At 40.7% G+C, this 142,669-nt stretch overlaps 1 protein-coding gene and 1 long non-coding RNA gene across 18 annotated transcripts; both read left to right on the top strand.

Annotated features, from left to right (window-relative positions):
* Window positions 1-54,722: 54,722 nt before the first annotated feature.
* Window positions 54,723-65,590, top strand: LOC145544938 (uncharacterized). The gene is made up of 2 exons (XR_014081742.1): window positions 54,723-57,569; window positions 65,530-65,590. It is a non-coding gene; the product is annotated as an uncharacterized LOC145544938 (long non-coding RNA).
* AFTPH (aftiphilin) lies at window positions 54,723-125,044 on the top strand. 17 transcript variants are annotated; one of them, XR_014081735.1, is made up of 10 exons: window positions 54,723-54,997; window positions 85,458-87,421; window positions 100,029-100,180; window positions 102,027-102,153; window positions 102,568-102,624; window positions 105,453-105,575; window positions 110,705-110,765; window positions 111,727-111,766; window positions 116,650-116,773; window positions 123,909-125,044. XR_014081735.1 is itself a non-coding variant. In XM_081588328.1 (10 exons), exons 2-10 carry the CDS (start codon window positions 85,490-85,492, stop codon window positions 124,054-124,056), a joined length of 2,808 nt encoding a protein of 935 aa, XP_081444454.1. In that variant the 5' UTR covers window positions 54,723-54,997; window positions 85,458-85,489; the 3' UTR covers window positions 124,057-125,044. The 17 variants fall into 17 exon arrangements, 9 of the variants coding, with proteins under 9 accessions (XP_081444454.1, XP_081444453.1, XP_081444460.1 ...); XR_014081734.1 differs by having other exon boundaries at window positions 111,727-112,378; XM_081588328.1 differs by lacking the exon at window positions 111,727-111,766 and adding an exon at window positions 112,295-112,378.
* Window positions 125,045-142,669: the final 17,625 nt, after the last annotated feature.

The raw sequence follows: 142,669 nt of genomic DNA, 5'->3' as shown, positions 1-142,669 counted from the left end.
GAAGCAGTGAGGCTGAGATGAGGGTGAGAAGGAAGAGCCACCTCAAGGATATATTGTGTGTGTTCAGACGGGCACTTTAAATCTCCAGTTTTAATTTGCATCCCATGGGAAATGGAAATAATGACACTTGTGACAGTGTGTTTTGAGAGCCAGCAGTGACAGCGGTGTAAGCATTTCTTACAGCTGATAAGGCCAGAGTTAAAATAATCATGATACCAATTTCTGTAATAATCCTGCATGATTTTGTAAGAAACAGTACTAAAAGTGTTAATCCTTGAAACTGTGTCTAGTCCATTGGAACATGCTTTTCATATCATTTCATTGAAGCCTGTTTTATTTAAAATCTAGCCAAAATTAGCAGTGTATTAGGCAATGTGTAGAATGATGTTTGTAAAATGTACTCAGGGATTTTTTTTTTTACTTTGAATTATTACAGCTGTTCCAACATTAGAAAGCATGGGTTTCTCCTAATGCAATAAAAATCACCTTTAGTTCAGCATAAAATTATTTTAATGCTGTGAAAGATGAACAAGGAAGAAATATACAACATAATGAGATATGACTTAAAAGAAATAATTTTTTAAATGAGAGTCTTCCTAGAGTCCTGTGGTCTGTTATTCTAAGATTGTAATTAACCATACATTTATCCCTCATTTTTTAAAAAAGCACACACATGTACGGACACAAGGTCACAGTCTCTCTGAGGAAGTTAGAAATAGATGCTGTTTTTTTGGTAAGGCTTTGATTAATGTCAAATATCGGGATTACCTCCTAGTTTGGGGTTTTTAAGGCAACTAACATTATCTTTGCTTTTACAAATGTAAATTCCTGACTTGGGAATCCCCTTGCAATCCTCAACTTCAAAATTAAGTAAATGATTTTAAAAATTCAGCTTGCTAAGTTGAAAGGGCAAACCCTGGCCTTTTCATATAGTTGGTGCTCTTACAGCATGTGTGTAGAGTTAGTTCATATCCTGAGAGAATCACTCATAACTGATGAAGCTATGTAGAAACAGAGCACTTTTATATGAAGGCACCGTGTTAGACAGTGTGGGTTATAAAAAGATAAAAGACCTATGCCATCTGCCCTTGAAGAATTTATGATCTTACTGAAAGACAGGTCAGGCACCTATGAAATAAAACATTAGGATGACTGTCAATATATAGAGCCAGACTGAATGGGCAGAGAAGTGCATGTGATAGGAGTTCCCAGGAACACAACCTGTCCACTGGGGTGACCCAGGAGGGCATCTGGGTCTAAAGGACCTCAGCTGGGCTTCCAACGGCCTGAATGCCCCTTGCTCTCTGTGCAACACCCAAACACCCCAGTATATAGACCAACTTCAGGTTCCATCTGAGGGGCTAGTGTTGTGTTTTCTGGGACTCAGTGTTGTAGTTGAGATTCTGGCCTCCCAAAGTAGGAGTTCAAGGAGAAACCTGGTATTCTTTAATTACAAAACACATGAGTCTCCGGTGGAGAGCAGACCCTTTCTCTAATGATGCCCCCAGCAAAGAAAGGATGGCTCGGACTTCCCTGGTGGCCCCAGGGGTTCAAACTCCACACTCCCAATGCAGAGGGCATGGGTTCCATCCCTGGTCGGGGAACTAAGATCCCATATGCCCCACAGCAATAGCCAAAAAAAAAAAGAAAATGACGTCCTCATGGAATGTGTGCGGGGAAATTGTATTGTAAATGCATTTCATGTATTCAACTTCACCTCCACACATTCGGCACCAAAACACAAAACAAAACAAAAAACACCGTATAGAGAAAAACAACCCTTAACCACTACCGGCAATTCCGCCTGTCCTCCCGTTGAAGGAGCAGAGGGCCTGAGAATGCACGTGTAATTCAGGTGCTTCTGTTTCCTGCGTCTCTCACAGTTAAGCTCTCTGGTTCCCTGCAATGTCACACCAGTGTGCAGAGAGATCTTTGATCTTCCTCGTGCTTGCTCCTAACTGCACATCACATCTTTCTGGTGCTCAGCCAAAGAAACAAAGATCTGCTCTATCGTTGGATGAAAAATTGTGGTCTTGAATTCACTGAAAGCTCATCTCCCAAGTGACCCCTTCCTAAGGGACTTTTCAAGGGAAAATTTGACATGAAGCTGTTTTTGCCTTATATGCTGACTTTTGCGCCTAACCCATGTGTGAGACAGACTTCTGTTTATCTTGAATGAATAGTTTTCTTGTGTATACATAATGGCCTGCTCTTTGATGGCAGAATCCAATTTTTGAGTTCTAGCTCTAGATACAAGGCTGTTCAATAAAACTGTGGTGTTGGGGAGGTTCTATCTACTAATATAATTTACACAGTCCAATATGGTGGCCAATAGCCACACTGGTCTATTAAACACTTCACATGTGGCTAATGCATGGAGGAACTAAATTTTAAGTTTTATTGAATTTTCATTAACTTAACTTTTTGTATGTGTGCTTGTGTATGTATGTGTGACACATGGGCGTAGTTGCTCCACAGCATGTGGGATCTTAGTTCCCCAGACTAAGGATTGAACCCACATCCCCTGCATTGCAAGGCGGATTCTTAATCACTGGACCACCAGGGAAGTCCCTCATTAACCTAACTTTAAATAGCCAAATGTAGCTCATGGCTACCATATTGGACATTGCAGGTCTAGAACATCAGACCCTGCTGGGCTTATGTTTGGTCTCAATCCTCAGGGAATATTATAGGTAGCAGACGTTCCTATTTGAACCTAAGCCATGTTCACTCTCAAATTCAGGAAAGTCTAGACACTTTCTGAAGGCTAGTGAAGTGGAGGCCTTTTCATAGAAGAGACCAAGATGCCCACGGGATGGAACTTACCCCAGGGGAAACAAAAAAAAGAGTCCACAAGGTGGTTTGTTCCAGGAAGACAGGCAAGCTTCAGAAGAAAGTGGCAACTACGCGGTCAGATCTGTGTTGTCACTCACACTATCCCAGGCCCAGTGCAATGGAGCCATTCCTGAATCTAGGAACAGGGGGCTGCAACCCACACCCTGCTCCCATAAGCCCTGCTCCCCTGTAAGCCCCACTCCCCGGAGCACTGAAGGACAAGAAAGTGGCGGTGCAAGAAGCATGCAGCCAACATTTCTGAGCTGCTCCTGAGTGCCAGGCATGGTGCCAGGTGCCGCCAGGGCTGACAGATGCTGCAGCACCTGCCTGGGCCCTGCCTTCAGCAACCTCTGCACAGTTGTCAGCAGGGCACTGATGCCACTGATGAGCATCGAGAGCACAGCCCCCACAGTACTGGGAATTGCCATGATGATCTGAAGCATTTATTTTTTTTTAATGATTAACACTACTGCGTTTATGTATTTGTTTAACGTTACTGTAAGTGGCTGTTCTCATGTGAAGAGTCTGGGGTTCACCTGAAGCCATTCTTGAAAGCAGGCATATTCTCCTCTGTCTTCCTTGTCATATCCTCAAAGACAAGAAATTATACTGGCCAAGAATGGCCGGTGGGAGAAAGAGCATTTTACCACACTTTATATGAGAAACAAAGGAATAAAAATCCTCACTAGATATTTTTTCTCCCCAAGTCCCTCTTTAGCTTCTAGCCTTCTCCAACCCTCTCCTTGGTTGCTTCTTAAATCTCCCTAATTCCTTTCCTAATGCAGAGCTCTTTGACCTGTACCAGCTTTCCCAGGGGGCTTATTAAAGCACTCACTTAGCAAAAGGTCACTTTCTCCATAGGGGAGATTCATTCCCTAAGAAAAATAAGAATTCTCCATCAGTTTGATTTCTAGTTTCTTTAATACCCTGTGTCATTTCCAGAAGAACTCAAGGCAGCCAAAAATGAGGCCATTAAGAGGAAAATGCCAGAACCTTCTGGTTCTATCTTCCTTGGGTTTAATGTCTCCTCTTCAACTTTCCCAACAACTTAATTTTAAAGAAGGTGCCTCCTCTCTCTCAATGTTCTTTGACCTGTTTGTCTGCTTGCTTAATGTTCATCTCTCCTGCTAAATTATCATTTCCATCAGGGCAGGTACCATACTGATCATGTTCACTACTGCACCCTAAGCGTGTGGCATGGGGCTTATCACAATAAATAATGAATGGATGTCTGTCAGATGAATGAATGGTCGACAAATGCAGTATTGGTCATCTATTGCTGGGCAACAAATTATCCCAAAATGTACAAGCTTCCAACAACAATGATCATTTATTATCTCACACAGGAATCTAGGAACAGCTTTGCTGGGTAATTCTAACTCAGGGTCCCTCATAATGTGACAGTTATACTATCTTCCAGTGCTGCAGTCATCTGAAGGCTTGACTGGTCCTCCATAAAGTGTGCCTTCTTTGTATTTGGCAACAATTTTTTAGGGGACCAGCTTCTCTCCACTCAGAGGTACCGTGCAAAGGAAAAAAGCATTAGGAAAGAGATTGGCATTCAAATCCTGCTGCTTACCAGCTCCATGATCTCTTTGTGTAAGTCTTGACAAGTCTGAACTCTTTTTTTTTTATCATTCCTCATTTTTCTCTTCTGTAATAGGGGCTTGCACGACTCTTCTTTGCAAGACAACTGTAAGGCTTAAGCAAAAGGAGGTCCATAAGGCACCAAGCATAGCGCCTGGTGTGTAATAAGAGCTCGATAAGTGGTGGCTGTTAGAGTGACGACTCCCTCACCTGATCCTTTATGTTCTGGACCTCAGCTTAGCAGCTCTGGTACCTCCTGGGTGGTAGAGTTGGCGAGGTTCTCACGTTGCCGATGAGAAAAACAAGTCCAGAGTGCTTAAGTGCTTGTCCACAGTGTGGCTTTGCTCCTCACTGCTTGTCGGGATCCTGAGCAGGGCTCTCTGAGGAGACTCAGTGATCACCAGCTCAGGAAGGGTGACGAGTGGCCCGAGACAGCGGTGTCCCATCTCAGCTCCCCCAGGCCATTCTTGAGGGGGAGCTGGGACTCTGGTTAATGTCTTGGCTGAGTCTTCAGGGGAGGTTCCTGTGCCTGACTCTCCTCCCTGCGCTGGGTCACAGGGATTAATTAGCGGCTGGTAAAAATCAATGACAGAGCATCCTTATCCCAACAAGCCACCCTAGTGCCTCCAATAGCTACAGGCAGATGGAAAACGACCACTTAGGCCTTAATGAGCTTGCTCAGCGGTAATTCTGGGGAGTCCTAAGAGCCTTAGCAGTCATCCAATCTTGTAGTTACTGTTGTCGTTTGGGTTTTCCAGGTTTATTTTGGTTTTTGTTTGTTATACGGTTTGGGGGTGGGGGGTGTTTGTTTGTTTAAGATTTTCCTCACTGAGCAGACTCCTGCTTTGATTACTCAGCCAGGCTGTCACATCCTACTTTGTGGGTAGATTTTCAGTCATTTGCAGATGTGAGATGATGAGACTGTGTTTGCATTTGCCTGCTTTCTAACTGCCTTCAGTTCACCTGAATGGCTTTCGTCTTTAACCCAAAGAGCACACACTTCTTTTTTGCATTCAATCTAGAATCTGTGACAACCCACTCAGGGCACTGGAGGAGAAAGGGGCCAGACTTTCTCTTTTCCAAAAAAAAGTAACTCCCTGATTAAGCAAAGAAAAAACATCAGACACTTTTTAGGTCTGCAGGGTCAGATGGAGTACCCTACACAGGTTTTGATGAACACCTCTGTATGTGAGACACCACCATGAAATTTAAAGTTAGTTTGTGTGCACAGTGCAATAGGCTCAAAGTCCACTTCACCTCACCCATGACCGAACAGAGGGAAAATTCCTACTTATGCATGAATTTGTACAAGCAGAGTGTCTGGGCCAGGAGAGTACCACGGAGACAAGCAAGTTCTGGGTGGCTGCTTGTTTGCGGTGAGTGGTGGCCACCACAAAATCAGGCTCCAGAGCATCACTCACCCCCAATCCAGGGTGTGCTGTTCCCCCAGGAGAGTTATACTCTGGAGGTGCGGCCTCGCCTCTAGAAGACACTTGGGAAGAATTCAAAGAAAATGTCTGGAAGGACAGCATGTTGATCCTGCAGGAGTGGGACCTGGAAGGCTAGGTCTTAAGGTGAGAGATGGAAATGACAGGAGGCATAGATCATTCAGAGATCTGATATTGTCATTTTTTAAAACTAAGGTCCAGGGAAATGAAGTCTACTGCTTAAAATCACAGTTTGCCATAGACCTGCCTCCTAGGCTAGGACGTATGGCAGGAGAAAAGCCAGGAGCAGGGGGAGGCAGCATTAGAAGTGGAGGTGAGATGGCAGTTTCCGAGGCTGCTTGAGAGGCACTGAAAGGCAGGGAGCCGGGTACTCTGCATACTTCACGTGTTTTCCAGGGATTATCCCAGCTTAGAGAGTAGTGAAGGCAACTCTCCGAGAAATTGAATTTTGCTTCAAGGGTAAGGAAAAGAAGATGCAGAAACAGAGAAGGGCCTATTCAATTTAGTTGGAGGCCCAAAAAGAGAAGGACTGAGATGAAGCCCTGTCAGGTGACTTTGGGACGCTGCATGCAGATACAGTAGTCTGTTGGAAGCATGGCAGGCAGTTCAGGCCCACAGAGATGCTTCCAGCAGAAAGTCTGTTGAAAAAGAACCGAGGTAAACTGATCATCACGGGGTCGCAAGAATCGGACACGACTTAGCGACTAAAACCACTACCACCTTGGTACCTAAAGTGACAGCGAAAGTGTTACTCATGTCCGACTCTTTGCGACCCCATGGACTGTAGCCCACCATGCTCTTCTGTCCATGAGATTCTCCAGGCAAGAAAACTGGAGTCGGTAGCCATTCCCTTCTCCAGGGGATCTTCCTGACCCAGGGATCAAATCCGTGTCTCTTGCATTGCAGGCGGATTCTTTACCATCTGAGCCATCAGAGAAGCCCAATGGTACCTAAGAATGACCATCAGAGAAGCCCAATGGTACCTAAGAATGACCTAATTATCCAAAGACAAGTGCCAAAGGCCAACACTGCTAGGTGTGCCTGCCACCCACATTCCTATCAGCCACTGGCTCTCAGGGATGGGCTTGCCCATGGGATTCTCCACCTTGTGGAGGACTGTTCATCCCTATGAAATGAGGAAGGGCAAAGGTCCCTAAGGATATTCCATGTTAGGCTGGAAAATGGGAATATAGACCCTTAGAGGAATGGGTGGGGACAGTGAGAAGGATGGGGATGCTGGACCTCAAGTTCCCCTAACTATTGGAGCTGCTCTATACCCTGAAGTGGGACACTGAGCAGTCCATGTTGGGGAGGGACTGTGGGTGTGTTTGACTCCTTGGTGGGCAGGAGGCTGAACTAAGACTGCACTGCAGAGTTGAGCCTGAAACATCTGGAGCATCACTCGGGACAAGGAGAACAGAGAGCAGGCACACTCTCTGTTTCTGCACTTCTCTTCACCACTACATGCCCCAAATGATGAGCTTTTAATAGATCTCCTTCCAATAATGGGCTTCCTCGGTGGCTCAGACAGTAAATAATTAACCTGCAATGCGGGAGACCTGGGTTCGATCCCCAGATTAGGAAGATCCTCTAGAGGAGGGCATGGCAACCCACTCCAGTATTCTTGCCTGGAGAATCCCCATAGACAGAGGAGCCTGGCGGGCTATAGTCCCTGGGGTCACAAAGAGTTGGACGTGACTGAGTGTCTAAGTACACTTCCAGTAACGACCAATAACATAATGTGGTTCTCAGGTCATTGGTGATGAGCCTGGCCATCTAGGGCTTGGCCCAATCAAAACTTAGGCTCACCTCTATTCCCAGATGGGAAGGAGCCAGATGACAGCCTTGTGTGGTCCTTGGATTCATGCTACACTCTCTTGGTCCATGTCATGTTCCTGTAATCATCATATCCTGTGGCCTCTGGCCTCCAAAGGGTTCGATTTCTGCTGAAAACACTGTAAAAAGAAATCTCTCTGCTTGTCAAACAACAGTTTGCGCGCTTCAAAGGGTGTGAACGCTGAGACTTCCTATTGTCTGTTCCTTTTCTGAAGTGCAAAGGGCGGCTGGTGGGCCAAGAGGTTGTTCCAGATTAAAGTCCTCCTGACAGGCTTCCCACGGACCTCCCAGCACACAGCCTCCTGAAGTACCAAGATGCCCAGGCCAGCCTTTCCTGTCAGGAGTCTCACCTGGACAGGAAAAACAGACAGGCTTCCTGAAGGCATTTTATAAAGCAGAAGAGAACACTTTTTAAAATTCAGACCTTTGAAAACAGACACTCCCAAACAGTGCTGGGAGAAGTGTGCTTTGAAGAGCCTTGTTGGCAAGCCATTTGGCAAAAAGCATCACAAGTGCATCTGCCATTCGAAATTCCCATCGAAAGTGCAGTTGGGAATTCCATTTCTAGGAACTTACCGGAGGAAACAGTCTAAGATATGCCTAAAGACTGAGATGCAAGGGAATTCATTACAGCCTATTTAGAACAAGGGAAAAGCTGGAAACAACCTAAATGGAGAATAGCTTCAACAAATAAGTGTGATGATAAGGTGAATCCTACCTAGACTGTTACTACTAAAATACTGTGAAGTGAAAGAAAGGAGGAGAAAAAAGTGGGGAGAGGGAGAAGAAGGAAGGAAACAAATAAGACAGTAGGTACAATAAAATCTTATTTTTGTAAAAATGTATGAAGGGCACATTTCAAGCAGTAGTATAGGATTATGTGTAAATTTTATTGTCTTTCTTTTGCTGTTCAATACATTCTAATTTTTCTGCAGGAAACACACATTCATTTGGTCTTTCAACAAACATGTATTGAGTAACTGCTAGGTATCAAGAGCTATGCTAGGCCAGTACTGAGAGAGAAGATTTCTGTACACCAGAACTTTCTGATCTATTGCTACTTGTACAATTTTAAAAAAAAATTAATTCTATTATTTAGTACTGTAGAAGACTCTTGAGAGTCCCTTGGACAGCAAGGAGATCAAACCAGTCAGTTCTAAAGGAAACCAATCCTGAATATTCATTGGCAGGACTGGTGCTGAAGCTTGAAGCTCCAATACTTTGGCCACCTGATGCAAAGAGCTGACTCATTGGAAAAGACCCTGATGCTGGGAAAGATTGAGGGCAAGAGGAGAAGGGGGCGACAGAGGATGAGATGGTTGGATGGCATCACTGACTCAATGGACATGAGTTTGAGCAAACTCCAGGAGATAGTGAAGGACAGGGAAGCCTGGCATGCTGTGATTCATGGTGTCGCAGAGTCGGGCATGACTTAGTGACTGAACAACAACAATAGTAGTAATCATACTACTTAGGTAATTTTCAGCCTAGAGTCCAGGAGTGATTTATACCAGAGGCTCTCCAAACAATTCCCTGGTAGCTCAGCTAGTAAAGAATCTGCCTGCAATGCAGGAGACCCTGGTTCAATTCCAGGGTTGGGAAGATCCACTAAAGAAGGGCTAGGCTACCCACTCCAATATTCTTGGGTTTCCCTTAGTGGCTCTGCTGGTAAAGAATCTGCCTGCAATGAGAGAGACCTGGGTTCGATCCTGGGTTGGGAAGATCCTCTGGAGAAGGGAACGGCTAGCCACTCCAGTATTCTGGCCTGGAGAATTTCATGGACTATACAGTCCATGGGGTCACAAAGGGTCAGACACGACTGAGTGATTTTCACTTTACAAACCACCCTGCTTTGCTGAAATCCATGGTCCTCCTGTCTCTTTCTCCCACATCCTACTCCTGCTTGTCATGGCAAAGCAAGCATAAGCTTTGGAAGGGCAGTAGGGAAATCCAGACCTGCCTTGGAGAAGGCTGCATTTTTGGTAAGTATCTGAAGGCAAAGCTGATTTGTGTGGGAAGCCGGATACCTGTGGTGAGAGATGGGGCAATGGGATAAACAACAAGGATGGCTGTGACACCAGCCTTGCTGAGGCATCTAGGTGGCTTTCACAAAGTCAGTAATGTCTCTGTGCCACACTTTTCTTGTGGGAATGTTTGCCCTGCCGGTAGGTCTAATCTGATTAAAAAAAGGAAAACATATCTGCCCTGTCTACCTGCATGGGGGGTTGCCCCAGGATGGCCCAACCTGTGGCCACAGCAGGTTGAACCAGGAGTGGACAGCACCCTTACATAGGTCTAATCAGACTTCTTGTCCTGGGATTATATTTTATTTTTTAAAACATTTTATTTTATATTGGAGTAGAGTTGATTAGTAATGTTGTGTTAGTTTCAGGTGTACAACAAAGGGATTCAGTTATACATATACATGGATCTATTCTTTTTCAAATTCTTTTCCTAATTAGATTGTTACAGAATATTGAGCCCAGTTCCCTGTGCTATACAGTAGGTGCTTGTTGGTTATCTATTTTAAATATAGTAGTGTGTACATGTCGATCCTGAACCTCTCCTGGGATTTTAGAATAAGTACCAGGAGGTTCAGGCTCAGTCTGAATTGATTTTTTGAAAGGAAGAAATGAAAAGCCTCAGTCTCTGGGCTTGGCCATCTTTGAGAGAGGAAGTTGGGCTATAGAAGAACAGAGCGGCTTGTGGGAGAGGCAGAGCTGAGAGACGGTCTTGACTGATTTCCAGTTGCAAACCCTGGCCTGGCCTGAGACCGAGCTTTCCGTCTATCTTCAGGTCTGAGGAAATGCCCTCATCTTTTATCAAAAGTTCCCCAGTTTTGCTCACAGCTAGCTTAAATGGTCTCAGCTTCTCAAAACTAAAGGGTTCCAACTAATACCTTTGCTCACAAAGCTGGTGTGAAAATCAAATAGACCCATTTTAACACAAAACATTTGAAAACTCCTTAAAAAAAAACAGACCTAAATTTGCAGTTAGGGCAGGATCACAGGCTCTGACTTTTTTTTTAGCCCCAAATTAAAAAAAAAAAAAACTCTGCTGATTTCAACCCTGTCCTTGCCACAAGTTAAAAAGTACATATTGCATCCAATTTCTGGGTTTTAGGTGAGGGGAAGGCAGTGGGGAAGGTGTCTGTGACTGAAGACAACATGATCCTTGGATTCTATATTACAATCAGTAACCCTGACTACTCTACCAACAAACTCCCAACTTCAGCAATTTGCAAAATAAAAAGATAATGCCCACCTCCTGTCCAAGCCCAAGGGTGTTGGCAAAGAAGTTCTGCTTAAACCCGTTATCTGGGAACCTAGATTTCTTCTACTTTTCTGCTTTTGCCACTTGGCATACCTTCCTTCCAGGGCCACAGAGTTCTCCATGGGTCCTCTGCACCCAGCCAGTAGATAAGGGAAGAGCAAGTGAGAACACAGAGATCTCTTGGGACGTTTTTAAGGAGCCAGGCCTGAATGTGGAAGACTTTATTTCTGCTCATATTCCATTATTCAGAGTTCAGTCACATGGCCCCGCTTAACTATGAGAGAGGTTGGGAAAATGTAGGCCACCTACAAGTCCACAAGGAAAAGGAAATGCTGTGAGCATTGCAGCCCCTGACTCCATCGTTTAGCCCTTTTTCCATGACTCCTGTTTATAGTTGTCTCTGGCCTGCTGTCATGCAACCAATAATACAGGGACTGGCAAACAACCGGCCTGTGGGTTATATCCCACCTACAGCCTGCTTTTGTAAATAAAGTTTTATTGGAACACAGCCATGCCCATTTGTTCATTTTTGTCTTTGGCTGTATTCCTGTGATAATGGCAGTGCTGAATAATTTTGACGAAGACGACAAAGGCTGAAACATTTACTCTCTGGACCTTTACAGAAAAATTTGACAACTTCTACACAAAATACACAAGCAGTCCAAATTCCAGAAGTATGTTGATCTCTCTGAACTGTGTCTTTTCTTTTCCTGTTTCCGTGCCCTTGTGGGTCAGTTTGCTGCCCTGGGCAGACCAGTGAATGAGACCACATGTGGTGAAGGGTTCCATTGTGTTGGGAAGAACTTGGGTGCTCACTTTTTCTGGGGTAATTGGGGCATTTTGGTTATTTTCATAACATTGCTGACGTTTTCCCTATTTTTAGGCTTAAGGAAACTCTTCCTGAATTTCATTCTTTGCACTTATTCAACCTCTAAATGAAGTTCCTTTATCATCTGGAAGTTTTTATATGTTTTCAATTAATGGAAGAGAAAGCCAATAATGTGAGTGTGGCCAACTCAAGAACAGCAACAACAACAAAAAACAGATTATAGGAAGGGCAAAAACTGGAAAGAGAGCTGAGCAATGTTATGATAAGCCTCACAAACTGCAACCCTAACTCTACTTCTGTAAAATTATCTTATTGTTCCTACTGAAAAAATGCCTAACTGCAAAATATGATTTACTGCATAAGTTGTGCTATCTTTATAAATTAAAATATTATATGTCACTTAGATCATTTTAAATTAACAATAACTAGACGTTGCTTCATTTTCCTTCATTATATATGATGTTATTATACTTTGCTGTATGATCAAGACCTCTTGGATCCTTTATTTAATGAAGATTTTGAGATTTTTGAGAGGGGAGGCAGGCTCTCCCCTCTCAAATGGCCTTTTCTTGCCTGGAGTTTCTGTGATTCACTGCAGTACCATCAACTCCCAGCCACTCTGCCAAGCCCCTCTGCGGTGTTTCTAAGGACATAGGTTTGGTTTCTAAGAGCATCGACACGTCTCGCCTCTCCCAGTGCTCAGAGTTTCCACCTTCTGGTTTGAGGCTTTGGCCAGAGCCCACGCCCTGTTCGCAGATGTGCCAGAAGGAGCCCATACCCTCTGGCAGAAGCGCTGTCTTTTCCACCTGTGGAGTGGCTGGTGCGGCAGTGATGTAGTTGTTGTTCCCGTCCCCCAAGTCACAGAGAGACTCTGGGGTTGGGGCTGGAAGATTTGCAGTCTCTTCCTCTGGGCCCCACCTGAAAGAGAAGTTCTAGGCTATGAAGCTTGTGAGGAATTTTTGTTTTCTGCTTTGTGAGTTTTGTTCACAAATCCCCCTTTTTCATGGATCATTGGGGCATTTGAGAACAGAAATTCCAGGGGCTCCAGCTGAGACCAGGGGAAACTTCTCTCTCCTCTGCCCCCTAAAGGGTCTTGCTAGAATGTAAGCTCCATGAAGACAGGTAGTTTTGTCTCTTCACTGATGGACTCTAGAACAGTCCTAATACATATTAGCTGCTCAAGAAATATTTGCTGAATGAATGACTTTTAGACAGATGACTGACCAAATGGCATTTGGGAATGACTCTGTGTCTGCTTGCTGATACTTCTTTTCTCATTTCTTCAACAACAATAACAACAACAAAAACAGGTTTTATTTAGGTAATATTTACACGCAAAGAAATGTATAGGTCTTCAGTGCACAATCTGATGAACTTTGAGAATAGATATTCCCTACACATCCAAGGGCTTCCCAGGTGGCACTAGTGGTAAAGAATCCACCTACCAATGCAGGGGACATAAGAGATGTGGTTTTTATCCCTCAGTCCGGAAGATCCCCTGAAGTACATGGCAACCCACTCCAGTATTTTTGCCTGGAGAATCCCAAGGATAGAGGAGCCTGGCAGTCTACAGTCCATAGGGTCGCAAGGAGTAAGACACAACTGAAGCAACTTAGCATGCACATACCCATGCAACCAATGTCCCAATCAAGTTTTATAATATTTCCATCACCACAGAAAAGAACAATGCCTTGTATTAATCAGCTTGGGGTCCAGCCTCACTTTATATAGTCCCCTTTAGAGTTTTCATTTCATTTTATCCTCTTACAAGAACTCATGTGAGCCTACACCTACCAAAATATAAGCTCAGTGAGGTTGGAGATACCATGACCTGTCATGGCATGTCTGGAGCCAGGTAACTAACTAAATGTTGAAGCAGGCACTCGTGGATAATCCGAAGATAAGTCTTACATCAAAGATGCACTGGGGTGCATGTGACCCATTTCTGAGTGCAATGCTGGCTACAGAGCACAGAGAGAAGATACAGGGTGGAGGAGAAGCCAGCTAAGTCAAAGAAAGAACAGAAAAGGTTCAAGAAGGGCCAGATAGTGGGACACACAGAGACTTCACAATTTTGTCTCAGGTCAGATCTACTATTCTTACCAGCAAAAGGATTCCCTTCCCAATCATTATATGAAAGACTAGTGTGCTTCATCTCCACACCAAATCTCACAACCCAGGTTTGCAAATCAGCAGTGCTTCACACTCAGTGGATGTTCAACACAAGATTCTTCAAAAGAATTTATTGAATACCTGTCTTTTCTCATGATACAGCTATACCTGACTCAACCAACTAGGACCCAAAGGACTCTGCAGGAAATGGGCTAAGATCTAGAATCAGTCACTAGCATCACGGTGCAGAATACAGGTTTTAGAGCCTGTTGACTGCATTCAACTTCTGGCACCACTACAAGACGGGCAACTCTGTGCATGTTATTTAACCTCTCTGTTCCACACTGTCCGCATTTGTAAAGGAGCATGACAAGAGGGACAAGCTTCTTGCGGGGATTAATGAAAACAAAGCAGATAAAGAGCTTAGCATGAGCCCAGCATATACTAAGCACTCAACCAGTGTTCTCATTATTAGCAACTCTTAGAGAGTGAGCCTAACAAGAATACCCTCAGCTGCAGGAACTGAGCAAAAAGTATCTCATCCGTTCTGGGGTCACCTACAGTATTGAGAAGATGTGGCCTCAGCAGGTCACAGTCTCAGCAGACAGAGGGCCTTGGAGAATCTCATCGGAGGTGGTGGAATAGCCCACAAAGCAGGGACAGAAAAAACAGAGCAGTGGGGATGGAAGAGGAGTCTGGGAGAACTCCTTAGAGAGAGGACAGAGACCAGAAATGAGTGACTTGTTCAGAAATATGGAGGCAGTTCTGCCTTAGGACCCAGTACATCTAACTCCTTCCCCCAGTTTTGTTCTAATTAAGCTACTGGTACACACCAGGTATGTGCTTGATATTGGCACATGCACAAATACACCACATGTTTGTCCCGATGAAAAGATTTTGGTAATTAATAAAGAATATTGAAAATACAAATGGAGGAAAAGGAATTTGTGATACATTTCCACTCATGTAGTGGTATCCTGATAAAATGTGATCCTCAGCTCTATAAATCAGATTGATAATGAAATGCAACTGTAGGTTGGTAAGGACTGTGAGAACTGGGGTCTGGAAACTTGAGCTAAGCATCACTTCTTCCCTAGATCAGAGCAAAGCAGGGAGGGAAGAGACATATCTTGGATAAGAGGCTGGTTCCGTGTAAACTTTTTCCTTTTTCAGGTCACTTTGGTCACTTTCAGAGTATCACAATTATTAATTATCCATTTCTACACTCCCTTATTAGAAGGACCCCCTCCAGGGAAAAAGTAGTTGACCTTCTAAAAAATGCAGTCCTTTAAAGGCTTGGGCCTGTGACTGTCCCCTCTGTGATGTTCTAAAAATGCTTCCCTTGGTGGTTCAACTATGACTCACATGGCCCAGAACAGCATTTCAGGAAAATTGTTTGTCTCTGTCTCTAGTCTCTGTTCTTGGTTTCTCTTGTTCAGCTGATAAGACTTTACAGTGCCATCAGGTGAAGGAATCAGAGTTATATCTGCAAGTAGAACACTCCACTCCATCACACGTCCCATTTGGTGTGGCAGAAGCTGAGACTAAGGGTTCCTCCTTCATAGTGAGAAAGCTTAGGACATCCTCTCTGGGCCCTGAAATTCCTGGCTGGCCTTCTCCACTGAGGTGGGCCATTGCAGGTGCCCATGAGAGCAGGTGGCACTGCATCTTCCCTGTCATGTTCAGCTTTGGTTTAACACAGAAGCAATTTGACTTGGAGAGTGACAAAGGGATTCCCTCCCCAAGGGATCTGTTTAGCTGGCAGCAGTTCTGGTTAGAAATTTACCTGTTGGCACAGAAAGAAAAGAACAGAGTAATTCTGTCAAAACTGTACAATCAAACTGGTCAGCCCTCTCTGAATGAAGGCCTGATGCTGGAGTCAACCCTGTGCCCCCATCAGCATGAACAAGGGGCCTATTATTGGATGAAAACAATTACCTGAGTGCCAGCAGGCAGCATGCTGCAGCGGGAACAACGTGCTTTGTTTGTGTCCCATCACTACCACTTCCCTGATAAGTGATCTTGAGAAAGTTTTGTCAACTCTCCATGCTTCAATTTTCTTATCTGTGGAACAGATCTAATAAAACCAGCCTCCTAGGGTTTGGGGAAATTATTCAATGAGACTAATCATGGAAAGTGGGCTGCAAAGTGCTTGACACATAGTAGGCTCTCACTATTGCTAGTTTCTCAACATATGTCTCTTCTTTGTTCTTTTCCTTTCCCCCTGGTTTTCCTAAAAGCAAGCAGAATGGAAAGAAATAAAAGTTATGAAGAAGACGGGGATATTACAGGCAGGGAGGAAGACAGAACTGGCAGGAAGTCTGAAGAGGAAAGCTCAGGACATTCAGAAACCAGAACAACGGTGGTATTTTGGGTACTAGTAGGTTCTGCAGCAGATATCTGTGTATTTTTTCTGTCTGCTAAATGTCCTTCCTTCTTGTATTAACTTTCTATTGTTGTATAACAAGTTACTCCAAAACTTAGCAGCTTAAAGCCATGTGCACTGCTGACATCACAGTTCCTATGGGTCAGGAATGTAAGTACGGCTTAGCTGGATCATCCAGCTCAGGGTCTCTCACAGGCTATAGTCAAGGAGTCGGCCAGGTCTGCCCTTACTCAAGGCTCATGTGGAGAGGCATCCACTCCAAAGGTCACTCAGTGAGTGGTTAATGACACGACTCAGCTCCTTGTGGGCTACTGGATTGAGAGCCTCAGTTCCTTGCTGTCTATCAGCCAGATCTGATCCTCAACTTCTTGCCACATGAGCCTTTCCATAGGGTAGCTTATAATATGGGAGTTGGCTTCATCAGAGTAAGCAAGAAAAAAGGGAGATCATAGACTTTGGTAAAATAATGTTAGATTCTATCACCTTCACTGTATTCTATACATTAGAAGTGAATCACTAGATCAAACTCACACTTAAAGGGAGGGGATTATGTAAAGGCTTAGACATCAGGATGTGGTGATCACTGGGGACTTAGGCTGATAACCTCACTGCCCTTCTGGTGAGAGCAACCCTCCATAATACCTGCTATCTCTCCTGGACCCCTCAATGGGATAACATGAGACCCAGGTCATCTTTCATCACAGCACATCCAGTTAGCCACAGTGATTGGTTCAAGAAGTAGCCATGTGACCCAAACTGGGCCAATCAGAGTCTTTCCCTGGGATTTATATATACTAAAACAAGGAGACAGAAGTTCTCTGTTTCATCTGAAATCACTAATACGAAATGATGTAGCCTGGGGTTTCCCATGGCCAAATCCTCTACTAATCATAAAAAAGAACTCCAACTCTACAAAGAACAATTTAAGACATCACATTTTGAAGTAAAGACAAAAGATCTAATATGAAAAAGAGAGCACTAACAAATCAATGGCATTTGTTTTTAACCCCTGAAGCTAGTTTCACCCTTGAAAATGAATATATCTCCCCTTTACACTTGAGATAGTTTAAGTTGGGTTACGTCTCTTGAAACAAAAGGAATCTTGGTTAAGTTGGCCTTGGTTTTTGCATCTGTAAAACCAAGGAGCTAAACCAAATGATTCCATGTTCCAAGTTCTAATATTTTGGCTTGAATGGTCCGATCCTTTATCAAGAAATAGATTTTTCAGAAGTGGGGAAAGCATAGAAGAGCAGCCTGAAGGAAGAGGAGCACACAACGGGGACAGGGGCTCTCCTGTGACCTGTGGGAGCCAAAGACCAAGTCTGCCTTATCCAGAACTTACCAAGGCTCCAAGTTTTAACTCAGAACATTAAGAATGCCACCAAAAAGGATTCATGCCTCTAGTGACCCACAGTAAGAATCAGACATCTTATTTCATATACTGCTGGAGCCATGATAACACAGTCTCAGGGACATGGACTTTAGAGGCAGTAGCCCTGTGCTTAATGATTATAATAATAAAATAATAATATATAATGTTTACTGAGTGAGTACTACATACCTGGCAATATCTCACATCCCAAGTTCTTGGCTTACTAGGTATGTGACCTTACACAAGTGACTTACGCTCCATAAGCTAAGCCTCTGCTTCCTCATCTGTAAATTGGGGATAATAATAGTTCTTTTCTCACAGGGCTATTGTGAGCACCACATATGAGTCAATGCAGGTAAAGCACCAAGCACAGTACCTGGCATGTGCTGTTCTTCAAATGTTCTTCCTTGCCTTTTATATCCAGCTCAAGTATCATCCATTCCACAAACCATCCCCTCTTGTCCATCCACCTCCTCTGTGCCCCCCACAGCACTTTATTCCTGCCTGCTTTTCTAGCCCTGTGAACTTGTATTACATTTACCTATTCACCTAGTTATCACTCTTGGCCAACCATACCTTATTTATCTGTGGGTTCCTAAGGTCTAGATCCATGCCAAACACACAGTTTGGATCTCAACAAATCCAAACATGTGGATAAGCACAATATACATCAGCCTCTAAAGCAGAAGAGCACATGATCTGACTGGGAGGAGGACACATCTCTTGGTTTCATGACCTTGTTGGGTATTTAGGATTTTTGTCAAGCGAAACTCTGATGTGTGTTTGTTAAGCTTCTCCTCCAATGAAACCATCAGTTGCACAAGTGAAAAGTCATAATTCCTCACAACTGGCAGTCCAACCCATCAGTAACCAGCGTGGAGCCCAGTGTTAATGGGTGTGGTGCTGCTGGTTTGGAAGCTGACCAGAGACAGTAAGTAAACATGACGGTTGCCTGGGTGTACAAACACCAAACCAGCTTCTCATGGCCTCATCCCTGGGACAGTCCAGTCACCACATCTGTGACACCCACATGTGGTTACTTGTCAGCTCCTGTCAAGTGCAGCAGCAAGGGCCGATCACCCTCAGATATTAAGGACAAAAACACAGTAACAGCAGTTTTTATAAGAAGCCAATATGTTTGTGTGGATGTGTTCAGAAAAAGTGGTCATTTTCTAAGGGGGGTATATGATAAGGGTCTGAGTTAAAAGAATAAATATTTCTCTCCTTCTACGACCACATTCTTTTTTCCAGCTAGAGGCCAGGCAGGACTAGAAGGTTAGAACTGTGTACCCACCCAAATGACGACAGAAAGATGCTCTGGGGGGTGGTCTCCTAGGCTATACAGCACTTCATTTCTCATTTGTGTGGATGTCAGGGAAGCAGTGCAAAGCGTTTTTGGACTCTATAAGTAGTGTGGAAAAGGAAATGGGAAGCATGCCTAGCTCCTGTGGCATGAATAATGGAATAAAAAATTTTAAATACAATGTTTATTCCCTTGTACTCATTGGAATTCAACTCCAGGGCATAGTAGGGCTTACAGGATTACAGTGGGTGGTCTCCCTCATGACAGGGATTCAATAAAACTCTCTTACCAATTCCTCTTCCCCATCTGTTAGTTTCTCTTCATTCACTCACTCATTTATCTATAACCTGTCTGGTTCCTGGTTCTGGAAAGGAATGCAGCTACATACTCTACAGGCTTGGGGAGCTACGCATAGTTTTTAAGCAGGAGAATTCCATGATCAAATAAGACTTTTGGAGCATCTAGCATCTAGAATCAGTGCTGAGGATGAGAACAGAGCCCAGTAGCCATCCAGATGAGTCCTAACTAGTGGCTGTGGAGGAGAGAGGATAATCAGAATTTCTTGGCTTGGCCAGAATGTGGATGGTGGAGAAATAGCAAAAACTAACTAGAAAGTTTCTTGTTTAGGTGATTTTGTGAATGATAACACTACCAAAGAAGACTGACAATACAGAGGAGGAAAATTTTGGAGAAGGGGATATGAAAAGCATGAGGAATCACCTTAGTGAAAAGTGCCATGTAATGATGTGCCCCATTACCAGTGAAGGGGACAGATAATGTTGCTAAGGAGGGTGATGTGTTGTTCCAATGGTCAATTGTGGGTTGACCTACACCTGCACCACGTTGGGTTGCTCTGTCTCACATCCACAGCTGGTCTTACATGCTGATTGTGCCCCATGGCATGACCACTATGGCCACTAAAGAAACTTTGAGAGTGTGGGAATGGGGCAATACAAGCCTAGGACCACCCTTAGAGACCACCCAGAAGGCCTCTATCTTTCCTGATAGTGAGCCTGGTGTGTACCACTTTCACACCTAAATATCTTGAGCTTTGGCAGAAATCCACAGGTAGTGGAAAACTGAGTACACCAGAGGAGATAATCAGACTGTTATGATCGTCCTCAGGCTCTGCCTTGAATCTCTGCCCAAATTTGACCTCCTAACCTGAGGGATGAAGTATACTTAGTCGCTCAGTCAGTTCTGACTCTTTTCAACCCCGTGGACAGTAGCTTGCCAGGCTCCTCTGTCCAAGGGATTTCCCAGGCAAGAATACTGGAGTGGGTAGCCATTCCCTGTGCCAGTGGATCTTTCTGACCCAGGGATGGAAGGCGGATTCTTTACTGTCTGAGCTACCAGGGAAGCCTGAAAGGGAAAGAGGAATTCTTTCCAAGAAGCCTAGTCTTCTGTCTTGACCCCCAAAGCACCTTCTCATCTGAGAGCCTCTGCTGCTCCTCCCACGTCCCCATAAAGCCTTTCTTTTCCACACTGGGCAAGTCTATGAGCCAAGCAGCTTCCTGGGTGGGAGAGCTGTTATCTATCGGAGCAGTCCGGACTTTGTGGGCTGTCTGTCTCTGCTGCACATATAGAAGGCAGCTTGGAGGTTTTCTTTGTTTTCTTGTCTTGTATTGCTTATTTATTCTCACTTCGTTTTAAATAAAAGTTTTAGGCTTCTCAGTATAATAGGCTTTAAAAAATTTAAGAACAGAGGGACTGGGGAATGTCTTGCACAAGGCTAAGACCCCCAAGGAGCAAATGTGGAGGCGACCCCTGCTGGCTGGTTTTGCTCCTGCAGCCCTCTGCCCATCTGAACACGTTAGCCTTTGGGAAGGCCTGTGCAGTTTCACAGGGGAGAATCACCTAGCACCAGAAGATACTCTTGCTTTCCGAAACAATGGTCAGTGCCCCGGTAGATTGACCATGTGTAAAACTCATTCTATCACTTTCTGCCCTTCTCTTTCATCAGCTCTCGCACAAATATTCAGGGTCTTAATTTGTTCGTCCGTAGAACATTTCCGGGGCTCTGAAGCTAAGCCCGCACTTCGCCAACAGTGGGAGCCTTCAGGCGAAAGAACATGCTTCCTACCCGGGAGTCCAGCATTAGCAGAGTTGGTCTCTTTCAGTAGTAAAACCCCAGCCATCCAGGCTGAGAACACTCAGTCTACAGGGGTTCCTCAGACCCGAGAGGTAGGTTTACATCTACCTAGGATTTTTCAGGAAACCGGAGTATTTATTTTTTCATGAGATAACTTAACGCGATGCTTCCTCTAGGCTGAGGCAGAACCAGGCTGCCCCCTGCAGGTGGGAGGGAGAGGTACGCATCCTGAGTGCTGCTGCCCAGGAGGCCTTTGCTCCACCCACGTGACCTTCTTCTCAGCGGTTCCCCCAAGGCTTGGAAGTTGCTCCATGTGATGCTCAACACACGATCCCCAGACTAGCGGCAGGGGCGCACCTGGGAACTTGTTAGAAGTGTAAATTCTCAGGCCCAACCCCAATCCTACTGAAAGGCAACTCTGGGGGTGGGGCCAGCAGCCTGCTTCAGCAAACCCTCCAGGGGATCCTAATGCACCTCACGTTTGAGAACCACTGGTCTGGAAAGAGCAGTGTAGCCACCTCTGGGGGCCCTACTAGACAGCCCTGCTACATGAGACGAGGCCCCTCCTGCCTCATGTCAGCCTCAGAACCACAGGATCTCAGAAGTGCCTATTGCAGAGCCCTTCCGTTTACAAATGAGAACAGTGAGGTGCAAGGGTGTGAGGGAATTCTCCCCCAAACCTCGCAAATTACACGAGAGGAAAAGGAAGGCCAGGAAAAGTAACCCTCCCGGGGTTCCTCAGACGTACCTGGGTTTGGGGGCTCTGCCCATTCCTCTCTGCGGGTCTGGCTCTCCCACGCCTGTGCCAGGGCGACTCAGAACTCTAGGCCTTGAGACAGAGCCCCTGGCCTTGCCTTCCTCTCTTCAGAGCGATGTTCCTTCAGCCTTCTCCTTTTTGATCACACTAAGTCCTGCCTGCCAGTCAGAGATGGAACAGAAATGGGCCCAGCTGGGAAAGGGTCACAACAGGATTCGGTTTTGTTTTTCGTCAGTCTGCAGCATCTTAAAACGATTTGTCAATCACAGAGAGATAGGAAGTCACTAGAAAGACAGGAAACACTGGAGGATGGAAACACATCCCGTTCAGCCGCAGCTGTCTTTGCAGATGAGCGCCTGGGTCTTTCTGGCAGGCTGGGATGAAGGGGGTGCACTGCCTCCCTCTCCTCCCGGTGTTCAGATGCACGCTGACTTTCTAGAAGGGCTGGGGAGCCGGGGGGAGGGGGGGGAGGCGTGGAGGAGAGAAGAGAATAGCATCTAATAAAGAGCTATGTGTAAAAAGAAGAAAAGAATGGCATCTAATATGAGTATATTTGTTAACAAAATCAGAGGGGTCCAGTCCCCAAGAGGAGATTATACCTTGAACACGCAGCTTTCTCTCAAAGACTGGAAAAGCAATCGGCCCCTTTTCTAGGCTCTGCACATAGCCACAGAGGATCCCCCGACACTCTCCACTTGCATGGCCTTGGTGACAGGTCCAGCGCTCCTTTGTTTCAGAACATCACCACATACACTTTTCCATCCGGTACCCACTGGGCAGGGTGGGCAGTGGAGGAGACTTTAAACAAAGGAAAAGCTGTCCTTCTCCCCAGACTTGGAGAAGTCATTTTTGCAAGAGGCTTTAACTGAATGCTGCAGCTGAAACTACTGAGGAAGCACTGAGGGAAATCATCCAGTAACAGGAGGACAATACTTTTTCACATTTTGGTGGGAGCTCTACTCCCTTCAGCCCTCTTGGGAGGTGGGCTTTGTACAAGGCTGTTCCATTCAGAGGAACTTCAGCAGGTATTTGTAGCCTGGCTGGACTTTGGGACTGCAATTAAAAGAGGCGGAGGAGAGGATCTTGCAATGGTGTAGGCAAGGGAAATCAGGGTATAAAAAGCATGTTCATTACCAACACACTTGCATTACACACACACTCATACCCACACTCAAAGCTAATTCTGCTTTGTTTTCTGGGTATCCTGTCTCTGCATTCCAAGAAAGTGTTAAGCTAATACTTATATTTCTTACCCTCAAGAGCACTTGCTAAGTGGAAAGTTGGTGTTTTCAGAAGATAAGCTCTTTTCCTGGCCTAAATGAAAGTTTTACTCTCATTGAGGATTTTCTATTCTTCCGGAAGTGGGCTATGTTTAGGGGAGGGATGGGGCAGGAGCTGAAGCAAGAGGAAGATTCACACACTAGGGTCCTGGCATGAAAGATCTGCTGCTGCTGCTGCTAAGTCACTTCAGTCGTGTCCGACTCTGTGCGACCCCATGGACGGCAGCTCACCAGGCTCCGCCGTCCCTAGGATTCTCCAGGCAAGAATACTGGAGTGGGTTGCCATTTCCTTCTCCAGTGCATGAAAGGGAAAAGTGAAAGTGAAGTTGCTCAGTCGTGTCCCACTCGTAGCGACCCCATGGACTGTAGCCTACCAGGCTCCTCCATCCATGGGATTTTCTAGGCAAGAGTACTGGAGTGGAAAGATCTAAAAGATCTAAGAATGTCTAAATGCTGTGGAACAAGTGATCATGACTTTTTAGCGAGACACGGAACAAGAGAGGAAAAGGCAAATTGTAGTTGGGGTGAGGAAGAAGGAAAATGTGTCCACAAAGATCACATTGGAGGACATATCTGGAGATACCAGAAGAGAAATACAGGCAGCTCTTCCAACAGGAGCGCATGTTCAGAACACATGCTCAGAACAACCAACCCCCCAAAAGAGGTGGAAGCAATAGACACTGTCATGTTGGAGGGGCGGTGGTGATCAGGCCAAGAGTAGCATGTGGCTCCAGGGAACCAAGTTTGCCCACAGTCAAAAATGTTTGGATTCCATAGACTGGTGGCCTTACATGTACTAGACTTCTGAAATGTTAAAATCCTAGAAGGGGCTTTGCTGCTCATCTAATCTGACCCCTTCCCTTTTTATCGGAGAGGAAGCTGAGACTCAGAAACATGAAACAGCTTGCCCCAAATCGCATTAAACTTGTCAGGACTCTTTCATTCACAGTGACAGAAACCCAGCCCAAATCAATTCAATACACAAAAGGGAATGTATTGGCTGGTGTAACTGTGGGGACCACAACTGGTCCCCACAGCAGGACTGAGACAGAAATTTGGATGTGAATAATTCTAGAATTTATAGCAGAGATAATATGAGAAATAGACTTCTGTCACAGTCTTCTGTGAAGAGACAGTCAGGCAGGCAGGCATGGGACTCCCTGGAATTTATAAAACTTTTCTTAAAAATTCCTTGTGGTCTATTTCCCAGAACAAAATAAATCAAACATCTACTTTGTGGGAGGCAGGAAATTGCTTGCAACTCTAAATGGCACTTTCCTCCAAGGATTCTCAGTAAACTTCTAAAACAGAAGTTGTAAACTCATGACCCATGCACTAAATCCAATCTCCAGCTGTGTGTTGTCTGATCCACATATTAGGATGTTTTTTAAAATTCATTTACTTAACAAATAAATGTTGAGCTCTCTAAGCACCAGGTACTATTCTAGGCACTTGGCACACAAACGTGAACAAGACAAAAAAAAAATCCTTGCTCTCATATACTTTGATTATAATGGTAGGAAATGGGCATATCAATCACTAGGTTTTTAAATTATTATTTATTTGTGTGTGTTAGTCGCTCAATTGTGTCCGACTCTTTGCGACCCCATGGATTGGGGCCCACCAGCCTCCTCCAACCATGGGGTTCTCCAGGTAAGAATACTGGAGTGGGTTGCCATTCCCTTCTCCAATTATTTATTTAGAAGGTAATAAATAATATGGAGAAGGAAAAAACAGGAAAGGGAGAGAAAATATAAGGCAGGAGAAACAGAGTGTTGTGGCTTAAAGAGGGTGGTTGGGAAAGGCTGAGAAGGTGACATTTGAGCAAAGACATGAAGAGAAGAAACAAGCCTTACGGATGCCTAGAGGAAGAACATTCCAGGAAGAAGTGCAAAAACTTTGAGGCAGAAACATACCTATGATGTTTAGGAAACAGCAAAAATGTTTTTTGGTTTTTTAATCTATATGAGCTGCCAACATTTAAAAAATTGGAAGATTTCACATCAACATCCAGATTCCCAGTTTTTCTTGGAAAAAAAGAGAAATCCAGTCAGGATCTGGCAATGTTGGCCCCAAATTATCCCATAAGAGAATGAGCCAGATCTAAACAGCAGCTCTTCCCCTGTAATGGAACAAGCATCTCCAACTCAGCGCACTCCCCTCCCCACCCCAGGACCTCTCTTGGCTCTCCGCTACTTCATTCATTTCAGTTGGTCAAGTCCCTGCAGGCATTTAAGCTCTTATAGATACATAGGCCAGGCTATGGTCTTAGGTAAAGCCCAGCAGCTCAGTGGGTTAATACGACAGAAGATTCATTTCCTGTTCACACAAAATCCAACAGGAGTGGGGTGATTCTTCCAAGCATTTGCCCTCTGTGAAATGACTCCAGGATCCAGGTTATTTCCATCTTGTGGCTCTGCCTTTTCAATTTTGGAAACTTAAGTGCTTTGACTTTTATAGCAGGTGCGACAAATGAGCCAGTGGAAGAGAAAGGTGAGAGGGAGGAAGAGCATGGTGTTACGGAAACCGTGGTAAGTATCTGAAGAAAGAGAGAATAGCCAAGCTATCTTCCACTCCTGGATATAGTCATGCACTTAGAGTAATTGGGTTCTTTAGATTAGATAAAACTCACTTGGGGTGAGCATTAGCAATATGCCTAAGTCCATCAAGTAAGAGGAAAACTCCCTTGGGTTCTGGGGTGTCTGTTCAAATCCCCCAAACAAAAGCCATACAGCCATTCTTCTGCCTAAGCAGTGCTGCACCCAAGCCCACCAGGATGGACAGGACCTGCTGTTCTGGCTCTGACAATGTCTGCTGTGTGATCAGTTGTGTCTGACTCTTGGTGACTCCATGGACTATAGCACACCAGGCTCCTCTGTCCATAGAATTCTCCTGGCAGGAATACTGGAGTGGGTTGCTGTTCCCTTCTCCAGGGGATCTTCCCAACTCAGGGATCGAACCTGAGTCTCTTGTGTCTCTTGCAATGGCAGGTGGATTCTTTACCACTGGCGCCATATGGGAAATTGTAGTTCCACATAAACTGACTAGAGCCTGAATTCTGATAGACAAGCATAGTCATGCTCTAGGTTTTTGCAGTCAAGGCATTAGGGACTGTTTTCAAGTAGCTGAAGGAGAACAGGATCTTGAAGATGCCAGAAAGAGAGAGATAACTGTCAACAGAGGAGATGGTGGGGAATTATTGATAAAATCAAGAACCCCAGAAAAGATTAGTTTGGGAAACAAAAATAGGCTTCTCTGGAATTAGGTAGAAAAACTGAAGGAAAAAAGCAAAGGATGGATGACAATGCAGATCAAGTTGAGACAGCAGAGAGGAGAGCTGAGGCTTTGACCCCCTCAGTAAACTAGGTGTGGAGACCATCTGTGGGGAAGGGGAAGGTCAGAAGTCCTTCGAGAAAAGGATTTGGAACAGCTGTCTTGAAGAATTTAATAGAAAGTCAAGAGGAATAAAAAGGCTACTACTTCAACAAAATGACATATGAGTCTGAAAATCAGACATGCCTGGATAATGCATTGGATACAGATTGATTTCCTCCAGAAAAAAAGTCTTTACAGGTCTCTGCTGATTGTACTGCTTGTTGAAACATCCATCTGAATGTCTAAGTCTGATACAAATCTTTGGCAGACTAACTAATGGCTGGGATAGCTATTAGCATGCACGTCTCAATACTTAGAGAAATGAAATGTTCCACTCACAGTAAGCTGTTAAAATCCTAATTATCTCCTTGGAGCCTAGCCCTTTCAATTTCAGAAACTAGCTCCTTTACAAAGGAAGGAAATCACACACACACACACACACACCACACATACACACACACCCATTCATAGACACTATGAATAAAATAAATGGATCTTCATTTCCTCATCCAGTAAGATATTCTAAGTCACTGCTTGACACAGCGACTTTTTGGTAATCCCATCATTGATCATTCCAAACAAAGTAAGCTTTCTACCAGTTCCAGTGACAGCAGCAGCTGGATTTTGTTGGAAGATGCATTTATGTCAACTCTGGAGAACATTTACTCCCACACCACACTGTGGCCAATTATGAATGAAAGGCCAGTTCCTTTCCTCCTGGGCTTTTGTGGAGAGACTGAGAAAATCATTTCCTGGGGAAATGAAGGCTGAAAACCCTGGCAGGAAAGGAGACAGTTCTCCAGAGAGGGGTAGCAAAAGGTTGGCAGGGGGAGAAATGTAAGGGACTGATGCCAGAAGCAAGATACCCGAATGATTATGGAACCTTCTTCTCAACCCTAAATGGCTTGTCCATGGGCTCAGGCTTTCAGCAAATGGCAGTGTGAAACAGCAAAGAGAGCTGTTTTCAAGTGGTCCTGAGTAATGCAGCCTGGGAAGTCTCAAGTCAACCAGAAGCCCCATGGCAGTTTGCCCAAAGGGGAACCCAAAACAGAATGGAGGTTTGGGAAGCAGAGCCACGCTTTGACCAAAAGGTGAGCAATAATAAAAGGAAAGGGAATGAAAGCCTTCCTGTGTGGTCATCCCTGCACAGAAGATTGAATTAATTAAATTAAGAGGAATAATACTCAACAAAGTTTAGAATTTGCAGCATTTTGTTGTTTGGGAGCTGTTAGATTGCAGTGAGACCTGTAGTTTATCATAAACAGATCATATCTGTTATAATTATTGTGAATCCACCAATGGTAAAAAGAAAAAAGAGGAGCCAGCAGGGCTCTGAGGAGGGGGGTTGCTATGGGTACATAGTTATGGGCAGTTAAAGAGTACAAAGGACTTCCCTGGTGGCTCAGTGGGTAAGAATCCGCTTTCCAGTGCAGGGGATACAGATTCAACCCCTGGTCGGGGAACAAAGATCCTATGTGCCCAGGGGCAACTAAACCCAAACACCTTAACTACTAAGCCCAAGTGCCCTAGAGCCCACACTCAGCAACTAGAGAAGTCCCTAAGCCACAATGAAGACCCAGCACAGCCAACAACAAAAAAAAAAGAGTACAAAGAATATTGAGTTAAATGAATAGAGTGGGGCTTCCCCCTGGGAGATAAAGGTTAGTAACTGAGTTGAAGCATAACCAGACAGGTGATACATTGTGTTCTTTCCCAAGGTTGGCTGTTCTTTAATTGTGCTGTTTATCTCTTAAGAACACTTGAGTATTTGCGAAGTTAACTTCTGAGCTGAAACTGAAGAACTATAGGTCCACACACATCCCTATTGCTGCAGACCCCTTGGTGCAGAAGTAAAGACCCTCCACAGATTGGTCTCAGCCTGCCTTTCCAAAATAAGGCATAGAAGAGCCAGTGGGTAATGCATTAGGTTGGGAAAAGATGAATTAACATTGGACCTAACACCACATTGGTAATTGATAGAAATGACAGGTTGTCTATAAAGGAGTGAGAAGATAGGAAGAACAAGGCTTGCCCATGGGTCCAGGCACCGTCCCACCTCCTCTGCTGCCCTCTCCACTTCATCCCTCCTTCACTCTCACCCCCTTTCCAAGACACTCAGTTACACTCTAGAGGTGCTTTCTGACTAGCTGAAGTTACCATCACATCCCAAACTAGGCTGGCAACTCTTTGACATGCTTCAAATTACTTACACCCCTTTCCTTCCACTTTCTGCCCAACTTGTTAGACAAATCCATAAAGAAACCACAGAATTATTTGTCACAACGAAATACAATAGAGATAGCTTTATGCCAATCATCATGGGAATTGGTTAAAAAATTATAGCCAGCATATTGTGGAGTACTATACAACCATAGAAAGGGAAACACACTGTGTAAATTGACAGGAGAAAATGTCCATAATATACTGCTGAGTTTTTTCAAAAAGTAGTTTGTCTGAAACTATGTCAGAAGTCAGATGATTTCATCTTTGTAAAATGAATAAAACCAAAGAATGTATAGATGCCTTGAGACCTCAAGAGTAAGCTTGGGGAACAGCAGGTAGTCTGCTTGGCAAGAGCCTGAGACTCACCTTGATGGTGAAAGGTTGTTGCTGAACCACGAAAGATGCCGGGATTCTTGGCCTCCAGAGATGAAGAATTCAATCCGGGGCCAGAGATGAGGCTTGATTGCTCAGAACTTTCATGTAATAAAATTTTATTAAAGTATAAAAGAGATAGAGAAAGCTTCTGACACAGACATCAGAAGGGGGCAGAAAGAGTGCCCCTCTGTTAGTCTTTCAGTTCAGTTCAGTCCCTCAGTCGTGTCCGACTCTTTGAGACCCCATGAACCGCAGCATGCCAGGCCTCCCTGTCCATCACCAACTCCTGGAGTCCACCCAAACCCATGTCCATCGAGTTGATGATGCCATCCAACCATCTCATCCTCTGCCGTCCCCTTCTCCTCCTGCCCTCCATCTTTCCCAGCATCAGGGTCTTTTCCAATGAGTCAGGTCTTCGCATCAGGTGGCCAAAGTATTGGAGTTTCAGCTTTAACATCAGTCCTTCCAATGAACACCCAAGACTGATCTCCTTTAGGACGGACTGGTTGGATCTCCTTGCAGTCCGAGGGACTCTCAAGAGTCTTCTCCAACACCACAGCTCAAAAGCATCAATTCTTCGGCGCTCAACTTTCTTTATAGTCCAACTCTCACATCCATACATGACCACTGGAAAAACCATAGCCTTGACTAGACAGACCTTTGTTGGCAACGTAATGTCTCTGCTTTTTAATATGCTGTCTAGGTTGCTCATAACTTTCCTTCCAAGGAGTAAGCATCTTTTAATTTCATTGCTGCAATCACCATCTGCGGTGATTTTGGAGCCCAGGAAAATAAAGTCTGACACTGTTTCCACTGTTTCCCCATCTATTTGCCATGAAGTGATGGGACCAGATGCCATGATCTTAGTTTTCTGAATGTTGAGCTTTAAGCCAACTTTTTCACTCTCCTCTTTCACTTTTAGCAAGAGGCTCTTTAATTCTTCCCTTTCTGCCATAAGGGTGGTGTCATCTTCATATCTGAGGTTATTGATATTTCTCCCGGCAATCTTGATTCCAGCTTGTGCTTCCTCCTGCCCAGCGAGTCTCATGATGTACTCTGCATATAAGTTAAATAAGCAGGGTGACAATATACAGCCTTGACGTACTCCTTTTCCTATTTGGAACCAGTCTGTTGTTCCATGTCCAGTTCTAACTGTTGCTTCCTGAGCTGCATACAGGTTTCTCAAGAGACAGGTCAGATGGTCTGGTATTCCCATCTCTTTCAGAATTTTCCACAGTTTATTGTGATTCATACAGTCAAATGCTTTGGCATAGTCAATTTAGCTGGATGTTAAATAGCTACTAGCAAACTGTTAAGAAAGGAGATGTCTCAAAACTCAGAGTGGCACCAGGCCCCTCACCCACAACATTGGCACCAGGTGAGTCATCCCGGGCAGGAGAAAAGAAAGGACTGGAGAGATGCCATGCCACAGGGAGAGGAACTACACAGGGGATGTTCTGACAGTTACTCTGCAAGTCATCTAGGGCTGTGGTGTGATTGCCACTTTCTAGAGGCAGTTTCTCAGTTCAGAACATCTTCCTGCACACTGTGGAAAAGCAAAACTCCTAACTGAGTTTTAAATTTATAAATTAGCAGAAGAACTTTTATTTATTCATTTTTAAGCAGAGTTGGTGTTTGCTGCTTCAAACACCAGACATTACACTGTATGGTCTTGAAGAAACACCTGGAGAACAGTGAGAAAGGAGGAGTATATGGACCTTTGTTAGCAAAGTCTCTGTAAAAAAAAAAAAGCTTTTGATTTTTTGTCTCTACTTTTTTGATATGCTGTGTAGGTTTGTCAAAGCCAACCTTTAAAAACTGTGAAACACTATGTTGTACACCTAAAACATATAATGTTGGACATTAACTAAATACCTCAGTTAAGAAAAAGAAACTTAGACTGTTTATACATGTAACTCCATGTCATTCATTCATTTTAGCTGTTCTATACTGTATAACCACATCATAATGTATTTATACATTCTTTTCAATGGTGACAAGTGGTTTTCACATTTTTGCTATTACAACCCCAATGTTGCCATCAACATTCATATTCTCACCTTATTATGCTGGCTTGCAAAGTTTTCTCTGAAATGTACTTCTGAGGAAGAGTTGCTAGGGTGAGAATCCCTTGGACTGCAAGGAGATCCAACCAGTCAATCCTAAAGGAAATCAGTCCTAAATATTCATTGGAAGGACTGATGCTGAAGCTGAAGCTCCAATACTTTGGTCACCTGAAGTAAAGAACTGACTCATTGGAAAAGACCCTAATGCTGGGAAAGACTTACGGCAGGAGAAGAAGGGGACGACAGAGGATAATATGGTTGGATAGCATCATTGACTTGATGGACATGAGTTTGTGCAAGTTCTGGGAGTTGGTGATGAACAGGGAAGCCTGGTGTTCTACAGTCCGTGGGGTCATAAATAGTCGGACAACACTGAGCAACTGAACTGACTGACTGATGGGGAGAGGTGGTGTGTACTATTTGTTTTATTGAATATTGGCAAATTGGTCTCCAGAACAGAGGTACCAATTTATATTCCTATAGACATTAAGTGTATCATTTTTTTTAATTTGGCAAACTAATAGCTGTTAAATTGTGTCTTACTATGTGATTTTAATATTTTTTTCCTGATGACTAGCAAAGTTGGAAATCATTTGATGTTTATTGGACATTTGAGTTTTCTTCTTCTGTGAATTATCTGTTAATATTCTTGTTCATTCTATATTGGGATATTTAACTTTCCCTTGTCTACTTATAGGAATCATTTTTATATTCTGGATATTAATACTTGTTGAATGTATTACAATTATCCTCTCTTGGTTTTTGGTGTAACTCTCTGCTTTTAAAATATGATGTCTTGATTTATTTCAATTTTAATGTAGTCACATTTATCAATCTTTTCACTTGTGGTTTGTATTTTTTGTGTTTTATTTTAGGAACTATTAAAAGTTCTTAAAATAGTTATTTTAAGAACTATTTCCTTATCATGAGGTCATAAAGTATTCTTGTATATTTTCCTGAAAGTTTTTAAATTTTGTTTTTCATTTTCAGGCTTTTAATCTATCTAGAATTTATTTTTTGTTTGTTTTGAAGCATGATTCTAATTCAGCATGAAAAATTCAGGTTAAGACTCTGCACTCCAATGCAGGCGGTCCAGATTCGATTCCTGGTCAGGGAACTAAGATCCCGCATGCCACATGGCAAGGCCAAAAACAAATTAAAAAAAGAAAATTCAAATGAAGTATTTTGCCAGCACTTTTTATCCCATTGTGCCTTTTTTCTCTCCTGTCTATAGTGACAGTTCTGTCATGTATCAAGCTGCATTTGTGTAGATCTATTTCTGGGCTCCCTAATCTATTTCACTGGTTTACCTGTATATCTCTAAGCTAATACAAACTTTTTTCAAAACTATAGCTTTACATTATGTCTTGATAAGGTAATCGCCCCCACTGTGTTCTTCAAATTTTTACTTTTCTTGGCCCTTTGCTCTTCCAAATGTTTAAATCAACTTATCAAATTTTATGCAAAAAGGCACCTTTGAATTTGTGTTGGAAATTGATGAAATTTGTAAATTTATTCATGAAAAATTGACCTCTCTACCATATTGCAGCTTCCTTTCTATGAACACAGTGTACCTCTTTACTTAGGTGGTTTTAGTACATTTTTTAAAAGATTTATGATCTTCCTCTATAGAATCTTGCCCATCTTTTGTTAAATTTTCTTTTTTGTGGTTGGTATTATGAATGACATACATATCTAAGTTACACTTTCCTCACTGTTTCTTACATATAGCAATGCAGTTGATTCTTTCATATTAATCTTATATCCAGCAAACTTTAGCTCCAACAATTTGTCTATAAAGTATCTTAGGTTTTCTATGTTGTTTTTTCTTCCCTTATACATAATATAAAAACATTTATATGCTTTTTACTTACGTATTATCTTACCATGTTGTCTAAGACCTCCAATACAATGCAGAATAAAGCAGTGGCAGCAGGCATCTTCGTTTTATTTCTGATTTTAAAGACAATGCTTCTAAAATGTCACCACTACATTTAATAGTTGTGGCAGATCTGGTAGATACTCTAGTTTCATGTTCTTTTTCTTCAAAGGGGAGGTGATTTACATTCTTACTTTTTTCCATGGACATGTAAAGATGGTCAGGTGCCAGTAAATTGAAGCCTGCTGACCACACTTACAAAAGACTGACTAGAGCATCAGTTAATTACTTTATAATAAGAAGAATAAATACCAGGTGGACCAGATACTGGTACATAGATATTCTGTCTGGGGCTAAACCTTTCTGAGAAACCAAATTATCTTCAGAAGGTCATTTAGTGTGTGGGGAAAGTTTGCGAAAGTGTTATCAAACTGTGATACTTCATTGCTGTATGCTCTACTACAGGATAAACCCAGTTGAGTCAGCACATGGTCAAAAGTCAAGGCTTCTCTGTCCTGGATAAAGTAATGCTGCATTTGTTTCTCCTCTACTTCCCATGTGTCTACTGCTGGCCAACCTTTTTCTGACTGACATCCTATAGCATGCTTGTGCCTTCAATCATATTAATACATATGATGACAATTTAAGAAGAGCTTCTTATATTCCAACTGAGATCCACTGTGTGTTTGACACTCTACAGCAACTGAATTTATAGTTTTGACACTCATATAGCAACTATGTGATAGTGTGACACTCAGAGTTTGCTGCTGCTGCTGCTAAGTCGCTTCAGTCGTGTCCGACTCTGTGCAACCCCATAGACGGCAGCCCACCAGGCTCCCCCGTCCCTGGGATTCTCCAGGCAAGAACACTGGAGTGGGTTGCCATTTCCTTCTCCAGTCCATGAAAGGGAAAAGTGAAAGTGAAGTCACTCAGTCGTGTCCGACTCTTAGCGACCCCATGGACTGTAGCCTACCAGGCTCCTCTGTCCATGGGATTTTCCAGGCAAGAGTACTGGAGTGGGGTGCCATTGCCTTCTCCGCTCAGAGTTTGACACTCATACAATTATATTTCACCTAATTTTAGGAATGTAGATCATCCCCAAATGTGTCCACCCTTTGATTTTACAGTTCCAATTCTGAGAAATGGTAGGATAAGTCTTCAAATGTGCATATGTAGAAATGGTTCTGTGGTATTTTAATATTTAAAAAATTGAAACATAAATATACCTCAACCGGAGAAGGCAATGGCACCTCACTCCAGTACTCTTGCCTGGAGAATCCCATGGACAGAGGAGCCTGATAGGCTGCAGTCCATGGGGTCGTTAAGAGTTGGACACGACTGAGCAACTTCACTTTCACTTTTCACTTTCACGCATTGGAGAAGGAAATGGCAACCCACTCCAGTGTTCTTGCCTGGAGAATCCCAGGGACGGCAGAGCCTGGTGGGCTGCCGCCTATGGGGTCGCACAGAGTCGGACACGACTGAAGCGACTTAGCAGCAGCAGCAGCAGCATTCAATGAAATATATCACAGCTGCTAAAGAGGCTAGGATAGGTTTTTATACTTGCATGGAAATAGGTAGGCTTCCCTGATTGCTCAATGGGTAAACAATCCGCCTGCAATACAAGAGATGTGGGTTCGATCCCTGGGTAGGGAAGATCCCCTGGAGGAGGAAGTAGCAACCCAGCTCAGTATTTTTGCCCCAAAATCACATGGACAGAGGAACCTGAGGGGCTATAGTCCAAAGGGTCACAAAGAATTGGACACAACTGAGTGGATACCACAATGATAATGGAAATAGGTACCTAACATGATTCCATAGAGAAAAAAAAATCATAAAATAAGTGTTTATAATATTATCTTCAGTTCAGTTCAGTTGCTCAGTCGTGTCCGACTCTTTGTGACCCCATAGACTGCATGCCAGGCCTCCCTGTCCATCACCAACTCCTGCAGTTTACTCAGACCCATGTCCGTTGAGTCAATGATGCCATCCAGTCATCTCATCCTCTGTCGTCCCCTTCTCCTCCTGCCTTCAATCTTTCCCAGCATCAGGGTCTTTTCAAATGAGTCAGTTCGTAACATCAGGTGGTCAAAGTATTGGAGTTTCAGCTTCAGCATCAGTCCTTCCAATGAATATTCAGGACTGATTTCCTTTAGGATTGACTGGTTGGATCTCTTTGAAATCCAAGGGACTCTCAAGAGTCTTCTCCAACACCACAGTTCAAAAGCATCAGTTCTCGGCACTCAGCTTTCTTTATAGTCCAACTCTCACATCCATACACATGACTACTGGAAAAACCATAGCTTTGACTAGATGGACCTTTGTTGGCAAAGTAATGTCTCTGCTTTTTAATATGCTGTCTATGTTGGTCATAACTTTCCTTCCAAGGAGCAAGCATCTTTTAATTTCATGGCTGCAGTGATTTTGGAGCCCCCCAAAATAAAGCCTCTCACTGTTTCCATTGCTTCCCCATCTGTTTGCCATGAAGTGATGGGATCAGATGCCATGATCTTAGTTTTCTGAATGTCAAGTTTTAAGCCAACTTTTTCACTCTCCTCTTTCACTTTCATCAAGTTCTTCGCTTTGTGCCATAAGGATGGTGTCATCGGCATACCTGAGGTTATTGATTTTCTCCCAGCAATCTTGAATCCAGCCCAGCGTTTCTCATGATGTACTCTGCATATAAGTTAAATAAGCAGGGTGACAATATACAGCCCAGATGTACTCCTTTTCCTATTTGGAACAAGTCTGTTGTTCTATGTCCAGTTCTAACTCTTGCTTCCTGACCTGTATACAGATTTCTCAAGAGGAAAGTCAGGTAGTCTGGTATCCCATCTCTTTCAGAATTTTCCACAGTTTGTTGTGATCCACATAGTCAAAGGCTTTGGCATAGTCAATAAAACAGAAGTAGATGTTTTTCTGGAACTCTCTTGCTTTTTCTATGATCCAGCAGATGTTGGCAATTTGATCTCTGGTTCCTCTGCCTTTTCTAAATCCAGCGTGAACATCTGGAAGTTCATGGTTCACGTGCTGTTGAAGCCTCGCTTGGAGAATTTTGAGCATTACTTTACTAGCGTGTGAGATGAGTGCAACTGTGTGGTAATTTGAACATTCTTTGGCATTGCCCTTCTTTGGGACTGGAATGAAAACTGACCTTTTCCAGTTCTGTGGCCACTGCTGAGTTTTTCATATTTGTTGGCATATTGAGTGCAGCACTTTCACAGCATCATCTTTTAGGATCTGAAATAGCTCATCTGGGATTCCATCACCTCCACTAGCTTTGTTCATGGTGATGCTTCCTAAGGCCCACTTGACTTCACACTCCAGGATGTCTGGCTGTAGGTGAGTGATCACACCATTGTGATTATCTGGGTCATGAAGATCTTTTTTGCATAGTTCTTCTGTGTATTCTTGCAACCTCCTCTTAACATCTTTTGCTTTTGTTAGGTCCATAACATTTCTGTCCTTTATTGTGCCCATCTTTGCATGAAATGTTCCCTTGCTATCTCTAATTTTCTTGAAGAGATCTCTAGCCTTTCCCATGCTATTTTTTTCTCTATTTTTTGCATTGATCGCTGAGGAAGGCTTTCTTATCTCTCCTTGCTATTCTTTAGAATTCTGCATTCAAATGTGTATATCTTTCCTTTTCTCCTTTGCTTTTCGCTTCTCTTCTTTTCACAGGTATTTGTAAGGCCTCCTCAGACAACCATTTTGCCTTTTTGCATTTCTTTTTCTTGGGGATGGTTTGATCACTTCCTCCTGTAAAATGTCACAAACCTCCGTCCATAGTTCTTCAGGCACTCTGTCTACCAGATCTAGTCCCTTGAATCTATTTCTCACTTCCACTGTATAATCATAAGGGATTTGATTTAGGTCATACCTGAATGGTCTAGTAGTTTTCCCCACTTTCTTCAATTTAAGTCTGAATTTGGCAAGAAGGAGTTCATGATCTGAGCCACAGTCAGCTCCCAGTCTTGTTTTTGCTGACTGTATAGAGCTTCTCCATCTTTGGCTGCAAAGAATGTAATCAATCTGATTTTGACGTTGACCATCTGGTGATGTCCATGTGTAGAGTCTTCTCTTGTGTTGTTGGAAGAGGGTGTTTGCTATGACCAGTGCGTTCTCTTGGCAAAACTGTATTACCCTTTGCCCTACTTCATTCTGTACTCCAAGGCCAAATTTTCCTGTTACCTCAGGTGTTTCTTGACTTCCTACTTTTGTATTCCAGTCCCTTATAACGAAAAGGACATCTTGTTTGGGTGTTAGTTCTAGACGATCTTGTAGGTCTTCATAGAACTGTTTAACTTCAGCTTCTTCAGCATTACTGGTCGGGGCATAGACTTGGATTACTGTGATATTGAATGGTTTGCCTTGAAAACGAACAGAGATCATTCTGTCGTTTTTGAGATTGCATCCAAGTACTGCATTTTGGACTCTTTTGTTAACTATAATGGCTACTCCATTTCTTCTAAGGGATTCTTGCCCACAGTAGTAGATATAATGGCCATCTGAATTAAATTCACCGATTCCAGTCCATTTTAGTTCGCTGATTTCTAAAATGTAGATGTTCGCTCTTGCCATCTCCTGTTCGACCACTTCCAATTTGCCTTGATTCATGGACCTAACATTCCAGATTCCTATGCAATATCGCTCTTTACAGCATTGGACTTTACTTCCATCACCACTTTACTTCACATCCACAACTGCGTGTTGTTGTTGCTTTTGCTCCATCTCTTCACTCATTCATATTATCTTACCTTTATCTTTTTAATGTTTATGTGTGTTTATATAGGTAAAAAAACCTATAACTACATATCCCCCCACACACAAATATGTATATATTAGCAAGCTGCTAACATTAGCTATCACTAAGGAGAGGAAATTGTGGAGTTACAGTAGCAGGCATTTCCCCTTTTTCTGTATTTCCATTATACTGTATTATCTGACAAAAAATATTTCTGGATTTTTTTTTGCATTTTTATAATTTTTTAAATTATGCAACATAAAGGTACAAAAATTATAAATATACTGTAGGGATAAAAAAATTGACAGACCCAATTTTTTTTAAGATTACTTGGATAGAGAAGGAAGGAGAGGAAATTTATCAGCAATAAGAAAGCAGAAGACAGAAAAAGATTTTTGATGTATTGAGATACTATTTTGCTTTTCAATCATGCTGTACAGCATGTGGGATCTTAGTTCCCTGGTCAGGGGTTGAACTCAGGCCTCCTGCGTTGGAAACAGAGAGTCTTAACCACTGGACCACCAGGGAAGTCCTAACAGACCCATTAAAAAAAAAAAGCCTTTGCAGGACTTCCCTTGTGGTCCAGTGGTTAAGACTTTGTGCATCCAATGCAGGAGACAAGAGTTCCGTCCTTGGTTGGGGAACTAAGATTCTGCATGCCACTTGGTATGGTCAAAAAGTAAAAATTAAACTATCAAAAAAAAAAAAAACACCTTTCCTATTTATAAGAACTGCATTGCCAAAGGAGAAGGCAATGGCAACTCACTCCAATACTCTTGCCTGGAAAATCCCATAGATGGAGGAGCCTGGTAGGCTGCAGTCCATGGGGTCACCAACAGTCAGACACGACTGAGCGACTTCACTTTCACTTTTCACTGTCATGCATTGGAGAAGGAAATGGAAACCCACTCCAGTGTTCCTGCCTGGAGAATCCCAGGGACGGCAGAGCATGGCGGGCGGCTGTCCATGGGGTCGCGCAGAGTCGGACACCACTGAAGCGACTTAGCAGCAGCAGCATTGCCAAAAAGAAGGAGGAGAGGACTCCTAGCTAGGGGCTGGGAACCACCAACCCCAGTTTCTTAGTTCCCCAGTTCCTTGATTTTGTAGGGTCTCTTTTACACCCAAGTACAACCTGAGATTCAGTGTGTCTCCATGCTACTCTAGGAACTGCTTTGTGAACCACAAGAGAGGAAAGGCCTTGTGACACATGGAACATGGGTCCAAAGCACCTGCTGAGAAAATGCAGACTATCCATCTCTAGCAAATGCCCAACCTGAAGGATCGAAGTAGGATGACAGATACTCCTCCACCCAAAGCTCTGCTCTGCATTGGTGAACAGGATGTCATCCATGACTTTCCTCTTAAGACGCTTCAAACATTTATTTGAAAGGAAAAACTGAAAACATACATTTGAAAATGAAAGGAGTTCCAGCATTTGTTTGAAGAATAAGAATCAGCAGCACATTAAGGAACTCAATTTTAACTTCTAGAATGTGTGACATGAAGGTCTTTGATTATGGAAGGACTGATTCCTCATTACAGGCTCCTACCCATTTTGAGATTATGCAGATGTTAATATTTTGCCTTAATGGCCGCTGACATTTCTCTTTTTTAACAATAAAATATGGCAAGAAAAACGAAGGCCTCCCTCCCTAACTTCCCCTCATTTTCCTTCCCAGAGATCAGCCCAAACTCCCGCCTCATGTCTCCCTTTCCGAGCTCTTTTTCCATTATCCTGTAGTTTGTATGTTGTATTTCCCATGCATGTTTTAATATGGTAAAAGAGCATGCATACTATTCTATGCTTAAATATACACAGATAATTTCAAATTACACATGTCCTTTAGCTACTTGCTTTCTCTTCCAATCAACCTTGTTTTTGAAATTTATACATGTAGATCCAGTTCATTCACATTAAGTGTGAATAACCACAGTTGGTTTGCCATCCCCCTGCAAAAGGAGAGATTGCTTCCACGATTCCACTGTTATAAACGGAGCTATAATGGGTGTTCTCATACTTACTCCTTGGACACAGATGCTGGAATGGTTCATGGGAGTTACTGGCATACACATTTTCTGAATTCCTTCAGAATGAACTCTAAAACATTTAAGTGAATATTTTGTTTATTAAAATAAAAATAAAATTATTATTCATGGAACATATCTATCATTCTATGAATATGTGTGGTCTCAAATGTTTCTGGATATATATGGTTTGAACCCTTAGGTCAGTCAGTGGTCCCCAACCTTTTTGGCACCAGACATCCGTTTTGTGGAAGTCAATTTTTCTGTGGACCAGGTTGGGGGTGGATAGTTTCAGGATGATCAAGTGCATTATGTTTATTGGGCACTTTATTTCTATTATTATCACATCAACTCCACCTCAGACTTCCTTGGTGGCTCAGACGGTAAAGCGTCTGCCTATAATGCGAAAGAGCTGGGTTCGGTCCCTGGGTTGGGAAGATGCCTGGAGAAGGAAATGGTAACCCACTCCAGTACTCTTGCCTGGAGAATCCCATGGACAGAGGAGCCTGGTAGGCTACAGTCCATGGGGTCGCAAAGAGTTGGACACGACTGAGTGACTTCACTCACTCACTCACCTCAAGATCAACAGGCACTAGGAGGTTGGGGACTCCTGCCATGGGGCATGTTAACCTTCTAGTAAGGTGAAAGTGACAGTAAAGTGAGTCACCCTTGTTAGTCTTTTTACAGATATATCCTATCTCCTCAACTAGTTCATGAACCACTTGTCAGGAGGTGCCTCAGAATTCCCAGCCATCAGGAGGGTGCCCTTTACATAGCATAACCCCCTTGCTACTCAAATATGTAACTCAAACTAGCACCATAGGCATCACCTGGGTACTTGTTAGAAATGCAGAACTACATGTCTCAAGCCAGACAAACTGAATCTGGTTCTGCAGGTTAATAAGATCTCCCTCCCATTAAAGTCTGAGCAGCGCTGGTGTAAGTAGACAGAATGTTCCCTGGGCCTTCCCAGCAGATGTGGTTAATTTTGATTGTGTTAACCTCAATAACTCAGATTTCCTAATCCTACGTTTATTTGCTTTCAAGAACCTTAACTATTTCTGTGCCTATGATGCACCACCAGTGTGTTATGGGGGCATTAGAAATAGGGCATTCTCAGATGGGTCAGAACACAGTCCCAAAGCAGGTGATGTCTGAGCAAGTATTAAAGGACTCTTGGTCAGTAACCAAGTAACCAAGAAAGGTAGAGGGAATCAAGTGAGAAGAAATTCCAGAGTTGTTTTAAGAAACTAAATTTCATACCATCAATTTCATATTATCTTTCAATTATTCACCCATCCAACAGATGTTAGATGAACCCTACAGTAGATGCTAGAGATACAGAGATGAAAGTACAGTCCATTCCTTTAAAGTTGTGCGTTTAATGGAGTAGACAATTAAGGAAGTTGGAAATTACAATTGATATAAGAGCAACATTTACACCAAAAACACTTCCAGGGGCTTAGAAGAGGGGCAAAATATTTAGATGGGGGAGCAAGTACAGAGACGACATCAGTGAAGTTTTCCAAAGAAGTAATTGGTGAGCTCTGAATTTTATCTTAAGGAAAAAGAGAGAAGCCAACTGGTTTAAAGGGGTATTGTTTAGAGATCTTAGTCACAAGCAACAGAACTTGAGATTGTCTGATTATGGAGAAAAGAAATTTATTTAAATGATAGCAGATAGCTCACAGAATTTCATGGATGACCCAACAACTATGTTCAGAGTCCATGCAGCCAGAAACATTTCCCCAAATTATGCTAGAGATCTAGTACAGTAAGGATGCAGCTGAAGTTGGTCTTGCCGGTATCACTGTCCCTGGACACTCAACAGCAACTAGCCCTTGCTGCCTTGAAGTTCAGTCTTGCTGCAGCTGCTACCATCACCATCAGCAAAAACTCTCTGAACTCCTGCTTCTGTGTGTCATTAGCTCCTAACTGAAAGTCTGGTCAGCAAAGCCTAGGTCACATGCTATCTCTAGCTGCAAAGAAAGCAAGGAAAGCCAACACCTGCCTGTTTTCTTCACCCACTGCTCCATAACATGGAGAGGGAAAAATGGTAGCCCACTCCAGTATTCTTGCCTGGAGAATCCCATGGACAGAGGAGCCTGGAAGGCTACAGTCCATGGGGTTGTAAAGAGTCAGACACTACTGAAGTAACTTAGCATGCATAACCCACCACCCCAAAACTCGATGGCTTCAAACACCAACAACCATTATTATATCTCAAGATTCTGTAGGTTGACTGAGCCATCCAAGATGGCTCACATGGCTGGTGTTGGCTGGGAACTCAGCCAATCACCTAATAGCATTTTAATAAAGTTATTTTCTACTTAATCAGCCAGTTTGATTGGTTGAACATTACTTAATTGAGGAAGAAACAAGGCTGAGGAAGAGGTAGAACTGTAGCAAGTCAAAGTCTCCTCAATGGGTCTCTTCACGTAGACTGGGCTTCCCCACAGCTTGGTGCTCTTGGAGAAACTGTACGTTGCTCGTGATATCTTTCTTCCAAGTGGGGACATTCCAAGCAGCAAAGTCAGAAGCTTCAGATCTCCTAATGCTCGGCCTGCAAAGTTACACAGCACCGCCTCCACCAATTCTGTTAGTCAAATCAAGCCTCAGGTTAGCACACACTCAAGTAGTAGACGTCAAAATACAAAGAGGGGTAAAACCCCTGCAGCTGTCTTAAAGTCCCCACACTGGCACTTTCAGCTCTTATGTTAAATACTCAGAGGAAGGCTTTGCCTTCCATCTAGTCTAAGTTAGAGATTTTCTCAAAGGTATAAAAAAGGGTTCAGATGCTGAACTCGCAAAAAAAACAAAAGACTATTGTCCACTGTAAGAAGCAGGAAGAAGGGCATTTCATGCAGAGTGAACAGTATTGGAAAGTCAGACAGGGCTTCAGTTGATCCTGCCACTTAAATAGTGTACTACTCATGATAGCTTAATTCTTGCTAACACTGCATTAGAACTGCTCTTTGTTGAGCAGAGTTGTAATTCTACTACATTTGTGCATATTAGAGAGTTTAACCTAATTACAATTGATTTGGGAGTTGCAGTCCTTGCTTGTTTTCTCCTTTCTACATCTTTAAAACACTTTACAAGATCACTGTTTACAAGATCTGCTCCTGAATCAGAAATGTGTGTTTGACAATGATTGCCTGAGGTGTGCAGTAATTTGGAAATAGATGTAAGGGAAATCCAAACCTCATGATATGCTCAGGTATTTTTAATAGTCTTTTACTGTAATTATGAAAATATTCAAAATGGGAAAAGTAGAAAGAAAAGTACAATTAACACCAAGATATCCACCATCTTGATTCAATTCAGTAACTGCTAGCATTCTGCCATATTTTATCTCTATGTACATAGTCTTTTTTCTGAGCCATTTTAAAATAAGTTACATATAACATGATATTTTAGTCACCTCCAAAAAGGATAGACATTCTCCTACATGTCCATAATTTCGTTATTATATCTAAAAAAGCTAATAGTAATCCCTTAAGCGGATTTCACACCAGTGCACATTGAGATTTCCTCAGTTATCCCCAAAACATCTTCTATAACTGATTTGCTCAGATAAAGGTCCTATCAAGAACCATGCACTACATTTGGCTGTTATTTCCCTTAAGTCTCTTTTAATCTAGAATTTCCCTTTTGAAGAGACCAAGTTATTTGTCTTGTCCAGTAATCCGGGTACTGGATTGGTATGACTGTTTCTTTGTAGCCCTGTTCAACTGGTTCTTCCAGTATTTCTTGTAAAACGAAATGTATATTTACAGGCTTATTTAGATTCAGGTTAAATATATTTGGCAAGAATACCCTGTACTTCTGTGATCTGTATATTTCATCTGTGATGAAAATATACAATTGAATGAATTGTATACATTGAATACAATTCAATACATTGAATACAATGAAATATACATTGAATCATATCCGGAGGCTCATGGTGGTCAGTTGTCTTTGTCTTTTAGTTTGGGGAGGAGACAGCAAGTATAATGCACATCAGGTTTATGAGGCAAAACAGTCTAAGACAGGGTCATAGCAGGCCAAAAGGTGTGGAGAAAAGTGGTAACCAGCCCATGACCGGGGTGTTGTCTGCTTCTAAGCACTAAGCTTCAGGCTGACTTGCTCACCTGAGGCAAGAGACACTCATCTCTCTCTCTTTTTTTTTTAAGTCTTTATCGAATTTGTAACAATATTGCTTCTGTTTTATGTTTGGGTTTTTTGGCCAAGAGATATGAGGATCTTAGCTCCTCAATCAGGGATCAAACCCCACCCCCTGCATTGGAAGGCAAAATCTTAACCGCTGGACCACCAGGAAAGTTCCAAGAGACACTCATCTTGACAGTATTAATGAAGGAGAGCAAAGATGCCGACTTGAGTCTGAAGATAGGTCCTCTTCTCTAGCTCAGAGGAGAGGAAGATCTCAGCATAGCCCCTCAACAAGTCTTTCTTGCCCCGTCCTGGGAGAAGACTAGCCTGATTTTCTAACAAGGAAAGCAGTACATCAACATTTACTTCTTGGGAGCTACAGAGCTGTGAGAATTTAGGGTCTGGTGTACTTACATGGGCCCAGAGGCCAAACACCAGAATTATTGTCACTGTCAGCTCTAACACACCAGTAGAAGCCCATGGCATTAAGAAATCCTCTGGAAAGCTGGTGGAGAAGTGTGGCTCCTGGAGTGCTTTCAAGTTTGTAGGTACAGTAACAGACACTTAAGGACCCAGGATTAGCGGCCCCCGTGGACAGAATTAGCCAAGGCAATACAGTAACAACTGGCACCCTCATGGTGGTCTAGAGCAGGATTTCTCAACCTAGCCACTACTGACAGTTGGGGCTGAATAATTCTTTATTGTGGAGGCCATCCTCTGCATGGCAGGATGTTTCATGACATCCCTGGCCTCTACCCACTAGATGCCAGCTGCACCCCAACCCTAGCTGTGACAATGAAGAGTTTCTCTAGACATTGTTAAATGGCCTAGGCAGGGGCAGAGAGGTAAAATTGCCCCTGGTTTTGAATCACTGGTCCAAAGGAAGGGTCAGTTAGGTAGCAGTAGGGTTTTCCACTGAAGGACTAACACCAGGCTCTATACTGAAACCTCTTACATGCATTAGTGCATCTCAATTAGACAGCAGCTCTGTGAGGTAGGGATACTATCTCAAATTTTGCAGCTGAGAAAAGTTCTCAGCAAGGTTCTATGATGTGGCTAAGGTTCTGTCCAGGGTCTATCCCACTTTAAATCTAATTATTGGTCTTCCCTGGTGGTTCAGTGGTAAAGAATCCACCTGCCAATGCAGGAGACACAGGTTCTATCCCTGATCCAGGAGGATTCCACAGGCCATGAGGAAACTAACCCTGTGAGCCACAACTATTGAGGCTGTTCCCTAGAGCCTGGGAGCCACAGCTACTGAGGCCGAAGTGCCCTAGAGCCCGTACTCCACAACGGGGGAGGCCACTGCAGTGAGAAGCTCACGCACCAAAACTAGGGAGTAGTCCCCACTCACCACAACTAGAGAAAAGCCCTCAGAGCAGTGAAGACCCAGAAGAGCCATAAATAAATAAATAAATAAAAGTATAAACCTAATCGTCTGTCCATATACCCAGCTGCCTCTCTCTCTGGCAGCAGGGAGCCACTGCCAGAACACCAGCATCTAGCCCGGTTGCTTGCACTGAACTTCAAAGCAGGTGAGGAGTGTGAGGGACAGTCTTGAAGGAACTTTTGTAGCTCAGGGCAGGGAGTAGCTTCCAGTTCAGTGTCAGTAATTTGGTTGTTCGAGGGCACAGGGAAGTTTCCATTGGTGGTCTTCATGGGGCTGCTGCTACTTGGCCTGACCAAAGATATGAGGAAGGGACAGCCAAGAGGGTCGCAGAGACCTGGCTTGAGGGTTGGGAGAACATGGAACATGTTAAAAACATGGAAGGGAAACGTGGTGGGTCCCTGAGAAATAACGAGAAGATTATCCTGAAGTTCTTTAAGTAATGTATAAGATGCTGGCTCCAAAGAAGCCTGAGATAATTCAGGAGCTGCAGCATGAGAACAGTACCTGGACAGACTGCACCTCCACGGAAACACTGGAGTTGAAAGTAATTGAGCAAATACCCTAGTAAGGAAGGCGGGGCAGGGCTTGATGCACTGAGTCCAGAGGAGTCTGGAGAAGTACCCAGCCCCCAGTAGAACCTACGGGACACACTGAGGCAAGCAGATATCTGCAATGAAGCATTTTCCAACTACTCTAGCAGATCTTTCTCTTCTCTGAATCCCAGTTACTTTCGTCAGTCCTTTGCAGTCCTCAGAGTTTTATTGTTCTCCATTTTAGAGAATCAGTTTTCAGGTGGCACTTGTTTCAAGTGTATTGGTTTTGTCTTCCTAACTGGATTGTAAATTCTTTTGTTTATGGTCAAGAACCAAGGTCTGTTTCTTGATAGTCCCTCAGCAAATGCTGAGTGCATAAAGGTGTTCAGTAAATTGTTAATTGATTTTGAAAGACAAATTACAAAAATAATCAAGGATACGGTAACTATAAAATCACTGAAGAATGTGGTAAACAGCAAAGGTTCAAAAAAGAAAGCTAGTAACAAGTATTTTTCAATTTTTTTTTTTTCTGGAAACATTCCACTGATTCAAGAGAATGTCATTTGTTCAACAACTATATATTGTCATTGATGTTCTTGTAGCTGGAAATATAGAAGTGAATACGACAGAAATCTCTGCCCTTGTGCAAGTATAAGCCACATGAAATTATCTCTGTCATATTTCTCTGGATCCTACTACCACACAAAGTTAAAGACACACATACTGCTGCTGCTAAGTCACTTCAGTCATGTCCGACTGTGTGACCCCATAGACGGCAGCCCACCAGGCTCCTCTGTCCCTGAGATTCTCCAGGCAAGAATACTGAAGTGGGTTGCCATTTCCTTCTCCAGTGCATGCATGCATGCTAAGTCGCTTCAGACACACATGAGCTTTTCACAAAGGTAATACTTTAGTTCAGCATTATCTAATGGAAATATAATTTGAACTACATATGTAATGTAAAAAATTCTAGTAGCTACACTTTTTAAAAAGTAAAAAGAAATAGGTGAGATTAATTTCAAAAGATTTTGTTTAATCAAATGTATCTAACATATTATTTCCACATATAATCAATATCTTTACTGACGAGATCATTTACATTATTTTTTGTACTAGGTCTTCAAAATCTTGTGTATATATCATATAACAGCACATCTCAATACAGAATACACACATGTGGCTAGTGGCTACCATATTGGATAATGTACATCTAGTCATTTTTAAGTAGCTTATTTGATTAGCCTATCACTTCCATGATGGTTATGCGTGTGTGTGTGCTAAGTCACTTCAGTCGTGTCCGACTCTGTGAGACCCCATGGACTGTAGCCCACCAGGCTCCTCTGTCTATGGGATTCTCCAGGCAAGAATACTGAATTGGGTTGCCATTCTCTTCTCCAGGGGATCTTCCCAATCTAGGAATCAAACCTGCATCTCCTGTGTCTCCTGCATTGGCAGAAGGGTTCTTTACCACTAGCGCCACCTTGGAAGCCCCTTATGATGGCTATATCAATATGTTAATAAAGTCAACTAAACAGGAGTTAAGTTTAGGCATTATCCCCTACACCCTGGAAATGTCTTTGGAGTCCTTAATTTAAATGTGATATATTAATGTGAATTCCTACTCCCAGGAGCCTAGCTTTCAAAACTTCACCCTTGGAAAGGTCTATATTGCCCAGACATAGTGAATATTTTTCGAGAATGGTCTAGTTATCCAGTAGTCCAGAAAGTACCGCAGCATTAAATTATAATTCTCATTATTTTTGCAATAAACTTGATAAGCAAGGTCAAGAAGGACCAGTGGGAATAAGAAACAATATCTCTGATGCTCATCACATTTTTACAAAGTATAAAATGGTAAAATCCTCATCAAACCAGCAACAAAAAAATTGTTGTATTCCCACTATGAAACAAGTTTCTTTTTATGCTTTTATGCCACATGATTAATGCAATTTATATCTAACATGAATATTTATCTTCAGTGCATGTTAGGGAGAAGAAGAACCAGCCAGCTAAGCATATAGAAAACAGGGTCCCAAATACTTTTGGTTTTTCATGTATTTTCATAAAAGAAGAGATAATAACAAATGAGAAATAATGTGGAGAATAAATGGAGGTTACTGGATTAGGAATCTGGCGTTTAGTTTCTAATACCTCAGTTCAGTTCAGTCGCTCAGTCGTGTCTGACTCTTTGCGACCCCATGAACTGCAGCACGCCAGGCCTCTCTGTCCATCACCAACTCCCGGAGTCTACCCAAACCCATGTCCATCGAGTCGGTGATGCCATCCAACCATCTCATCCTCTGTCGTCCCCTTCTCCTCCTGCCCCCAATCCTACCCAGCATTAGGGTCTTTTCCAATGAGTCAACTCTTCGCATGAGGTGGCCAAAGTATTGGAGTTTCAACTTCAACATCAGACCTTCCAATGAACACCCAGGATTGATCTCTTTTAGGATGGATTGATTGGATCTCCTTGCAGTCCAAGGGACTCTCAAGAGTCTTCTCCAACACCACAGTTCAAAAGCATCAATTCTGCGGCGCTCAGCTTTCTTCACCGTCCAACTCTCACATCCATACATGACCACTGGAAAAACCATAGCCTTGACTAGGCGGACTTTTGTTGGCAAAGTAATGTCTCTGCTTTTAAATATGCTATCTAGGTTGGTCATAACCTTCCTTCCAAGGAGTAAGCGTCTTTTAATTTCATGGCTGCAGTCACCATCAGCAGTGATTCTGGAGCCCAAAAAAATAAAGTCTGACACTCTTTCCACTGTTTCCCCATCTATTTCCCATGAAGTGATGGGACCAGATGCCATGATCTTAGTTTTCTGAACGTTGAGCTTTAAGCCAACTTTTTCACTCTCCTCTTTCACCTTCATCAAGAGGCTCTTTAGTTCTTCTTCACTTTCTGCCATAAGGGTGGTGTCATCCGCATATCTGAGGTTATTGATATTTCTCCCGGCAATCTTGATTCCAGCTTGTGTTTCTTCCAGCCCAGTGTTTCTCATGATGTACTCTGCATATAAGTTAAATAAGCTAGTTCTCTACAAATCAGTGGGATGACTGAGGACATTGCTGTCATTTAACCTCTTAGGACATTATTGATCTAACCTATAAAACTGGAAGGGTAGGTGGGAATGAGACTACTTTTGAAGTAGATGATCTCTCAAATTCCTGAAACTTTTTCAGGAAAGTTTTCAATGGCCCAAATTCTATATACACAATATTTTAGATTATAATGAAGTCATGTTCCATTTACTAACCACACTTTTTGTGAGAAGAAAAACTCCATTTGAAAGTAATTCAAACATGAGGAAAATGGGGACAAGGCTTTAAACGATGAAAATGTCTTTACTATGAGGAAACTGAGGAAGTAGTCTTCTATAAAGTGAAAAAGCCAGAGGTTTTCAAGGGAAAGAATTGTGAATTAGGAAATCACAGTTCTAGTTCTAAATCCAGCCCTAACTTTTTTAATTTCATAAAATCCTTAAATCTGTGATCATATCTTCTATAAAATGACATTAATAGGCTCTAAGGGTGTCTATGTGAGAGTCAGAAGAGCTAATATATTTAAAAGCACTTTGAAAAGTTGTACAAATTTAAGATATTAGCATTAGCATAGTACATGAGGAACTATCTCTAGGATACTGTTCATAATTCATGGTTTTAAACTAACTGGTTCTGGAAGAGTTATTTTTAACCATAAAAAAAAGAATGTAGAATATGTCAGAGAATTATGCAACAAACACTCATGTAACCCCTACCTGGAATTTAATGTAAATATAGTTTGATTAAAACATCAGGTTGCACACCTTAAATATATATAATTTTTTGTAATTATATCTCAATAAAACTGGAAACAAAAATGTACATGGTTTTTCACATTTGCTTCAAAACTTTTTAAGATATAAAACTTTGAAATAACATATAAAATCCCCTTTAGTGCTTTCTGACCCGCTCTATGTGAAAAAAAGGGAAAGTGTTAGTCGCTCACTTGTGTCCAGCTCTTTGGGACCCCCATGGACTGTAGCCCGCCAGGCTTCTCTGTCCATGGGATTCTCCAGGCAAGAATACTGGAGTGAGTTGCCATTCCCTTCTCCAGGGGATCTTCCTGACCCAGGTGTCGAAGCCGGGTCCCTGTATTACAAGCAGTTTCTTTACCATCTGAGCCATTCCATCCTAGCCCCTAATGAATGTTGTGCATACCATCCCAGTCCATATTTTTATACTTTATTATGAAAATGTATATTGGGTCATTTGTAGAGATGGACCTGGAGTCTGTCATACAGAGTAAAGTAAGTCAGAAAGAGAAAAAAAAAATTGTGTTATATAGTAACATATATATGTGAAATCCAGAAAAATGGTACATGTGAACCTATCTGCAGGGCAGAAATAGAGACGCAGACGTAGAGAATGGATGTGTGGACACAGGGTAGGGAAGGGGAAGGTGGGACAAATTGGTAGATTAGGGTTGACAGATACACATTACCATGTGTAAAATAGCTAGCTAGCAAAAACCTGAGCTCTATAGCACAGGGAGCTTACTTTTCATAGCACAGGGAAATTCACTTTGTTGTACAGAAGAAACTAACACAACACTGTAAACCAATTATGGATGCATGAGTAGTTGCTTCAGTCATGACTGACACTTTGTAGCCTGGCTAGCTCCTCTGTCCATGGAATTCTCCAGGCAAGGATACTGGAAGGGGTTTCCATGCCTCCTCCAGGAATCTTCCTAACCCAGGAATCGAACCAACGTCTCTTATGTCTCCTGCATTGCAGGTGGGTTCTTTACCACTAGTGCCACCTGGGAAGCCCATAATGCAATTATATTCCAATTTAAAATATGTAAAGTAGAAAAACAGTACATCTGTAAATAATAAGGTATTGGTTTAAGTCACATATATTGTAAAATTCATATATTATACTGTTTAAACTTCATTCACTTTTGTTTTCATAATCTAATCATACTCATAGTTCTAGTTTGAGTGCTGGTAATGGTAATCCATTTATGAATATATCACAATTTGTTTATCTACTAAAAGTATTTTTTAGACAGCATTCACTGGATTATAAAAAAAAATCATAGGAACTGTTTAAGTGTGGAAAGGACCTTGGAGATCATCTTGTACGGGGTTTCTCAAGCTGAATTCATAGAATCTCTTCTATGAATGAGATTTACAAGATCTAAGAAATTTTGAGCGTTCGTGGAATGAGCATTTTCTGCAGAAAGAACCAAAGCTTTGACCATATTCTCAAAGGGATAAATGTGCTAAATCGTTATGTCTTAGTTATGTCCTAAGAGAGTTGAGAACATGTGGTCTAGTTCCATTCTCTCATTTGACACATAAGAAGACTGAGATCCAGAGAGGTTAAGCAATTCACACAAAATCAAAGTGACAGTAGAGCCTGTTGGTAGACTCAGGTCTACCTATTGCTTTTCCAATACATCACATGGGTGGGGTTTTGTGCTTGCTTGTTTCTTGATTTCTCACACAATATAATATGAGTTAAATTCCTTTCAACTCTTAGTCTACAAAGTAAAATTCAATCTTTTTTCTCTTTTAATTATTATTATTAATAATTATTATTCACTGCTGGTGAGAAGGTGGTAAAATTGGTATACTCCTGTATTACTGGTAGTGTTGTAAATCAACATAGTCTTTTGGTAAATAATATGAGATGATGAAGTGCCAATAAAACATTGAGCCTTTTGGCTCAATTGTTTTCATATTGAGAAAAAAATTCCTAAAACTGGACAAAGCTACAAACACAAGATCAATACAGTATCATTTGTAATAGTGGAAAATATCCACAAACAGGATAATGGATAAGTCACGTTATGTCCACTCCATTGAATACTATGTAGCCAACTAAAATCAAAGTTTTATAAAACATTACGTAACAGGATGAAATACTTACAACATAATATTAAGTGAGAAAAGGGATACAAAATTGGTTTACAGGATGATGACAATTTTGTAAAGAGCACAAGAGAAAAAATTAGAAGTAACTACAACAAATGGTGATTGCAGCCATGAAATTAAAAGATGCTTACTCCTTGGAAGGAAGGTTATGGCCAACCTGGATAGCATATTTAAAAGCAGAGACATTACTTTGCCAACAAAAGTCCGTCTAGTCAAGGCTATGGTTTTTCCAGTGGTCATGTATGGATGTGAGAGTTGGACGGTGAAGAAAGCTGAGCGCCGCAGAATTGATGCTTTTGAGCTGTGGTGTTGGAGAAGACTCTTGAGAGTCCCTTGGACTGCAAGGAGATCCAATCAATCCATCCTGAAAGAGATCAATCCTGGGTGTTCCTTGGAAGGACTGATGTTGAAGCTGAAACTCTAATACTCTGGCCACCTCATGTGAAGAGTTGATTCATCGGAAAAGACCCTAATGCTGGGTGGGATTGGGGGCAGGAGGAGAAGGGGACGACAGAGGATGAGATGGTTGGATGGCATCACCAACTCGATGGACATGGGTTTGGGTAGACTCCGGGAGTTGGTGATGGACAGAGAGGCCTGGCGTGCTGCGATTCATGGGGTCGCAAAGAGTCAGACACGACTGAGCGACTGAACTGAACTGAACAACAAATGGTAACTAGTCATTCAATGTTTCTTGATGCAAAATCTTAAGTAGTCATGGCCATAACTTTTAAAAAGTAAATAAAAACGATCACTGGATCCAAGTGCAATGATTTTTAATAATTCTTCCTCCCCCATTCATCTTAAAAATATTCAGAGATATTTTCTTTTTGTAATACAATTTCATAAGCATTGGAATGCTGCCTCCAAAATTATGCGAAACATTACCAATTACAAGATGGTTGATTGCTCTCAAGTCAGCTGGCCAAACAGGGACTCAACATCTATACACCATATTGGACACTGATTTCTCTATTGTTGCCCTTAAGTGAATAGAACTGGCTTCTGCAGTTACCTCACAAAAATCATTTTGTTATATTTTATGTATGAAATTAGGAAGATTTTTCTGAAAGCAGAGTTTTCTTTTTAAAGTTTTGATGTTTAAATTTATTATTTTGTTTTAAACATTTTCTTGATGATGAGTCTGCTTTTTGTCATATGTTCTTCTTCTGCTATTTCTGTTTAGTTGAGCTATCAAATTGGAACAGCCATGACTACATCTAAAATCAATTCATTTCCAGTCTCTAAACACATACACACAAATGCAAATATTTTTGTTTCTTTCCTTCCCGGTCAATAAACATTTATAGTGAAATACATATACATATATACATACATGGCTTCCCTGGCGACTCAGTGGTAAAGAACCCGCCTGCCAACGCAGGAGACACGGGTTCAATCCGTGGATAGGGAAGATCCCCTGCAGAAGCAAATGTCAACCTGCTCCAGTATTCTTGCCTGGGAAATCCCATGGACAGAGGAGTCGGGCGGGCTATATAGTACATGGGGTCGCAAAGAGTCGGACTCTGCTGAGATTGAGCACGAACAAAAAGCTCCCATACCAGCAGGGGGCGAAATACAATAGGGATAAATTTGACAAGCTGTATAGATTTTTCTTGCTTTAGTGACTGAGCAGTAACAAAAATCCAGCACCACCACCGCAAAACAATTGATACTTCAATTTAAAGTGATGCAGTCTCCGTACATCTTACAGCCATTGAGTTGTAAACACACAAATGCGGGTCTATTTTAGCGCTCCAAGTTAAGTCGTCTAGAACATTGCAGAGGCGGGATAAACCGTGATGAACTGCTTTTGTCCTTATCTTTCCCCTGATTTGTGTAATTCCTCCACTCAAAAGGGTGGACACTTCTCTGTGGCTGAGGGGGGTGTTTTCCATCCTTGTTTCTTTGCGTAGCTACTGAGCTTTGCTGTTTTGGAACTATTTTAAATTATTCAAATTGCCTGTGCAGGTTTGGCGAAAGTAAGAAGGAGCAGCCGGTAGCGCTCACGATTGCCGGATAGGATCCCAGGCTCATCATCCCAGACGATTACAATAATTCCCGCAGTCTTGCAGTCTGGTTTTTACAGTAGCTGGTGTTCTAACAGATATTCATTACAAAGGAAGGGGAAAGGTTATAAAAACGCAAGCGATCAAGACTGACGATAGAAAAACGTTATGACCGCTGTTATAGAAACGCGGAAGTTAATTTGATTTACTTTAATCGAATAGTCTTACGCAGCATATATGAATAAACGACCACCGTCTCAATCTGTTAGCAGAATCCCCCAATTTTTTGTTGTTGTTGGTATCAAAGACGGTTTTCAGTTCGGCGGGTGCTTTCCCTCTTGCTTCCCATTTTAAGTTTGATTTAACTCTTCTTATATGTCAGCTTCCTCTTCTGTCAGCGTAAATTAAAAAGAGGAAGGGACTCAGACTGTGAACGAAAAAGTGGTTTTTCGTGGCGAAAAGGGCAAGCTAATAAGTGCTTTCCAGTAGGTTTCTGGTGAAGATACAGTTGCGTACCTCAAAACCTCTGCAAATTTTACTTGGAGAGCAGGAGAGTTAAGACGGTCCCGAGCTGAACGTTAATCTTAGCGGGCTGAGGAGCACCTGCCCCTTGCCCGGAGCGCTGCCTCAAGAGCCGCGGAGTGCGGGAGGAAGTCTTTCCCCCCACCCCACAGCTCGATGACTCGCTAGGAAGTCAGGAAAAAGGGCAGCTTGCCCGCACCCAAAATGGCTGCCGGCGCTCTGCACGATGGCGCCTGCGCAGGGGTAAGCATTCTGTGACACTGATTCCCCCTGTGTGTCCCCCCCCCCACCCCTTCTGCACCCACCAGCGCCGGGCCCCGACCTAACCACCTGCGCCCGGAAGTGACGTGTCAGCGGCAGCGGTTCCCCCGCTGCATGATGGGAAAGTGTGTGGAGTGGGCGGGGGGTCTCCGCGGAGGAGGAGGTGGAGGCGGCGGCGGCGGCGACGGCGGCGGCGGAAGAGGGCGGAGGGTAATGGGATGGGGGTCTCGCGGCAGCACTGAAACTCCGGGTGGGCGTCCATGGGGCTGCTTCGCTGACAGGGCTGTGAGCAGCCTGCCTTCCGCTCTCACCAGCGCCGCGTCCGAATAGCCGGTCCTTCCCCGGGGAGCCAGTTCCTCCCCGGGCCCCTGAGCCATGGCCATCGCGGTCGCCCCGGACGAGCCAGGTAAGCTTCACTGGCTTTCCCAGCCGCGCGGGGGAAAGAGGATAGGGGACTTGGCCCGGCCCACCGGCCGGATCCTCGCCTGGGCCGGGGACACCTGCCTGCTGCGGAGCCGGGGGCTGCGGGGACGTTGCCGGCTCTGCGGGCCTGCGGGCTCCCGGCTCTGTCCTCTTCCACAGCGGGTGCGGGGACGCCGGCGGCGGCGGCGGCGCCTGAGGCGCACGGCCCCTCCTCGCCCTCCCGGGCACCGGCCGGCGAAGTGAGAGCTTTTCCCACGTCCCTGGCCGCCGCCGGCTCGCCCTGCCCCTCCGCTTCCACCTGCCCTCGGCTCCGCACCGGCCGCTCCCTCCCGGGAGCTTGTTGAGAAGTTTGGGGCTTTGCCCCGGCTTCCTCTTTCTCCCTCCCCCTCCCTCGTGACAGGTGTAAACACTGCCTGCTTCGCCCAGGCCCCAGGCCAGCGGCGACCAGAGTGTGCTGCTTCTTAGGGTCCCTGAAGCAAACAGCTTTTGAATCCTCCAGCAGGCAGAGGAGACGGCACTAAAGCTCATTCATCCCTTCCTGAGAGGACCTTTTCTGCTCCCTTCTTGCACTGCTCAAGAAATCGCCTGCGTCCCCTTCCCAGACTGCGTGCGAAAAGTTGGACCATTATTCTTGAAGTGCCCAGTTTGGCAGGTGCTACATCTTGCTTGGGCAGGGGACATAGTGTAAGGTAAATGGTAATAGGATCCTTTCACCAGTGGGAAAGTACTGAGAGTGTTTAGGTTTTACTCTTGCTGGTTAGTTCACGTTGATTTCCCACTGAATCTTCCGTTGGGGCCAAGGGAAGGACTAACCCAGACATGGAAATATTTTACTGGGGAGCAAATGAAACAAAATCGGTAGTTCCGTTTCAAAGTTCTCACTTTAGGAGAAGTAAAACTCTTGAACTTTAATCTTCTCTTTCACCAGCTACGTTTTCGTTTTTTGGTAGAATGGGAGGGGGAGCTAGTTTAATCTTTGAGGTTGCATTTAACTATTGCTTTCCGTTAACCTTTTAGAGGTGAGTATATGCCAAAACTCTAAGGGAAACAGCTGTTTCAACGCTATTGTATTGATACAATCTACACAGTTACTCTACATTTTGTGTGCTTTGCTGACTTCGTCAGTATTGGCCTTTCTAGTAGTCATTTTTATTCTTTGCAGAAATATTTAAAGAATCTATGGTAGTCTTCAAAATTTTGTTCATGAAGGTATCTCACATGGATTAAAAAACAGATCTTGTGTAAAACATCTAGCCCAGTAAATGTTAACCTTTATTAAGTGCTCATTAGATCGAATTCTTCCATTTATGTATCTTTAGATATATTAATCTTCAAGGCATAGATGCCTTTTTATAGATATCTATTAAAAACATAGATAAATCTTTTTAAAGTGCTTGAAAGAAATTCATTAGAATTCACATAGTATGTAGGACATTTAGGTTTTGATATTTTCTGATCTTTTGACCTAGAGACTATTATAAAAGTAATCTTGTACTCAGAGAAAATACATCCACAGTTGCATTGATAAATTTTACAGAATCCAGTTGCCTATGAAAATCTTGTAATCTAGGTGAATCCTATTTTAAAATAGATCATTTTAAATTTTAATTTCTTCCTACTTAGAGAAAAATTGGTTCAGAGAAATAGTGAAATTTATCAAATAATGTTTTATTTTGTGTGAAATGCTAAAGTGCCTCCCTTAACAGTATAATAAACCTTTGATTAGCATCTCATTGAGGGATTACCTCTTCTCTCCCTAGCCTACCCCCAAAAACTCATAAAAGGAGGACATTAAATTTTTAGGTATTTTTAAGCAATCACACATTACTTAAGTTAAATGTTTGTATTCTTCTTTAATTTTATCTAGAATTTGTGAGTTAAAAAATACCCTTTTCTCTCTATGCCTAGTACTTTCAATTCCTCTTTAAGTGGGCTAGCCTGAAATTCATAAGTATTCCCAGCCTGAAATTCATAAGTATTTCTAGTTTTTACACAATTTTGAAAATATAGGTGTTATATGGATTATATACACGTATCATTTTGATAATCTTTTCTCGATCAGTGTATATGCACACATATACATAACACACACAGTCACAGATTCCTTTGCAACTTTATATGATGTTACTAAACCAATACACACTACTTCCTATGAGCAAGGTATTTATTTTTAGCCCTTGCAGCTTGCTGGATCTTAGTTCCCCCCACCAAGGATAGAACCCATGCCCTTGGCAGTGAAAGTGGGGAGTCCTACTTACTGGTTTGCCAGGGAACTCCCAGCAAGACTCTTTTCTGAGTGATTTATATACACTCATTTAACTCACTTAATACTCACAACAACCCTCTAAACTAGGAGATGGTATCCCCACTTTTCAGAAAGGAAACTTAGGCACAGAGATGTTAAGTAACTTGCCTGAGGTCAAGCAATTGGTAACAGAGCCAGGATTTAGTAGGTCTATTTATCATATTTATATAGTTTTTAAAGCATGCCAATACAGTATATTTTATAGGAATCGTATAGCATCACCAACTCAATGGACATGAATTTGAGGAAACTCCGGGAGATGGTGAAGGACAGGGGAGCCTGACATGCTGCAGTCCATGGGGTCGCAAAAAGTCAAACACGACTTTAACAACTGAATGACAGCAACAAATAATTTGTAGCAGAAGTATGAAAACATGCATTGCAATGATAAACTCCAAATCAAAGTAAAAGTTACTTTTGGAGAAGTGGAGAGGAATAAAGGATCTAGGAAGAGCCCATGGCTTTTCAACTGTAACTTTGCTGTCTTTAAATCTGAGGCAGATTTGGTAAAGATTAAGATTTAACACAGCCGGGTGGTGTGTACTTGATCATTCATTGTATATATTTTTCTAAACTTGGTTGTACCCTTGAAATCATAGTAAAATACAAAGTTCAGGTTTTTTGTTTAAAAACAAAGTATCACTCTGTCTTTCAACAGTGTATATTTAAAAAGAGGACAGGAAGGAGTTAGTGTTATTTTGTGTTGATTTCCTTTTAAAATGTAAGAAGTTTTAGTTTGAAAATATTTGAATGAAGAATTGTTGGCCTCCTGAGCTTCCTCTGCAGTAACTTCCCTTTCTTGGGCTCTCCTTTACTAGCTGCCAGCCATCTCCACAGCCCTGTATCACACTTCCAGTTTCTATTTCTGACCTCAGCCTAGGGTAGGGCTTAGGGGTCTGGATTAGACCTACTCCCTGGGAACGGGAAAGGTCTAAAACTGTATGGGGGAGAAAGGGGATGCAGGGAAGTAAGGAGTTTGGGAAAAGTGAAAAAAGAGGAAAAATAGGAAATTTAAGGCTCCATCCTGTTATTTTTCAGTCACCACCACTCCTGTTCCAATAACTAACTTAAATAAACCTTGTGAAGATAAATTGCTAATAAATTAAGGTTGTCTGTATGCTTAAAACTTAATTTACAAGCACTATTTTGGTGAGTAATTCCCAGAGGAAAATTAAGTTGTAAATTAGAATAAATTCACTGCATGTTCTATTTATATAAAGATTTATAGCATGCCACAAACCTTTCCAACTAAATATCTACTAACATCATGGTATTCTCTTCCTTCCATTCATATAGCAAATATGTATTGAGCACTCACTATATGTCAGGCCTTGTTCTAGGTGCTGGAAACACTGAAATTATGAAATTTAAACAAAAATAATAGCCCTCATAGAGCTTCAGTGTCTTGGCATTTTTGTATATGTGTATGCGCACATGAACGTTTGTGTTTGTGTATGGGAATCTGATTTAGAGGGTGAGAGGGCAGTGCTCTAGGGCTTTGTGGAAATTCTCATGACTTTGGTTTTCTGCTGTGTGAGATGGGAAGCTATTGCAGGGTTTTTGAGTAGAGATGTGACAATCTATCTTTTAAAAGGATCTGTCTGGCTGCTGTAGAGAAAGTAGATTATAGGAGTACAAGAGTGGCAGCCGGAAGATTTCATTAGAAATTGTTGACTGATACAGCTAAACATCATCCTTATGATCATTCCATAAGGAATACAGATGTCGGCTCTATATGTAGTACACCTGTATACTATTGCAGAAATTAAAAATGAATAGATGATAGAAGTGGCTTGAACCAATATGGTAGCAAGATGGAACCAACATGATGAGAAGTGGTAGGACCGTTTCTTTAATTGAAACCTCAACAAATTTGCCCGTTGCTAAACTCAAAAAACTTAGAGGTACTTGATCCCTTCTGAGAAGTCAAGGCCCTCACAGCCTGCTTTCCCAGTACACTGCCTACTCCCTTCATATATCCTACATTTCAGCCAAACTCTATAATGTGACTTCCTGCTCTCTGACAGTTGCTCCATGCTTTATCTTTTGTGCCTGCCATTTCCTCTGTCAGTTAAAATCCTTATTTCAAATTCTCTTTCATGAAGTTTTTTCTCATTTTCATTCACTACTCTTCCCAATCAAGTGAAGCCTTTTTTTTAGACTCCTTATAACCACATTTTACTTTATTTGATGTTTATATTCTGCTTTGCATTAATTACTTGTACTGTTTTCTTATATTGCTCCTCCTAATTAAAGTTACTTTACGCTTGTGACTCCATTTACTCAATTCTACCCCTTATAGAACCTAGCAGTATTGTATGTAGTAGATGCTCAGTAAGGTCTATATATAGTTTAATTTTCTAAAGTCTTATTATAGAAGCATATAAAAGCATTGTAGAAAATAATAAAACAATTTACATTCACATTACCCAGAAATCCCACTGTTAACAGTTTAGTGCCTATTATTCCACACGTATATATGTATACTTTTTACTAGAATGAAATCTTATCATGCAGACTGTTTTGTAGGTTGTTTAGTTTTATTTAGTTAGACTCCTATACCACTTCAAAAAATTTTCATCTAAATTAATATTCAAGGCCATATTCAAATTCTCCCCCCTTTGACCCAAAAATGTTCCTTTATAGCTGATTGCCCAAAACAGCATCCACCTGGGACAGAGTAGCACTCATTATATATATTTAAAGGAATTATAGTAAAAATAATATTACTGGTCATCACACTACAAAAAAAGAACTGTAAGCATTTTGGTGTTTTACACTTAGTTTTATTGTTTTCCCTATGGATATGTGCGTGTCATACACACTGTGTGTATGTATGAGTCATATTGTATCTCAGTGAACAGTTTGTAGGTAAATCTTTGTCTCTGGTTATTCCCATATGACTAAGTCTTAGAAGTGGAGTTATTAAATCAAAGGGAAAGCCAATGGCATTCCAAGAGGTTGTGATAAAGTCACTCCTACCAGCAGTGGTTGAGAGCACTGCTCTTCGTGTAATCTACTCAAATGGTCAGTAAACATGCAGTTTTAAAATTGTTTACCTGAATTTTTATTTTGAATTTAGGCTTTTCAGCAGCATAGGATGTTTGCATAATTTAAATTTTTTTGAAGGATTTAAATGTGAGACATATTGTTGATAGAGGTTAACTGTTTAATGTCATGCTCTTTTTAAAATAACTCTGATTCTGTTAGCATGCTATTTGGGCTTCCCTGATAGCTCAGTTGGTAAAGAATCCACCTGCAATGCAGGAGACCCCAGTTCGAGTCAGGAAGATCCCCTGGAGAAGGGATAGGCTACCCACTCTAGTATTCTTGCCTGGAGAAGCCCATGGATAGAGGAGCCTGGCAGGCTACAGTCTATGGGGTGGCAAGAGTCCGACACAACTGAGCAACTAAGCACACAGCACCCACTCCAGTGTTCTTGGGCTTCCCTTGTGGCTCAGCTGGTAAAGAATCCACCTGCAAAGTGGGAGACCTGGGTTCGATCCCTGGGTTGAGAAGATCCCCTGGAGAAGGGAAAAACTACCCACTCCAGTATTCTGGCCTGGAGAATTCCGTGGACTTTATAGCCCGTGGGGTCACAAAGAGACAGATAAAACTGAGCAACTTTCGCTTTCACTTTAGTTATAAGAAATAGAATATTATCTTCTAGGACTATGTTGTGCAGAGGAGAAGCCAATAGCCACATGTGGCACTTGAAATAAAGCTAGTCCAAAGTAAGATGTGTTTTATTAAGTGTAAAATGCACACCAGATTTCAAAAACTAATGTAAAATATAGATTTTACATTATTATGTGTTAAAATTATATTTGGATACTTGGGTTAAGTAAAATATATTAAATTTCACCTGTTTTTAATCAACTGCGGAATATTTTAAATTGTATATGTGGCTTTATTGTATTTCTGTTGGATAGTGCTGCTCTAGAGCATGATATTTTTATCTATGGAAGGGAAATACATGGTAACTTTATTGTTTTAGAAAATATTTAATAGGTTTCTTAAAATTACCTTCTACATTTAAGCCTATCTGTGTGTTTTCCCTAGTATACTCAGTTTGCACAGTGATTTTTGAAATTATGTTTCTTTTTACAAACTATAACTTATTGCACTTCTTATGTTCTGAAAGAAATATGTGTAGTAGGAGTTGGGGGAGGGTGTTAGAAAACTTACTTGAGGAATTGGTTACTCTTTTAAGAATTTAAGCATTTGTGGGCATGTTTTGTGCAATAGACAGCAGATGCAAAAGCCCTTGGCACAAAAGAATGTTATTGTCTGACTTTCAAAAATTGAAAGAAGGCCTTGTTGTCGTTGTTCAGTTGCTGAGTCGTATCCATCTCTTAGCGACCCCATGGACTGCAGCATGCCAGGCTTCCATGTCCTTCACTATCTCCAGGAGTTTGTTCAAACTCACGTCCATTGAGTCGGTCGGTGATGCCATCCAACCATCTCATCCTCTGTCACCCCTTTCTCCTCCTGCCCTCAATCTTTCCCAGCATCAGGATCTTTTCCAGTGAGAAGGCTCTTCACATCAGGTGGCCGAAGTATTGAAGCTTCAGCATCAGTCCTTCCGATGAATATTCAGGACTGATTTCCTTTAGGATGGACTGATTGGATCTCCTTGTTGTTCAAAGGACACTCAAGTCTTTCCAGCACCATTGTTTGAAAGCATAGTTTATAGCATTGAAACTCTTGGGGGAAGGGAGATGGAATCGGTGACTAAGAGATCTCAGCCTGGAATGGCTTAGACTGTATTAAAGACCTTTTAAAAGTCTTTTATCAGAAGCAGGGGATTATTGTGATCAGGTTAACTTTTTAAAAGTTTACCTGGGGGACTTCCGTGGAGGTCCAGTGGTTAAGACTCCAAGCTTCCACTGCAAGGGGCCTGGGTTTGGTCCCTGATCAGTTCAGTCGCTCAGTCATGTCCGACTCTTTGCAACCCCATGGACTGCAGCACACCAGGCTTCCCTGTCCTTCACCAACTCCCAGAGCTTGCTCAGACTCGTGTCCATCGAGTCGGTGATGCCATCCAACCATCTCATCCTCTGAGGTCGCCTTCTCCTCCTGCCCTCAATCTTTTCCAGCATCAGGGCCTTTTCCAATGAGTCAGTTCTTAGCATCCCTAATCAGGATCCTGCATATCACAGCCTGGGGTGGGGACGAGAATCAAAGAAATAAATAAGTAAAAGATTTCTTGGGTTGGGCATGATTAAATACTAATAGGGGAGATTAAATAATGACAGCTTACACCAAAATGGAGTCAGGGGAATTGGAAAGAGGTACAGGTATACCATAATTAAGGGATTCATGAGATAAAAACTGTTCTTTAGAGATAGCAAAGGGAGGGGAGCTTTGTCAAGAAAGGCTCTGGGGTTTCTGACTTAGAGACTGGGTGGGTGGTGGGCCATCTGCTTGGGGTGAAAGAGCTGTGAATGAGGACCAAGTTTGAGAAAGAAAAACTTGGGTTCTGTTCTTATTAAGTTCCAGGTCTTTGAGGAGCTCAAATGGAGAGGACTGAGGAGAAGTGATTTGTCTGGACCAGAATTCAGGTTTGAGGGCTGGGCTGCAGGGGAAAATCAGGAGTCCTGGAATGTACTAATTAAGGCTTAGGTGGATGAGATTGATTGAGGAAGAGTTGAGGAAGAATAGACCGTGGATGAGACCTGGAGGAACTTCTGCTACTAATTTGAGTATATTCAGTACTTCCAAGAAAATATTAGTTTGTTTTGAAGCCTACTCATAAATGTGAAAGTAAGGAGTAAGTTGGATCAAATACTCAGTTCAGTTCAGTCACTCAGTCGTGTCCAACTCTTTGCGACCCCGTGGACTGCAGCACTCCAGGCCTCCCTGTCCATCACCAACTCCCAGAGTTTACTCAAACTCATGTCCATTGAGTCGGTGATGCCATCCAATCATCTCATCCTCTGTCATCCCCTTCTCCGCCTTCAATCTTTCCCAGCATCAGGGTCTTTCCCAATGAGTCAGCCCTTCGTATCAGGTGGCCAAAGTATTGGAGTTTCAGCTTCAACATCAGTCCTTCCAGTGAATATTCAGGACTAATTTCCTTTAGGATGGACTGATTGGATCTCCTTGCTGTCCAAGGGACTCTCAAGAGTCTTCTCCAACACCACAGTTCAAAAACATCAATTCTTCGGCACTCAGCTTTCTTTATATTCGAACTTTCACATCCATACATGACTACTGGAAAAACTAAAACCTTGACTAGACGGACCTTTGTTGGCCAAGTAATGTCTCTGCTTTTTAATGCTGTCTACGTTGGTCATAACTTTTCTTCCAAGGAGCAAGCATCTTTTAATTTCATGGCTGCAGTCACCATCTGCAGTGATTTTGGAGCCTCCCAAAATAAAGTCTGTCACTGTTTCCACTGTTTCCCCATCTATTTGCCATGAAATGATGGGACCAGATGCCATGATCTTAGTTTTCGGAATATTGAGCTTTAAGCCAACTTTTTCACTCTCCTCTTTCACTTTCATCAAGAGGCTCTTTAGTTCTTCGCTTTCTGCCATAAGGGTGGTGTCATATGCATATCTGAGGTTATTGATACTTCTCCTGACAATCTTGATTCCAGCTTGTGCTTCATCCAGCCCAGCTTTTCTCATGATGTACTCTGAATATAAGTTAAATAAGCAGGGTGACAGTATACAGCCTTGATGTACTCCTTTCCTTATTTGAAACCAGTCTGTTGTTCCATGTCCAGTTCTAACTCTTGCTTCTTGACCTACATACAGATTTCTCAACAGGCAGGTCAGGTGGTCTGGTATTCCCGTCTCTTTAAGAATTTTCCACAGTTGTGATTCACACAGTCAAAGGCTTTGGCACAGTCAATAAAGCAGAAGTAGATGTTTTTCTGGAACTCTTTTGCTTTTTCTATGATCCAACGGATGTTGGCAATTTGATCTCTGGTCTCTGCCTTTTCTAAAACTAGTTTGAACATCTGGAAGTTCATGGTTCATGTACTGTTGAAGCCTGGCTTGGAGAATTTTGAGCATTACTTTGCTAGCATTTGAGATGAGTGCAATTGTGTGGTAGTTTCAACATTCTTTGGCATTGCCTTTCTTTGGGATTGGAATGAAAACTGACCTTTTCCAGTCCTGTGGCCACTGCTGAGTTTTCCAGATGTGCTGGCATATTGAGTGCAGCACTTTCACAGCATCATCTTTTAGGATTTGAAATAGCTCAACTGGAATTCTGTCACCTCCGCTAGCTTTGTTCGTAGTGATGCTTCCTAAGCCCCACTTGACTTCATGCTCCAGGATGTCTGGCTCTAGGTGAGTGATCATAGCATCGTGATTATCTGGGTCGAGAAGACCTTTTTTGTATGGTTTAGTCACTAAGTCGTGTCCGACTCTTGAGACCCCATGGACTGTAGCCTGCCAGGCTCCTCTGTCCATGGGATTCTCCAGGCAAGAATACTGGAGTAGGTTGCCATTTCCTTCTCAAGGGGATCTTCCCAACCCAGGAATTGAACCCAGGTCTTCTGCATTGCAGACAGATTCTTTACCAACTGAGCTACAAAGTTCTGTGTATTCTTGTCACCTCTTCTTCTGTTTCTGTTAGGTCCATACCATATCAAATAAGTTAAATATTTCTTTTTGACTTATGTTTATTTGAATAGATAATCTAACACCTTTCTTATTTGATTATTTGGAAACATACCTTTTTCCTGCTATAGAAAACAGACTGGGCTTCCCTAATAGCAAACAGGCTGAGAATATGTATGAATATATATTGGTGTTTTTGCTACATTAGTAGATCTGAGGAAAAATTGTGTAATTATCATCATAAATACTGAAAAGACATTTAAAAAACCCATTTTCTGATTTTTTTAAACAAAACAACTTTAAGAATTATTAGAAAATTCTGTAATATGATCAAGCATATTTACCTCAGACCAAAATCCAGTATCGTAATTAAGGGGAAATACTAGATGCTGACTCTCACCACTATTATTAAATCTCGTATTGGAGCCAGTAGCCATCACAATCAATGAGGAAAAACAAGAGAGGTGAGAATTGGAAAGGAAAACGCAAACTACCCCAATTTGTTTATGATGTGATGGTACACAATTTGGTTTTATAAACAGTACTTAGCAGTTAGAAAATAAGATAGGTGTGTTGTTGTTGCTAAGTTGGTCCAAGACTTTTTGCAGCCCCATGGACTGCAGCAAGCCAGGCTCCCCTGTTCTTCACAATCTCACAGAGATAAGTGAGCAGAAGGAAAAAAAAAAAGGTAAAATACTTAACAGTAAACTTAATAATAAATGTAAAAACCCTACATTGCTATTTCAATTTTATTAACAATTCTGTGTTTAGATAATAGAAGTCATCCTTAGTCATATGTTCTTATTCTTTAAATGTTTCCTTTAAATGGTACTTTTCAAAACAAAACTTCTAGGAGTAGGATCTTTAATCCTACATTAAGATCTTACATCTTAATGTGACCACAGTTTTTTAAATGGATGAAGTGAATAAAATTTCTGCCTTACCCAACCTCCCAAGTGGGCATTTTGTTGTTGTTGTCTTCTTGATCATTGCTTGTGTTTTGTAGTATTTTTTGTTTTGCTGCAGTTTTATCATCTTACATGTTGTTGTTGTTCAGTTGCTAAGTTGTGTCCGATTCTTTGCTACCCCAGGGGCTATAGTATGCCAGGCTTCCCTGTCCTTCACAATTTCCGAGTTTGCTCAAACTCAGGTCCATTGAGTCAATGATTTTATCTAACCATCTCATCCTCTGCCTCCCCTTTCTCATCTTGCCCTCCATCTTTCCCAGCATCAGGGTCTTTTCCAAAGAACCAGCCTTTGGCATCAGGTGGCCAAAGTATTGGAGCTTCAGCATCAGTAATTGTTTATTGTGTGGTTGCAGAAATGTTAATGTGGAGTATTTGCCAATAAACACTTCTGCTACAGCAGCACTCAAAATCTGAAGCATTGATTAATTTTAAGGCTTTTGTTTTTAGTAGCTATTTTTAAACAATAATGAGCCTGTTATTAAGAAATAATTTAACTCTCTCTCTCTTTTTTTTTGTCTGTGCTGCACAGCTTGCAGAATCTCAGTTCCCTGGCTGGGGTAGAACCTGGGCAGTGGCAGTGAAAGCATGAAATCCTAACCACTAGGACACCAGGGAGCTCCCTAACTTTTTACACTGGATATTTTTAGTAGCACCTTTGTTCCTTAAAAAAAGACTACATAAGATTCAGGTGCCAAATTCAAATTTTCTCTTAGCTGAAGCCAAAACAGAATGTTTGATTATGCATTACTTTTTACTTGTACTGAAATCACCATGTCTCCTTACTTCTTTCCATATTTAGGACTTATTCCTCTGTATCATAATGAGCCAGTAGATGACAGCTTTCTGTCTCATTAGGTTTCAGAAGTTTGCTTGAAGCACAGTGCAGGTGTTACACCTGAATAAAAAATACAGATTTTAATCAGATTACCAGTGACCTTGGTTTCTGGAAGTGAAGAAAAGTTTCTGTCACTGCTGTTCACATATTCATTTCTTAGTGTTCAACTGCAAGTGAAGTTGTGATTAATTTTTAAAAATGTGGGTTTTTTCCCAAGAATTCTACAACATTTAAATTATATACATAATTATAACTGTTTTAAGGATTAGTATAGTAATGTAAGTTTGATTGTTAAAGGAAAATTTTTGATTTTAATTTTTAAGAAAAATGTTGAAGATTTATCCTAAACTTCTTGTTTTTGAAATCTTAAGAGAGTTAAATTTAATAGTGATTTTCTCACATATGTATACTGACAGAACTTTAAGAAATATTTGTATAATCAAATCATTGTAAGTAAGGGAGAATGTTTTTTAAGAAAAAGTACTATTTCATTGATTTACCTATATTATTGAGTTTAGCAGTGGAGTTTAGAGACGTTTATGGTATCCCCAAGAGTAATAAATTCCAGTAATATTTATATTCTCTGGAAGCTTAACACAGTGGTTCTTAACCTTCACTTGCCATCAGAATTACCTTTGAAACTTTTTTTTAATGCAGATATTCAGGTCGTATTCTGTTAAAAGATACTTTATTAAAAGTTAAGCTGGAGAAGCATTGGTTTATTGCCTACTAGAGGAAAAAAACATGAAAATAAATTTGATTCACCTTGTTAAATAAAATAGATATAAAGAATTATTTCAGACAAGCAACCTGACGTAATGAAAAGAGCACTGATTTTTTTTAATGTTAGAGCCCTGTTTTCCGAACATAACTCTATGGGACCTTGAGCAGATTTTCTTGACCTCTCTGAGCCTATTCCTTCTTCTAAAAATGGATGGTTGAGATTAAGTTGGATAGTGTATAAATAAATACCTTGCCCAGTTCCTATCACATAATAACTTGATAAATATTGGTGATACCGCTTCACAGAAAAACACTGTGCCTGAATAGGCTTTTGGAAGCTTAGCAAATGAGTTCTCTGAAACTATTAAGAATAGCAAATTGGTAGAAGTGGCATATAGGACAACTTAGACATAACATGGAGCCAGTAGAGGAACCAGAAGGTAGTTTTGTCTGGCTGGAGGAAAGAGGGAGTATCTTCGCCATGCTGGATAAGGTAAGGAGTTTCAAGTGGACTACAGGAATCATGGCCAAAAATAATGAGGCCCTGAAATCCGATACTGGTTGTGGGATGTTAAATACAGTAAGAGATGTTAAGGACTTAATTTGTGGTTGATTTAATTTGAGGGAAGGAGATGGAAGAAGATGGCAGAGGGAACAGACAGAAGTAACACTCTGGATTTAGAATTCAGAATATTGTATAAGAACAAGTGGTTTCTGTTTGTTCTTTGAGTAGAGTTTGACTTCAGTTTTGAAATTGGAGAATATGAGATCTATGTGGGAAATCCATGTAGAGAGATTCAGAAAGGTAGTTGGGTGTACAGAGGTTGGGCAGCCACAGATAGAGGTTTGGGCATTGTGGGCGTACACTGTCAAACACAATGGAGAAGAGATCTCTCAAGGATAAGAATAAAAGGAAGCCAAAGCCTGGGGAACATGGACGTTTATGAGGCAAGCAGAAGAAGCAGATCACTAAAGGAGGAGAAAGGAAGGATATGATAGGTAGGAGAATCAAGAGAGAAATGCCTCTTCAGTAAGGCTTTTTCACTTAAAAATGTTTTAAACACCTTTCCCTATGAGCAGTATAGCTTTATCTTTTTTAAAAAATAAAGGCTAGAGTCTATTTACCCTTTAAGTTTTCAGTTGCTCTTTTAAAAACAATGCAGGAATTAACATTTTGTGGAAATATCTTTGAATACTTTTACGACTACATCTGTGGAATACATTCTTGCAGATAAAATTGCTTAATCAAAAGAATATGCATTCTAAAATTTCTGATATATTACTGATTTGCCTGGAATATGTGAACCGACATATACTCCCACTGGTGGTATCTTTAATTTTATCTTTAAATCGGCTTGCTTCCTAGACTGAGGGTAGTATGAACTTGAAAAATGAATAATATTTTTTATTTATTACTTTTATGCAAAATTTTATAAAGAGAAAGGGAACACTTTATCAGATTACTTGATTCATTCAAATAATATGATTTAAGAATGCAATTTGTCCTTGTAAGTACCAGATCAAGGAGTTCTTTGTTTTAAAAGAAGCTCTTTTTCCTCTTCTTATATGTTGGAGGCAATAATTGGATTTAGAGGAAGTAGATCAGAAGGAAGGAGGAGGATAATATTATTGTGAGGTGAATTAAACTTGAACAGAATTAATGGATGCAGTTGGGGACATAATGACATAACCAACACAAATTCTGTGCTAAGATTGTGTACAGAGATATTTTGATTTTTTTTTTTTTTCGCTTATATAAACTTTCAGCCATGGCCCCAAGACTGTAAAATGAGTTATTCTTAGAAAGCTGATCATAGGAGAGAGTCAGTGCTTTCTGGGTTATGACTTGTTTCTGGTTTGTAAGATCATTTATAGGGAATCATGACCAGGTTTTAAGAAAAAATGAAATAAAACTAAAAATATCAAAAGTACACAGAGAATAAGAGTAAATACCGTTTGGTAAAATTTGTATACATTTCTTCTGTAAATTACAGAGGGGGAATTTTTGAAAAATTTGGCTTTATCCTATAGGCTAATTCCAAGTCATTTCTAATCAAAAGTATAATAGTAATTGCAAATAATAAATGTTGTCTGGGTTTGTTTGTTTTTCCTTTTTACCCTTTAGTCTTTCTATCTCTCAGGAAAAAGTAAAACTTTAAACCATAACAACATTAAAAGGTCGGCTAGCTAGAAATTTGTTTGTCATGGGAATTCCTTCTGTAGTTTCCATGAAAGTTATCAGTGCAGATAGATCCACCTATGGTTATTACCTGTATTATCTGTATACACACACACAGTCATGAGCACTGTTTTGGAATGTGTTTACCTTTGATTTTTTCAGATATACAAAACTTTTGTTCTATGATAATCTACCCCAAGAGAGCCATTATGTGTTATTTTCTTTGGATAATTTATGGCTATATCTAACCCTCGTTCATTGTTTGGTTTCCTTCTGTTACCTTACATGTCTCTAGATCATCTTCTTCTCAATTGATGGGTGGTCAGGGAACAAATTAAAACTAGTAGTACTTGGGAAAGACATCATTTGTGAGGTAAATCTTCTGTTCCGTAGGTCATATTTTAAGGCCAAATTTGTGAGTTTTAGATTATCTTGGACATTGCTTTCTTTCTCATTAGTTCAGATAATTGAATTTTAACTGCATTTGGTTGCAGTTTTATAACTTTTGCTAGATGTTTTTTTCCTCCAAAAGATGAGTTGCTTTCATAGCAGGCATTCATGATATAGAGAGTAACAACACTGTTAGGGAAAGGGCAGCTGCCAAGAGCTTTACAAGGTGTACATATTTTAGTTAGAGACTGAAAAGGGATCTTTCGTTTTGAAAGCCTACGAAGTACAGTTTTGGGATTTGTTTGTTTGTTTTTCCCAGAATACCCTGGTCTCTGGAGGTTGAACTCTCGCTAGTCTTGACCAGAATGCTAATTTAAAACTTTACAGCTAGAAATTTCTTTAAACGCGTGTCAGCTATTCTTGTCAGCTGATGGCAATATCTGTGGAAAATTTACATGAAGTACTGAAGAAAGTTGCTGGGAGCAGAGAACAGGAGCAAAGGAAATTAGCTGACTGCCCCGAGTAGTTTCAGTCAGCTAATTTCCCTTGCTCCTGCTCTCTGCTCCCAGCAGCTTTTTGCCCTGAGTAGTATTAGACTTCCCAGGTGGCTCAGCAGTAAAGAATCCGCCTGCCAAGTAGAAGACCCGGGTTCAGTCCCTGGGTTGGGAAGATCCCCTGGAGAAGGAAGTGGCAACCCACTCCAGTATTCTTGCTGGGAGAATTCCATGGACAGAGGAGCCTGGCGAGTTATAGTCCATGGAGTCACAAAGAGTCAGACACGACTCAGCAACTAAACAGCAACAGCAAGAGTAGTATCACTCTCTGGTGACACCGGCTGACACCTCCCCTTATGCTGAGAAACAAATCCCAAAACCGTACTTTGTGGACTTTCAAAACAAAAGAGAGGTCGGTGGACCACGCGCCCCAGAAGGAACAGAAGTAGTGTGAGCCAGGCCCTAAGGATGCAGTGGTCAGCAACATAGGCCTGTGCCTGCACTGTTTTTTTAGTCTTTTGCACTAAAATAAAGTGACTCTTGAAAGAGCAATTTCAGTGGAGTGATAGGGTGGAAGCCAGATTGTGCTGGGTTGAGGAGTGAGTGGGAGGTTAGGAAGTAGAGATAGTGAATAGACAGGGCCCTTTCAAGCAGCTTGGTGGTGAGGAGGAGGAGAGCTAAAAGGTCACAGAAGGGAGGGGTTTGTTTTGTTTCTCTCTGATTTGTTTGAGGATGGAAGATTCTGGAACATTTACTGGCTGAAAACATCAATATTAATGGAGAATTTCAAAAGAGCCCCCTGAGCCAGCAGCTGAGAAAGAAAACAGAAGGTCCAGGGTTTATCTGTACACAGTACTGTGAATGTTGGTTATACTTTCTTCATCTTACCTTAGAAGCATCTTTTTTTCTCCTTCCAAATTGTTGTGGATAATTCAGGAAACTTATCTGTAAAATGAATATAATCATTCATATCTCATACCATCGTGTGAGGACTGAATGAGATAATTCACGAGTGCTTCTCACATAAGTATTGATATATAGTACCAAAGTAATATTAATATTGTTACTGATGGAAGCAGGAAATAAAAGTATGTGGAATATACTATTTATTTGACAGATATTTTAAATAATATTGTGTATTATTGATACAGTTGATGCTAGTAGGGTCGGATTTTTGTTTTTAAAGTGGCAAGTTCAGAGAAATTCTGAGGTCTCTGAAAAATACTCAGCTTTGGAATTGTGGGAGTTTTATTAAGTAGTCTTAAAGTTTGCACCCTATGTTGAAGGGAGGATGATAATCCTAAAATGAAACAAACACCACCACCTTTCTCAGGTCTTTACTAAAAAGACTTTATTTTTAGGGGCTCTCTTTGTTTTGTTAGCCACCATTGAACACCATGTTTTGCTAGCCACCGTTGAGCACCATGACATCACTAACTCAATGGACATGAGTTTGAGCAATGTCTTGGAGATAGCAAAAGACAGGGAGGCCTGGCTGTCTATGGGGTTGCGAGTCAGACACCACTTAGCAACTGAACAATTCAATTTAATACGTTGAGAATACACCACTCAGAGAAAAGAAAATTATCATTTTATAGATTTTAAATTTTAGAAGCGTGAAAACTTTTGTGACATCATGGCCCAGGCATCTCTAGATGTATTGAAAACAAAGAGTTAACTAAATTTAAATCTTCATATGGCTCAGAAGAAAAGCTTTTTCTATTGTTTTTTATGACAAGATGACTTCTAAACAGGAATGGAGGCTGGGAGGATTCATTAACAGTGCATTTTGATAGTGACGGTATCTGAAAACTCCCATGAGGATGTTACAGTAAAGATTTGAATAATTTGGACTACTGAAATAACAGGCAACATTTGTAATGCAAATCAATGTTAATTGTTTATATAATATTTTCTCTTTTTTTCTGAAGAAAATACAGATTTTTTTTAAACAAGTGATTAATTATAAACCTCAAACATATTGTGGTAAAAGGTAGTGAGTGTGTGTGTCTGTGTTCCATTAAATAAGGCTTGCTAGTGTCGTTTGTATTATTTAAGTCAGTAGCATAAGTTCAGATACAAGTTGTCTTTTCCCTTTTCTTACACTAACCTTTCTGCTTGTGTTCTTCACCACAACCGTCCACTTCCAACTCAGTCCCTATAAAAATGTGTTTGGGGTGAAGGGTCCTTGGTAAAGCTGGATTACGTCATCTGGAAGTGCTGTCTGGCCTTGAAAGTTGATGTATACATTGATTAAGCTGGGCTGGTGTCCTATAAAACAGGGATCCCCAATCCCCAGGCCTTGGACCTGTTCCCTAACCAGTGTCAGTCCTTAGCCTGTTGGGAACTGGGCTACACAGCAGGAAGTGAGCAGCAGGTCAGTGGAAGCTTCATCTGCCACTCCCCATCTCTCTCACATTACCTCCTGCACTATCCCTTTCCCCCACCGTGGAAAAACTGTCTTCCATGAAACTGGTCCCTGCTGCCGGAAAGTTTGGGGACCGCTATTATAAAAGATGGGGATTTCTCTTTGGTGAGTTTTTAGCTTGTCCAGAAGGAACTCTCAATGGTTGATTCTGGGATTCCCTAGAGAGCCTCTTAGAGACCCCACCATTACCACCAAATGTGTGCTCAAGGTTCTTTGGGATAGGGGATATTTTGTGTGGATGATGAAGGGCAGAGGTTTGGTCGAGGATTCTCTCTCTCTTAGAGAAGTATGCAGAATCATTCTAAGCACTTGCTTAGAAGCTTTTCTCTTGTGGTCTTTCCTCTAACTTGGAAGTATCTACAGCCAGTATCCTTCAAGGTACTACTGGTGAGAACTTTTGGGTTACAGTGTCCTGTTCTGTTTCAAAGCCTCTATCTTTTAACAGACTACTACTGGTCCCTTGAATTAGTTCAGAGGTTATGGTCTCAGTCCTTTAACCTTGGGCATTGTTTCATATTTTCTTGGGATTGGTTGTAGAAATTAGAAATAAAGTCAACTTCCTGTATCTTTAATGTGGTTACTAATAGTTTTCTTAAATGATTTATTCTTTCAGTGACCTTTTAAGCTGTGTGATTCTGTTTTATTTTTAAAATTTTTGACTGCACCATGTAGCATGTAGGATCTAAGTTCCCTAATCAGGGATTGAACCCAACCCGCCCCCCACATTGGAAGCTCGGAGTCTAAACCACTGGACCATCAAGGCAGTCAGTCCCTCAGTGACCTTTTAAAAGTATATGCAGAGTAGTGTGAATGTTTGTGCCAAGTAGGCAAACATTGGCTTAGATCTTGTTAAGGCTATATTGTGATTTGAGCCACAGACTTGGTATAAGTTTAAATGTGATGATAGTTGATACTGAGTGCACAGAGTGCCAGGTACTTAAGGTCTGTTATCTGAAATCCTCATAACAGCATTGTAGAGGAGGGACTGCTGGCCGCTTTTTATAGATAGGAAGCTGAAGGCTCAGAGAGGGCAAACTCACATAGATAGTAAACAGGGAAACCAGAACCTAAACCTGGGCTCTAACTCCAGATCCAAGTTCTTGCCCTCATACATACTACCTCTTGAGACATATTATATCTATATAAATATAGCCTTATATTTATATCCCAGAATAAGGCAAGGTATTAATAAGCAAAACAAATTTTTCTAGAGTGGTATATTTTTAACTATGGTCATATATTCATTTACTTGTAACATAGCTGCTGTTAATCTAAGTATGTTGATTTTTCTGAGAAACACTTTTTGACATATAGCATACGCACAGCAAAGCACACAAACCGTAAGTGTACAACAGGATGAATTTTTACAAAAGTATATGCCAGTATAAATACTACCCAGTAGAGAGATAATAACTATCTCTGTTAAGTGTCCAGCAGGCTCTTCAATGCCGCTCTTCAGTCAGTACTCTACCCCACCCTATCAGTTCAGTTCAGTCGCTCAGCTGTGTCCGACTCTTTGCTACCCCATGGACTGCAGCATACCAGGCTTCGCTGTCCATCACCAACTCCCAGAGCTTGCTCATACTCAGGTCCATCAAGTCGGTAATGCCATCCAACCATATCATCCTCTGTTGTCCCCTTCTCCTGCCTTCAGTCTTTCCCAGCATCAGGTAACCACTATTCTGAATTACCATCATAGATCAGTTTTGTGTCTTTGGAACCGCATAGAAATGGAATCATGCAATGTGTATTTTGTATATAGTTATCTGGTTTCTTTTATACATTATGTCTGTAATACTCATCCGTGTTGTTGCATATAGTAATAATTCATTTCATTGCCATGTCTGCTTATACCGTTTCTTGTTTTAACCATTTTGTTGATGTACATTTAGGTTTTTTTCAGTTAAGAATAAAGTTGTCAAGAACGGTCTTGTGCGTGTCTTTTAGCACATGTAAATACTCATTTTTGTGGGATATAAACCTGGTATAGTTTTAGTAAATACTTCCAAGCAGTTCTCCAAGTGGGAATACCAGTCTACACTCCCTCCATTAAAGAATGAGAATCCCAGTTGCTCCAGTCTTTGCAATCAGTGGCTGTAGTTTAAATTGTTCTAATTTTAGCCATCCTAGTGGGTATGTTGTTGTGTCTTGTTGTGGTTTTAATGTGCATTTCCCTGATGACTTTTCATACGCTTATTTGCTTTTTGGACATCCTCCTTTGTGAAATACTCTTTTGCCTAAATATTTTGGCCATTTTTCTTTTCAGTTCAGTTCAGTTCAGTCGCTCAGTCGTGTCCGACTCTTTGCGACCCCATAAATTGCAGCACGCCAGGCCTCTGTCCATCACCAACTGCCAGAGTCTACCCAAACCCATGTCCATCAAGTCAGTGATGCCATCCAACCATCTCATCCTCTGTCGTTCCCTTCTCCTCCTGCCCCCAATACTACCCAGCATTAGGGTCTTTTCCAATGAGTCAACTCTTCGCATGAGGTGGCCAAAGTATTGGAGTTTCAGCTTCAACATCAGTCCTTCCAATGAACACCCAGGATTGATCTCCTTTAGGATGGGTTGATTGTATCTCCTTGCAGTCCAAGGGACTCTCAAGAGTCTTCTCCAACACCACAGTTCAAAAGCATCAATTGTTTGGCGCTCGACTTTCTTCACCGTCCAACTCTCACATCCATGCATGACCACTGGAAAAACCATAGCCTTGACTAGACGGACTTTTGTTGGCAAAGTAATGTCTCTGCTTTTAAATATGCTATCTAGGTTGGCCATAACCTTCCTTCCAAGGAGTAAGCGTCTTTTAATTTCATGGCTGCAGTCACCATCAGCAGTGAGTTTGGAGCCCCCCAAAATAAAGTCTGACACTGTTTCCACTGTTTCCCCATCTATTTCCCATGAAGTGATGGGACCAGATGCCATGATCTTAGTTTTCTGAACGTTGAGCTTTAAGCCAACTTTTTCACTCTCCTCTTTCACCTTCATCAAGAGGCTCTTTAGTTCTTCTTCACTTTCTGCCATAAGGGTGGTGTCATCTGCGTATCTGAGGTTATTGATATTTCTCCCGGCAATCTTGATTCCAGCTTGTGCTTCCTTCAGCCCAGCTTTTCTCATGATGTACTCTGCATATAAGTTAAATAAGCAGGGTGACAATATACAGCCTTGACGTACTCCTTTTCCTATTTGGAACCAGTATGTTGTTCCATGTCCAATTCTAACTGTTGCTTCCTGAGCTGCATACAGGTTTCTCAAGAGACAGGTCAGATGGTCTGATATTCCCATCTCTTTCAGAATTTTCCACAGTTTGCTGTGATCCACACAGTCAAAGGCTTTGGCATAGTCAGTAAAGCAGAAATAGATGTTTTTCTGGAACTCTCTTGCTTTTTCGATGATCCAGCAGATATTGTCAGTTTGATCTCTGGTTCCTCTGCCTTTTCTAAAACCAGCTTGAACATCTGGAAGTTCACAGTTCACGTATTGCTGAATTCTGGCTTGGAGAATTTTGAACATTACTTTACTAGCATGTGAGATGAGTGCAATTGTGCGGTAGTTTGAGCATTCTTTGGCATTGCCTTTCTTTTAGATCGCCTCATATCGATTTGTAGGAATTTTTTGCGTATTCTGGGTGTGAGTTCTTTGAGTTACATATATCGCAAGTATCTTCTTCTAGGCAATGGCTTGCCTTTTCATTCTCCTAATGTTCTCCTGACAGAAGTTTTTAATCTTGAGTCCAATTTATCAATTTTTTTCTTTTATGATTGCTGCTTTCTATTACTTGTTTAAAGCACCTTACCTTCCCTGAAGTCATGAAAATAATCTCTTAAATTACCTCCTAGAAGGCTGATTATTTTATCTTTCACATTTAAGCCTACACTCTGTATGGTACTAACTTTTGAGTAAGATATTAGGTAGAATCAAAGATTTTTTCCCCCCAGTTGATGATCTAGCACCATTTGTTGAAAGCCTATTCTTTCCCCCCACCACTCTGCATTGACATCTTTGTTATCACATGGCCATATAGCTTTAAACAAAGGCTTGGTATCTGGTAGGTTAAGTCCTCCAACTTTGTACTTCTTGAGAAACTATTTTTAAGTGGGTCAGTAGTCTTAAATGATATCAGCCCCATCCCTCTTTTCATTCCTTTGCCTTCCCAAGCCCGTCTTGCCACTTGAGCCCAGAGCTTTCAGTCTGGAGACTCACCATCTTTTTTTTTCCAAGACTGCTTCAGACTTGCGGCTAGAGCTTGTCAGGCAAATGTGGCTCTTCCTCTTGAGAGAGATGAATTCTGAATCACCTTCACTCATTGTATCCCCTGTCTTCCTAGCTGCCACTCTGACACACGGTTGCTCTGACTACCTTTAGGACTACCATGACTACTCAGTCATGAGAGCCTTGTGTGAACTGTGACTTCAGTCTTTCCTAGATATCCCCATTATTTGTTTACTCTTCTCTAACAGGTCTTGGAATAAGCAGACAAAAAAAGGCAAGTTGAGCATACCTCTCTTCCCTGCAAAACACACATGCATACACACACAAGTGCTTGTTCAGATTGTAAAGAAATTGGATAATAAATAGGAGTCCTTGTGTGTGAAGTAAGTAGTTCATTCAGGATGAAGAAACATTTGTTGAGGTGGTTGTGTGCCAGGCACAGTATTAATGTCAGCTCATCGATGCTTCTATTCGGTAGAAAGAGCTACTTAAAAATCCATATTTTCCTGTGGTTAAAAAAAAATAGTAGATTTGTTTGTCAGACTTAATATTTAAATTCATTACACAATTAAATTCATTACACTTCAGCTAAAATGAACAAATATACTTCAGTTAACAAATTTTACTGAATTGACCTGGGCACAGAAGAATTTTCCTGGAAAATTTCAGGCCTCCTCCACACTGGCTGGTTGGCATTCTCGGCTGACGCCCAGGAGCAGTGGCACTCTCAGGTTTCTGAAGGGTGAGTTGAACCAGAGCCAAGACCTGCTGAAGCGAATGTGCAACCCATGCTCTTCTCATCAGTAGGTGACACAGTTTTGAGGAATGTGGAAACGTTCATGGTCCGGGGGTCTCATAAAGCCTGTGGCACCTAAGGAGGAGAGAAAGAATACCTTGCTAAAGTGGTACAAGAAGAAAAACTACTTTCTATTGTTGGTTACAAAGTTCCTGATTCAGATCTTTGTATTTGCCTTAACATCCCAGTTTGAAGTAAGCCTTGAAATAATAAAATGTTTCATTTTTCAAACAATAGAAAAGGCAGTAGATTAACCATGAACAGATTCTACTTAAACATCACAGATGGCCCTTTACAAATAAAATGTTATAAGAATGTAAAATGATACAGCACTCTCAAAAATAGTTTGGCAGTTTTTTACCAAACTAAACGTGTGCTAACATAAGATCCAGTGATCCTATGCTTGCTCATTTATCCCAGAGAAATAAAAACCTGTGTTCACACAAAAACCTATATGTAAATGTGTTTAGCATCTTTATTATAAATACTACTTAAATATACTTTTAGTGTATGTATTATTAACGAGTTGGTGATGGACGGGGAAGCCTGACGTGCTTCAGTCCTTGGGGTCACAAAGAGTCAGACACGACTGAGCGACTGAACTGAACCCACTCCAGTATGCATGTACTCAGGCAGTCCTTACCACAACCCCAAGGGACTCTCAAGAGTCTTCAGCACCACAGTTTAAGAGCATCAATTCTTCGGTGCTCAGCTTTCTTTACAGTCCAACTCTCACATCCATATATGACTACTGGAAAAACCATAGCTTTGACTAGACAGACCTTTGTCAGCAAAGTAATGTCTCTGCTTTTTAATATGCTGTCTAGGTAGGTCATAACTTTTCTTCCAAGGAACAAGCGTCTTTTAATTTCATGGTTGCCATCACCATCTGCAGTGATTTTTGGAGCCCAAGAAAATAAAGTCTGTCGCTGTTTCCATTGTTTCCCCATCTATTTGCCATGAAGTGATGGGACCGGATGCCATGATCTTAGTTTTCTGAATGCTGAGTTTTAAGCCAGCTTTTTGACTTTCCTCTTTCACTTTCATCAAGAGGCTCTTTAGTTCCTCTTCACTTTCTGCCATAAGGGTGGTGTTATCTGCATATCTTAGCTTATTGATATTTCTCCCAGCAGTCTGGATTCCAGATTGTGTTTCATCTAGCCCGGACCTTAAGTTCATCATACTGAATGAAAAAAAAGTCAACCTCAAAAGGTTACATGCTGTATGATTCTATTTACATAACACTTTTCATAAAATTAGTGGAGATGTAGAATAGATTAGTGGTTGCCCAGGGACAGTGTATTAAAAAGCAGAGACATCACTTTGCTATCAAAGGTCCATATATCAAAGCTATGGTTTTTCCAGTAGTCATGTATGAATGTGAAAGTTGGACCATAAAAAAGGCTGAGTGACAAAAACTTGATGCTTTTGAACTGTGATGCTAGAGAAGACTCTTGAGACTCCTTTGGACTGCAAGGAGATCAAACCAGTCAATCCTAAAGGAAATCAGCCCAGAATATTCATTGGAAGGACTGATGCTGAAGCTGAAGCTCCAACACTTTGGCCACCTGATGCAAAGAGCCAACTCATTGGAAGAGATCCTGATGCTGACAAAAATTGAGGGCAGGAGGAAAAGGGGGATGAGATGGTTGGATGGCATCACTGACTCAATGGACATGAGTTTGAACAAACTCCAGGAGATAGTTAAGGACAGGGAAGCTTGGCGTGCTGCAGTCCATGGGGTCGCAAAGAGTTGGACACAACTGACCAACTGAACAACCTCAACAGGGACAGGAATGGGTTGGAAGAATGGGGGCAGGTCTGTATCTTGATAGTGGTGGTTACGTAGATCTGTACATGGGATAAAATTGAACTATACACAAACACAAAAGAATGCAAGGTTTTTTTTTCTTTTTTTTTAAATGGTGAAAACAGAATAAAGGTCTGTAGTTCAGTTGATAGTAATACCAGTGTTTCCAGTTTGCTGTTACACTAGAACTATCTGAGATGTCACCATTAGAAGTAGCTGGGTGAAGGATGCACAGGACTTGACCATTTTTGCAACTTCGTTCATCTATTATTCTTTCAAAGTAAAACGTTTTTAAAACTAAGGTGTGTTATACACTCACATTCATGGAAGCATTATTCACAGTAGCCAAAATGTGGAACCAACCCATCTGTCCATCAACAGATGATAGTATCACATACAATAGGGTCATATTCAACCTTAAAAAGAATGCAATTCTGACACATGCTGCAATATGTATAAACCTTGAGGACATCATGCAAAGTGAAGTAAACCAGTCACAGAAGAACAAATACTGCATGATTCTACTTACAGGAGGCACCTAGAGTAGTCAAAATTCCTAGAGACAGAAAGTGGAATGGTGGCTGCAGGAGCTAGGGGGTGGGGATGGGGGATGGGGAGTTGTCATTTAGTAAGTACAAAGACACTTTGGTGTTTTGGAGGATAAAGAGGTTCCAGAGATTGATGCTGGTGATGGTTGTACAACAGTGGCAATACACTTAAAGCCACTGAACCGTACACTTAAAAGTGGTTTAAATTTGGTCAATTTTATGCATATCTGCTGTAATTTTTAATAAAGCATTATTATTGTGTAAGTAACACATTTTATTATAAAATAGGCATATTTAAATGCAAGCATAAATCTCCTGGAATGCTTTTAACTTTTTTCATTTTTCATCTTGCAGTAATCAGAAACTTATAAAAAGTTGCAGATTTAGTACAAATAAGATTTTTTTTTTTCCCAGAACAGTTTGAGACTGTTGCCCCATCTCTTCCAAATATTTCAGTGTGTATACTGAGGACTTCTGTTACATAACCACAATACTACCATCAAAATCAAGAAAACATCAGTGCATTGCTGCTAATCCTTGAGCTCTATTCAAGTCTCACAGTCATCCAGTAAAGACCTTTATAAAAAGGGGAGCCAGTTGAGAATCAAGTGTAGTATTTACTTGCCACATCTCTTTAGTCAACTTCAATCTGAAACAGTTTTCCAATTTTTCTGTTACTTTCATGGCATTGATACTTTTAAAGATTATTATAGACCAGTTGTATTGTAGATTATCTCTCAATTTGAATTTGTCTGAAGTTTCCTCTTGAATCGAGTCAGACTGTGTATTTTTGACAGGGATTCCAGAAAGGAGTCTGTGTCCTCATTGCATCTTATCAGGTGGTGCATGATTTCTGTATTCCTGCTTCTGATGACACTAACTTTGATCACTTGATTAAGTGTCAGTCTTCACCAAGGGAAAGTTACCCTTGTTCCCTTTGTAATTAAGTATGTTGTGGGGAGGTATTTTGAAGCTGTGCGATATCCTGTTCCTAATCTAACTTTCAATTTATTTATTTACATGTTTATATCCATGAGGGCTGATAGTTTATTATTTTATTCAGTGAATTATAATCCATCATCATCATCTTTATTTTGATCCTGAACTTGTCCCTGATTTAAACAGTAGTAACCCCTTCAAGCTGGTTTTTATGTCCGTTTGACATGTCTGCATCATTATGAATACTTTTAAATTTAAAAAAGGAATTATGATATTAAAAAGATTCAGAAGGATCCTATTGTAATGATACGGCATAATTTGCTTAAGTAATCCCTCTGGAGCGTTTTGTTTAATGAAAAAAACCATAGAGCTCATATAGTATAGATGTATGTGTGTGCAAGTGTCCCTTTCTCCACACTTTCATTAACAATTGGAGAGTATTTTTAAACACTAGGAACTTCATAATTATAGGGAAACTGTTAGAGGCCAAGTGACCTTGTACACCCCTTAGAAGGGGTTATCAGGAAGCTCAACAAGGGAAGGAAATAGAATTTATGTGTATCTTTTACTGTGTGTATGATTTTCTCTTTAAATTGGCAGGAAAAAAAAGTATCTTGGAACTAAAGCAGTTGTTTCCTTCTTTATAATGCTGATTTCGTAAGGTAAACAATTTAAAGTAGATATATTACAATGGGATCTTTTTTCTTCTGACTTGCTTATTTCTCTCAGCGCTTACCAGTCATTAACCTAAAGATCTTTTTGTATTCTGAAGCCATTTTCTGCTAACCGGCTATATGACTCAGTAAAGTTGCTCATTAGTGAGCCTCATTTTCCTCCTCTCTGAATTAAATTATGTGGTTTATAAAGCACCTTCTCTCTAAAACTTGAAGATCTTAAGCAATTTTATCGTGAGAGTTGAAAGAATTGATTGTTGTTATCTTGCAAAACTGGTTAAATTTTGTAATAAACATTTTCCTCTTGTGTCTAACTTGACAACTGTGAAGATCAATTTATTGTTTATGGGCTGTTTTTATTCTAAGATTTTGATATTAATCTTCCCTTTCCTTTTACTGATAAGTCTGTCTTGTGACACTTTTGACTGTTTAGTACAGAGGAAAATAATAACTCATACATAGATTCCATGTAAGAATTGAATGTGTTTAAAAAAAAAGGAGGTATCATAAACTAACAGGCCTGGGAAGAATTATTCAAGAAATGTGACTGTGATAATTGCTAGTTAGAAAAAAATTCACTTAGACCTTTGCTTTAGACCTTTTGCCAAAATAAATTGTAAATGTATTAAATGTAAAAAAAAAAAAAAAAAACCTTGTAAAGTAGAAGAAAATAAAAGTGAATATTTATTAAATTTAAAATTTAAGCTTTTATGACAGCAAAATAATGAAGAAAACTACTAATGGAAAATCAATTTGACTCCTTAAAAATTAACTTGGGAAAACAGTTTGGCATATAACGTTAATTACACACTTACCATGTGACCCAGCATTTGCACTCCTGAGTATTCATCTTAAAGAAATGAGAACTCATGTTCACATAACAGTCTATGCACAGATGTTCATATCAGCTTTACTTGTAGTTGTAAAAATACTGAAAATAACCTAGATGTCTTACATGGAGTAAATGGAAAAACAAACTGTGGTGACATCTATATAATGGAATACTACTTAGCAATAAAAAAGGAATGAACTGTGGACACATACAACAACATGGATGGATCTTGAGGGCAGTAAGCTGAGTGAAAAAGCTCACTTCACAGGATTACATATTACATAATTCCATTTAGATAACACTCTTGACATAGCAAAATTATAATGATGGAGAATAGATTAGTGGTTGCCAACAGTTTGGGTTTATGGAAGGGCATGACTATTAAGGGATTACACAAAGGACTTTATACTGATGAATATTATTGAACTATTTTTGCAATAGTTCTAACCTCAATTATAGTGACAGTGAAATCTAATCTGCACATATGATCAGTTTCATAAAACTGTACAGACACCCTAAGAAAGGAAAAGTGATGAAATCTAAACAAGGTCTGTAGCTGATTTAATAGGTTATACAGTTGTCAGTTTCAGGGTTTGATCATGTGCTATTGTTGTTTACCATATTCTTACTGAGGGAAACTGGGTGAAAGCATATGTGAGAACTCTCTGTACTATTTTTACAACTTCTTGTGAGTCCTAAGCAATTTCTGCCAGAGTCCAGCTCCAGCAGCCAGGGAATCGCCCTCAAGGGATGAACGGTGTCGGCAGAGAGAATGGTGCAGCCTCTCACTCACAGTACTGGACTGCATGTTTATTTTAAGCATCAGGTTTTCTTTTATACTTTACAAAAGCATTAGGTCAGAGGTTTGGCATCTTCAGTTTCCCCTCACCCAGATTTACTGTCTCCATAAATCATTGTTGTCCTTCAGAGTTCCCTCTTAAGTGTCCTTGTGATTACATTGTAACTCAAGTTTGTCTCTGGGCTGCATACCACATTCCTCAATTTATTTCTTATCTTTCTAAATCCTGCTATCCCCTAGTAACTTAAGCTCATTATCTCCTAAAAAGGCTTTTAGCTATTAGTATCTCTAAAATTCCTAGTTTCTATAAGCTATAGTAAAATATGCCAACACTACAACATACCTTAAACTTTTAGCTTCTGCTGCTGCTGCTAAGTAGCTTCAGTCGTGTCCAACTCTGTGCAACCCCATAGATGGCAGCCCACCAGGCTTCGCCATCCCTGGGATTCTCCCTATTCTTAATTATTCCTAAACCCTAAACTCAGCAAACTACTTTTGCCATAAACATTTCCCTTACAAGCAGGTTTCAGATAACAATGTTTCCCATGGCCTCAAGCTGCGGCCTATGTGCTCATCCTGGAACATTCTTTGTAAAGATCCTTGAACAAATGTCAATAGTTAACATTATGGATTATAACATTCTTTCCAGCCAACTCAACCGGAGGAAGGAAAGAACCAGTCAGAATCATAAGACCTAACTCCTTCATCCCGGGACCATGCCTGTGGGATGAGGAGAGGGGATTGGGGCCGTGCCTCCATTTTGTCAGTAATGCCTAACGTGGCTCCCGACAAATTTCGAAATGGAAAGTTATAAAAAAAATTAAACTATGGTATATTCAGGTAATGGAATATTATTCAATACTTTAAGAAAATAAAGTTTTCAAGCCATGAAAAGACATGGAGGAAGAACCTTCAATACGTATTACTGGGTGAAAGAAGCCAATCATACAGTATATACAAGCTACATACTCTGTAATTCTAATTATATAACATTCTGGAAAAAGCAGAACTGTGGAGACAGTAAGAAAATCAGTGGTTGCCAGGGTAGGGGAGAGGGACGGATGAATAGAGTAGGTGGAACACAGGATTTGGGGGACAGTAAAACTATTCTGTGTGATACTGTAATGGTGGATGCGTGTCTTTATGTATTGGTCCAAACTCAGAATGTATAGCACCAAGAATGAACCCTAATATGAACTGTGGACTTTGGGTAATAATGATGTGTCAGTGTAGGTTCATCAGTTGTAACAAATATACCAGTCTGGTAGAAGATGTTCAAAACAGAGGAGACTATGCAAATTAATGGGGTAGGATCCGTGTGGGAAGTTTCTATATCTTCTCAATTCTGCTGTGAAACTAAAGCTTCTCTGAAAAAATAAAAATCTTTAAAAACAGAAAAAATTAACTTGAGTCAGAAATAAACATTGAAAAGCAAGTTGAAGAAAATATTTGCAGCCATTATTAGAGACAGAATTTTCATTTTATTTATAAAGAACCTCCTACAAATCCACAAGGCAAGCCCTAAGTCCCCAGTGAACTAGAAGGAGAGTCTAAGGGAACAAGCAAGTGCCCCAAGAGAGACTCTTACAGATGTACTTTTGTAAGTGTTTATTTGAAATTTTCTGGAATCCTCAGATTCAGTAATGTGCTACCAGTGCTCTTGGAAACATACACTGTAAAAGATGTTTTTGTTTTGTTTTGTTTTTGCCATTATAGCTGTGTAATCTTAACCTAAGATAAAAATAGTTGGGTTTTTTTTTTTAAAAAGTATATAATTTTTAGTTGAAGGATAATTGCTTTACAGAAAAATAGTTTAAAAAATAAAAAGCACAGCACTGTAAATTTACACTGTTTTGAAGTTTCTTTGAGAGAATTCTGAATAACTTTATTGTATGTAATCTGTTCCCTAAAAAGAAATCTTTTTTTTTTTCAGGTGTAAATTAAGTATTTGAAAGCAATTCAACGATGGAGCCAGACATCATTCGAATGTACTCTTCATCCCCACCACCACTAGACAATGGAGCTGAGGATGATGATGATGATGAATTTGGGGAATTTGGTGGGTTTTCTGAAGTTAGCCCTTCTGGTGTAGGGTTTGTTGATTTTGATACACCAGATTACACTCGTCCCAAGGAAGAGTTTGTACCTTCAAACCATTTTATGCCAATTCATGATTTCTCAGAAAATGTAGATAGCCTTACAAGCTTTAAGTCGATTAAAAATAGTAACGATAAGGACATCACTGCTGAACTTTCTTCTCCTGTGAAAGGACAGTCTGATGTTTTACTTTCTACCACCAGCAAAGAAATAATTTCATCTAAAACTTTAGATACTTCCATTGATGGCATAGAAAGTCCACGAGATTTAAATAAAGAAGTGGAGCAGAGACAGAATGTTGGAACACCTGAAAGTTTCTCTCCAGGAGATTTTAGAACTGATCTGAATGTTGTTCATCAGAACAAGCAGTTAGAGAGCTGCAATGGTGAAAAGCCTCCTTGTCTGGAGATTCTAACAAATGGGTTTGCAGTGTTGGAAACTGTAAATCCTCAGGGAACAGATGATCTGGACACTGTAGCTGATTCAAAAGGACGAAAGCCTTTTAGCACTCATAGTACTGAGTATAATTTAGACTATGCACCTAGTCCTGCTGAGGAATTTGCAGATTTTGCCACATTTTCCCAAAAAGATAGGATACAACTAGAAGAAATAGGATGTGCAGTTTTAAATGATGCAGCACTAACCATTCAAGAAAACAATAAAATTAATAGAGTCAATGAACTGAATTCTATGAAAGAAGTGTCTTTGGAGAGAAGCTTTGATGATAAAGAAGACACTGCTAGAAAGGATGAGGTTTGTGTTTCAGAAATAAGCATAGCAAGTGACAGGGGTTTCAGCAGGGGAAAGCAAGACCTTCCCACATTGCAACAAGATGAATTTTTCAATTCAAGTGTTCAGTCAGAGGCTTGGAGTTTGGCAGACCCAGCTGAAAATTCAGAAGCCAGTAGGAGAGAACAATGTAAAGCTGAGGAAAATCTTGATTTATTCACTTCTAAATGTGCTGACCTGTGCATGGTTTCTACTAAAACTTTGGATGCAGACGGTGAAGTTGGTTCTTCCAAAGAAGAAATTATAGAGTTTACTGACTCCCAGAGCCTTAGCTTTGATCCTACAGAAGAAAATGTTTTGGATGATTCTGTGAGTGTAAAAAATGGTGATAGTAGTAATGACTTTGTGACTTGCAACGATACCATTGAGGATGATTTTGGTGACTTTGGCACAGCCAGTGGCACAACTCCACCTTTTGTTACCACTGGTACACAAGATTCAATGAGTGATGTCACTTTTGAAGAGTCCTCAGAGCACTTTCCACATTTGAGTGAACCAGGTGATGACTTTGGAGAATTCGGAGAATCAAACACTGTCTCTTGCCAAGAGGAAATTATATATACTGAGTCAGACCTAAAACAGACTTCTGATAGTTTATCAGAGGGATGCAGTTTGGCAAGAAAACCTACTGGGACAGGCACTGAACCTGTTTCAAAACTGGAGATTGGGCAAGAAGGTGAGTTTGGAGACTTTGATTCTGTGCCAAATATTCAAGATGACTGCAGTGCTTTTCAAGACTCGGATGATTTTGCAGACTTCAGTTCAGCTGGTCCTAGCCAAGTTGTAGATTGGAATGCTTTTGAGGATGGACAGAAAGATAGCTGTTCCTGGGCTGCTTTTGGAGACCAGCAAGCCACTGAATCTCATCATCGAAAGGAAGCCTGGAAGTCACATAGGACAGATGAAAAGATTGATACTCCGGGAACCCCCAAAGTGCACAGTGTCTCGTTAGCAGCTTCCAAAGGAGCAATTGCTGGTGGTCATTTACATGAAACAACCACTTCACTTCAGGTATTTACTGATTTTTCTCTATTTTGTATAACAATGCTGTGGAGATCTCTAATTCAGCTTTTCAAAAAGCATTTTTTAATTGGGTACCTGTTAAAGGAGTCTCTTTATGATACATAATGTTTGCCAGATTTGTAGATTAGTTACATGTTTCACAATCACTTGGTTAACTTTAACGAGACATTCCTATAATAATGCTTGGTAAGATTTTTCTTTATCTGTTTCTGTAATATTTATAGAAATTCAACTTAGTTTTTTGGTAGATACAAATACCACTTATGTAAAAATTCATTAATTAGCTAATGAACTATTCCAGCAAATCCTTCAGTTTCTACCTGAAGAGTGATTTTACAAGGTTAAACTAAGATTCAGAAAATAATCTCTTAATTTTGTCTAGGAAAGACTTTTGATTGCAGACAAGAGCAAGCAGAATTTGAAACCTCAGTCTGTGCTGAAGGCTATAGGGATTTGAAGGTTAGAAAAAGGATTTGAAAAAAGCAGATTTGGGCCTCAGAGTTTAATAGCTAATAAAAGACCTGGGGTGAGGCTGTGAGATAGACCTAGAACAAGAGGGCTTCCCTGGTTGCTCAGATGGTAAAGAATCTACCTGCAATGCAGGAGACCAGTGTTGGATCCCTGGGTTGGAAAGATTCCCTTGGAGAAGGGAATGGCAACCCACTCCAGTATTCTTGCCTGGGAAATCCCAGGGCAGAGGTGTAGTAATGACCTACTACAGTGGGCACAGTAATGACCTACTGTGCCTAGTGGGCTACAGTCCATGGGGTCGCAGAGTAGGACACAACTGAGGGTTAGACTTAGGACAAGAAACAGCCATACCTTGACTTAATGTGACTATTTGCTTATAATTTCTTGCAAATGTATGTTTATGTTTACTCTTTTTAGGAGTTAGCCTTGTCAGGGAGAATATTTTTACCCCTTAGCCTTTGTCCTTTATCTTTTTCTGGTCCAGACTTGCAGAGAAGATTCATTAAGGTTTATTTTGACCTAAAGTAGCTGCTAGAGGTGCAGTATGATATTCAGATTGTTCCGCAGTCCTGAGTTGTACCCTGTGCTACATTTAACCTCTCCTCAACCCTAGGAGTGTAGAAGAGAGCATTTCCTTGAAAATCACTGCTTTTTATTGATATGTGTATTATTACCAAGTGTTAACTTGGTCCATAGGCCTATTTTTAAGATACTGAGAATTAGAATCTATGAACTCTGATTCTTCAGTTATCTTTTGCTAAGCAAACCATTTTCAATTGAAAATATTTCCAAAGTCTGGTTAATTGAAATGGTTATACATCATTGCTTTGATATCTCTAATACATTAAGATATTATAGAAATTATGGTACCACCCATTGGAATGCACAACAAATCACTTTTCATTTGACATTGAGTGTCTGGATAGCTTAATTTGCTAATTCAGTTATTACATGGTTTGGCTAATGTGTATTATTCCTGTTGAGTAATTCATTATTGAATTCATTATTGAGGCAGAAGCTTACAATTTTAAACAAAGAGTGAATTAAGTATATAACGCAAAGCAAAGACTACCGGTTTTTGACCTAATCCTTTCCCTGTTTACTTTCATCTTACTAGAGTATAGGGTGACACTGGTATTGGATGGTCTTTAATTTATAGCCTTAGAACTTTAAACATCATCATTATATAATGAATTTTTAAAGTATAACCACTTAAAAAAGGATTTTTTTTGCAACCTATGAGCTGATTAAAGTTATTTATGTGTAATTTGATAACTGGATATACTAGGAGGAAATAAAGTACATGGGCTTTATGGAATGTTACAGATCTGAGTTCAAATCTTGACTCAGTGTTGTATAAGCATTATGATTTTGGACAAACTGCTTCTGAACTCAGCTGTCTGTAAAAAGGAGATCATATCTATTGCAGCAGACTTTTGTGAAGATAAAAAGACAGTAAATCTTTTAATGAGTGAAAAAAATACACTGAAAAATAAAGAATCTTGTAGTATGATTCTGTTTTGTAACAATAAAACACAAATGGTATAGATATAGCAGGATGCATTGACTTCCTGAGATTTGTCTGATTCCATCCTCAGGCTTTTCTTTTTGCTGAATGGGTTATGCAAAATGAGCAGAACTTGGAGATGGATGTTGGAAAGGAGAAACTGCTGGAAGTGGGGCTAGAAGAGGAATTTGGAAAGGAATTGAGGTTGGGAGATGGAAAGTGACTTTCATCCTTATCCTGCTATTGTGAAGGAGGCTTGTGACCTGTAGTTTCTTCCTTTTTCAGAATCTGCTGGAAATGCACATTAATCTAGTTCTCTTAGAGAGGAATAGATTTACTAATATTTATCTTAAAATCTTTATCCTAACTGCTACCGTGTAATGGGGGACAGCATGTTGGGGGACAGCACAGAAATCCTCACATATTAATGTAAACATTAGGTTTTTTTTTTTATTGTAAGTTGTAAAACTTTGATTGTAGATTGAATCTTACCGAAATACAGCAGTTCTATCCTGAACAGAGTGCCATCAAATTGTACTTTGACAGAATGTTGTGAGAGTCTTTTAGAATTCAGAGCTCAGTTAATGCAATTAAGCAAATACGGGGAACAGTCCATTGTGAAGTCAGACAAATGGTATAGTTGTTATTTCACATTTCTTTTACTTTTCACTATGTATGTGACATTGTCCGGGTCCCTGTTTTTAGTACTTTCCTTTTTTCAGTCTACCAAAGGCATATCTTAACATTTTAGTAAAATATATCTTCCCTAGATTGAGACAATCAATTATTGCAACCTTATTGCAATAATTTGTTACTTAGGGAAGAGTCTAGAAAAAACTCTTTCAAATTTCTACAATGTTGCTAGTCAACCCAATTCTCAGGTATGATTTCATCAAGCCTCAGAGGCCTTGATGTAAAAATCATAATGACCATTTATTGAGAAATATTGTTCCCCCTCAGGGAATATTTTTTTTCTGGGAACCCAGAGTTCAGTTTATTTCATTTTTCTGTTAACATTCTTATAAATTGTAGAGAAAAGCAAATTAGTGATGTCTCTATTGTATGAATTGAAAAAAGGTCAAAACTAGTTTTCACTTTGGGGGCTAAGATTTGAACAAAATGACAATAATAAAAATCTCCTTACTTTGAAAGCAGTGTTTTTTCAAAAGACCATTATGTGTATTGTTTTAACAGTCTTATTTTTTTTGATCGGTTAATGTTCTAGAAAGGAACCTTGATTGAAATAGTCAAGATGCTTTTTCCTAGATATATGGTAAAGACAGTAATGTCATGAACACCGCATTAAACCCTGAGCTTTTGTAAAAATTTTAAAATGTTGCTCTGGGTGTTATTTGAGAATTTAGGTAATTGGGGTAAGTAATCTCTTCATATTAATTGGCTATAGAAAAGGAAGCTATGAATCATTTTCTTTTATTAGCCATCTAATTGATAACACTACTGGGAAAATGTTATTAGAAGAAGATTTATCTTGAGAGCTTTAAAAATTGAGTGTCACAAAAAGGAAAAAGAAGAGAATCACTAATACTTTGGCTTATGTTATTTTGAGATTCAGTTATTGGTTTGCTCAGCAGAGTCAGCATTCTCATAACTGAGAATATTCACCTTCGTTTATTTAATCACCTGCCTGAGGTTTGTGCAGGTTTTCCTTTCTGTTGGTGAACACTTGAACTTATGACTGAAAACATAAGTAAGCAACAAAATAAAGAAATTAAATAGTCAAAAGGTACAACCTTCCAGTTACAAAATAAATCAGTCCTAGAGATATAATGTACAGCATGGTGATCAGTTAGTAGTACTGCGTTTTGTATTTGAAAGTTGCTAAGAGAGTAGTTCTTAAAAGTTCTCATCACAAGAAAAGAAAAATATGTGACTGTGGTGATCATTTTGTGATATATACATTATTGAACTATTCATATGAAACATATAATATTATAAGTCAATAACAGCTCAATTTGAAAAGAAAAAAAGAAATTGAGATTTTAGGCCTTATAGCTCTTTGCTTGCTTGAAGTATTTGGACAGCAATTACTTTTGTTTTATTTCCTTCAGAAAATTTGAAATTCTGGTCTTTAATTCCAAAATAGAAATAACTTTATTAGTATTATGTACAGAAGCAGCAAACCATCTTTTTAGAGCATAAGGAATTGGTTACTCTTCTTATGTAGGTTGAAGTTAGGGATTGATAAGTATACAATTGTAGGTTGTACTTGATATCTTACTTAATATTTAATGATAGTAAGGCATAAGATATCCTCTTAAATGGAAGATCAAATTGCCCAGTGGATTTTATGTTTCTTCCAAACTTCCACTTAAGAACAAGACCTAATGCTATCAATATTAAAACTGTTGACATGATCGACTGCTGTTTGTAAGGAAGAAAGGAAAACTAACTAGAAATATGTTGAAGGAATTTAGAAATTACCTTAAAAAATCAAAATACTTTAAAGGAGGTGTGCCTTTGTCTGGCCTAAGAGCCAGTTCCTAGGATCTTTGGTGCTGGTATTATACACTCCTTTGAACTTTGAATGAGAGTTTCAATACACAGTCTCTATACCCCATTATAGTCATTTATACAAAACAGAGGTGTATTAGTCAAAGGTTCTCCAGAGAAATAGAACCAGGAAGTTGGGTGGATAGATGTATGCATGCATGGAGAGACAGGCTGACCAATTTTTTATAAGGAATTGGCTCATGCAGTTATGGAGGTGATCATGGATAATCCTAAAATCTACAATCCGAAAACTGTCTTCAGTTGATTGAAGGCCATCCATATTAAGGAAGACAATCTGCTTTACTTAGTCTGCCAATTCAAATGTTAATCTCATCCAGCAACACCCTCACAGATATATCTAGAATAATGTTTGACCAAATATCTGGGCACCTCTTGGCCCTGTCAAGTTGATGCATAAATTAGCCATCACAAGAGGGAATACCATATGTCCATATATAGCTTTCAGGATTTTTGGAAGACCTATAACCTGTTTGTAACTGAGCCATATCAGCTGAGAAGCTTTGCATTAGATAGTATGACTTACTTGCATCAGTGAATAAAGTGAAATGATTGCTTGTATAGCTGAGGGCTTTCTTCCTCCAAACCTAGACATGGAGATAGGACAGAACTGGGAATGAGTATAATTCAGGCTTAGTGCTTTGCCCTCATTGATGAATTAAAACATTTGGTAATCATTTTTGCTTTCCCAGAAATCCTGTATGGGTTGAAGAAAATAAAATATAGAGACATTCAAGGTAATAAAGACCCTAATAGGTCTTTCCTAATAGAAAAACAAATATATGAGAAATGAGAAAATTGGGAAAGATAGAGAAATCCTATAAAAGCCAGTGGACCTTTGGAAAGTAGTATAGCCATGACCACATATGATTTTTGTGAGCCCCTTCCCCATAAATTCTGTTTTATAACTTGGTATAAAAATGAGTATGCTAATATTAACTATTAAAATGTTCTCATGAACCCTTAAAATTACTGTGGATCCAGGCCCTGTGCCTACTGCAGAAGTTGGTCCTGGTTATAATACAGTACAGTTCAGTTGCTCAGTCGTGTCTGACTCTTTGTGACCCCATAGACTGCAGCACGCCAGGCTTCCCTGTTCATCACCAACTCCCGGAGCTTCCTCAAACTCATGTTCACTGAATCAGTGATGCCATCCAACCATCTCATTTTCTGTCGTCCCCTTCTCCTCCTGCCTTCAGTCTTTCCCAGCATCAAGGTCTTTTCCAATGAGTCAGTTCTTCGCATCAGGAGTTTCAGCTTCAGCATCAGTCCTTCCAATGAATATTCAGGACGCAATTCCTTTAGGATTGACTGGTTTTATCTCCTTGCAGTCCGAGGGACTCTCAAGAGTCTTCTCCAACACTACATTTCAGAAGCATCAATTCTTCAGCACTCAGCTTTCTTTATAGTCCCAACTCTCACATACATGACTACTGGAAATACCATAGATTTGACTGTACGGATTTGTTGGTAAAGTAATGTCTCTGCTTTTTAATATGCTGTCTAGGTCAGTCATAGCTTTTCTTCCAAGGAGCAAGTGTGTTTTAATTTTATGGCTGCAGTCATCATCTGCAGTGATTTTGGAGCCCAAAAAATAAAGTCTGTCACTGTTTCCATTGTTTACCGATCTGTTTGCCATGATGTGAAATACATTGTTGATACCTAAAAATTAAGGCTCTGGAGTCACCCTCCTAGATTCAGATCCAGGTTCAGCACTGACTTGGCATTAGCTACTTTCCTGAACCTGAGATGTAGAGAACAGTAATAGGACTTACTTCAAAACTCTCATTATAAAGATAAAATGAAATTGTGCATGTGAACGTGCTTAGCACAGTGTCTTGCACATAACAAGTGTTCAATAAATGTTAGCTGTTAGTGAATACTCTCAGAAATGCATTTCTTAAAAATGGCCTTTAAAGGTGCAAGAAACAATGTTGCCAACTGTTTTGGTGAATAGCAAAAGGTAATAGGCAAATGAAAATTTGTGTAGGATACCCCTAGTTGGCCTATATACTCATCTATCAGACTATCTTGAGAGTGAAACTGCTGCTTCAGGCTAGTTTCCCTTTTCAGAATAGTTTTGACAAGTAGGAATTCTTCTGAGCACAAATGCACTTCTCTGTAAGAAGCAGACCTTCTCCTTTGGCTTCCTAGCGCTGGACACAACAGAGAAAATAAAAAGGGAGCCTGGTACTTGCCTGGAAGAGCATTTGACTTTCAACCCTGCATTTGTCAGAGCCCAAGTTTCTTTAAAGGTTTAATGGCCAGATGCGCTGCTGTTTGCAGGCTGGAATTTGATATATATTTGAGCTGACAAACATGGCTCAGTCACCAGTTTCCTAATTCTAAATTCAAGCAAGAACTGATGGTTATTTTTCCTCTTTGAAGTTGAAGGCATTTGAAATTCAAGTAACTGGAGTGGGTAGTGTTTTATTTAGTTGCTATTTAGTTACTGTTATAACCTCAGCTAAATATTTAATATGCTAAATGTGTGTGTACTTTTTTTTGTTACCATCACATTGATTAGGAGTGCAACACTGACTCTTCAGTAAAAATTTACAGTTTACTTTGTTAGAAACTAAATTGTAGTGTTAGATGAATAATTTGCTCATGTATAGTAGACTAAATCAAAGTTTAAAAAATATTTCACTTTATTGACTTTAAGGCTGTTGCACGTATTAAATTACCTTAGCTGGCAGTGTTGAGGGGAAAATTGCATATATTTAAAAATAATTAAAATTATTTAATAATCTTGAAGACAAAAACCTGAAACCTTTAGCAGTACCAATCTTGCTCAAAATAACAGTGAGTTTTTTAAAATTTAGTGTCTGATTACAGTGTTTTAGCTTAAAAAACTGGGAATAGAACTGCCATATGACCCAGCAATCCCACTGCTGGGCATATACACCGAGGAAACCAGAATTGAAAGAAAATCTGTTTTTTTGTTGTTGTTTTTTACGAATTTTATCTGCCTTATCACAGGACAAGCTATTCTTGTGGTAGGTTAGTTTCTCTTCTTCTGGCATTAATGTTATATTCTTATACCTCTTCTACTTACTAAGTTATTTGGACTATGTTCCATCACATCTTTGAACTTGATTGTGCTTCTTGGGAAGTAAAGCACTTAGCACACCTAACGTGTGGTTTACACTCCTTGTATTTCATAATATGATCAAGATTTAAGTCACAAATGCCAACTAGCAACCAAAATGTTCACCAATTTTCAAAATTTTAAATCCCCAAGAAGTAGCAGTAACACGTTCTGTTTATATAAGCAGCTCTTAATGACAGATATTTTTACTTAGGTACTTATCTCCTAACTTGATAGGAAGAACTTGGGGAGGACGCAAAATATTTGATTATTTAATTTCTTGTTACAATATGGTAGAAATTGATATAAATTGAGACAAGTATTTTAATCGTGATATAGAATGTTAAATAGTGGTAGAGAAATAGCCTTAGTGAGATTTGAACCTAGTTTTGACATTTATTTTACTCCTTGGCATGTCGTTTTGTCTGTATGTGTCATCTGTATAACAACAGTAGTCATAAAAGCTATCACTTCTTGAGCACACACTGAGTGTCAAACATTCATTCCTCTAATTTATTATTCACCCTGTGAGGTAGGCCCTGATGGCTTCCATTTATAAACTCTGAAACTGAGTCTCAGCCCCTTGGGTCCACAGTCCTCTACTGAAGTATTGTAATTACATCAGCCATTTACTTACTGGAATTAACTAGTAGTAAATGAAATTTGGCATTGTTTATTACCATGAACAAGATGTAGCCCTTTTAGCATCAAACTGGTCTTGTGGATAGTTAAAACAATATACTTTAAAAAATAATGATATTATTTATATGTGGAATCTAGAATATGATACAAAAGAACCTATCTACAAAACAGAAACAGACTCATAGAAAACAGACTTCTGGCTGCCAAGAGGGAGGGAGGGAGAGGTATGGACTGTGAGTTTGGGGTTGGTAGATGCAAACTATTTACATTTAAAATGGATAAACAACAAGGTCCTAATGTATAGTGCAGGGAACTATACTGAACATCCTGTGATAAACCATAATGGAAAAGAATATTTTTTAAAAATGCATATATGTGTATACCTGAGTCACTTTGTTGTAAGTCAGATTGGCACAACATTGTAAATCAACTGTACTTTAATATACAATTTTTTAAATTAAAAAAGTAAAATGTCAGGAAATTTAATTTTAATCAAAATCTTTGTTAAGTCTGTTAGCTGCTTTCTTGTTGAACTGTTAAAGAGTTCCTCCTTATGGTGGGTGGTACTGTTCAGTTAGTGGATTCTGGTTATTTGAATCTTCATTTTAAATTTTTGGCTCTACCTCAGGGATCAGCAAACTATGGCCTAGGAAACAAATCTGTCCTGCTGCCTGTTTTAGTAAATAAAGTTTCATTGCAACTGCTGCTGCTGCTCAGTCGCTTCAGTCGTGTCCGACTCTGTGCGACCCCATAGACGGCAGCCCACCAGGCTCCACCGTCCCTGGGATTCTCCAGGCAAGAACACTGGAGTGGGTTGCCATTTCCTTCTCCAGTGCATGAAAGGGAAAAGTGAAAGTGAAGTTGCTCAGTCGTGTCTGACTCTTAGCGACCCCATGGACTGCAGCCTACCAGGCTCCTCCGTCCATGGGATTTGCAACACACCCACACTTATTTGTTTATGGATGCCCTGCAATAGAAAATATATTCACTGTCTGGCTCTACAGAGAAAAAAATCTGCCAACTTCTGCTCTACCTCATTCAACAAAAAGATTTGAAGCAATTGACTTGTCATATCTAATCCTAAAGTCATATGGAACTTTCCTTTAAAATTTCCATGTAAATTCTTTATGAAAAAAGGTTGGGGAAGAAGTTTAAAGCAAAGTTTAAAAGTGGTTAGGTTTAAATAACATTCTGTTTCTTCAATACATTCCACTGATGTGAGGATTTGCTCACTAGTATACCTAAGACCCTGGTGACTCAGTTGGTAAAGAATCTGCCTGCAATGCAGGAGACCTGGCTTTGATCCCTGGATCAGCAAGATCCCCTGGAAAAGGGAATTGCTACCCACTCCAGTATTCTTACCTGGAGATTTCCATGGGCAGTCCATGGGATCATAAAAGAGTCAGACACGACTGAACGACTAACACTTTCCTACGTAAGACCTGGTAGTTACATTTAATGATTGATCAAAATGATTAAATATGGTTTGAAATCCTTTCTTTCATCCCTAGAGAGATATATATTTTTTCTATCCCATTAAATGGATAACAACGAGGATACAAGAAGATTCTGTTTTAATTTACAGAGAAATAAAATTTGGTCATGTGTGAGTTTTTTGTTTACCTTCCCTGCCCAGGAGGAGCCAGTGCTTATTATGTTTCCAATTAGATGGTTACCTGATCCCTTTAAAAGTAATGTCTGTCCATTCCCTCTGTTGAAGCAAGTAAGTATGGGTCCCCTTGATGCACTCAAGTTTCATAAGCCTTGGGATCTTGAGTCTACTCTTTACTGTAGGTTTCGTAATTGATACTGAGAACCTTTTCCCATATCACACACATGAATATAATGAAGGTGTTAGACTAACTTTTGTAGAGATAGCAAAAGAGTACCCTGAGACTAATTACGTAGCATTAAGTTTTTTGCTCTGATAACAACTTTCAAAAGAGATTTTGCTTTGGAAAATAGGTGTGTGAAAGTTTTTCCTTTTGTTTTTCATCTTCTTGTTTGCTGACTACACTAAACAACAGAAATCAAGCATTAACTTGTTTTTGTTACTTGGCAGAAAGTACCATCATTTTGTGGCATTTTTCTTGTACAGTGGGTGGCATTTCAGTGGTACATTTAATCTTGCAGTAAGCTTTAACCTAACATTTTGTATTCCTGGTTGGTGTTTTAAGTAGTAAGGTGAGCTAAGTTGAAAATATTTTACATGTATCTGAAATAAAGTTAGGAAAGTGGGAATAAATGTTCTTGTAGGTTGCACATGCAGATGAAACCTACTAGTATCCCTAAAATCTAAGTTAGTCTAAATCTAACAAGTTTCAATCAATAAAAGTACTCCGAAATGCCAATGTTCTCAGAGAAAATACTCTAGGGAGTATGCAGGCTTTGCTTGGAGGAAAGATAGTGTACTATTCAAAACCCCAAATATACACACCATAGAAGAGTAGAGAAATAGAATATCTAAAAGATAACACAGATCATCAAAATGACAAATGAGCTGTTAAATTTCGTAGTCATAACAAACATTCTTCCCTCCTTTGTTCTATTAGCAGCAGAGATATTTCTGAAAGGTTTTCACAACAAGGTCATACCATATAGCACTGGGGACTATATTCAATATTCTGTGACAAACCATAATAGAAAACGATATGGAAAAGTATGCATGTGTGTATATATACATAATATGTATCTATAACTGAGTCACTTTGCTGTACAGAAGATATTAACATATAAATCAACTAGCACAAGCTGGAATCAAGATTGCCAGAAGAAATATCAATAACCTCAGATATGCATATGATGCCACCCTTATGGCAGAAAGTGAAGAAGAACTAAAGAGCCTCTTGATGAAAGAGGAGAGTGAAAAAGTTGGCTTAAAGCTCAACATTCAGAAAACTAAGATCATGGCATCCAGTCCCATCACTTGATGGCAAATAGATGGGAAAACAGTGGCTGACTTTATTTTTTTGGGCTCCAAAATCACTGCAGATGGTGATTGCTGCCATGAAGTTAAAAGACGCTTACTCCCTGGAAAGAAAGTTATGGCCAACCTAGACAGCATATTAAAAAGCAGAGACATTACTTTGTCAACAAAGGTCCATCTAGTCAAGGCTATGGTTTTTCCAGTCGTCATGTATGGATGTGAGAGTTGGATTATAAAGAAAGGTGAGCTCCAAAGAATTGATGCTTTTGAACTATGGTGTTGGAGAAGACTCTTGAGAGTCCCTTGGACTGCAAGGAGATCCAACCAGTCCATCCTAAAGGAAATCAGTCCTGGGTGTTCATTGGAAGGACTGATGTTGATGCTGAAACTCCAGTACTTTGGCCACCTGATGCGAAGAGCTGACTCATTTGAAAAGAGCCTGGTGCTGGGAAAGATTGAGGGCAGGAGGAGAAGGGGACGGCAGAGGATGATGGTTGGATGGCATCACTGACTCAATGGACATGGGTTTGGGTAAACTCCGGGAGTTGGTGATGGACAGGGAGGCCTGGCGTGGTGCGGTTCATGGGGTCGCAAAGAGTTGGACACGACTGAGCGACTGAACTGATAAATAACTATATAAAAATTTTTTTACTTTAAAAATTAAAAATATTTTCAAAATTCAAGTGTTCATGTTTAGGTTCTGTTCAACTATTATATAATAGCATAATGCTTCTTGCCAGTATCCAGTCTTATTGTTCTAAATAGAGAGTATGTGAGTGGTAGTAAGAAACACCCCAGTGTAGTGGAAAGAATATGAATGTTGTCTGGGTTTTTTGGTTTGTTTTTGCTTGGGAAGATAATTCAAACTTTGATTGCTTTCTCACTGTATAATGGGGTAATAATTTCTTCTTTGTAGAATTTTGTAGCCAATTAAATAAGGTTATGTTTGTAAAGTGACAGGCATAATGCTTGGTGTGTAACTACATTTATTTGTCACCATTGTATCACCACAATTATTTAAAAGTTACTATGAGTAGTTATCTTCCCTGGTGGCTCAGACAGTAAAGCGTTTGCCTACAATGCAGGTAGACCCGAGTTCAATCCCTGGGTTGGGAAGATCCCCTGGAGAAGAAAATGGAAACCTGCTGCAGTACTCTTGCCTGGAAAATCCCATGGATGGAGGAGCCTGGCAGGCTTCAGTCCATGGGGTCGCAAAGAGTCTGACACGACTGAGCGACTTCACTTTCTTTCTTTATGAGTAGTTACGCTTCTTTCACTTGGTGCTTCCTGTATCTGTCTAGTAGTTCCTCCACACCTTAGCAGTGGGCAGAATATCGGTCTGTGGGTGTGTGTGTATATTTAATGATAAAGCTGTGACTGTTAAAATTATGAAAGTGAAAATAAACTTTTTGGGGGTGTTTTGATGCAGACAGCTTTACTAAACCGCCTGGAGCGAATTTTCGAAGCATGTTTTCCTTCCGTATTTGTCACTGATACTGAAGAAGAAGTTACTTCCCTGAAGCACTTGCTGGAAACAAGCACCCTGCCAATAAAAACTAGAGAGGCCTCAGTGGAAAGTGGGTGAGTAGTAGACACTTTTTAGGTCTACTTGTATGTGTGTTAGTTTGACTGTTCTAATTTATTATAAGGTTATCTAAGGTTATCTTAAACTGTTAAGGTTCTAAAACATTAACTTGTTTAATAAAAAATCGCATTGTGCCTAAAGATGTAGGTAAAAAATCTCTCTACCTCTCCACTTTTGAGCTTTTTTTAAAAAAATTTCTAAAGCACTATTCTATTCAGTCAAATTTTTATATATTATTTTTTTTTCCTAGGTTGATAGATGAGAATTTAGATCTTACATCTGCTGTTTTCCTTCCTTCATCTTCCCAATACACTTATGTCATAGTTTTTGGTTAAATTGTTATTTGGTATTTTCATTATTATGATCATGTAAATAGTGTTCAAAGCTAAGCCACTATTTCTTTTATAGTACACTTTTTTCCTGGATTTAATGATTTCCTCTTTTTTTTTTTTTTAACTCGCTAAATCTGTCCCTACCCTCCAATAGCCTGTGAATAGTTTTACTTGTGATAAGACCTGTCAAACTGGCCAATCCATTTTTTACCTGGAGTCTTCCATCTTCCAGTTCCTTCCAATCTGGAATAGATCAGTCTAGGCCTCCTATCACATGCTGTCTTGGGACTTCCCTTCAGTTAAATCCCATTTTGGTGAAGCACATCCTCTAATAGCCTCCTTGAGGGGAAGGTGGGGGGCGGGGAAGAAAAGGTTCCCAGGAGGTAAAATTTTACTTTATTCTACCCACACTTCACATTTATAATTTAGAGTCTTTCATTGCTGGTATTTTGATGTTTTACAATGAAGTATCTTGGTGTGGGTCTTTTTTCATTCATCTGACTGAGTACTAGGCACAACCTTTCCATCAGGAAGCTTCTGTTCATCATTGAGCAGTTGTCTTACAGTGCCAGCTACCTTCCCTCCTATGCCTCTGTTTTCTTTCTGGAACTGCTGTTAATTTTTAGATGTTAGAGGGTCTAGATTGACTTTCTAATTTTAATTTCAAAGTTATTCCTAGATGCTTCTCTTACATTTCATTACTCACCACCTCTGGAGGCAGTATTTCTTAATTTCATTTAAGATGAATATTATTTTTGCTTCTTGACTTTTGTTTTGGGGTGATTTCTGAGAATAACAGGAGATAAAAAGATTGATGTTTTGCCATCTTTAAACCATTTAGATATGTTTTTTAAAAATATGCTAGCTGTACGGACAGTTCATACTCTTAGACCCAAGAGATTCATTCTAAGGAAATAACAGAATTCTACAGTAACACACTGTAAACTACAGGAAGATATTCTTGCCTTACTAGCAATAGGAGCCAACAGTAAAAACAACTTAATTAAAACTATAGGATTGTGGCTAAATAAATGATGATGCATCTGTCTAATAGGACATAATAAACCATTGAAAAAGGTACATATGTAGATAAGGAAATGCTTAAAGTCTGAAAAAAGAATACAGAATTTTATGTATCCTGTGATTCCAACTGTGTGTGTGTGGGTCAAGACTCAAGGAGAAAACATTAAATAGCTCTAGTAAGATGGTAAAGTGCTCAGTGATTTCTACTCTCCTTTTAAATGCTTTTGTTTTAAAATTAAATAAGAATAACATGCAGGCTAAATTTTTGCTTGATTGTTTCAGATGAGTTTAACTTAGTTGCTTTCCTAATGACTAAATGTTGGCTCTTGATTTCATTCAGGTAATAGGTATATATATATATACTCATGTTAGACACAAGATTAATTAGAATGTATAATATTTTATAGTCACTTTAAAAGTAGAAGTCATGGTGAAAGCTACTGAGTAACCCATTTTTGGTGGCTTCATTGTGTTGTGACCTTTGCAGGGAACTGCTGGATGTGTGGACCGAACTACAGGACGTCCATGATGCACATGGCTTGAGATATCAGTGGGGTGGCTCCCATAGCAACAAGAAACTTTTATGCTCCCTGGGAATAGACACCCGGAACATTGTAAGTTTATTAGTACCTTAGAAAATCCTTTGATGAACTTATGATGTTTTTAAATTCTTTCAGACCTCTGTACAAATTATGATAAACTAGTTTCTCAGAAAAATAGATACTCATTTGTTTAAATGTTCATTTATTTTAAATATGCCAACTTCTAAGTGTAAATCTATCTAGATTTTTCTCTGAAATTTCTTATCTTTAGAAAAAGATATTTTAGTGTTTTTCCTTAACTATGAGATGAAGGAATTGGGCTAGGAGATCAAAACTATAATCCCATAAGGGCAATTTAACAATTTCTTCAATTTTTCACTCATAGTGTATATAATAAAGCATTACAAGAGTATTTTGGAAACTGTTTCATTGTATGACAAGTCCTTCTCTAAATATATATTCCTTCTCTCTAACATACATATGTAGCTCTTCACGGGCAATAAGAAGCAACCTGTTATAGTGCCCATGTATGCAGCAGGATTGGTAAGTACAATGATGCTTTTGCATGTATTTATTATTGTTGCATTTATTCTGTAAAATCATCTTACATAGCATGACATGGAAAGTGTATTTTAAGGTATGGTATGGGACCATTAAGAGAATAAATACAATAATATCCTTTTTTGATCTCAAATCCCTTCAAGTCTTGATCTGAGGACATTTTTCTGTATTTTATTTATTACAGACACTTTTAGTACTATTAGTGTTTATAACTTTTGTAAAATTCACTTTTGGAAGTCTCTCTCTTTTAATTTGCTTTTGAAAAGAAGAAACTGAAGTATCTGAAGCCTTAGATATCATTTGTTTAAATGCATTTCTGATTATTTTTAAATAATGCAATGTTGAAGCCATGGATATATACAAAAGGTTGGAGATAGCAAATTATAACAAATGAAAATGAACCAGGACCCATAATTGGTCCTTAGTTTTTCCATTAATGTTTTAAACATGTTAAATTTTGTTTTTTCAGATATACCAGGTAGTCCAGGAAAACTGAGGAATTTTCATTCTGTACCTTATCAAGACTCAGTCACATTTTAAAGTTTGATGTGTTTGTGGTTTTTGGCATGTCTTTGAGTTATTGGTGCATAAAAATGTCCTGTCTACTAAACTAAAAATATTTAAAAATTTTTTCACCAATAACTTGAAAATAAGGAAAAAAATACTATGTTTAAGAAACAACGACAAAAAAACCAAAACCCTTTATATGCATGTGAAAATGAATTTGCTGTGGAACTTGACCTTATTTTAATCTGCAAACTTCTCTATGAATAAGCTCTAATTATTTTTACTGAATTGAAATTTTGCTTTGTTTTGTTTTTGGTGGTTTGTTTTGTGAGATTGGACAAAAGCTTCTTTGAGCTTTTTTTAAAAATCAATTTCTGCTCCTTTGTGAATGGTTATCTTGTATTTTCAAAACACCTTGATCATCCCTGCTTTCTTTTATGTTGTAGATAAATATAGTCCATAATGTTTCTTTAACTTTCTGGTTATTTGGATCTCTTTTTCAAGAAATAGCTTTCTAGAGATTGTTGGTGGTGTTATTGTCACATTCTGAATAGGAAGTAGGAATTTAATTTGTGGGCTCTTTCATTCTGCATGTTGGGGACAGTAACCTATTTAATGCTTCTGTGTTAGACTGAGCACATTAGCCAATTTTTTTGTTTTATGAAGAGTTCAAGACTCATATCTATGCCTTTTTTCCCCTCTCTTAATTACAACCTTTTATTAGTAATATAGTTTTACCATTTTTGTAAGCTTTTAATACCAAAGTTGTTTTAGTGAATATATCACCTCCTCCTCCCTCTTTTTGATGCCTTACATTTAGAAGCATTCTTTTTCATATCTGGGTTATCTGATTTCAAATTTTAATGATACCTGAATTTTTTCCATAGTGGTTTACACACATGAGATGTTCAATATCTTTTGATCTCGTCTGGAGGAATAGTACCTGAAGTAGTCATTTAAGTCACTGGTTCTGAGACTTTGATGTGCATTAGAATTGCTTGGAAGACAACAACACAGAATTCTGGGTACCACCTCCATAGTTTCTTATTCAGTAGGTCTAGGGTAGGAGAAGTTCCCAGATGATAGAGGAGCTACTGATGGGGACCGCTTTGAGAACCACTGGTTTTAGGAGGAGTTCACATTAGAAAAGTTGGCTAAGACTAGTAATCGTTTACCAAACGCATGGAGTCTTTCTAGAAGGGCACACGTCTTTATAATGTATATGACATTGAATTAGACCATGAATTTATTTTCATTTTTCAAGATGCTGGATTAAAGCCTTTCACACGTACTGTTGTTAAGAACTATTGATATATATGTAAATTATATATTTTAGCTTATGCTCAATTTTATGAAAGTAGGGGGATTCTCCTGAAAGCTTTGTTTTGAGAAATGTATAGATTCTAACTGTAAAATTGTTAGACTTAGCAGCTTCCCCGCCCCGCTCTCCCTCCGCCCAGTAAAAGTAGACTTTTATCTGATTGATAACTATTCAAGAGCTTGTCAAGTTATTATTCTAAAATTTGAAAAGCTTGGGCCTTCTTTCATGCCAGTAACCTGGCATGAAAATAACACATTATTTTTAGTGTTTGGTAGAACACAGATACAAAGTGCTGATTTTTTTTTTTTTCTTCTTTGTTTCTACACCCATCTTGAATGTCTTTCTCTCTTACTGAAAGTGTGTTAGATTCGTAACATGCCTAGTGGAACATATAAGATGGTTTCCCCTCTGAAATGACTGTGCCTCTGCTTTGCCAGTCCAAAGAACTAAGGCTCCCATCCTGTAGTGAGCAAGGATCAGACACTAAATTCACATTGTAGCATATGGATGTCATCACACTATATGGTGTGTTTAGAATCCACTCCCACCTCTCCAAGTACCACCGTGGTGTAATGTGTATGAAGAGTGCCCTTTCCTGCAGTTTTACGTCTGAAACATCAGAACAGTATTGGATTCTCAGGACATGGATGTAATATACTGTTTTGCTTGCCACTTCCCCTCCCCCACCATTCTATGCGTTTGTACATTTGTGTGACAGTATAACTAGGCACTCTAAAGCAAATCCAGTTTAAATTTACAAGGTCTTATTTCAAAAAGTTTGGATTACAAAGGTATTATTATGAAATATTTCCCATTAGAGTGCTGTAAGATTTTCACTAAACAAAATTTAAGACTAGTTCCCATTTTGTCTTCAGTATTTTCCAAATGACCTGTTTTCTTTCTGCTTTCTGCTAGATTAACTTTCTTGTGAAGTTTATGGCCTGATCCTTCCCCCAACTAATAGCTAATATGCCTTTTTCAGGGTATGTTAGAGCCCACCAAGGAACCACTGAAACCACTATCTGCTGCAGAAAAAATTGCTTCCATCGGTCAGACCACCACTATGTCACCAGAAATGAACACATGTACATCTGACCAATTCCAGGTAAAAATATCTGGATGTATGTAGATACATTTATGCATGTATATACACATATGTCCACACACATTGTTGTTTCCCTTAATATATATAACTTTTCATTTTTTAAATATTTAAAAAATTTAGTTTCATGATAGATGTGGTTTCAGTTCTTATTAACATCCTTTGAAATACAATGAGAAAATTCTCTTTAATTTTAAAAAGTAGAAAAGACAGTTTGAGAACTGGCTGGTGATGGGTAAGTCCTTTAAACCTATCTAGGCCTTAGTCTTTTTATTTATAAAATAAGAACTTTGAAGGAAGCAAAAAATCGCTTACAGCTGGTACATTGTATGATCATTATTACTGAGACATAAATCTGGTAAGTGCTGGATTTTCAAAAAAAGAAAACATTGCATTTATACCAGCTCTTCAAGTATGCCATTATTTGTTTTTCCTGAAGCTTGCAAATATTTTATAAAGTTATAAAATTTAGGTGTGTTATTACATCAATAACTATTGTTTTAAGAGTTTGAATAAATCTATTAAGTTGAAAATGATACAGCCTTTAACAAAATTTTGTATGGATTAAGAAAAAAAGAAGGCTCTCTTACCCTTCTTACCCTTTACTTCTTTGGCACATTTAAGCACAGATCATATTTCAGTCAAATATATTTAATATTAAAGCCTTTCCTCTCACTTTTTTCCGGGGCTAACATAGCCTCTTTGGTTTGCTTACTTTTTTGACATCAGGTTAGCAACTGACTTGGTGCAGGTTAAAATTATTTTTTAAAATATTAATGTTCTTAATGAACATTACCATTTCTAAAATATATTCTTGCTGTGTTTGTCATTTCTTAACCTTAAATATCATCACTAATTATGTCTAACACAAAAATGCATGTTTGGACACCCTTTCCCAAGATGTGTTCCACTGAACACTAATCCCCAGAATTGCTTCACTAAAGAAGGGTTCCATAGTGAAGTGAGTTTGGGAAATATTTCATATCAAACCCTAAACAACCCTTGGAGGTTCACAACACATACATTAAGGACTCTGAAAAATCCTGCAGTGAATAACCCTATTTAATTTTATTTCATTTCTCAAATTTACTTGGGCATAGAACCCTGTTCTGTAGGGATCAGGGAAGAAGAGTTTATAACACCTGTAGAACTAGTGTTTTGAAGAACATACTTTGGCAAATGATTTTGTAAAGCAGGGTCCTGCCTTTTTAGGTGTGTTTCAAGAAACATGTGATATTACTGCCGTGTACCACTGTGGTTTATACTTGAGCTTAGCTTCAGTGTCTCTCTGAAACCAGTTTATTACTGTCACTGAATCTGTGGGCATGGAGACCTAACGCTTAAAATACCCGGCCTTATTGATTGGGCAACAGGCAAGGTGCCTGGGCAAACTGTCTCAGCAGGCTGACTCTGTCCTCAGCGCTCCTCCCTTCATCGGCTGCGTATCGATCGCCCTCTGGCTGTCAGCTCTCCTCACGCCGTGTCTGTGCAGAGTCCACAATTAAGCGCGTTCTCACTGCTGCCTCAGTCAGCATTCTTATTCCTGCAGTGCTAGGTGTTAGGAAAGTAATTTGAGCTGTTCTTAATTTGAGCCACTTGTTACTTTTCCTTGCCTCCTTCTCCTCTTCTCCTCCATCCAACCACTTCCATGTATTACAACCCCATAAGCTATTGCTTATTTTATTAGTTAGCTATCACCTGTCATTTTTGCCTAGTCATACCTCTATATAATTTAATTATAGACTTGATTAAAAGTCTAGATAACCTAGTAAAAAGCATGTGTGTTAATTTGATGGAAGATTTTTAGTAGAAATCAACGTGGATTAATTTGATGGCGGTTAGTTGCAGCTCCACAAGGATTCAGCTGCTGCCATCTCTGTACATACATATAGACCCCTATGTACTTGTAATCTAAGGACTGTCTCACTAGTTATAGGCAAGTATGGGAATTTTCAGTGACATTGAAGCATATGTAACTTTTTTGCTGGAAGATGGAACTTGGTCTCTCGCTATTTATATTTTTTAAAAGCTCTTTTTAATCAAGTACTTCCTTTTATTCTGTTTCACGTACACATTTCTCTTTTTTAAAAAATACACATCAATATTGAATTAACAAGTTTATTCTATACTTTTTATGGTATTTGGTGATCCTCATTGACTTTAGTTTTTAGGCTTTGGAAAACCAGTGAAAACAGTATTTCCCAATGGAATTTCAGAGTTATTTCTGAATTAACTTGAGCCTATGTAGGTCTGCTTTCTAATATTCAAACTGAAGATTTCAGCATGCATATCAGAATTTTGTGCTGAGATGCCTGGCCTCCATCACTAAATTACATGATCTTTGCTTGGCTCCATACTTTTTATTAAGGTTAAAATACTCAACAAACATTGAAATGCATTCTAAAGGTTCTCCATATAAAGTACATTTCTTACCACTCTTCCTTGGCACACAATGTATCTATAATTTTTCACATAACATTTTGGCTATTCAGTCTTCCTCCTAATGATAATTTTCAGATGAAACAACCATAAACATTAGTGCTAGAAGCTTAGCAAAATGTGTCAGCAAAGACCTGTTCAATACCTGAATTTTTTTTCCCAAAAAAGTGTATGGCAAACTTTCCTTTTATGTTTTGGCATCCTTGAACAGTGACTTTCAAACTTAGCATAGTGGCATAATTCTCATTATGACTGCATGTCTTTTCTATTTCAGTTTGGTACCCACTAAATTTTTATCTTTTCTTTCAAATGAGTTTGTACTCATCAGTCTTATTGGCATTACATCTCTTGTTTAGAAATTCAGTATTTTACTGATATCTCTTAATGTGGGGTTTTTTTAAAAAGATAATTTTACCTAAAAAAAAAAAAAGTTTACAAATAAAAAGCAGGTAGTGATACTTTTTGTTGTTGTTGACATCTTTTTCCACTGAATTTCAAGGTCACACCAATCACAGTGCCATACTGAGTCCCTCTTAGGAAGGTTAGGATGTTAACCATACTTTAGTCACTGCCGAGTGTAGTCAGCTCCCTGGCTAGCAGTTATCCAGCTGGTTACCACCAGCAAATTTCCTCTCTTAGGCTGCTTTATGTTGCTATTTCAGTTGTGAATCAGAATTTTAGAGCTAGAAGAAAGAAAAAAATGACAGTCTAGCTCTGTACTCTCGTTTTACAATTAGAAAACATATTTGGAAAGACTAAGTAATTTACCTAAAATCACATGTCAGTGCTGTACTTAGGACTAGAACCAAAGTCTCCTGTCTCTAGCCTTTTCTTTCTCCCTCTTTTTATTATCAACTTGTCTCCTTTCATCTCTGCAGTAATCATTCATGCCACATAAAGTTGTTTTTAAATGTTTCATTCCAGTGCCTTCTCTTTGAGTTGCCTGCTTGTCAGTGCCATTAGTTAACCTGTAATTATTTAGGTATCTGTTTTTCATCTGTCTCAATTCCACTAAATTTTGATTCATGATTTAGTACCTCATTATTATAGTATTGGTTGTGTCTTCAAAATGCCATACATGTCTGTGAAAAGTAAAATTCCAGAAAATCATTGAAATATTTCAAAACATCCAGGTACTTGACATCGTTTAGATAAAACATGTTAATGAAAGAGCTTTGCTTAGCTTTACCCAGAAATTTTGTTATTACAAAAATCTGAGTTTTGTCCATCCAGTCAGTATTGAATAGTTCTAAAGGTTTTCCTGATTGAGAAGTAGAACAAGTTGAATCCGTTGGAATACCTAGAGCTTTTTGTTTGTTTTTGAGATCAGCTAAAGAAGATCTTTTATAAATGTTATTTATCAGTCTTGCAGGTAGGTTATGAACTAGATTTTCACAAGGATTTTTAAAACTTTTATTTGAAACAATTATAGATTTACAGGAAGTTGCAAAGACCATACAGAAGAGGTGCCTTGTATCTTCACCAGTTTTCCCCACAATCACATTTTACATAATTATAGAATAATATCAAAACCAAGAATATGACATTTGCTCAATATGTGTGTATAGTTCTATGCTATTTTTTCACGTGACCACCACCACAATCAAGATACAGCATTCTTCCATCCCCCCAACCAACCCCCCATTCCACCTCTCTCTAATCCTGGCTGCCGCTATTACCAGTACTTTGTTTATATCTCCAGGCCTGACTTGATATGGGGGAGACCAAATGCTTATAGTAACATGCCCATCATTGGTTATCAAAGAAATTATATTATAATATCATGGGGTTAGACTTTCAAAATTAGCCAATTCATGTTCCTTTCCTACAGGGAACAGTGTCTTTGTCTACAGAGAAAAAATAATTATAAAGTTTTAATAAGTGCCTACTTTACAGTGAGCAAAACAGAAAAAAAAAAGATGATAACATGTTGATAGTAAGAGTCTAGTAAAAGGTTATTTCAATAAGTGTTGCCAACACCATGACCAAAATAAAAGAAGAAAATGAAGAAAATGCATTTTTTTCCCGTCAGAAATATTCTTAAAATAAAGCATGGATCATTTTTAAAATGTTTCTTAATACCTTCCGTCTTATATTTATCATTTGCTTATTTTATCTTTATGTGTTTGGCAGTTAACAGAGTTTTTAAACGTAGAATATTCAAATGAGTTCTGAGTATACTTTTCAGTACATTATTTTAAAAATTAAATTCTAATACTGATTATAAGTAATCTCTAAATTAGAGAAGGTTATAAGTTTTTTAAAAAAAATTGTATATATATAAGGAAACCAAATAAATTAACATCCATGTTTATAATAAAATAGATCACTCTTTAGTGAAAAAAGATCAGTGAGGTTTTCAAGCCAGTAGTTTAAATTATGATTGGAGAATAGATTGAAATCTTGATATAGAATCAGTCTATAAACTTCTGTTTGAAAACGTAAGATAATTCCATTTCTCAGATACACCATTTTTAATGTCAACAAGCTGTACTGTTTATAAATTTTGCAATTTCAGTTTGTGTTAATATTTATAGATAACCTTCTGAAATTGTAAATTATCCCAACTTTGTCTTTAGGTATTTTATTGCCTAATGATCTTGCTGTAATAGTGTTTTGTTCTGTTTTTAAGGATTCTTTATGTTGCTACAACCTATACTGATTAATTTTGATTTTTTGGTTTTCAACTCTAGGAGTCTCTACCACCCGTCCAGTTTGACTGGAGTAGCAGTGGCCTTACTAACCCTTTAGATGGTACGTCTCTCCGTAGAGCCTCTAGCACCAGAGCTAGAGTTAAGAAAGCTACAAAGTTCAGACAGACTTCTCTCTGCTGATTTCCATTTTTGTTTGAACATAACTTCTTATCTTTGGAAATTCAGGCTTTCTTTCTGAATAGTAATTGCTCAAGAAACCAGCCGTTACTATTATTAACAGTATTAATGTCCATATATAAGTAGTAGTAACCAGATAAAATTTTAGTTTCTTTTTATCTTAAGTCAAAGATAAGCTTCTTTATTTCTCACAAATATCTAGGTAGGTTAAATAACATTTTAGGTAGACCAATTTATTTGAAATTTTTTTCTGTAGTTTTAGTTTATGGAATTTTCTTGGATGCCAAGTCTTGTGTCTAGAGGCTGCTTTAAAACACAAAGCACAATTATTTAACCAGAAACAATGTGCAAATAGATCCATATTTATTGACTCAAAGTAGTTTTCAGACTTAATAATATTTTATAGAGCACTTGTATGCAAATGGAAAATGAATGATTTTCATGCTCCTTTTCTAAAACTTATCTCAAAATACTAGTAGGTAGTTCCAGAAATAATTGCTTTCTCCTATGGCTTTAAAAGAAAATCCTGAGAAAGGATTAACTTATTCTAATAAGGTGGGGTCTTTTTAATAACACAAAATACTAGGTTTCCTGTGTGTTGATATCACAAGTTTTAATCAGACTCTAAAGTACAATTATTCTTACTCCTTATACTTCATAAGTTGTTTTAGCCATGGCCTGAAACACCTGTTACTCTTAACAGCTCTGCCTTAGAATGGGGGAGCCTAGGGTATCTGGAAAGCATCCAATTGAATAACAGTGCTGAAGGAAAGCCTGGATGCACCTTTTGCTGTTGTCTGGTGTCCTATTCAGTCAAATCATCGTGCTTTTTATTAACAAACAACTTATTTAAAAATGTATACTATTTCTGATTACTGTTTCAGAGTTAAAGGGGAACAGTACAGCTTGAGGTTGCACATCAGGGTAGGGCAGTTATGACATTTCTATTACCTCATTTTATTTTAAACTAAGTTAACGTATTGGTGCGTGTCCTGAAACTGACAACTTTGTCACTTTTTAAAATCATTCATTAGAAACCAACACTACTAACATAAAAGATTGATTTGGGCATGTACAGTGATTTAATGTTGGGTTGAGATTAAAGTATTGTTTCCCTTTAACGGGTACACTTTCCCCCTTGGTCTTTCTGGTATGGCTTCAAGTTTCGATTGAAAGAACTGAACTCCTAACTAAAACCTTACTAAGTGTTAAATTATTTACATTGTACATGAGAAAATGTACATTGAATTAAACTGTTACTTTAGAAATGTCCTTAGCAATGAAAAACTAATACTGTACGCATTGTTTTAATGTTGATTTTAAAATGTGTAATGACTACTAATTATAACCTGCATGTTCAAGTGTGTGTCTTACCCCTTTTTACACATAACCCCTCCTCCCTTGGCTTACCTTCTGTGTGGCTGCCTACCAACACGGTCACTGAATTTCAAGCTAGTGGAGGTTCCACTCTTCTGAACCTTGATTTCTTTGGGCCCGTGGATGACAGTAGCTCTAGCAGCAGCACCACAATCCCAGGTCAGCAGAGTGTTAAAACCACAATTCTAGTATATTTACTAAAAGCATGAGCACATCACTTGACTTTCCTATAAACAAGGAAACAAATAGATTATGTTCTCTGTAATGTCTTTCTAATACTTTTCTTTCATCTATCTACTGTTATTTTCTAGTACCTGACTACAATAAGTGACTTATGTGAAAAATGTATTTTAAGGAAAGGTTTGTCAAAGTGTAATAGTCAGAGCTGAAAGTAGTTTCTAGATATAAAACAGCCCTAATGTCCTTTACACAGTTAAAGGCAGGGTTTTTTTTTTCCCATGTAAACAGAAAATGTGATCTTTTATATGCTTATTTTTTAAAGCATATTCTACAAAGCCATTTGAAAAAATACAAATTTAGATGTTTAAGAATATTTTAGTACACCGTGACATTATAGTGTCTGTGATAATAGAACCTTTACAGATTCTAGCATTCAATTAGTTATCTATTAGTGTTGCTAAATGTATAGTTAGGTTCCAAAATGTTGGAGTCTAGCACTTAGTTATATAGTCCCACATAGAATTATTACTGTTTTTATGTAGCTCTTGAATAGAAAGCTTACTGTTAGTTTTCCATGGAGGAAAAAAAAATGTTAAAGGTGAAGTAGAAAATAATTGCTGTGAGATACTAAAAGCTAGAAATTAAAACTTATTGGAGTGCCTGTTAATGTTCAGCCTGGCAAAAGTTCAGTTCATTGACCCAAGGACTAATGTACTTTGTCATTTTCTAACTGAATAAAAAATTAAAATATAATGACATTTTTATGTTTATATTTTATTTAATATGATTTTAATGACTCTCTGTCATCCCTACTTGTGCTCTGGTAATCATGCCTTTTGATCACCAGACGGCTGTTACAGTGCTCTGTAGATGCTGATGCCCAGAATGCATAATGAGGGTCCCTCTCGGTCCCTACTAGGATCAGGTAGATAGCCAGCCTGGTTCCTGAGAATTTGCTGGTTTTGTTCTATTCAACTAGATAACCCTGCCACCCACTTCTAGCAGTTCAGGAGCTATAATGGAAAATGGGGGAAGCTAAGAGAATAATCAGCTAAGGGTGAGGCTGGGACCCAGGATGCCCATCTCCATGTCTGGTTATGGAAATCTGGTTGTATTATAAGGATGTTCCAAGGCCGTTTTGTAGAATGACTGGATTCCTCAAATCTAATCCCCTGGTTATCATTTTCATTGTTTCCAAGATTTTACAAGCATATAAGAAACTAAGCTGTGTCTGGTTTTAACTTCAATATGGTATTTCACTATTTGAATTACTTCTAAATACATGTGAGCTATGGAATGACCTGGATGAGTAGTTTTTAATCCTTAATGGGAGGTGGGGGAACCAAAAAACTTGTGTATCAGTTTCCTTATTACTATAATCCCAAGAATGAAGTCAGTTCAGTTCAGTCGCTCAGTCGTGTCCAACTCTTTGCGACCCCATGAACTGCAGCACGCCAGGCGTCCTTGTCCATCACCAACCAAGCTCCTATTTTTAATTTACTCTCAGCTTTGTTTTGTCATGAACTGTATGGTAACTTCGGAGAAGGCAATGGCACCCCACTCCAGTACTCTTGCCTGGAAAATCCCATGGACGGAGGAGCCTGGTAGGCTACAGTCCATGGGGTCGCTGAGAGTCGGACACGACTGAGCGACTTCACTTTCACTTTTCCCTTTCATGCACTGGAGAAGGAAATGGCAACCCACTCCAGTATTCTTACCTGGAGAATCCCAGGGATGGCGGAGCTTGGTGGGCTGCCGTCTATGGGGTCGCACAGAGTCGGACACGACTGAAGCGACTTAGCAGCAGCAGCAGTATGATAACTTAAATGAGGTCACTATTTTTGGATGCCTAAAAACCTGGTTTAAATTTAACTTTTGGTTACATTTCAAACTCAGTTAAAAATCATCCATAAGAGCACAAATAACCTGACCAAATAAAGAAGTACAGAAATGACCTGATAACCAGGTTCAGTATACATACACAGCTTGGAGAAGAGCAAGCAGTTTCCGAGGTTTAGAGCTTTAATGGAAGTGAAATTAGCATGGTCAATTGCGATCCTGATTTCGGAACCTCTTAGATATTTTTGTTCCATTTTTTCATCATTATGCTCTAACTGCTGTGTAAACCTGATTACTATAAATATGCTTTGACTTGTTTTATTGCTACTGGGTTTTGTTAAAAGTTACCATCAAGTTGTAGGTGTAAACACTTTCCTGAGTATTCCATTTTACCACTTGCTTGGACTTTTTCTGACTTGTTTCTGGGAAAGTCATTTTGTCTTAGCTTGCAGCTATTTAATTATTTTGTGTTTGAGACCTAGGAGGTTGGCATAGAACTTGGTTGGCTAGCTTTCTTTCTGTAACTAAACTATGCCTCATTAAGGTTCTGTTAAAAAAAAAAGAATCTTTTCCATTAAAAAAAATTACTCTCCAGTTTTTTGTGTAGAGTAGTTATCTTGTTTTTGAAAAATATAAAATATAGCCATAGTACTTTTTTTTGGTGATAATGGTTTTGGAGGGCTGGGGGAGGTTGATTTGGGTTTTGTTTTGCTGTTGTTTTTTTCAATCTCCCACTTCCCTGTTTGACAGCCAAGTGGCCAGTTTTACAAACCCAACTAAATTTTCACTAGCACTTTCCTGTTGCCAGTCAGAATGCAATTGTTTATTCTGCATTATGCATTCACCATCTACCTAAATTTTGTGGTTACTTGGAATCAAACCTTTCACAGTAGAGGAAGGAGGTGCTTTGGGTTCATTTGGTCCTGCTTTACAAGCATCTGTAAATTTTTTCATTTTTAGCTGCATATTTATACTTATTATAGAAATACAAAGAAAGGGGCTTTTAAATTATATTTTGAAACTGTACCTTAATGAACTATTAAGAACTTGGGAGAGTCAACATTTTCTATAGCCTTCCTCCCTTGTTGAACATGGTAACTGTGAAAGCCGCTTTTGCTGGTATAATTTCTGTAAACATCTGAGATCTGTGTTTACATCTGCTAGTCAGCTACAAAGTTGGTTCATAGAAAGCAGTTCCGATTTTCTTCTTAACCTTGAAATACCCTAAAAGGAGAAAACTTGTGAGCATCGATATATGACTCTTTTATATATAATTTTATCTGCTGATCCTAAGACTTTTTAAAGAAATAATAAGTAGAAATTGGTGAAACTACAAGACATTTGTACTTGAAATCTGCTTTTCTAGTCAAAACTACTGAATTTGCTGAAACCAAAGAAAGGGTAGAATTAAAAAATTTTTGTCTGATTGTCTTTATTTTCCTAAGCTTAGCATGAGTTGAAAATACTTAATTGTTACTTGTTTTTTGTAATCATCATATTTTATATGAATTAATATTCAAGGAAGTTTTAAAATATGTATGTGTATTTTAATGAAGTCAGACAGGAAGGATTTTACTAGACTTTTACAATAAATCTAATCGTAATGAACTCAGCTTCATTTTGAATTTTTCTAAGAAGATATTTGAACTGTTAGCCACTAGATTCAGCTGTGAAACTTTAGGAGTATAATTAACCATAGAGACGATTTTCATTTTGTTCAAAAGTAGCGCTTTTATTCACTTTTTCTGAAAATATTTTACCTCCCCACTTCTTACCTAAAGAAGAACATTGTGGTATATAACTTTTCTTTAGTAATAATTTAATTCTTTGGATAATATTTCATGTCCTCAGATAGTCTGAATGTATTTAAATTAACCAAATCATTTAGTGTATGTGAGACTTTACATTAACTTCCAAATTTGGGGGCATGAGTGAAAATACGGAGGAAAAATGGTCATGGAAATAAGAGAAAATGGAGGTTCAAAAAATGAAGTTAAATCAGTCCATTTAAAAATTGAGGTGTCATATTGTGTAACAAATCATTGTGCGTTCTATTTGTAAAACATTGCTAACTTTCGTATCACAGACATATCCAGTGCTTAGGGAGTTTCCTATAGCAGACAGTTTTTTTTAGAAGTATTTGAATGATATCTGCTACATAAATGTTAGATTAATTAAGGCTATATTTATACCAAAGTGGAATTTTAAAAGTATTTTCCTACTTTATAAAAACTCTGAAAAGTGGAATTTATAATTTAAAAAATAAATACAGTGTTACAGTGTTCTAAAGATGTGTTGTACTTATAAAGACTCAGATGTTTACGGAATAATTGCCTTTTGCATCTTGGATTATGGCTAATTGAGTGAGCCATTGTAGCGCACCATCACTGACTATCATTTTATACTATAAGGTGTGGATCCAGAGTTGTATGAATTAACAACTTCTAAGCTGGAAATCTCCACCTCAAGCCTCAAAGTGACTGATGCATTTGCGAGACTCATGTCCACAGTAGAGAAGACAAGCACATCTACCAGGTAAAAGCTAGTGTTCATTACACCTTAATTTTGAATTCTGTGTTTGAACCAAGTAGCCCAGATGGGAAAGCATATAAGTTGGTAGTATTTCAATATATTGTATTAAAATTCACTTTACATTTATATAAATGCAATGGATGCCTAATTCCAGAAAATAGTATCAAGTTATGTTTAATTATGAATTTACTGGAGCAGAGCTATTTCATGAGAGACTGGAAGGGGCTGACAGATGTGGTCTTTTTCTCTTTCCATACGTCTATACCCAACTTTGTAACAAAAGAAGAGTCTGATTAAAGAATTGAGATCATAAAACCACGGCAGAAATGCTTCCCCTTTTCTTTCCTAACTGCTGAGGTGATCATCTTTGGGGTCCCAGTTTCACAATCCCAAAGTCTTGTAGGCTAATCCTTTCACCTCAAGGCGAAGAGAGAAGCGCACAGCCACAGTTTTGTTTTCTGAATATTTGCTGATGTGTGGCACCTTTGATTTAGGTCCTGAAGCCTTGTTTTTAACAAGCCTTCTGGGATCCCCTTAGGTTCATGACCTTTAGAAAAGCAGTTTTCTCAGATACCAGGAATGTCATGTGGGCTTGTGTGTAGGATTCAAAAAACCTTTAGTTTTACATAATTAAGCTCTGGAATAACCGACTGCTTTGACATGTTAGCCATAAAATAAGGCAATTTCTAATAAGAAGGTAATCATTATAAAGGAATGGTTATGAAGGAAATCTCTACTGCGAGAGCAAATACCAGTGTTGATTGGGATACCAACTCTGCTGTCCCAAATCTGTGATTCATCGACATTTTAAAATAAAAATATTGGGAACCCTCTTGCAGTCCAGTAGTTAAGACTCCACGCTTCCGGGGTGGGTGGGTGGGGTGCAGATTCAGTCCCTGTTTGAGGAGCTAAGATCCCACATGCTGCGTGGTGTGGCCAAAAAAAAAAAAAGTGGAAATATTTACCTTTGTCCAGTTAGGCAGAGATATTATAGCGCTTTCTCCTGGGTAAATACATTCCATTCACATGTCAAATTCAGATTTATCTTTTAAATCAATTCTTCTGTAGAAAAACATCCATTTAAAAAATAACTTTTTTCCTTGTGAATAATAAATGCTTACCTGTCTTAAAACTTTGGCTTGAATTTTAACATGGCCTTTTAAACTGTATTGTGTGCTGAAGTATCCATTCAATAGATATTATTATTAATACACTTAATGTTCATAATTAAGAAAATCCATTATTATATGTTTTATAAGCAAGGCTGCCCTGAACTCTTCCCAGGAATGAGTTTGTAGTCTGCCCATTCTTTCTTAGCTACGGATTCTCTCCCTCATCTCGTCGCCCGTTTCTTTCTTGTAATACTACCTGGCACAGTTAAGCCTCCTGTCAAGCTAGTGTGGATTTTTTGCTTGCTTTCTAATTTCTTCACTTTCCAAATAAATTGTATTTTCAACTTAATGTTCTTCTTACACAAATTTCTCATCCATTTTTTCTATATATGTTAACTAAAGGCTAATGACTTTAAAAACAAGCAAAAAAGTGATGCTTTTTATCATTTGGGCTTTCTCCTGCTGCTTTTTGTACAGCCTTTTCTAAGGGCAGTCCTAGAGTTTCCTCACCTTTTTCCCTCTGCAGTCTCACTGAGTGAACTGTAGTAATGTTGAAAGTCTCTGTGGTGAGAATTCCTTGTTTGTGCCATTAGGAGGAGCTCTAAGCCACATAGTTAACTTGCTTGCTCTCCTAACTTTTCAACTTACCCTTGAAACATTCTGTACTCTAAGGCACTCTTCCACTCTTCCAAAATAACTTTAAGTTATTTTCATTTTTTTCTCTTATTTTGTTCTGTTATGGGATGAGCTGGAACTATCCTGTGCATCTTGGGGTTAGTGTCATAACTGAACTGGTCACTAATACCTGACCAGCTTCACATTTAACACAATAAATTGAAAGGAAAACAAGTTGCCACCTTTGTATTTTCTGTTTTGAGGAATTAACTATTTGAAAATGGTGAGAAGTGCAAATATTCACAGGTCTTACAATTAGAAGGTAATACTGTAAAATGTCCCCATGAGTGATTCTCAGTTGTACAGGGAAGAGAAAGGGTGCTGACATAGTTTCAACACAATTTTTTAAGCGTTTTTGTTATTTTTAGGTTTTGTTTCATTTTTTGTTTTTGATTAAAACAAAATTTGAAGTGTACACCCCAGCAAAATCTTGGCTTTTGTCAGTACACAGAAGACACAGTGAAAAAGCATTGAGGAACTGTAGTGTGAGGAAGGGTTAAGAAACAGTGGTCTAGGTAGAGGAAATTTGCCATATAGCAAACAACATTCCATACTCTTTTCCAAATGCCTTTGCATATGTAAGAGAAAATACATGTGCTCCTCTTTCTAAACATAGGTTGTGAAAGTGACTTACTTTTTAAAGAAATGCAAGTTCTCAGTTTTAAAATAGTTCCATCTTCTAGCTTACGTTTTCTAATACAGATCTTAATCAGTGTGTAGCAGCTAGTTAATAGCCACAGACTTTTAGCTGAAGCTTATATAAGCCAAAAGGCATACGTGGTTTTTTGTTCTTTTTTTTTTTGACCTTTTAATTGACATATAATTCACATACCATGAAATTCAGCCTTCTCAAGTATACGATTCAGTAGTGTACAATTTAGTGTATTTTTAAGGTTGTGCAACCATTGTTGGTGTTGAGTCGCTCAGTCGTGTACAACTCTTTGCAACCCCATGGACTGTACATGCCAGGCTTTTCTGTCCTTCACCATCTTGCGGAGTTTGCTCAAACTCGTGTCCATTGAGTCGGTGATGCCATCCAACTGTCCCGTCCTCTGTCATCCCCTTCTCCTCCTGACTTCAATCTTTCCCAGCATCAAGGTCTTTTCCAGTGAGTCAGCTGTTCACATCAGGTGGCCAAAGTATTGGAGCTTCAGCCTCAGCATCAGTCCCTCCAGTGAATATTCAGGATTGATTTCCTTTAGGATGGACTGGTTGGATCTCCTTGTTTGTAGTCCAAGGGACTCTTAAGAGTCTTCTCCAGTGCCACAGTTCAAAAGCATCAATTCTTCAGTGCTCAGCCTTCTTTATGGTCCAACTCTCACACCCATACATGACTCCTGGAAAAATCATAGCTTTAACTAGATGGATGGTAGGCAAAATAATATCTCTGGTTTTTAATACATTGTCTAGGTTTGTCATAGCTTTTCTTCCAAAGAGCAAGCGTCCTTTAATTTCATGGCTCCAGTCATCATCTGCAGTGATTATGGAGCCCAAGAAAATAAAGTCTGTCACTGTGCAACCATTACCATCATCTAATTCCAGAACATTTGTACCATCCCTAAAAGAAACCCCATACCCATTAGCAGTCACTCCCTATATTCTTTTTTTTCTAGCTCCTGGCAGCATTAATCTGCCTTCTATGTCTATGGATTTTCATATTCTGGTTATTTCATAATGGAATAATACATTATATAGCCTTTTGTGTCTGACTTCTTTCGTTTAGCATAATATTTTCAAGCTAGCCATATTGTTGCATGTTTTGGCGCTTTCCATTCCTTTTTATGGCTGCCTAGTATTCCATTGTATGGCTGTACCACATTTTGCTTATCCATTAATCAACTAATGTACATTTGAGTTGTGTTCACTTTTTGATTGTTATAAGTAGTGCTGCCATGAACATTCATGTACAAGTTTTTGTGTGGACAGGTGCTTTCAGTTTTCTTGTGGGTGGAACTGCAGTGTTACATGGTTATGCTATGCTTAATTTTTTGAAGAACTACCAAACTGTTTTCCAAAGCAGTGGCCCCATTTTACATTCCCACTAATAATGTTTGAGAGTTCCAATGTCTCTACAGTCTCACAAGGCTTGTTATTGTCTGACTTTTTGGTTATAACCATCCCAATGGGTATGAAGTGATATCTCATTGTCATTTTGATTGACATTTCCCTGATGGCCAGTGAAATTGAGCATTTTTTCAGGTGCTAGTTGAACAGTTGTATCTCTTCTTTAAGGAAATTTTTATTGCTGTAAGAATTCTTCTGGATACTTGACCTTTATCAGATATGATTTGCAAATGTTTTATCTCATTCCATAGGCTGTTTTTTCACTTCCTTGGCTAGTGTCCTATGAAACACAAAAGTTTCTTAATTTGATGAAGCCCTGTATATGTATTTATATACATACATATATACATATATGTGTATGTCATTGCTTGTGCCTTAGATGCCATATCTAAGAAACCATTGCCTTCTTCAAGGTCAGGAAGGGTTGCACTAGATTTTCTCCTAAGTGTTTCATAATTTCAACTCTTACGTTTAGTTCTTTGATCCATTTTGAATTAATTTTTGAATATGATGTAAGGTAGGGATCCAACTTCATTCTTGTGCACGTGGATATGCAGTTCTACCAGCGATAGTTGTTGAAAAGACTGTTCTTTCCCAGTTTCTCTCTTGTTGAAAATCAGTTTAACCATAATTATATGGGTTTATTTCTAGACTCTTAATTGTATTGCATTGGCCAAAAGGATAAATCTTAACTTGGGAGAGTATAAATAAAAAATAGGTCATTGCCTTTGCCTCTTGGGGAAAGGCCATGATGTAACATTTTATTTTCAAATTCTCAAGCATTTTCTTCTTTCTTATATTGTAAGAAAACTAGAGCACATCAGTTCCTTAGTGACTGCAGATAAATGCACAAAATATGAACTTTGTAAACTTTCTCTTATTTTTAAATTCAACTTCAGATAGCCTTCAAGCAGTGCCTCTGAAAGAAGGCAGTTGGTAGAAACTCTAGAATAATCTTTACCAACCATTCCTTGGGTGAAAACTTCCTTGCTCTCCTTCCCCACACCCCAACTGCACTCCACAAATGAGGAAGTGCATTTAGGTGTGGTTTTACTTGTTACTGTTTTTAATAACTTTTTATCTTTACAAAGGCAGTAAGAATAGAAAGAAAATACAGGCAAAATGTTTTTAATTAAAGTAGCACATTCTTACCAGTCAGATCACTATAACCCCCTAGTTCAATTCTTTCAGATCTTTATTTTTGCAAATATACACATATAGTTGTTGTTTTAACCAAAAATGAGATTTTATAGTCTATACAAATTGAGCCTACTCTTGTAGTCAGTGGTCTGCATCTGTCGATTTCAGTAAATTTTCATTTCATCTAACACTCAGGCTATATGTATTCAAATTCCCAACAGTGTCCTTTCTCTCTGCTTTATCCAGATCAATATCCAGTGTAGGACTTTTGTACTTAACCGTTAGGGCTAGGTCACTTTTAACCTAGTATATCTACCTCCATCCCTTCTGTTGGCTTCTCAGTGCAACAACAGTCGCTGGTTGAAAATGTCAGTCCATGTGTCCTACAGAACGTCCCAACCTCTGGATTTGTCCGTTTGCTTCCCTCAAGTAGTTTTCAAATGTTTCTCCATTTCCCCTATTTCCTATCAACTGGATATTCTATCTAAAGGTTTGATGGATTCGGGTAAAACATTTTGGCTGGAAGACATCATAGGTGCTGTGTCACATCAGAAGACACAGTGTCTTTTTGACCCCATCGTGAGTGATGTTGAGGTTGACTGCTGGTGAGAGGCCGCACTTTCCCTTGGGGCCTTCCAGTTGTTCACTCTGAGACTAAAAAGTGCACCAGACTCTCTGGTTTTATTTTGGAATAATGCAGATAGTCAGTTTCCCATAAACCTTCCACTTCATAGTTTTTCCATGATTTAAGTGCCATTAAAAATGCAGATTTTAATCAGAAAAATTTTGGAGTGTTATTCTATTCTTCTGGGAAACCCTAGAACTGAGGTTGATCTGCTGATGATTTCAGTGTGCCTGAAGCTGACCTTCATATTGGAGGACCTCAGTCCTAAAAGTCTGATGTTGGGTTTTTTCAGTTCTATAAAATATTTTTATTTCAGCCTGAACTCAAATGTGATTACAACAGTAAAGTCCAGGTCTTAAGTAAAGGCCTGCGTCTATCTTTCCTTTCTTGTTTCATCTCCTGACTTTTCTTCACCTCATCCTAAGGACAAAGAAAAATTTTAGGTGGAAGAAATAACTTGTGTCCCACCTAGTGGAGTACCATAAAAGAGAATTGAGCCCTGTAGAGTCAACAATTTTAAATGAACTTTGATCTAAAATTAATATCATTATGACTGCAGCTATTCTTTCAGTGTATTTAACATCCTAGAAAAAATAAAGGTTGAATTACAGTCCTGTGCTCAGTGTGAGCCGCAGTTGAGACTCGGTTGGCATTTTCTGTAGCACACTGAAGGACCCTGGTCAGCAGGAGCTCTTCCTCTCTGTCCTGGGTCCCACACCACTCATTTCTTATATTAGGGGCATTTCATCTACAGGACCCATCAGATTTCAAGACTCCCCTCTCCCTGAGTCCTTCCTGCCTGGGTGCATTCTCGGCCTCAGCAGCTGGCCCTGGTGCTGCAGGCTTTGGACCAACCATCTGTATCTCAGTGGGGCAGAGGCTGGGTGTTTTTGAGCTGAGGGCTTTCTGTCCTGGAATTCCCCTTTGGGGTTGAAGAAAGCCTGAGGTGAAAATTACTTAATGAGGGCTTGTGTCAGACATATTTTATGTTGAGGTAACTGGTAGTTTCTCAGTGGGGAGGGGGAAATCTAATCAGGCGGAGTTTACTAGGGCTTCAGCATTATAGTTCTGCTTGGTAACTTGTTTTTTTTGGCTGTGCTGCACAGCATGTGGGATGTTAGTTCCTCAGCCAGGGATCAAACCTGTGCCCCCCTGCAGTGGACGCTTGGAGTCCTAACCGCTGGGCCACCAGGGAAGTCCCTAGTAGCATTTTAAAAGTACACCTAGGTAGATTCTTCTAACCTTAAATAGAGCTGTGATCTGTACAAGGGTACCTGTGAAAGTCTCCATGGACATGCCTAACTGTAATGAACATACATAAATTCGGTGTGAGTTTTCAGAAGAGATTTCACCTCGGGCACAGAAAGCACTCAACACTGAGGTACAATGAGGTTCAGGGACTGGCAGAGGAAAAGATACTCAGGTTCCCACAGGTTTCTGTCTGCCTTGAGAGTGGATTTTCTCCCATTTGGCCTATAGCTAGAGTCACTCTAAGACACTTGTCTTTTTCATTTGTCAACAGGAAACCGAAAAGAGAAGAGCACCTGAGTGAAGAAGCCGTCAAGGTGATCGCCAGCCTTCCTGACCTAACGTTCATGCATGCCAAGGTGTTGATGTTCCCAACCACCTTGACACCTTCCTCAAGCTCCCAAGAGAAGGCAGATGGATAACTGATGTGAACTGGACAGTTTCAATTGCTTTTCCTTCCCTCCAGCCCTTCCCTACCATCAAAAGCATACCTGCTCTAATTAAAAAAAAAAAAATTAAAAGTTCAGCTGATTGGTTGGTAAGCCGCACTAGAAAGGTATACATAGTAATGTATATTTATTTACATACTGAAGTCATAAATTTATATTAGAAACAAATGTAAATAATCGGGGGTGAACATTTTTGAAGATTTATTCTTTTTGTGTTGCTGGGGTGTATACATTTATGTCTTTGTGAAATACACTGGTGGTGTCCTTCTTACGCAACTTTTGAAATAAAAAATGAAAATTAAAAACTCAAATCTCCACTGTCTATGAAATCCCCTTCAGTCTTTTCAGATTTCATTGAATGTCCCATTAATTTTTCATGTTGTATATTGAATTACTTTTGCTGTCATAAATAAGCTCCAAGTCCCTGTTTAATTTTTTTTTTTTTAATTTTATGTGTGGTGGGTTTGTTTCAGGTCTGGCTTTTGTTACCATTTTTGTGCTCTTTTTTAATCTTTTCAATCTGGCCTGTTGCTGTTTGACCTTTTGCAAGGTACTTGCATTGATTGGTCTTTTGTTATAGGGTATGGATCATTGTCAGAACTTGATTGAAGGGGTTTAAAGAGATTGTGTCTGTTTTAAATCAGTTTGGTTTGGAGAAGGACCAAATTACATGAATGTCTTACAATGAAATTTACTTGTTACTGATTTTTTTGTTCTATTGTACCACTATTTTTTGAGGATTTTGCACAGTGTAAAATGACATAATCATAGATTGCTATGGTTTAGGCTGTATATACAGTAAAAACTATGGGTTTTAAATGTTTGGGGAAATTCCTATGGAAAAAAGAAAGACATGTAGAAGAACCTCTAACAAGGTTAATGTGCATGCCTAAGGTCTTTTGAGATTTCAGTGTGTAAATTTCCTTTTAGCTTACACAAAAATAAAATAATTTAAAAGAAATTTAGCCTGGTGTCTCTACTTTGGTATCTGAGGGAAAATGTAATGAATTTGGACATTAAGTTTTATTTCATATTAATGTGTTTCAATCCAGAGAACATCATTTGGTAGAGCTTTCACTTTATTAAAACCAAGAAGAATTAGATTCTCACCCATAAGAATTTGAAACAACCCTTTAAATAGCTGAGCTGTTTTTATGTAGAACGTGAAATCATACAAGAAATTTCCATGATTTATTATAATGTATGTCTGTCAGAATTGGTGAAGTTAAATAGGGATGTATAGGGAATTTTTTTCTTCCCAACAAAATATATGCATGAAACAAAGGTGAGCAGAAAATTTCTTAAAAGCACTTTTAAAATATTGTTGCTAGATTAGATGTTGCTTTAGCAAAGTCACATGACCCATTTCATTAGAAGCAGGCAATCAGCCCAACAGTAGTCCACCTCATCGGCTACGGGAATGTTCCATTGGAACTCTTCTGTACCTCTGTCATTGACAGAGATTCCTTATGTTGCCAGGTTATTACACGGGCCATTGCAACAGTTGCTGGAGTGTAATTTAAGTAAGGCCTGAAGCAACGATGCTTATCCAGTCCATCTCCTGCCATTTCCCCCAACGTTTTTTTCAGAGAAAGCTTTCCTTCAGAATAATCACAAGTCATCAGTGCCCAGTGGACCTTCTGAATGGAAGGATAAAAGTATTCCTCAGCAGACCTTTACTTGTTTCAGTAAATTGAAGCTGAAGGGCAGTTTCTACAGTCCATTACAACTAAAGTTTAATGGTAGCCTTCATCAGCCTAAGTTCAGAGCCCATTTATAAGCTGTGATACCATGAGAAAGTTAATCAACTTCTCTGACCATGGTTCCACTATGTTTAAAAATGTGAATGATACCACCTACCTGTGGGGCTGATGTATTAAATAATAAGTGTAAAACATCTGTCACATGAGGAAACCATCAATAAACAATAGAGCATAGTTCACAAAATCTATAAAGGCCCTTGGAGTCCCAGTAGATTCAAGAAGCAGTCACAGGAAACAGGATCACTTAAGTTACTGTGCTATAATTTAAAAGTGATCAAGTGGACATTTCTCAAGAAAGTGCCCCTGCTTTAATGACACACAAAGTAAACGGTCTTAAACTCAACTTTTCAATAAGCCACATTTCCCGTTCGTGTGTCATATTGGCCTTTGATGTTTTAGTCACAACAGGTACATTAACACTTGGTTGTCATAGGTTAAGGTCAGGGGTCTAGTCCTGAGGACCAAAAGTCTTAGCTTTTCAGCTTTCCATTTTTCAGCTTTTCAGCTCAGCTTTGCACCAGATCAAGGCATGAATTACACCGTAAAGCAATAAATAGCAGGGCTAGTGCAGGAAAAGCCTTGAGCATCTCCACGCGAATCTCAGCGACGGGAGAGCTTATTGGCTGGAAGTTTGTCTTGATCTTCAGCTGCTTCTGGGAGCAGCTGCCCATTTGTCCTTCTCAAAGTCAGCCAGAAGGACCCTGCAGAGGTGGGGAGAAGAAACCAAGGGGTCAGAGACCCTAAAAGCCAAGTCACCCACAGTGGAGACTGATTTAGCCTTGGCTCAGACGGTAAAGAATCTGGATGCCTGCAGTGCAGGAGACTTGGCTTCAATCCCTGGATTGGGGAAGATCCCCTGGAGAAGGGAATGGCATCCCACTCCAGTGTTCTTGCCTGGGAAATCCCACAAATAGCTACCAGAGGAGCCTGGTAGGCTATAGCTCATGGAGTCACAAAGAGACACAACTGAGCGACTAATACACTTTGCATCTTCCACATCTTAAAACCAGCACACTCATGCCCTAGAGGCTCATCTTACTTGATGGCCAAATCCAAATAGCCATACCTAATCCCCCAGTTAATTCAAGTCAAACTACAAAGTTATAGGAGAAACTTCCCTGAATTGAGGCATGTGTCACTACTATCTTTCTGAGTCATTCTTTTATAGAGAGACTTGTTCTTCCCTCTACATGACTGTCATGCTCTTTATTTAGAACTTGTCTTTCTGCTCCCTCATGTTTCTTGAATCAGGATTAGGCCTGGCTGTGAGTAACAAAAGCCAAAAATACTACATATAATAACATTCATACTTTTGTCACATTTGAACTTCTCTGAAATTGGAGTGTGTCATACAAATTGAATGGGGTAGCTGTTTAATTGGCAGCAGTTTCTTTTTCTTAGTGATATATAAAATAATGCTGTCTTACATTCAATGACAGACTTGGTGGGAAATGGTGATGGTGGCTTCAACATTAGGAAAACATCAGAAAACAGTCTGGGGCTAATAAAGAGGCTTCACAAGCTCATCAGAAATGGAAACTCTTAGCATCCTGTCCTACGATTCTCAACACGTGGTGTCTCTTATGGTCCAAATATTCTGTTGGGGGTTCAGCCGCCAAGTCTGCATTCCAGCCATCATGGGAGAAGGGCATAGTCCTTTCCGCTAAGGACACTTTCCATAAGGTATAGACAGTATTTCTAATTCCAACCCATTGAGCAGAACTTAGTTGCAGTGCCATCAGTTCAGTTCAGTTGCTCAGTCATGTCCAACTCTTTGCGACCCCATGGACTGCAGTACACCAGGCTTTTCTCTCCATCACCAACTCCCAGAGCTTATTCAAACTCATGTCCATTGGGTCAGTGATGCCATCCAGCCATCCCATCCTCTGTGGTCCCCTTCTCCTCCCGACTTCGATCTTTCCCAGCATCAGGGTCTTTTCAAATGAGTCATTTCTTCACATGGTGGCCAAAGTACTGGAGTTTCAGCTTCAGCATCAGTCCTTCCAATGAATATTCAGGACTGATATCCTATAGGATTGACTGGTTAGATCTCCTTGCAATCCAAGGGACTCTCAAGAGTCTTCAACACCACAGTTCAAAAGCATCAATTCAGTGCTCAGCTTTCTTTATAGTCCACCTCTCACATCCATACATGACTACTGGAAAACCATAGCTTTGACCGCATGGACCTTTGTTGGTAATGTCTCTGCTTTTTAATATATTGTCTGAGTTGATCATAGCTTTTCTTTCAAGAAGCAAGTGTCTTTTAATTTCATGGCTGCAGTCACCATCTGCAATGATTTTGAAGCCCCCCAAAATAAAGTCTGTCACTGTTTCAATTATTTCCACATCTATTTGCCATGAAGTGATGGGACCAGATGCCATGATCTTAGTTTTCTGAATGAGGAGTTTTAAGCCAGCTTTTTCACTCTCCTCTTTCACTTTCATCAAGAGGCTCTTCACTTCCTCTTCACTTTCTGCCATAAGGGTGGTGTCATCTGCGTATCTGAGGTTATTTATATTTCTCCTGGCAATCTTGATTCCATCTGGTGCTTCATCCAGCCCAGCATTTCTCATGATGTACTCTGCATACAAGTTAAATAAGTGGGGTGACAATATACAACCTTGACATACTCCTTTCCTGATTTGGAACCAGTCTGTTGTTCCATGTCCAGTTCTAACTGTTGCTTCTTGATCTGCATTCTCAGGAGGCAGGTCAGGTGGTCTGGTATTCCCATCTCTTTAAGAATTTTCCACAGTGTTGTGATTCACACAGTGCCATATCTAACTGCAAAAGAGACTGGGAAATACCTTTATCCTGGGTGGCCAACTTAAAGGGATTCTAGTAGTGAGGAAAGAGAGAACAGATGATGTAGGACAACCAGAAGTCTGAGTCACTCCTGTTTTTCATTTCTCGGTCCTTACAAACAGTATGTCATGGAGCTAAAGTAGTACATAGAGAAATGAATTCTGGGATCATTGTCTCAGGCTGTAGCAATGCCTTAAATGGGATCTCTCGCCTTTCTGTTGCTTTTCCAAGGGGGAAAGATCAATAGAGTGTAGCTCAGGTTTACCAGCACCTTTCAGAGGCACAAACACTGAGACAAACCACAGGTGGAAGTAGGGAGCAGTCTGGGGAGGTAGAAGGGACACTGGATTAAGCTAGGAATTGTGTGTTCTAAGTGTAGCTCTGCCGCTAATCAGCTGTTAAGATCTTGGATAAATCCCTTTCTAAGTCGCAGGTACTTGATGCATAAAATGAGGGGTCGGAATCTACAGAATCAATAGCTAAAGTAGGAGGACTTCCTTGGTGTCCAGTGACTCGGGTTCTGCATTCCCAATGCAAGGGGCCTGGGTCTGATCCCTGGTGGGGAACTAGATCCTGCTTGTGTGCTCAGTCACTAAGTCATTTCCGACTCTTTGCGACCCCATGCACCGTAGCCCACCAGGCTCCTCTGTCCATGGGATTCTCCAGGCAAGAATACTGGAGAGGGTTGCCAGTTCCTACTCCAGGGGATCTTCCTCACCCATGGATAGAGCATGTGTCTTCTTCACTGGCCGGCAGGTTCTTACCACTGAGCCACCAAGGAAGCCCCCTAGATCCTGCATGCCGTAACTAAACCTCCTATATACCACAACAGATTGAAGATTCCAAGTGCCACAACTAAGACCTGAGCAGCCAAATGAAAAACACATAAATTTTCAAAAAAATTTTTAAAAAGCTAATTTGGAAGAAACCTTAGAGAATCAGAATTTTAGAGCTGAAAGTTCAGCTAGCCCAGTGCTCTGCAAGTCACTCCCAGAAGCAGTGTTGCAGGAGGGCTGGGCCCTGCAGCGGTGGGGGTGTCCATAGTAACGCACTGGGTTTATATGGGGAGCAGGGAGATTTGCAGAAGATTCATTGGAGCAAAGGGTTCCATTGCTATCAAACGTTGGCAGCCAATGATGATTACATTCCCAGAGCTGAATAAATTGAAGCCTGGAAAAGGAAATTGGCATTCACAACGTTACTCATCTATAACCAGAGGCCAGACCTGAATCCAGTTTCCTAATTCTCGGTCTTTTCCTTTACACCCTCTTGTATCTCCTCTCTGAACAGGCACCAGTTTAGCCTTTGCCTGAACAACTGCAGGACCTCATGTGAGCTCAGACTCTCACAGGTTTTTGCCCCCAACACACACCTGCTTTGCAGGCCAGAACTGATGGTTAGGTAGAAGGGGCACCAGGGTAAGGCTGATTCAAGGGAGAAACCTAATCCCTTTACCATAAGTACTGAAGACCAGTATCATGCTCCCTGTCCCCTCCTTCTACCAGGTCACCCATGATAACATGGCTGCCAGGTCTTTCCTATACATGTCATCCTCCCCTGCATATTATTCCAGTTTACCATAATTCCTCTTAAAATGTGCTCTCGAGGGCTTCCCTGGTGGCTCAGTGGTAAAGAATCTGGCTCCAAAGCAGGAGACACAGATTCGATCCCTGGGTCAGGAAGATTCCACATGCCTTGGAGCAACCAAGCCCACGGGCCACAACTACTGCATCCCATGCGCCCAGAGCCCGGGCTCATCAACAAGAGAAGCCACGCGGTGAGAAGTCTGCCCACCGCAACTGGAGAGTAGACCCACTAGCCACAACTAGAGAAGAAGCCTATACAGCAATGAAGACCCAGCACAGCCCAAAATAAATAATAAATAAATAAATAAAATTAATTTTTTTAGATGTGCTCCTGAGACTGGACCAGATGTTGCTTCATCACTGGCAGGAGGGCTCATATTTATTTCATTTCAGACACTTCTTTCAAATGTAGCCTACAATTACATTATTGTAATGTAATGTTGCCATACTGTCTATGGCAACAACGTTGTCTCTTTAGATTGTGTAAACAGTCTTTTCCTCATAATTGCCATCAAGCCAGATTTTCTCTATCATCTACTTGTGTCCTTGAGTTTCTAAGAACCAAAAACAGTTCTTCGTTTGTCCTTTTACAACATTACTTTGTTAGCTTTGGATGACTATTTGAGCCTATCCATTTCATCAAATCTTAATTGTACCATCTAGCAGGTAGTCTCCCCCTCCTTCCTCAGCTTTGTCATCCACAGATTGACAAATAACCTGTGTGATCCAATCACCGACCCAGATATTGAGCTGTACAAATCCCCACAACTCCCCTTGCAGAGCACCAGGAAGACTTGGACACATCTTCCCAGCACAGGGACACTCACGTTTCTCCATCTTGCCCACAGATCCTAAGAGCAGGCAACGCTTTGCCAAATCCCTCTCACTCTGCCTCTGGCAGTTCATGGACATCCTGAATATTTCCACACATGATCTCTAACCCCTCATTCAGCTTGATGTCTGTGCCCTAGTCCTCCCAAAGTATAAGGGTGATAAAACAAGTAAGAGATAAAAAAAATCTACTCAGGATGGGAGATTAAATGAAGATAATCCATAGAGTCAGTGGCACATAAGAAGCACTCAGTAAATAATTTTGCATTATCATCCTTCATCCAGGTCAGCACTCCATCACTGACGATACAGAGAAAAGGCTAATGCTGGGAGTAACAGTCGTCCTCCTGACAGTAAGTCAGAAAGTCCGCCTGACATCCACAGTCCCTGGATGCCCTCCATGTCTCATGCCTCCTTTGTCCGTCATGTTACCTCATCTTTTCAACAGGGCTATCTCTGAAGATAGAATTCATATCACTTCACATATTTTATTTTAGATTTACCACTTTCAATAACTGCTCCCTTCCTTCAGTTTTCCAAAACTAGGATTTAAGGACTAGACAACAGTCCCCTTAACCACCCTGACCGAGACTGTGAATGGCGACATCGGCTCCTTTGGCTTCCACCTTTTGACTCACCTTTGGACCACACTCATGCTCCTCTCCCCGTGTGGTCATCTCTCTCCTGGGGGTCAGTGACTAGAGTCACAGAGAATCACAACGGTCAATGGGTGCTGTGTCTGCCTCGGGAAAGGGGCTCCCTGGTTGCCGACGTAGTGTTTCCCAATGGCTCCTCAGCCCAAACAGGTAACACATGGACTTGATCAAGCTCCTCATCTTTGCCCCTCCCCCAGCCCTGCCGCAGGATTCTGAAACCCACCACCCCCACCCAGGATCCCACAGACTCCTGCATCGAAGTATGTCCGCCACAAAGCCACACTCTCACCTGCCTGCACACCCTCACCCCTGGCCTTGGTGGCCCGTCCCCATTAACCATCCAAACCCCATGTCCGCTCAGGGCCTGCTCCCCTGCCTCATGCCTAATCCTCTCAGTCCTGGAATTGCTACCAGTGATGCCTCCTACACCCCCGTCTCCTCCATCTTCAGGCCCCCAGAGTCTCTTTTGTGACCACTGTGACAGCCCATGCTGACTCACCCCGCCTCGCCTCCCTTCCCATCTAACCTTTGGCCAAGGGCAGAGTGCTCTTCTCCTATCAGAAAGCCTTCCCAGTGCTCCTTTGCCCTCCTGACAAAGTCTTAACTCCTCGGCATATCGCAAAGTATCTGGGGCTGCACCCATGTGTAGCAGGCTCCTCCAGGATGGCTGGCTGCTCTCTAGGACCCAAACGCCCCCTCCCAGGGTCACTCTTTCTTACCATGGGGCCAGCGTCACCCCCTGGAAGCCTTTCTGGATGCCCCTCCCCTGCCTCGTCTGTCCCCAACACCAGTTGGTTGGTCTCCTGCCACTCTGGGTGCTTGGCAGAGTTCTCTGATAATAAGAGGTTTACATTATTGTCATCCAACCAGCCTGCATTACTAGCAGTGCCACTGGGTGCCAGGCACGCGCTTTGCACACACTCACCCTCAGAATCCTCCCTGGAACTCTAAGAGGTCCCTGAACACTACTCACTCCAGTTTGCTGGGGATAAAACCATGCCTTGGGACACTGTAACTTCCCCAAGGTCACTCAGCCAGGAAGCAGAAGAGTCTAGAAGCCAGGTCTATCTGATCCCAGAGGCTTCATGGCACGATAAGGGCTGTCAAGTCACCTGTGGCCTTGCTCCTCGCTCCCTCAGGCTGTGAGCTCCTTGAGGGCAGGACCCTGTCTGGCTCCATTCGGGCCTCGGTCCCTGGCAGACATTCACCTTGTTTGCTTCCGGAACCAGTTAGTACTGAGCCCCTCGGCGAAATGGAGGGATCCTTCCAGCATCTGTCCTGTGCCTTGGCCTGCAAATATGAGAGCCTTGCCTCATATTCCGTCTGATTTTTCTCCAGATATCCTGTTCCATTGATCACTGACTCGATTCTCCAAGCTCTGAAACTAACACCAACCCCGTGGGATTTCAGTTTTGCTGAAAGCTATTTGTTTGGGTATGGTTTGGCCTCAATCCCTGCCTTGTACAAGCAGCAAGTAGGGGCTGGACATGGGGAGATCTCGGGTGCTCCTGGGGCATGGCTCCATAGCCCACACTGCACAGTGGGTCCTGTTTGGAAAGCTCATGGCTCTTTAAGGAGATTCCAAACCCAGAATCCTGACCTTTCCCCAGAGGGGCCCTCGGTGGGTGGTGCTGGGCAGTAAGTTCCTGAGCAAGGCCTGGGTGTGCTCAGACTTGGGGGTCCTCAGACAGAGCTTGATATCCCTGAATGACAGGGTCACACTGACAGTCACTGAACTCAGGAACACAACAAGGAAAATTGAAGGCATGCCCATGTTGAAACTTGCCCAGCCAACTATCTGCTTCCAATATCCACCCCTCCTTTTCTCTTTCTGTTCTCCAAAGCAGGACTTCTGAGTTAGGGCTGGGGGTGGTGTGGTCATGGCAGAGGGAGTTGCTCCTGACTTTTCTGTTCTGAGCTGGGCTCCCTAGCACGGCCTCAGCACCCCAAATCCACAGGATGACTGCCAGAGACAACCATGCCAGGGGGCCTCCTCCCATTAACAAACCCAAGCTTCAGCTGAATGGAGACATTTGACTGAAACCAGTATTTTTACTCTGAAGGAGTCGCGAAGTGTGACTCAAGGCCCATCCGACTCCAGGCTTAATGCTTTGGTCATGGGAAGACCGGTTTGAGTGGGTGAGAATTTGTTTCACTTTATTTTTGCTGAGTTGCCTTGGGAGAATGAACTTTGATCTGGGTGGGAATCACTAATTCATTGGCTCACAGGAAGACATAGACCAGTGTTCCACCTCCTGTAGGAAGAAATCGGTGCCCCTTGGCTCAAGGAAGAAGCCTGAACGCAGTCCCCAGCTCCCTGGTCCCCTCCCACCCACTCGCCCGCCTGCTTAGTCACCTTTCTTGGCTGCCTGGGTCCCATCGGTGCCCCAGCCACAACCAGAGAGCTGGGCGGCTTGGTTTCCCTTCAGTTACTATCTTGTAACTCCCTCTTAATTTACAATCTGTTTGCTCTCTCAGATGTTTGGAAAGAAAACTCCTTAGTCAGCAGCCCTGGAAAGCTTCATTTTCAGTGAAAACTGGAACCTTCTTTCCCAGGTTTTTTTTGGGGGCTTGTGGCTGGAACCTAACATCTGTGAGGCAGGCAGGACCTCATTGGCCCTGTGTCACCAGATACCTATTGAAAGGATGCATTTGGGGTAGAAAACATGGGCAGAGCCCACCAGTGACAACTGGTCTTTATCTAATATCACCCTCTGCCGACTGGAAGATGTGTGAGCTATCAGCCCTGAGAGAGGAATAAAGATGAGAAAAGTCCAGCCTAGCTCAGATGCTAGTGGGGACCCACCAGAAAGCCCTTTCCCTAAGGGCTGACAAGAAAGCCAGACAACCTGAACATCTTCCTGACGAGGGGAGTGTTCGCCGCCAGGTTACTCAGCTCTGCGGACTGGCCTCTCAGCCAGGGTCCTCCCAGGCACTTCCATCAAAGGTGATGCATCAGCCTGCTCGACTTTGAACCGTCCTGTGATGTGCTTCTGAAGATTGTGAAAGAGGGGGCAGGAGCTATTACTAAGGATAATCATTTCAACATGGAACTCGGCAGGGAACTGGCTCTTGGGCCCTGGCGGTTCCAGGATTTCTCGGGTGTCCTCAAGCGTTCACCAGCCCCACGGCTAAGGAACCCTGAAATGCGGCCTGAACATTGCTCCTGGGAAAGAAGCAGGAATGAGGCAACTGGAGTTTGAATCCTGGTATGCCACTTCCTAACTGTGAGACTAGGAACCAGTCTGCCAAATGGAGATCAGCATTAAAGTAAAAAAAAAACAAAAACAAAAACAAAACAACGAAAAACAGTCCTCTTAGGAGAATTAGAGAAAGAACTTTTGTTAAACAAATTCGCACAAACTCGGAAACAGTAAATACTGAGTGATGTAACATATTATTATTTTCATTAATCATTATCATTGTTATTATTGTTTAGGACCCCAGATTCTTAGTGGGTACTCACAATGTGCCTCACCTGACTTGGGAGCCTTACAGGAAACAGGACTGCTTCTGACGCTATACCTGATTCAATGAAATGAGTAAGGACCAGCAGGCCAGCTGTTCAGGACAGAAGGATTACGAGCAATAGACTCTCGACCTGAATGGCGGGGCTGCAGAAGTAGCTGAGCTCCACAAGGGGGCCGCCAGGAGATGCTGAAGGGGCTTAGAGAGAGGCTGTGGCGGTGGTGCCTGGAATCATCCAGTGAGACCTCAGAGAACCCTCCCCAGCACTTCCCTCAAAGGTGACCCTTGACACCCTGCCAGTGTTTTTAACTGTCTTGTGATGAGCTTGGAGGATAGGTGGAATGTAAACAGGGTTGGGGGTTGTTCAGCCAGAACCCATCCTAGAAGGTGAATCCTACAAAGACTGTCCATTCTTTCATTCACTCAGGTTTGGTTAAGCACCTACTATGTGCCAGGTGCTGCTGCACATTTCCTTCCAAACACACAGAAAGTGTACACCCCTGGGTTTGTCAAGCATTGGGGGCCCAGCCAAACCCAGGAAGGTGAGCTCTGTCCCTTGGGGGATCTCATTCTCCTCCCTTGAGCCATCCTGAACTTCAGAATGCTTAGATTTTATTTGCTTATTTACTGTGTGAAGAATTTCAGAATGAATCATGAACATCGTCCCCTGTCTTCTCCACATGCCAACAGCATGTCCAATATAAAGGAATATTCTCCTAACTGCAAATACCATGATCACACCTAAGAAAATTAGTAATAATTTCTGAATACCATCTAAAACCCAGTCTATTAAAACTCCCCCAAAGGTCCGTAAAGTATCTTCTGTAGCTCATCTGGTCAAGTCAGTGTCTGCTCATGGAGTACACATTCACTTGACTGTATGTTCCTTTTGACCTAGAACAGTTCTCCCATCCTTTTATTTTCATTGCATTGATTTTTTTTTTTTAAGAGACCAGACCAGTTGTAGAATGTCCCACATTCTGGATTTATCTGATTATTTCCTCCTGGTGTCATTTAGCTTTGTCCCTCTACCTGCTATATTTCTTCTAATAGAGTCTTAGTCCCTTCAGATTGCTTTAATGAAAATACAGTAGATTGAAAGTGAAAGTAGCTCAGTCGTGTCGGACCCTTTACGGAGACTCTATACAGTCCAAGGAATTCTTCAGGCCAGAATACTGGAGTGGGTAGCCTTTCCCTTCTCCAGGAGATCTTCTCAACCCAGGGATTGAACCCAGGTCTCCTGCCCTGCAGGCAGATTCTTTACCAGCTGAGCCACAAGGGAAGCCCAAGAATACTGGAGTGGGTAGCCTATCCCTTCTCCAGCAGATCTTCCCGACCCAGGAATCGAACCTGCACTGCAGGCAGATTCTTTACAAACTGAGCTATCGGAGGGTTATATACAATAGATTGAGTGACTTATAAATAACAGAAATTGATTTCTCATATTTCTGGAGACCCGGAAGAAAGAGATCAAAGCTTCAGCTTGACTAGGTTTTGGTGAGAGCCTGCTTGCTGGTTCATAGACAATACACATGGCAGAAGAGAAGGGAGCTTTCTGTGTCTCTTCTAATGGCACTAATCCCATTCTTTAGGGCTCTACCCTCATGATCTATTTTCTTGCCAAAGGCCCCACCACACACTGGGTGTTAAGATTTCAACATATGAATTTAGGGGAATACAAACATTTCATCTATCGCAATAGCCTTTCTAAAGGTCAATATCTTGAAATACTGCCAACTTCACCCAGCTTTCAGCAGAAGTTTTTGGGCTCTGCAAGGCATAGGTACAGTAGGGAGGGGTAAGCATGAGAAAGAAACAGCCCTGGAGGTGCTCTTGCCATGGTAGGAAGGCCTAAAGCCACGGCCAGGAAGGATCTATGTGCCCTAGGAAAGGCTCCTGCAGAGAGCAGGGGGGCGTTCAGCAAATTTTTTCATCCAGAAACCCCCAGCTGTGCACTGAACAACTCCAGGGGATGCCTTCACAGAGTGAACAGCACAAATGGTACCTCTGGAGCTGCATATCTGGAATCTCTCCAAGAGCCCTATGAAATAGGCACTATTCTCTTTTCATCTCATCTTACACATACCATGATAAAACCTAGGCCCAGAGAGGTTAAATAAGTTGCCCCAAAGCACACAGCAAACCAGATTTACACCTGGAGGATTTGGCTGCCCGTCCATGTGTCCATGCATTGCCTCCAAGCTCTGCCATCATCTCTGAGCCTCCCGACCAGCCCCTGAAGGATCTCCTATGCTATCACTATTCCACAGGTGATGACACTGAGGTTGGGCAAGTGGGCCAAGGTCATCCCGCAGTGAAGGCCAGAGCTAGGGACGAGTCAGAGGAATTGAGAGGGGCAAAAGATCACCCTGGGCTGGGGCAGTGGAAATCTAGAAGGCTGCATAACTCAGAAGCGTGTTCCTGAGGTTCAGCTCCTGGGGGCCAAGAAGCCAGGTCCTGGCCCAGTCCCCCATCGGTCTGCCTCCCTCTAGAGCCCCAGCTGGGAGAGATGGATTCTGGAGGAAGGGACGGTCTCAAGGTTAATATTCACCCTCATTTTCCACTCAGCATCAGAGTCACAGGGGCCCTCTGAGGAATGCGCTCTGTGGGTAGAGAGAGATTAATGAAGCAACCTGGCCAGCCCTCCCATACCCCAACCACATCCTTGGATCTTGACCAGATGCCTGTTTGCAGTTCTGCAGGACAGCACCCTGCCTCACGGGGAGCCTGCATGGTGCTGGAGCTCAGGCCATGTGGAGACCGAGCTCATTAAGGCCACACAGAGGGCAACTACAAGAGGGGACAGGCCCACTGCTTCCCCCTCCCCCTGCCAACTCCCCAGCACAGACAACACCTAAGTGCCCACAACCAGCCTACAAAGAGGTGGAGATGGCAGCATGAGGAGTCCCATTTCACAGATGAGAAAAGCAAGGCTTGGAGACTCTACTGTTGACTGCCAGCCCCCTCAAAAGAGATGTCTCCCCCAAATCTGTGACTATGATCTTATTTGGAAAAAACAGTCTTTGCAGATGTACTTAATATCTCAGAACGAAACATTCTGGATCAGGGTAGGTTCTAAGTCTAACGACAAGTGCCTTTGTAAAAGAGGGATGGATGTGAAAATACTTAATGCTATTGAACCATATACTTAAAATTGGTTAAAATGGTCAATTTTATGCTACCCATCTTTTACCATAATAAAAATCAAACTTAACTTATTTTTTTTAAGAGGGTGAAGAAGATGGGAAAAGAGACACAGAGGAGAAGGTGATGGGAAGATGGAGACAGAGATCGCAGTGATGTGTCTTCAAGCCAAAGAACGTGGGATCTTTAGCAGAGGCCAGGAGAAAGGCACAGGACAGTTTCTCCCCGAGACTTTAGAAGGAACCAACCTTGCTGACGCCCTGATTTGGACTCCTGAGCTCCAGAACCGTAAGGGGATAAATTTCTGTTGTCTTCAGCCCCTCAGTTTGTGGTAATTTGTTCCTCAGTCCTAGGAAACTACTACATAGAATGACACTTGACCAAGGTCACGTCGCTCTTCTGTCATAGAGGCCTGGGGCTTCTAACTACTAATCTGGTGTTTGGTACACTCTTGGGATGTTCCCTGATGCTGCAAGGCAGGCCTCCGTGGTTCACAGGGCAGGCAGAGCTCAAAGAAAGGCTTCCATCTGTGTTTACCACCATGGCCAGTGCACCCCACCTTGAGAATGCAGTGTGACCCCCCAGAGGAATCAAGTCATCATACCATTGCCTGACATCTCTTTATGAGGCCGTGTGCGCACAGGTACCTCAGGAAGCTTTGTTTCTAATCTCTTTCTAAAGATTACCTGGTTGTCCTGAATGACAGGAATGCTTCCAGGACCACACGCACTATACACTGCACAACTCCAGCGGGCGCCTTCACAGAGTCAACAGCACAAACAGCACCTCTGGAGCTGTGGTGCATAAGCCGCACCACTGCACAGGGTAATTGTGACCACTTCCACCGAGCAGGTCAAATTCCCAGGTCGCCAGCCCTTCAGGGAGAATGGCCCCACCCTACTGGTCCCAGCTTTCTGGCAGAACTGTCTGGTGGGTCTCAGCCTGAGAATCATGTGGGCTTCATCAGTCCTGGGCAGTGGGAGTCTTTGTATGCTGGAGCCATTACCAGGAAATAAGACTTCCCAAGTCCTGCACAGACTCAGATCCAAAGGAGCCTCTCCCAGACCCAGAGACTGGTGAAGCAGTCTGTGCCTGCGGCAGACCCTTCTCAAATAGGTTTGCTAAGGATTCCCTTGCTTCCCAGGTGACACTAGTGGTAAAGAACCCACCTGTCAATGCAGGTAGACCTAAGAGACGTAGATTTGATCCCTGGGTCAGGAAGATCCGCTGGAGGAGGGCACGGCAACCCACTGCAGTACTCTTGCCTGGAGAATCTCATGGACAGAGGAGCCTGGAGTCCATGGGGTTGCAAAGAGTCAGACATGACTGAAGCAACTTAGCACGCATGCAAGATTTTTGAAGACAAGTCGAACTGAGACTTTAAGTTATTAAGCTTGGAAGTGGTCATGAGAGAGTCCTCTCACTTTGGGGGCCCAACAACATCCTCCTATTAGTTTTTAACCTTTATTTAGATTCTGTAAGCCAAATATTTAGACTCGGTAGCCTACAGGAAATCAGTCCTGAATATTCATTGGAAGGACTGATGCTGAAGCTGAAACTCCAATACTTTGGCCACCTGATGCGAAGAAATGACTCATTGGAAAAGACGCTGATCTGGGAAAGATTGAAGGCAGGAAGAGAAGGGGACGACAGAGGATGGGATGGTTGAATAGCATCACTGACTTGATGGACATGAGTTTGAGCAAGCTCCGCGAATTGGTGATGGGCAAGGAAGCCTGGCCTGTTACAGTCCATGGGGTGGCAAAGAGTTGGACAAGACTGAGTGACTGAACTGAACTGAACTGAAGAAAAATATGCATATGAAATACTGTCTAGATGTATATATTTCATAGGTACATACATCTTTAAGAGGCATTTCTGTCACTTGCAACCAGACTGTCTTATATACTGCTCTAAACCATCTGGACATTTTGTGGGAGCTTTCCTTCCTGCAGAGGGGAGCAGGAGTGGGTTGGGAAGGATGTGAAGGCCTTGGGGTTAATGTGCTGGAAGCTGCCTCCAAGCTTATAAATTAAGAACTAGCATCTTTGAAGTCACTGAGTAAATCTACAGGAAGATAGATTTAAGCCGAAAATAATGTCATTTCCACACAGTCTTAGGAGCATATGTGTGCAGCCTCAAAGCTAAAAGCTATTAGACTTTTTGCTCTGGAGCTCTCAGCTTGGTGACAGTGGTGTGCCTAGACCGGGGCTCCCCAGGGTCCAGCAGGGCAGGTGCAGGGGACATGGCCAAGCAAAGCTTCAGCCTCAGGTGTGAGGTACAGTAAGTACCGCCTCTGGCCCAGCTGGCTTTTCCAGTTCAGCCTGCACGTTCCTTCCTGTTCCTTCCCTCATCCTCTGGCAAACAGTGGCTGCAAACCGGCACCCAGAGAGCCAGGGGATTCCCACAGGGTAGGGGCTCTGCCAGCCTACTCTTGGAGGCCAGGAAGAGTTGGGGGTGGAGGGTGGGCGAGCTGGCCAAGGTACCTAGGAGGCCCCCTTGGGCCTCCTCTCCTCCACCACCTCCCAGCTCCCCAGGGCTTCAACCCTCTTCTCCCTACACCCACCCCACCCCACCACCTGCCACTCACAGGTCGAGGTGGACGAGGTAGCTCTCTAGAGGGGGAAGGAAGTTCAGAAACTACCCCTTCCAGCCCAGTTGCTTTACACAAGGAGAAACTGGGACCAGGGGAGTGAGGTGAGCTGTTAAAGGCTGCATGGCTATGAGAAGGCGCTAGGGAGATAGGCGCTAGGGCTCTAGACGGTGGCTCTCGGTGCGGGGGCGGGGAGAGGGGCCGTGGGGGCTGGACGTGGAGCGGTCTCTCTTTCCCTCCCTCCGTGAGCTGGAGGGGAGCCCCGCACTAGTGACGAGCCCCGCCCTAGTGACAGGCAGCCACGGAGGTGGACGGGTTTGAGAGGCAGGGGCCCAGGCAGTCTGGACAGTCGGGAAGGACGCTCCAGTTCCGTCCCCCGTGGCGCCTTTGTCTTCCTGCGGCGCGGTGGGCGCGGAGGCCGGGGAAGCCGCGCGGGGCGCCCCGGAGCTGCCCCGGGGCCCGGGGAGGGAGGCCTGGCCGCCGCGCCCTGGGTGGCCGGAGGGGCCTCCCGCCGCCGAGGCGCCCGCCGCCCCCGTGTCACCCGGCCCAAGTCGCCGCGCCGCCGCCCGCGGTGCCGGCCTCCTCCGCCGCCGCTTCCCTTCCCAGGGGCCCTGGGGTGTAAGCCTGGCCCGCCTCCCTGGGGCGCGCCCCTGGGTCCCTCCCTCCGAGCTCCCGGGTGGCTGTCCTCTTAAGAGTGGCTCCGGACCAGCAGCATCGGCTTCCCCCTCCCCCGAAGCTTGAACTTGCAAAGGCAGACTCCCGGGCCAGCCCTGGTCTCTGGACCCCGAGCGCTGTGTTCACGGGCCCTGCCGGAGACCCGCACGGTCGCGAGGTCTGAGACCCGCGGCTCTGGAGCAGGGACACCGCCCCGTCCAGCTCGGAGGGAGGGCAGGCCCTCCCTCCTTGAGGAGCCGATCCTGTCTCCCTGTCTCGGAGCCCTCAGGTAGCCGGCTGTTTCTCGCAGCCGTCGGCCTCTGCCGAGTAGTGACTGGTGAGGGAGCGGGGAGACCCCTTCCCATAGGCAGGCCTGGGTTTCCCTACTAAAAAATTGTCTTTTCTGGATGATGACCCGGAGTGACTTGGAAATTGACACAAATTACTTCAAAGAATTGATCCCCTTAGCGTCTCTTTAGATTAAATTCCAAATTGTTTACAATGGAGGTGGAAAAAGCACTCTGGCTGTATTGTCCACGGCCTCTGAGATGCTCACAGCCCCTGGAGGCTCCTGTGCTAGAGAACCAGGACCATTGCTTTATGGATGTCATTTATAAACTGAATGAAAATCCATCCAAGAAACTGTGGGACACTTTTGAAGATACTGATCTAAAGGCTTGCTAAAGATTATTCTCATTTCATAAAGACAGACTACTTTCCTGACCTTGAAAAATGTGGAAAAAGGAAAAAGCTGTAGCCATATTTTGTCTGTTTCCCCCAGAATATCCTTTAATATGTTTACATAATTAATGTCTTCAATACAATTAAAAACATGCATACCTTTGTAATGTGTCCCAATCCCTGAGGCCCAAGTCTCAGCTGTTAATCTAGTGACAAAGAAGTTTAGCCTAGTGGCCATGGCTTAGTGGGACTGTCTCCAACTACAGATCCATTTGCAGTCATCGACTTTTGAGCCCTTAACCCAAAGGAGTAATTCTGATGATGGAGTACAGGTGAGAATGGGGGGAAACTTGGGCATAGGTTGGCCAGTTCTCTCAGGTCCCATCTCTCAGGACCCTCCC

Source organism: Giraffa tippelskirchi, chromosome 4 (assembly GCF_054371585.1).
Source record: "Giraffa tippelskirchi isolate mGirTip1 chromosome 4, T2T-mGirTip1v1.2.pri, whole genome shotgun sequence".
Classification (NCBI taxonomy): Eukaryota; Metazoa; Chordata; class Mammalia; order Artiodactyla; family Giraffidae; genus Giraffa; species Giraffa tippelskirchi.
The sequence above is the reverse complement of the archived record's forward strand: the minus strand, read 5'-3'. Positions and strand labels throughout refer to the sequence as shown.

Bases quoted from the DNA above. Each gene is read 5' to 3' on its own strand.
- AFTPH (XM_081588327.1), top strand. From the start codon at position 85,490: ATGGAGCCAGACATCATTCGAATGTACTCTTCATCCCCACCACCACTA. The intron at 100,181-102,026 runs GTGAGTAGTAGA...TGACCTTTGCAG, and splicing joins GAGGCCTCAGTGGAAAGTGG to GGAACTGCTGGATGTGTGGA. The intron at 116,774-123,908 runs GTAAAAGCTAGT...ATTTGTCAACAG, and splicing joins AAGACAAGCACATCTACCAG to GAAACCGAAAAGAGAAGAGC.